We start from the raw sequence: 144,179 nt of genomic DNA on the forward strand, positions 1-144,179 counted from the left end.
TTTTCTAGCACCTTCACACTCTCTTCATTATCTATTCCCTTTTTATCATTTGTAGCCTGTCTTTCCCACAATTCCTCTCAAATTATTTACCCAGAAATTACCAAGTACCTCCTAATCATTACCTATTCTCATTTCTCACTCTCATTTCTGCATGATTATATATGGTTGCCTATTCTGACTTTCTTTAAATTTCTCCCCTTTTTATATCCTGCGATATGTTTGTTCTTGCCTCAATTCACTTCACCTTAACACAGTAGCCTGAAACAAACTGACAGGAAGCCCAGTCCTAAAAGCAGATCAGAGTGTAAGCTATACGACGAATGATAGCACAGCAAAGCAAGTTGCCTAATATGTAGACCAAATAATCGTGTTATCCCCACAAGGAGCAAGAGATTGAGATAAGAAGTCTTGCAATGGCCAACATTTCTGTCTGCACACCAGTATCTGCCCCAACCACTGGGATCATGATTCACAGGAAAGCATCTTATCTTAGGAAGAATGTGCAGTAGTTCTAAACTTTTCTTGGGCCACGGAAATTTTGAAGTATCTAATGAAAGCTCTAGACCCTCCCTTTGGAATAAAAATGGTTACAGAGAGACACAAATGTTTGAATACGGGGGCTAAGTTGCGGCATATTAGACTTACTGAATTTGAGGTGCCTAAGGGACTCCAAAGTAGAGTTTGCTAGAAGATAATTGAACATAAAGTTATTATGCTCAGAAGAGAAATTTAAAATGAACTAGAGATTGTGGAGGCAATACATATAGGTTAGCGAACACCATCGGATGGAGTTTATAGCCGCTAAGATATAAGTATGGTAGATTGCCATGTATGTTAAGGGTAGATTCTTGAGAAACCCTGGGAAGTCAAAGAGAAAGCAAAGTACATAAAGAGATTAATGCGGAGCAGCCAGTGAAGGAAAACCTGGATGGTGTGGTTGCATCGATGTCAGAGAATTTCAAGAGGAAAGAAAGGGGTTTGTAACATTTAATAAATTCATTAATTGCTTTTGTATTATGGATTGAGAATACAGCAATGAAAGAAGTGAGCAAAATCCATGGAGTGAAGAGACAATTAGTCATTACGAGTATGATGAGTTAAACCAACAATTCTCTTTGGAAAGAGAAGTTTAAATCTAAGTTCACATCGTGACTTCAGTTCACTGTTCTCTGCTTTCCTACAAAGCCAGTCTGAAGCCATTTTACTGACTCTCTCACAGACATAAGTCTACGCTTTGAGTCCCAATGTGTTCATCCCAGTAACATTCTACCACCTGCACTTACACTTCACTCCTGTCCCTGCAACAGATGCCCTGAGCCGCCAATTTCTGCCCCTGGAAGTGCTCCTCTCAGCTGTCCTCTGTTATGCTATATTGGGCAAGGGCTCAAGGCTGGCTTCAATCCAAGCTCCACCACTTCCGAGCTACATAACCCCGGACAAGTACTTCACCACCATGAAGTTCAATTTTCTCCTCTACAAAATGAAGGTGATGCCACCCCCCTTCTATGGAGATTGTGGGGCATTAAATCAGATAACATTTGTAAAGCACAGAACACAATGCTTGACCTAACGCTCATTACATATCAAAAGGAAAAGGAAAAGAAGACTAGATATGTGTTTAGGACAATTCAACCTCCCTTGATTTAGAAGGGAGGCTATAGAAAGCCCAGCCCTCACCCTATGACACCAGTTAAGGGAACAATGGGGAACTGTGTATTTCAGAGTAATTGTAAGAACCTCCACCTCTCTCAAATACAGCAGAGAGGTCAAATAACAGAAGCCTGAAAAGTGTCCGTGGACTGGGCAAGAACACCTTGGGTGAGTTTCAAAAGCCGTTTCAATCGATCAGAGAAGCAAAAGCCAGCTCTCACTAGGTTGCAGAGTGAACGGGAAGTGAGAAAGTGAAAATGACATACAGTTCCCTTTCGGGAAGTGTGGCTCTGGCAGGAAGTAGAACGAGACACTATTTAATTATAATTAGCTTGTGCTCCTCTACAATCACCTGAACTTTCCCTGAGGAGAGCTGAATTGGTCTTCTTGGCCTTATTTGAACAAAACGTCATTTATTTTCTCTCAGATACAGAATGTGTTAAGGTTGTTTTCAATATTCATCCTGGGGACTTCCCTGGTGGCGCAGTGGTTGGGAGTCCACCTGCCAATGCAGGGGACACGGGTTCGAGCCCTGGTCCGGGGGGATCCCACATGCCGCGGAGCAACTGAGCCTGTGCGCCACAACTACTGAGCCTGAGCTCTGGAGCCCGTGAGCCACAACTACTGAGCCCACATGCCAAACTACTGAGCCCACATGCCAAACTACTGAGCCCACATGCCAAACTACTGAAGCCCATGCGCCTAGAACCTGTGCTCCACAGCGGGAGAGGGCACGGCAATGAGAAGTCTGTGCACCACAGCAAAGAGTGGCCCCTGCTCGCCACAACCAGAGAAAGCCTGCCCGTAGCAACGAAGACCCAATGCAGCCATAAATAAATAAATTTATTTTAAAAAACAATAATAAATAAATAAGTAAATATTCATCCTGTTCTAATCACCAGCTTTCTCTCTATCCTGCCAATTGGATGACAGTTATGTATCGGGAGGAGTGGCTAAATCTCTTTCTGGAGGTGTTTAAGAAGTGGACAGACATTATTCTTGAAAGGATTAAACTTTGGTTTAAACTGTATGACCTCTGAAGTCCCTTTCTCAATAGCAGAAGTTAATGGCGCTTTGAGTTCCTCTATCTAAAATCAACTCTAAGTGCTCAATTATCAATCTCTCTACTGAGAAAGGACCCATATGTTCTTGCATACATTCCCTATCTGATATCAGATGTACACTCTGACTCCAGGTACTTAGGGAGGCTACTGATGGCTTTCAACTTCATTGCCCCATTTATACTTTGCTTTTGGTGCCAAAAAAGTCAAGAGAACCATATTCACACAGCACTTTTCTCATCAAAGCCAAACATGAGCCTGAACCCCCCTCACACATCTTTAGCACTCAAACCAATAACGACCTCATTCCAGCACAGAACAATGTCTTTCACTTAAAATTAATGTCTTGTCCACATAAAATTGAAATACAGAATGCAGCCTTCCTGATAAGTAGAAAGTATAAAGGTGAAATTTTTTTTTTCTTTTTTTTGCGGTACGCGGGCCTCTCACTGTCGTGGCCTCTCCCGTTGCGCAGCACAGGCTCTGGACGCGCAGGCTCAGCGGCCGTGGCTCACGGACCCAGCCGCTCTGTGGCATGTGGGATCTTCCCGGACCGGGCACGAACCCGTGTCCCCTGCATCGGCAGGCGGACTCTCAACCACCGTGCCACCAGGGAAGCCCTAAAGGTGACTTTTAAGGAGATAAATTTATTCTGTCAGGGAAGGAATAAAAACCTTTTGCTATTCACCTATGACTTGAACACTCCTAAGCAATGAGTTCTTCCCTTATTTGTAACTAAATATGAGGTGTCACTCAGCCTTCCTTTGCTGTCATGTGTTAAATTAAAATATATCCTTAACACATACATCATTTCTGACCCTCACGTGGTTAATGGCTCTGTACTAAAAGACCAGGCAGTGGGTTGACATCCGATAGGCATGCACACGGAATAATATACTATACAAATGGGTAGGTGGTAGGAGCATGGCACTTTAAATTATTTAAACTAGCATAACTGTATCGCCTCCATTTACAGAGAGTATCAAGTGAGGCAGTACAAATTGTTTTGAGTTCATGGAATAATGAAGAATTACAATGATCCAGTAGAGATTTCTGGAAATAAGATTATATACAAATATTTGTTTTGTTTAATATGACAGTCCAGATTTTGAAATAGGAACGTATATTGGATAACGGAACAGAGAAAGGGTATTTTCTTCAATGAATCAAAATCAAGAGTCTTGCATTCAATCTTCTATTATCTAGTTACCAGATGTGACATGAGATAAATAAATTACATTGGCTATTCTCTCGAAGAAGAAGTATTCAGGCTGTGTTTTTGTTACATTACTTCCAATGTAGATGCAACTGGCATTTGGTGAACACTTACTAGGTGTGAGTATTTTATTTAATTTAAGTATTTAATTTAATCTCCACAACAAACCTTCCAGGTGTATTTTAGCATCATTGTCATGATCATCATCCCATTCTGGAGATAATGAGAATAATCAAAACTTGTTAAATACCAGGCACACATTTTAATGCATTTAATACAATGACTCTATGAGGTAGGTACAATAATTACCATCATCTCCATTATTACCATCATTCCCCCAGACAGAGAAACTAAACAACAGAACATTTAAGTAATTCGCTCAAAGTCACCAGTGAGTAAAGAATACAGTCTATCCTGCCTCTCAGAAAGGACAATGAGGCTCAGAGCAGAAAGTTATCTCAATCAAGGTCACATAGCTAAAGAGAAATGAAACCGAAATTCAAACCTCTCTTTTTTTAACTTTACTTTTAATTATGGGATTTTTCAAATAGATACTCAACTATAAAGAATGGTACTATGAACTCCAAACAAGACTTTTAGTCCAAAGTCTAAAGTTTTTTTTCTAGAACATTTCATTTATGAGATGGATGTATTTATCACAACACTTTTTAAAGGAAAGAGTTTCAGTGTTGTTTTTAATTTAAGAGGTAATACATGTTCATTATAAAACCATCTATACAGAATAGAAAGGTTTGCCTCTATAAGTTGCTCAAATCCTTCCAGACTTTCTCTACACATATATGTGCATGTATAGAGATATAATTATTTTTTACAAAATGGAATCATACTATATACACTTTTAAAACCTGATGATTTTTGCTCTTAAAATGTACCATGAACATATTTCCATTACAATGAACACTGATCTATAGTGTCATTCTTTTTTGATCTTTTAGATTGCTTTTTCCTTTTGTTTATTTAGATTAGTCTATTTCTCTCTATATTTACCTCATGGACTTTTGTCATTATAGCTTCATTCTTTATGTTTACGTTCACTACATTATATCAATGAACCATCATTTACTTAACCAATCCCTTGTTGATGAACATTTATGTTTTTTCAACACTTTGTTACCATAAACACATTGTGGCAAATCTCCTATCTTACAGATCTTTATATGCTTGTAAAATTAATTCTTAGAAGTTCCTGCAACATAATAGGTACTCAATAAATGTGTTGAATTAATGGATGAATGAAGAGTGAAATGGCTTGATCAAAGAATTGGTAAATCTTATATTTTGTTATGTATTGCTAAATTGCCCTCCAGAAAGGTAATTAATCCACTTTCTGTTTCTGCATCTTATTTTTAAACTTTGTTTATAGTCTAAATATTTTAGTTTCAAATATTTTACTTTGTGGTCCTGTCTTAGAGACAGTAATGTGTAGGATTAAGAGCCCAACAACTTCTGAAAGCCAACTGCCAAATTTTCAGGAATTTTGAGTTGTAAAATGTAGCCATTATTTAAAAATTACATAAACTTACAATTAAATAAATTATATTTAAAACAAAAGCAATAAATACTCAAAGCACACTAATTCCTAGTTACTTTACTAAATGTTACTATTATCTATGCTTCTGAAGTCAGTTATGACTATCACATGCAGATAGTGGAAATACCATATAGTGGTGTGCTACCCCACATCTCTTCCCAACTCCACATTTAGTGACATTGGTAGCTTAAAATTGGTCATGATAGGAGTATTTACACCATGGAAATCAGCAAGTGCTATAAATCAGGGCTTGATTTAATGTTGAAACTGAGTTTTTAGTTTAATAATTTATATGGGGGTGAGAAGAAGTTTAATAAGCCACATATCAGATTTAATGACAATGCATTTATTGAGAAAAGAGTTAGCAGACTGAGATGCAACTCCATTTGTCAAATCATGGCTGAATATTGACTACAAATTCAAAATCAGAAAAAAAACAAAAAAAGCATTCTTAAAAAAAATCAATTGACTATATAAATAACATTTATTTACAATAAAGAGTATTACAGATTTTTAATTTTTAAATTGTATGCTATGCATCCTCTAGATTAGTAAAATATATAATATTTATCTACATATATGTATATATATTTGCATACATTTTTTTCAGAGAGCTGATTGTTAAACATTTAATGGTACACTACTGTTTAGGGTTTATATTTTGAGAAACATTCCCTTTATAAAAGCTGAAATACCACATGTACTGTATTCTAAGTTCCTATGTGTAGTTGACTATTTCTGAAATTTGTGTTGTTTCATTGATCTTTCTGTGTTACAGCCTTAGTACCATAAAGATTGAATTATTATAGTTTTAAAATGCATTTAGTATCTAAAAGGGCAAATACCACTCACCTCTTCTCTCACGCCACCCAGCTACACCAGATGAACTTAAAAAAATCTCTTTCAACCTCCCTCCATGGTATTCCAGTAATATCTCCTCCTTTCATTCAGCTCTTATTTTATATTCATTGTTAGAATCTTATCATTGTCTTCATATTTACACTACACATTTTTAGTCTTCAAAACTCTACATACTTTATATTATTGTTTTTATGTAACTTCTCTATGGGATTTTTTATATTTTCTTTTTTAAAAATTATTATTTATCACAGATATTTTACCACTACTTACAATTATAGCAAAACTCTTCCACCAAAAACCAAGTTAAAAAGAATAGTCGCAAACCATTTCCAGTAAGAATGATGGCTAGATCATTGTTCAATATCACAAAAGACAAAGAAGACTCAGGGAACTGTCACAGATTGAAGGAGATTAAAGAGACATGACAATTAAATGCAGTGTGGGATACTAGACTGAATCTTGGAATAGAAGACGGACATTAATGGAAAAATCTAAATAAAGTCTGTAGTTTAGTTAATTGAAAAGTATGATTGATGGGTAAAAGTTTTAATGGGACAGTTTGTAAGATAAAGGTTCTGGAGCCATTAATGAAACTATTTTTTGGAAAATAGGTCAACTCTTCTTTTCAAATGTGACTATGCATAGTTAAATCGTCTTGTGATGACAAGGTTTTTGAGTAATTTATTCCATGTTTTGAGTTTCTTCAATATGGCTAATTATAAAACCACTGGAAGTTCACACTGTTCTCTTAATAATGTTTTCTGACCACACTGTCATCTTCTAAGAGATTCCACAAGCATACAATTATTTGCCAAATGTGGGAATGTGAAGATATTATGAGAACGTGAGTTAGACAAGCAAACAAAAAAACATAATTTACCATAAAGAACCACCATACAACTCTGTGCTAAATCGCATTGAAAAAATGACTCTTTTATTTTACTTCAAATTAATATTTGTTATATAAATTGAACCGTTACAATCACCTCCATGATGAGCACCCCTTTTAGAAAGAATTTTTAATAAGTTACTGAAAATGTTTTAACAAAGGCATATAAGTTTAAATTCTACACCCAGCTTCACTATAGAATTTCTCCTACAGAGTTCTAAAAAATGAACTCCCATGACTCTATCACGTAATAAGCTCACAGACTGGCAACTTACCATTCCACAGTAAGATGCTAACCTCAATCCTCTAACCTATAGTTTGGGTAGCCCCGTTCCTCTTATTTGCTCCTAGGTAGGTATGAGATCCAAGGGGCTGCTAAATAATAAATTTCACCACAGTTGATGGTAACAGGCTCAAATTTTTTCCTTCCTTCTTTCAGGTCAACAAATACAAAACATGACCCGGCCTAGGTATTCTATGTTCTCCACATGGTTTGGTAGACACATGTCAAGATCTAGCTATTTGGGTAGGAACTGAGTGCCTTCTAGAGTCAAACCAAACCAACACTGAAAACAGAGGAAGCTGAGGATTCTCCAGCCTCCTTGCCCCTCCCCCCTTTCTGCCCAGTCAGGCCTGAAGCCTCCACTGCCATGGCCATCCACGGCCACTTCCTGATCAGCGTCTCAATGCTGCTGCCCTTCTTCTGTACGATATATCTAATTTTAAAATGCAGATTCTCCAGTGAACAATCTGGGTCCTCAATTGACTCCTTTTACGAGCAAAGGAACTAGACTTCCTTCACACACTTCTAAAACACACAGAGCATATCACAAGTGTTTAAACACAAGCGTCTTTCTGCTCTGTTATCTCCTCTGCCTCTGTATCTTCTCTCCATGACTACTTCTCCTTCCCTCTGTCTGCCTTGCTGTTGGTATGAGACCCTCTCCATCTGGTGCCTTCTCTCTTCTATAACCTCCTTTGCTCCTCCATCCTCTTTTAGTTTACCCTAAGTGGTTATTATATTGAACCGATATTTACTCTATCTCAGAAGAGGGTTTTCCTTGGTTAAGGAGAATAGTGGAATATTCTAAATACCCATTTCCAAAAAGAAAGCCAAAATACCTTAAATTGTTCATAATTTATTTAGCCCTCAATCGCAGTTTATTAGGCCCATTCCTGCACTAGTTGGGGAAGGGGGGTCAGGAAGAGAGCCTGTCAAAGAGACATCTTGGAAAGTATCTCTTCTCCCATGAGGCCCATCATATCCCCCTCCCTTTCAGAGCCAGGCAGCTGGGTCTGAGCTCTGCCAGACGATAGGAAAGAAATTGTTCTCCTCAAACCTCTTTGATTCTGCATACATCAATATAGCCTCCCTCAGGGTTAGGGAGTCAGGCTGAAAGGCTCATAATGTGTGTATCCTGTGATTCCTTTAGGATCTGAACAGAAGCTAAAGGGCCCGTATGCAGTAACTTAGCTTGAAGGTAGACTGTGCTTAAGCATCTGAGAGCAGAAGTCAGCCCTGCAATTGTATGTGAATTAATGAATGCAAATTAGCCCAGGATTTGTGTTTGTTGTGTGGGAAGGTGATGACAGAGTAAATCTTCTAAATTTAAGTATATTTTATGTTAATTGCATAAAGTAGCATAGATTTGTTGCTTTAAATCTCATCCATGGGAAGCTAGAATTGGGCTTGTTGATTTCTTGTATTATCCACTAAAAAGACTGCAGTCTTTGTTTGTATTTACTTGAGAAGCACAGATCTATTTCTGAATAGCTTTATAACTTTAAGTGTTTTAAGAAACTTCTTTTTAATACCATCTAGTTAATTGTACCATGATAGCTCCTAAGTGTACCATTATATCTATCAGTCTTAAGTGCCACTGGGGATATAATAGCTTGGGTCATATTATTATAATCTCTTTTATTTAGAGCACTTGGAAACCTGAAGATTAAATATGCCTCAATCGGTTATCATCCCGACTATTACTTACCTTAATGCTAAGTAAATACTAAAAAAACTATCACCTCTGGTAAAATTAAATTCTGAATTATTTGATGGTAGAATATAGGTTCAATGTATATACAAATCTTTCCTTGTTTTCCCTCTCTCTACTCAGTTAAAAATGGCTTCTCTGTAATAGCAAGCTTCTGTGTGCACTGATTTTTGAACTGTCAATTAGTGCACTTAGTGGGGAAAGAAATAGAATAAAGGGAAAGGCAAATGGTAAGATTACCTCCATGTGTGGGAGACATTACTCAATGCTAAATCCTATATGCACTCAACATATATCAAGCCCAGAAATGGACAGGTTACAGGGGAGAGACTGAGCCAAGAAAGTGAGTCTGAAGCTAGATACTTCCAAAGGGGGCCACCCCTTGCCCCTCTAGATGTGGTTTACCAACTAGCAGCTCTTTACACCAACTAGGAGCTTTTCAGAAATGCAAAAGCTCAGACCCCACCCAAGGCTGACCTAATAAAATCTGCACAGTAACAAGACCCTCAGAGGATTCCTATGCACTTTCAAGCTGGAGAAGCCCTGTCTACACCTCTCCCAGAGCCTCCACTGGGAAGATGGGAAAGTCCACCTTGATTAACCTCAGGAATTAAGTAGGAATACTCTAGTCACTCCCCTTAGAAGAGAATGGTGCTATAGAGATAATGGAAAGTAAAAGGTTGTAAGTCTTTAAAAATTCAAATCGACCATTGAGATCTGGTTGTAGGAGAGGAAGGTGGAGATAGGGAAGACAGAAAGTGTCACACCCTTAATTCCAACCAATAGTTGAAACAAAAAGCTCTTGTTGGAACTATTTTACCCTCTTCTCTGTGTGATGTTATTGGATTTGATTTCCTTTCTTCTAAAGAAGGACACATTGGGGAAAAAACGACCTAAATTCAGTATTCCATCCAGATGCTTTCAATTTGGCAGGCGGGAAGCAAGTTTTACATAGAGACTGAGCTCACTGAAAGGAATTAAGAATTTTGAGCTGGAAATTCCAAAGGCATTTTAAAGTCAAGAAACTGTTTAGGAAAAAATAAATACAAGTGACCTTGATGTAATTCTGCAATAATATTCACATCTCAGAGCCATTTCTGAGGCTCCTCTGGATACATATGTAACCAGTCTTCCTGGCATTGAGTTCAAAACAACAGACTTTAGGCAAATGACAAAAAGTGGGAGGTGTAGTAGGATCCAAACCACATCCAATTTAAGTGGAGGAGCTAATCACAGAAACCTCATGCAGGACAAGGAAGTCATAACATTAAACGGGCAACCACCGCCGCAAAGGCTGCGCATACCCAGCTAATGGCGTCTCAGAATCGGCTGCTCTCTTTGCACTTTAACACAGTTCTGGACCTCCCGCTCAGGAAAGACATCCATGGGAGTGAATGGCAGCTCCACCATCCTTTCCCGAAGGTACTTCTCAAGATCAGCTGACTCTGGTCTCAAAATAAATCTGAGATTTTTGACATCCCTTGACCATATGTTGTATTTATTACATAAGCTGTTTTGCAGTTTCCTTTTTCCTTAGCCAGTTGTGTTTTCCTTATGTTTTTGCCATTTTGTTTTCCATAAGTAGAAATCCTAGACATCAGTAGCTACTAATGTCAAACACTATGTCAATACTTTTTTCATTTATTTTTAAATAATTTACTGATTTAGGATTAAATATATCTTTCAGTATTTTTGAATCAGAATCTTATTTAGACTATCTCAGGTAGTAGGTGCTAATGAATTATATCGCATTGTTATTTATATCTTTTTACTAAGATAGTATAAAAGCAATTTTGGCATTTTGTGAAAAGGTAAATTTGAACCATAGTATATACAGATTATATAAAAATTATACAAATGGCCTATACAGGTAGGGGATTTGAATTTAGTATTAATTCAGAAAATGTTTTAGTTTCTTTATAATGACCATTCCATCTCAAACAGGAGTATACAAAACTAGTGAATTCAAAATTGGATCAAAATGATTACTAACTATAGAAAAGTAGCTAAGCATGGTATATTAGTTTCCTAGGCTGCCATAACAAAGTACTGTAAACTGGGTGGCTTAGAACAACAAAAATTTATTGTCTTACAGTTCTGGAAACTATAGTCCAAAGTCAGGGTTTCGGCAGGGCCATGCTCCCTCCAAGCCATCAGGGGAGAATCCTTCCTTGCCTTCCAGCTTCTGGCAGCCCCAGGAGTTCCTTGGCTTTGGGGCAGGATCACTCCAACGTCTATCGTCTCATGACCACCCTCCCACTGTGTCTCTGTCTTCCCCTCTTCTTATTAGGGTATCAGTCATACTGGATTAGGACTCACCCTAATGGCCTGATCTTAACTTGATTATATCTGCAAAGACCCTATTTCCAAATAAGGCCATTTTCATAGGTACCAGGGGCTAGGTTTTCAACATATCTTTTTTGGAGGGTACACAATTCAACCTATAACACGTGTCTAGCATTTTCTCAGTGATGGAATATAACCTGTAACATTACCAAAATGATAGTATTATTCTCTCTCTGATACAGAAATTATCATTTCTTTTTACTTGCCTTCTTCACAAAACAAAGGAACAGTTAGAAACCAAGCAACAGTTATTAATGTAATGTGCCCAACAAGTATTGGATAGAGGTTCTCTTAGAAAAGAGGAAAGGGCATCTAGGGCATGTCAGTGATAGCTGCTAATAATAGGACCTAATAACTCAAGATCCTTGAGATTTTCAAGTAAACCATCTACTTGGGTGGCTTATGGTTCAAGAAAACAAAGTAATAAGTTCAAAAGACTCATCCAAGGGAAGAGATAGAAGCCTGCCTAAAATAATTTACTCCATAAATATCACAAGTAACTTAGCATGACAATTCTTTGATACCAGCTGAATGTCTAGAAAACATAATTCACACTAAGTTATGTACCATTCATGATTTAACATATTGTAGTAAACAACTCTTTTTTTTGTTACAATTCTGTGCTTGTATTTAAATACATCATTTTCTTCCCAGACTTACAACTTTCCCACCTTCTCCTTGGAGTACCACTTCAAGGGCCCTTTCCATTGTCTCTTTCCTGTCCTCCTGTCTGGGCTCCTTTTCTCTTCCTCTCAGACACCCATAGGCACCTCCACGGGCATCCTCAGCACCACTCTCCTGGTTCTTGGCTTCCTCTAACCTCAATCCCGGCTCCCCACTCCTATCCTCATATCCTCAGTATACACTCATGCTCCTCAAACTTCAATGTGGGAGCTTGCAAAAATGCAGATTCAATTTAGTACATCTGGGGTGGGGTCTGCAATCCTGCATTTCTAACAAGCCCCTGGGTGATGCCCATGTGCTGTCCATGGACCACACTGCAAGTCTGTACACCCTGACTGACTGTCCTCCAAGGCCTCCACTATAAATAATCCCCACCACCTTCCCCCGATGGGCCTCCCAAGGTCCCTTTCTTCAAAATGATCTCTTACACTACCATCTGTGTCCATCTTCTCTCACCAGCTCCTGCTTCCTTAGGCATATCTCAGGTAAGCAAATGAATAAAATAAACCTACTAAAGAAGAAATGGCTGATACACTCTCCTAACCCACCCTCCCCATCCTCCCAGAGGTTTTCTTTAGTGGTTTGTGTGAATCTCTAAATCAAGCAGTCTTCACTTGAAGTGTAAATATTGGTACATTTTTCTGAGGAGTGGAGTCAAGATTGTTATCAGACTTTCAAAGAACTTCCTCATCCCAAAAGATAAAAAGCCATGGTCTAAAGAGTAAAAAAGTCAGGCACTATCAATAAACATGCTTTGAAGGGCATGAGAGGGGTAAAGGCGGAGAGGTCTCCCCTCAAAGCACAAGGCTTGCCTATCTTCCTTTCTCTTCGTGTGGCTGTTCATGAGGGAGGGGGTGAGAGCAGAGCTGGGGCTACAGCAGGGTTCCTACCCACGTTCCCTCAAACTAAAGGAGGAGTTGCTTTGGGTTCTGCTTCCTTGTATTCAAACAAACTTCTCATCTGGAGGCTGGATCAGAAGAAGGCTGCCAGGTCAACTCCCAGCCCTTAGTAAAACTTGAAGGTAAGATCAATCAGATACCAAGGGAACAAGTTGTGTCCTCACTGTGTCCAAGTGTGGCTAAGATTCCAGGGCCCAGGAAGTCCACACATCCAAACCTGGGAGAGGGCAAAGGTCCCCGAACCATCAGGAAAATGTGTGCCCCTGCCAAAGAAGAGAGAATCCTGGGTCTTCCAAAGGGCCTGGAAGTGTAACTTCTCCCTCCTTCACCCACATTGGACCCTGGAAATGCCTTGTTTAGCTACACATTAAATGAGATAACATATGTAAAGCACCCAGCATGGAGCCCAGCAGATATTAGGGAAACAATAAATATTAGTTCCCTTCCCTATTAAAAGTAACACCAGCTACCCTGTTTATGTGATTTGCTTGCTGTTATTACCATATAGCACAGTAAGAAGTGTGCGTGTAATTAAATATGTACCACTATGGTAATTCTGTTTTTAAATTTTATTGATAACATCATTATACGCTTTATGTAAGCTCAGAGTTTTTCTGCTTATGCAGCATGGTCATTGGTTCCTAACTTTCAAAAAACAAATGCAAGAGAACATCTGAGGGAAGAACAGTTTAGCGGTTTAACAAGGTGAAAAAAAAAAAAAAAAAAAAAAAAGCTCATCTTCTGCAGCATGAGCTATCACTTTCCTCATTGTTCTTTCTGTTCTAGCCCATTGGCACCCCTCAACTCTGATGCTCCCCACCAACCTCCCTCCTCTCACCTCCACACAACACTCCCTCCGTTTTCCCTTGTTACACTGCTAGCAAAGACCAGGAAATCTCCAGGAATATCCCCTTCCATCTGTTTCTGGAGGCTTTGAACTCACACACTGTTCAACCCAGGCAGTCTAGGAACACCTGCCATGGCAGGGTGTGCTACAGGAGCTGACAGTTGCCTGTCAAAACTATCCTCACCACAGAAACCCTGATCAAAACACTGGCTAGGAATGAATGTGGGCTGTGACTTGATGCCGCAAGGGAGCTGAAAGCAACCACACCCATTGATCAATATCTGGGATTAGAAGGAAACATTAGCATTAGGGTGAAAAATAGCCAGACCTCTCCAACTTGAAAGCAGATATTAATGAACCAAGATGGAGCTGAAGTTAAAGTTGAGGCTGTGGTGAAACCAGTTGGAACCCTCTGTCTTGTTCTGGACATGAAAATTCTTACTAAAAAAATCTATGGAGCCATTGAACATATTTGGAAAATCCTCAACGGTATTTTTTTTTTCACGGTACGCGGGCCTCTCACTGTTGTGGCCTCTCCCGTTGTGGAGCACAGGCTCCGGACGCGCAGGCTCAGCAGCCATGGCTCACGGGCCCAGCCACTCCGTGGCATGTGGGATCTTCCCGGACCGGGGCACGAACCCGTGTCCCCTGCATCAGCAGGCGGACTCTCAACCACTGCGCCACCAGGGAAGCCCCTCAATGCTATTTATCACTGTATAACAACATCTTGATTCATCACTAACTTCAGGAAATGACAATATCCACAAATGGAATCAATCATTTCAAAATAAGCCTTGTAAGAGCAAACAACTTCAACTCCCAAGTAAATCCCTGAAAATATTTCAAACGTGATCATCACAGAGCTCATTGGAAAGAAACTAGTTGGCCTGGTTGCCCACAAATATCCCCGATATATTTTTTTAAGTGAAATTGAAAATAGGGTCAGTGTCAACAGGCACTGGCACTCTTTACTTTCTACATGTGTATTCCTACAGTTACTAAAAAGAACAGCACCAAATCTATTAACTCCAGTCATCCTCTGGCCCCTTGGCCTCTGTCAATCATAACTTTGCATCCAGTGATTACAACTGCCATTTCTTACAAAGAATGGTCCCATTCCCATCTTCTAACTGTATGGACCTTTTGCTAGTAACATACATATTTCCCATCACATTGAAAAAAATAAAAAAGAACTGGCAATAAGAATCCTGAAGTTGGTCAGAGTTGCCAGGTTTGCAAAAATAAATTGACATTTGATTTCTAAAACATTTTAAAACTTTCATATTTTGGAAATAAAATGATTCTTAATTTTCAGGATGAATTAATGGTCTGGAATTTGTTTTATCAAACCAGGTGAATTTTAATAACTCATTTTAAAAATTAACATTGAAATGAAACAAGAAGGTTGAACAGCATAGCAGACCAAAGCATCCAGAAAACAGAAGTGGATACTTGTGAGGGCAAAGTCAATAAAAACTATCCTCATTCTAATTCTGCAGAAAACCTTAGGAACCCACTCAGATTCAGGGATCTGCCCTGGGAAGCAGGTGTACTTGTCACCTAAACAATATAAAGCTGAATGAAGCCATATTCCTGAGGAGAAGCAAACAACTTCTTTTCACTGTTTGAAACGCAGTCCATCAATTTTTGAAATAAATACGAATGCAGGATTTACAATAGATAAGTAATTCTGAGAGTGATTCTCTACCACCTTCTTACAAAACAAGAAAGAATTCTACCTTAGTTATCCACAAATGTTCAAAGCTTATTTTCTAACATTTACAATAGAAATTTACTATTTCACTTAAATGCTGTTATCACAGAGAACTTCCTTAAAAATTAGTATTCATAAATCTTCCCATGACATGATGTTCCAGTCACAGAACGTTACAGAATATGCAGCTCATGACATCACCGCCATTTCTTCCAAGGCCATTCTCGTTATGACTCTACCTTCTGCAGTTCACCTTATTAATAAAGGTGTCTGAAACAATCTAGGGGTCAGGAGAGAGGAATAACTGTGAAAATCTTGAAACGATTTTTCCCTGAATCCACAACTTGAAGCCAGTCTTCCATGACGTAGATATGACTCCTGCTGGTAAAGTTCTGGTCCAAGGGAACCAAAATTCCCTCAAGCTAGTTTTAAGAAAAAGAGAGAAATCAGGGCAGTTACACTGGTATCTCGCAGAATACGAGGGCAGGAAGCTCAGCTTAGTTTCTCGAGGGACAAAGGACAAGGGCTGGGAGGAAGAGCCTCTCTCCCCCTGCCCTCCTTAGGTGTCTCTCCATCCGGCCTCCTCTGCACTGCCTCTGCAGGACGGAGCACCCCAGCCATTCTTGTACATCCCAAGTCCGCACTGCCAGAAAACAAAACCTGCCTGGTCCAGCCTGACTCAGCTGGCCCCGCCTCTACCCCACACAGCGCTGGCCTAAGGGAGAAGCAGAGTCCTCTGTTACAAATAAGGCTGTGGGGACCCATCCTTTGGGGGAGGGGGCATGTCGCAGACAAGACAGAAATATACTGTACAGGTGCCCCAAAACAAGTCTGGGACAGTTTCTAATAATATGCTACATACATAATGGATGAGTCTGCCATCGGGGAGACATGATGCTAAGACAACCCCAGTCAGATTCTATCATTAAAATTATTTGCAAATTATTTTATTGGAAAATATGTTACATATTTTTTTCTATATTTGGAAAGACTTATGCAGCATAATTTTCCTTCCCCTCCTCTTGAGAATCTGACAATTTCCACATAATCACAATGAAGAAGCATGTTTGCAGCATTTCGGTGTTTATCCCCCCAGATATGTCAAGAATAGTGTCCTTTTAACAAACCAGGAGGAATTTTACATCCTTTTACTAACAAGCTTCCATTTCCCACTACCCACCAAACATAGGGTTTGCAACTTCAACATCTTCAGGGAAATCACCACTGCTGGTCAATAGTTGATGTGAAATCCCAAGCTGCAAAGATTCATTCCCCCTCAAAAATGAAGGAAAATATCCAAATGATTATAAGAAAAGGCTAACATAGTTTACACCATAGGTGTATTATTTCTTCTACTTTGGGAAGGAATTAAACTTTTAATGAACACCTATTATGTTCCCCACACTATGCTCTGCCTGCTGTATACATGAGATGATTTCATCCTTAGAGCAACACTGCAACTCTCTGGATTGGGGAAAAAACTCTCAGAGCCTCAGAGAGATTAAATAATTTGCACCAAAAAAAAAAAAAAAAAAAAAAAAGCAGAGAAGTAGGATCTAAACCTGATTCTGCTCTGATCCCAAGGCCCATGGCGTTCCTCTCACTAGTGCTAATAGCTAGTATTTATGGAGTACTGACAGTGGGCCGAGGCCCAGTTCCCAGCGCTTCATGTATACTGACTATGCAGTAAATGTATTAACCAGTTACTATCAGCTCCATTTCCCAGATGTGAAAAGGGAAGCACTAAGAAGTTCAGTTTAAGCCTATAAACAGTAGAGCTAAGTTTAGGACCCAGGCAATCCAGCTGCATGGCACGTCAGGTTGCCTGCACTTGATTCTGTAGATGGCACAGGGCCTCCTTGGTGACTGCTCTCATTACTGAGTCAATATGCCTCAACTGCATCTGTGAGAGCAGCCATGATTCCATCACAAGGTCAAAGTGAAATCAGGTTAAAATTGCATAGCTCGTCTTTTCACTGCATGTGTCAAGAACGGAAATGATAATCTTGGTAGCCAGGATTCTCAAATCCTTATTTCATCCTACAACAGCTCTTCCTCCCTATATCCCCTAAAGATTCAAGACATCAAGATATGCTAAGGATGTTATAAGTGAGGGAAATCTCTTCATATCTAGTGTAGGTCTGTGAGTGTGTTTGGGGAGACAAAGGGCACAGAATTAAAGAATATTGGTAGCTCTCTTCTAAGAATCTTCTTTTCCTTACCTCTCCTTTTAAACATAAGCATATTTAATCTCTCTCTGCTAGGAGACCTTTAATGGTCTGCATAACTCTAGTATCTTTTCTTTCCCCTGCTTGCTCCATTAAAAGTCTTCCAATTTCAAACAGCTACAGCACGACTGGCTTAGATAATGTAGTATCATCCATTCCTCATACACTGTGTCCAGGGGACTCGCCTTACAGTAAGCGTGACTTCAATTGCAGTGAGCTGGCCACAGGCCATGACCTGTGGGGGCCCTTGTAGCCATTTATTGTAAACTATAGCTTGTGGGTGATGCTAATGAAGTTCTTCAAGAAGCCACATTTTCATGATTTCATATTTTGCTGTGTCTCCTTTAAAATTGCTAATAAAAGACAGACGCGTTCTTTATTATGAATTTCTTCCTCCATTTTCTTCATCCCTTTCTATTCAGGGGAAACCATTTCCATTCCTCCCACTACAACATATCCCTTTACGTCCACCAACACCCGAACACCTCCCCCCAACAAACTGCAAAAAACCTAATGTGGTAACTGCCTCCAAATTTGGAGCTTTATATGCAACTGTTTATGACATTCACAAAACTGGAAAAGAACTGCAATAGCACTGTGCTTCTGGAAAGATGAAGCCAATTTCAGAATCCAATTTTCAAAAGGAAATGCCGTGTTTGTTTCATGTCAGCCTCTGCTTCAGATCAGAATGAAAAAAAAAAAAAAGGAAAAAAAGCCAAACAAAGCAAAAACCGTTGGTCTGGCTGGTTATTTCCCAGCAAAGCAGAGGGCAGATGGAAAGGCATTCAGTTGGCTGTAGCGCCGTCTCGTCTAACCTCTAGTTGCTTTGGAAGCAGCTGAGCAAAGCTTAACCCCTGCTGAATGAGAATTCACACACACACACACACACACACACACACTTCCAAATGTTTATTTAAATAATATTATTTTGAAAATATAGGCTGGGCTGTCGCATGGACAGGTGGTCTGGCTGCTCTAGCAGTACTGATACACCAGGCCGGCGGCCCAGTTTGTCGAGCCATATGCCTCCCGACTGCCCTGTAGCGACAACACAGTACACAGCCATGACTGTACATGTAACCCAACATGATCTCTCATTAAAACGGAAGGATTTCTGGAAGTGAGCCTGTGGCATTTTGTAGATTTAGAATTAACCTGTGGAGTGTGAATATATACAAAAGAGAGAAAATCACCTCTGCTACTGCAACTGTTTGCATTTACATATGTACATTATAGTTTCCAGCTGCCTACATGCATGTGGTATTAATGATTAATAAAAACCTATAGTCTCATATACATGTAAATATACAACAAACACAGAGAGGGATCTAGATGCACTGCCAATGTCATATATGAAATACGTCAAATGACTCAAAGAGATTCTGATTTTAAAAAAGTGTGTAGGAAAAAAATGTAATTGATTTTTAAACGGCTTTCTTTCCCCTGTATTCAGCTTTCTTACCAAAGATCATTTTTCTCATTGCTCTCTGGTGAAAACAATTTGAGTATTGCTTCTGCTGGTCTTCACCAGATGCAAAAAGAACACATGTGCCAAAGTCACATGTATGTGTGCTCACCTCTGCTGGCTGCCTGTGCTGCTGGCTGCCTGTATGTAAGTTCCACTAATCCCCCTGCCAACTGCTGTATATGCAGACAGTGTACACCAGATCCACAGGCGTGTGGGGAGAATACGGCTCGGTTAGCCTGGTGATCGAGATCGTGCGGGCGCATCTCATCATCCCTGTACACGATGTATCCCGTGATTGTCGTCTGCAACACAACTGGGTACTGGCTGTATCCCATCTATTTCTACACTATATTGTCATTGGTCAAAAATGGCCTTGTTCTCCCATTCCCTCCATTTTCCAACTGAAAAAGGAAAGGAACCAGTAAGCCTGAGCTCAATTTGTTCTGGCAATTATTGCAAAGTTCCTACTGTGAGGGAGGCCCTGCCCATTGGTGCGGAATGACACGCAGCCATCCAGGGTCCAGACAAAAGGAGACCCTGCTTTTCTCCAAGTGTATTCAGCCATGTATAGACATATTGGCTGAGATGCCTGCCCATTCACATCTTAATGGGAAAAGGAGAGAGAGAGGAGAACCCGATTTTTAAAAAAAGGAGAATGAAAGATTATCAAGTGACACCAGACAACAAAACATGAACTTGGTTAAGAGGGAAGAAAGGAAACTATTTTGACCACAAGACAGTAAATCACTGATATAATGTAGATACATATGTTTTACTGCTATCCAGCTAAATTATGCTTTTATTACAGAAAAAGGTTACTATAATGATACTGAAATATGAAACTGAAGAAAGTTATGCTTGGAGGTTGGACTCTTCTATCTTCTACTTCCTCTCTCTCTCTCTTCCCTTCACTAAGGGACACATGCACATTAATTCGACCAAATGAAACTCTTAAGATGAAACACCACCAAGATGCATTCTAAAGCGTAATTTTTCTGAAACAAGTATGTAACTTTACTAAAAAACCAAAGTACCAGTCAAAAGGTGAAAAAATATATTACATTATGATGAAAAAGAGGTCATTTAAGGCTGAAATAGCACTTCTATTTGAAATGGAATATGGAGGCTTTTATAACACTGAAAAAAAAAAGTGACTTTTTCTTAATGTTTGTCCTTATTCTCTGCTCATGAATAGAAGGAAAATGTTTGAAGATAAGGTCACTTTAAATTCTAGGCCATGGCACATGTTCCTCTCTGGGGCCAAAAGCCCTCATCTTTTCCCTTTTCAACTATATCGAATGATAACTGTTCTACCGTCCAACATTCCTGTCTACTAGGAAAAACTGACAAGCAATAATGTCAGAGTTACGTCCATGATATATCAGAAATCATTCCTCCAGCAAGTCACACATCTCAAAGAATAAGTAATGAAATGAACAGGAGAAAATTAAGCTAATTTTAAAATCTGCTATTAGTTGCTTCTCTTTACTCATAATGGAAGATAGGGGTAAAAATTACAGATTCAATAACAACAGGCACTTTTCCATTACGAAGGATGGCTAATTCAATGGATGAATCATTAGAGAATGGTCCCTCTAGCCTTATGAAACTCCAGACAAAGAAACCCAAAGGAAAAGTTTAAGATATAAAATATACCATAAAATTGTTGGGAAAAGTGAACTACAATCCCCAATGAAATGACCTCTCATGGCAATTAAGAGCCCGATTGTTAGAGCATTAATAGCCTCAGGCAAACTCAACAAAGCCATTCCTGGCTGCCAGTAATGACAGATTTCCTAGGGAGTATTATTTAATTAACAATAATTTGAAAGAGCAGCTCAGCTGAGATACTGCATTTACTTACTGGAAACACTAAGCAATGGTAAGTGGAAAAGACGTGCAATTTGTTAGCCTTCCAATTATCTTCTGTTTCTGAAATACATAAGTAGCTAATAGGTATTTGCCACCAGATATTTTCAGCTGTCTGTGAGGCCAACATGTCCAAAGAACTTTAGCTCTTACTGTTCAAGGCTGCTAACAGTCTTCTGCCGTTTGATTCTGTTAAGAACTCCCCCAGGGCCTCAAATATTCAGGGATAGCATTCTTTGTCCTTCCCCCATCTAGACAAGGGCAACTGCCAGCTCCCCTTTCTTGTATACGCCAGACTCCCTCCCACCCCCATACATCATTTGCCGCTAATCACCTAACATAAGTGACGCCTTTTGTTCTCACTCCCTTCCCAAGTAGCTTTGGGCTGCATCAGCAATTTGGTAGCTGGCTGGTCTTATCTCCCCCCAGAGATGGACTCGACCCCGTGGCACTGGCAGAGGGGGATGAAAAGCCCTAGCCATGTGTAGCCTTCTCCCCTCAAAGTTACTGGACTAAATTCCCTACATCTGATGGCCTCCTTTAGAGCGGATTATAATTTAATGACCAATTTCAAACTGGCAAAGGGAGGACCACTTTAAGTTGTTCTGACATACAGTGGGAGCTGGAAGCATGAAGTGAACTCCACAACTAAAGTGACAAGCTCAGGAAAATGCAAAAATAGTGCACTCCGTGGAAGAAGGAGAAAAGTAAGTTATAAAACTTTCCATGTGGGCTGTTATTTCTATGACATATCATCACAAAATTTGGTTTAAAATTGGTCCGTGGCACAGAAAGATTGTCTTGGGAAATGAATGTGTCAATTTAGCTCCTGTGGGAGCCAAACAAAGCTAGCTAAGACAGTAATTCTAAATTATTATTGGGTAGCTGTTACTTGTAGTCACTTGTGTCCACTAAAATTCCTGCCAACAGAAAACCTTTATCTTGACTTGATTTCTGATAAGCTTAGAAATGAACACTGTGTGTGGAACATGGTTACTAAGCAAAACAAATTTCTGTTCATGACTTCTGAAAAGACAAATCTGAAATCCCAGCCAGTTAGCTCATACTTATGTTTGGGAGTAGGTTAGGATGGGGTGTATACAGAGCACAAGTGGATTAAGGTTGATTGCAGGAGCTAAAGATTTTTCTCTTTGAGTCTTTTGAATCCAAAGTAGCTTTTGCTCAAATAATATCAAAGGCATCTGATTAAACACATCTCCCAGCAGGATTTTATCGTAGGGCATGCTTTACTGTGTACAGTATAATCACACTGATATAATATGGCATCAGCCAGTGAATGTCTTGTTTTGAAACAACTTGTGGAAATAGACTTTTATCTCTTTCTTTAATCCTAATTTGATGCTATTAACAAATTCCATTATTTAAATCGACTATTAAGATTGGAATCAGTTTGATTTATCAGAATGAGTTTCCCATTAATAAGGCTTTCTTGTTACTCTCTATCTTTACCTTTCATTTACTTTTAGTACTTTGAAGAAAAACATTTGCAAAATCTGTTTCCTTAACATGTATTAAAGCATATGCATTTTTTTCCCGTTAAACTATTCTTAGCCTTAAAGTGTAAGAACAAAAACTTGTAGAGTTTATATGGGTTTCTTTCAATGATTCTTTACTGTATAGGAAAGACGAAAGGGATTATAGGAGAAAAATAATAAATTAAATTTTACAAAGATACATAAGAGCATTTTCCATTCCAAAGAAACCCAATTCCTTTACTGACAGAAAAAGAATATACAGGAATTTTAACTGCTAATGCAGTTTCCACTGGTAACATTTGAACATCTTTGTGGCACTCCTATATGGTATTTAAATATCAGAAAGGGGGGAAAGTGTCAGCATAAAAGCAAGGGAGGCACACAATTTTTCCAGACAGAAGAGCTAACAATCCTATCTTGCCACAAATGTTACCTGAGATCAATCAGCAGGTCATTTTTAAAAATTCTTTTCTTCACTGATATTTTACAGCAAGTAAAAGGAGAAATAGCTAGAATCAAGCATCATCATCAATTGACTGCTCTCTAGAGAAGGACCACAAATTCTTTTCACTGTATGCTTATAAATTCAACATTTCTCCTACGCAAAAATGAGTGAAATGTTCTTACTATGATGTAAAGTCAGCATTTGAAAATATCATTGACTTAAAGGACTTGTAAAAGACTTTATGGCCCTTCGATTCCATCCCCCACTTTCGGCAGACCTAAACTTAAGTCAGTGGGAAACTTCTCCCCTGCAGTCTCCTGCCCCTATCTGCTCCCCACTGCCCCCCGCCCAACAAAAAGGGCAGATTTCTTAATCTCCATAAACACTGTCCCATTTTAAACTTCACTGTCAGAAAATCTGTCTTTGTTTAAATCTCTTCTGCTACTCAGGCCATGCTCCCTGCTCCTGATTCCTAGGAGATGACTATCTTCAGTGAAGATGAATTTTTAAAATTTGGATGTCGTTATCGAGCTGAACCGTGGCTTTTTCTCCTCCAGCCTTAAAGATTTCTTTCCTCGGATACTGTAGGTTTCATCTTTAGGGTCTTGATGACTCCTCTGTACCTGCTCCAAGCTCCCATCTCACTCCCCAATCCTCTTTGGGTTGTAGCTCTCGGAAACTGACAAAGCTCTGGGGAAGATCCCAGTCCCACCTGGTGGTTCCTGGGGATCCTACTCTGTTAATATTGCCATACAAGTGCCAAGATTCTTTTTGAAATGAGAATGTTATATTGCTGAATCGTTGTTCACTTTTTATTTAATTCTATTCCATGTTTTATTATATTCCTGTTTGGTGCCGACACTGTGCTAATTCTGAAGATACAGAGGTGACAGTCACTACCCTCAGAGAATTCACAGGCTAGGGGGGAAAGCAGACCACGGGGGCTGTGCTGGCAGAATGGATAGAGTGGCATGCGGGCACAAAAGGCAGGCCTGGTAATTAATAAATGCTCCCTGGAAGAGAGACTGCTAAGCAAAGAAGGGCCTGGGAAAGGCATTCATGTCTGAGCAAAAGCATGACAGTGTTCAAACATACAGTCTGTAGTTTATTTTGATGGACAAAAAAGTGAGGGGAGCAGGGACAGGAGATGAGCCTAGAATGGTAGTAGGAGTCAGATCATGTAGATCCTTAAGTGCCTATCAAGGAGTTCAGTTAAGAAACGAGGACCTATTAGAGACCTTTTAGCAGGTGAGTGGCCTGATGAGATCCCTCTGGCTGATAAGAGAACAGATTAGAACAGGGACACCAGTTATGAGGCTGCCGCAGTGGTGAAGATATGAAATTTAAAACACCAGAACTATGGTAAGTACAGCAGGAATGGAGAGGAAAGATGGATCTGAGAAAGACTTAGAAGGTAGAACTGGCAGAATTTGACAGGTCTAAGTAACCAGGTATGGGGGGTTGGGGACAGAAGGAATCTGACTTCTGAGTTTCTACTTGGATAGCTAGAAGTGCCATTTGTTCTCCAGGTCAGAAAAAAACAGAGCAAGAGACTCAACAAAGAAAAAAGTTAGGAGTCAAACTGGGAGGAAATATCTACAATGACCCACCAATCTTATGCTTGTTCAATGAGTTCTCATTTCCAGATGTTACTAGATTTTATTGTATTCATCATTGCTCTGTTTATATTCTAACACCTCTCCAAAAGAACCACATGTCGAAAGCCAAGCCACATCCTTTATCACCATCATCTTCACTTGTTCGCTTCGGTAAAATCTCAGTGCTCAGTGACCATGACTTTAGATATCCTTAAAATGATGAATGAATATTAAACACTTGATACAGACCTTACTCCTATATAATAGCACTTGTCAATGCACTAAAGTTCAGAATGATCCACTGATAACAATTCTCCAGACACTCAGTACTGAACAGTCAGAACCATACCTTTTCATCTGTTATGCCTGAGTAAGACATAATCAAACGTTTTGTCTGTACAGCTCACATAGAGCTCCCTCCTTTAGATGCACCCATCCCTGTACAACATATTCCATTCCTAAATGGAAATTAGGTCATTTGGACAGAATATGTTCTATATATGTTTTTTAAACCAAAGAATAATTATCACCACCACCACCAATCCCCTTCTAAATACAAAAACTTGTCTTTGCTATTCTGAGATTACAAAAGTTCTTCCACTCTGAACTCAATGGCCCTGAATGGCCTGATTGACAATCCAGGTGTGGCAGATTGCATTTCCTAAAAATGGCCACAATAATAGCTCCCATCCCACGGGCTCTTCTGGAGCTTTGCCGCTCCCCCATTAAGAGGTGGAGTCTAATTCCCTTCCCTTTGTGTGTGTGGACTTGCTAGTGGCTCGTAACCAACAGAACGCAGCAGAAGTGAAGCTGAGAGGATTCTGAGGCTGGGTCATGAAAGGGGAAGTGACTTCTGCTTTAAGAATGGGAGCAGTAGCACCCACGTGGGAGCCCTGGCCTGAGAAACACCACGCCAGACCCACCCAGCCAACACACATCCAAATTCCTGACCCACAGAAACCACAAAAGCTAATAAAATGCTGTTTTAAGCTACCCCATTTTGAGGTGATTTGTTTCATAGCAATAGCTAGCCAGAAATCAGGAATTAGTGCCAAAATAATCCAGTACAACGTCAGATGATTGAAGATCAGAGGATCGGATCCCCCTTTCCTCACTGAATGAGACATTTGTGCCTCTTGATCCAGGTCTGAGCCTAGCTAATGACCTTGATGCCAAAACTAGACTGGATTCTGATGAGCCTGAAAGGACTGAGAAGATCCTGGATTCAAAACAATTCTCCCTCCTGAGAATGCTGGTCACTTCTGGATGACCCGACTTTGCTTGGAAGGACCTAGTTTTAGACCAGTTTGCCTTGGGCCATTTGGGAATCTCTTTTTTTATACATCACTTGTTAACATGGTAGAACTCCATAAAGAAGAATACAAACTCAGGTATATATTCAACAATCCTAACAGAGGCTAATGGGACTAGACTTTCGGGAGGCAGGGGGACTCTGTCCAGAGTCCAAATGAAGACCACCTCATACACTTGCTTGAAAGGTGATTCCAGTTACTGAGCTACAGAACACTACTGAAGAGCAATCAGGGAATAAAAATAGCCCAGAAAAACGAGGACATTTAACCAATCTCTGCCCCATGATTGTATTACTATTATATAATTAGAGACAGGTTGCTGCTGCAACCTACAGATCAAATAACCACTCTTATCATATGTGTATGCCCAGCCGGTCATGGTCTGTTGGGGAGATCCAAGATACAAGTGGTATCAAGGTGGAGAAGAGAATATTGAATCTCGGGCTTAGGGACAACGCTTTCTACAATTACCTTCTCAAAAGTTCGTTGAGATCTATAGATAGTGGACAACATCAGCCTAGGATCAGCTAATTCTAATATAACTTGACTTACTGTATTAGTTCATTTGAGGTATTTCTAGAGTAGATTTCTTCCTTTCTGATAAAACTGTGAAGTGGCTAAATTTTGTTTCTCCAACTGAAGGGTGTGTGGCAACATGTGTTAAGAAGTTGATAATAAATGGTGTTTTTCAGGACAGCTTTTAAATCAATTCTTGATCTTCTTTCAAAGGCAGAGTTACATAGTGTCCCTTTGCGTGGGATATCATAATTTTTTAAATCATGTTGTTGGAAATCAAGATTAGTCTAGTTTTTGCTATAATAAAAATACTATAATAAATATAAATGCACTTAAATTCAAATAAAATATATATCATAATTCTTTCCTTAGGATCAATTGCATATTCATTTTAAAGACATGACACATTGCAAAATTGCTTTCAAGAAAACTGTTGTCAGCCTACAATCCTGTCTGAAGTATACGAGAATATGCAGTTCCCCACATTCTCAGAAACAGTGCCAGCTTATTTTTTAATGTTTTTCAACTTAATCGGTTGAAAATGGCTTGTATTCTTCAGCTAATTGTGAAAGTAAAATGTTTATCATATATTACAGGTCATGTTATTTCCTCTTTTATGAATTTCTCTTATTATCATTTGATAATATTCTATTGGAATAACTCATTTTTAACACTGAACATAAAGATTCCTTAATATGCTAAGGATAATAAGCCTTTGTTTTCTCACTCATGCTGCCTAATATTTATACATAAAAATATAACAATTTCTAATAATTATTTAGTTCAATCTATCAACATTTTCCTTCACTACCTTTGATAATACTTTGGGAAGGTATTGTAAAAATAATATTCACCTACATCTTCTCTTAGTATCTTTTGTTTTGTTTTTCTGTGTGTTCTACTAACTTTCAAGGTTTACTTTTTCCCATTTGACTCTTCAACGAATGAAGAGCGCATGGGGAACGGTGAAGGAACAGGTGGAGGTTGACCCTGAAAAGAATTAGAGAAAAAAGACTGCATATCAGCCCCTTCGCCCCTCCCCTGAAATTAAGGAAGTAAAAAGCTAAATCACCAGAGATAACTTCATGGTCCTATTCTTTTAAGTAAACAACTAAAAAATATTACATAATTTTAGGCCACTGTAATTTTTCAAATCCCAATTCCCTCATAAGGTTTCCAAGCATCTCTACAAAGGATTCTTTACATTACAAGTGATGCCAAGGTCTACAGCACTTCTGACATGTAAAGGTTTATTACATTTGGTGTCTATAGCACTTATGACATGTAAAGGTTTATTACATTTGGTGTTCAAAAATATCATGTGTAAAATCTCACTGTTTCCTTGACTTCTGTTGCCTTTATACTAATTACACACCACTTAGTACACTGCTGGTAAGAATAGATATTAAAATCAGCATGGAAAAATATTAATTAATTCAAAATAAAAGCCTGAAGACCTAGAAAGAATAATATCAAGCTATTAAATACTTTTTATAGCTTAAAAATATGTTTGTACTCAGTTAATGTTTATTAAGCACCTAGTATGTGCCAAATACTACACTAGGTATCAAGGATACATGGATAAAAGACACTCTCTGGGTCTTCCAGGAGCTGACAGTATGGGGAAGAGAGAGACAAGTAAATAATTACAATACTGAATAATGAAAAGCCAAGACAGGAAATGCAGAGGGTGCTTTGAGAAAAAGATAGACAAAAAGGGAAACATATAGGAAGTAAAATAAATAGATAAATAAAAACAGAACTTAATCTATAGTAATAGGTACGATAATCTGTGATACTCCTTTAAAGAAGATCATCATCCTCATATTTGAGACTCAGAAAGGTTAAGGAAACACCCGTGTGCCACATATCGAATGGCAGAGCCAGAAAGAGTCTTACCAAGGTGTCCTGATTCCAATTATGCACCATTCCTTCAAAGAGAGATTTTGTTTTTGAACGCATGTACTAGAAGACAAGTTTCTCTTTTCCTTTAACAGAATAAATAATAAATATCAATGAGACTTTTGCTTCGTTTTGTTTTGTTTTCCGGGGGTTTCTCTTTTCCTTTAACGGATTATCCAGTTGTCGTCTTTGTGTTCATCCTTTACGCATTAGGAGAATGAAAGATAAAATACCCACGACTCCAATATGAGAGTCAGTACTGTGTAAAAAGAATAACATGTGGGGACCGACAGGTCAAAAAAGTCCCTAGCTAAGTTGAAGTTCAAGTCGGCCACAGGAAGCCACTTACAGGAGGCCCAGCCCCACCCCACCCCACCCCCACCCCCATCAGGGAGCCTGGATTCAGCATGCGGGCTCCGGGAGTGGCGAGAATTACTCCAAGGGAGAGGCAGGCACTCACATTCTTTATGCCCAAAGCTGCTTTGAAGTTTTGGACTAAAAAGAGAAGGAAAGTTCTTGCCTCTTTAAATAATCAGGCAAAGAATGAATTTTTTATCCCTAAGTCTAAAATCAAATTTATTCCCTTGCCTCTAACTAGTGCCTCCTCTCAACTTCCTGCCGTCACCTAAGCATGGAAGTTTCCTTGTCATTGTTTTCCCGCGCCCAGCTTCTTTCCTATCTAGTCAGTTTGCAAGTGTTGGAGACTCTGCCTCAGGAGTTCAGACGTCTCACCGACCTTCTCCGCCCCCATCCCTGGTTGAAGGTCTCCTTACCAGCTTCCCTGGACTCTCAACTGAGTCCCTCACCCCTCTCCACTCCCCTCCAGCAACACAGCTAAACAGAGATTTGAACAATTACATTGACATGCTTAAAACCCTTTAATTGCTCACTATGGACAATTAAATATATTCCAAACACTCCAGTCCAGCAATATTCAAAGCTCCTAGCTACTGGGTTTTGCCTGTATTTCCTGTCTTACCTCTCATTACCCTCCCGAATCGACCTCATTCTCCAAGCAAATTAAATTATTTTTCTCCCCCAGACAGGCCCTTTCCATCCTGCATCCACATCTCTGCACTTGCATTTTCTTTCACTTGGATGCCCTCCTTTCTATCCTGCAAGGTCTAGTTCATATGCTACCTTAAACATTTTCCTCCCTGATAGAAATCGTTTCTCCCTCTTCCGACCTGGTGTAGCATTTTGTTTTTATGGGTCTTAGGGCCCTTATCACAAACAGATCCATGTTATAGTTAGTCATGTACAAAGCACGTGCTGCAGAGTCACTCCTGAGGAAGAATTCCAGTTCATCCCATGACTCGCTATGTGGCATTTGTCAATGGCTGTGGTGCAAATATTCATACCACAGTTGATTTCAAGGAGTTGGAAAGAGATGTGCAAACCGGCTTTAGTGATAGCCGGAAGGAGCTGACCCCAGCACACCAGTATTCATTTGTTTCTTGGTAAAACGGGAAAAGAATACCTTTCCATGGAATTCTTGTAAAGACTAAATGACAAAGAAAATGTATGTCACTTAACACAGCCTGGCGTTGACTAAACACTCCATATGCTAGTCCTTCTGCTGTGATTGCTCCCGTCACTCCCGCTGCTGCTCCAGCACCGTCGTCACCACTGCTAGTAATGGTGCTATGCCTGAGCCTACTCCTACTACTATTCCCACTGCTCGGATTAATGGTAGTATCTGCCCCACTAAACTGCAAACTCCTTGAAGTAGGGAAGCACCTACTCACTATTTTTCAAGCGCAGGGCTTTACCAAACACCGTGCTAAGAGCTTCATGTATATTTTCTCCCTTAATTCTGACCATCACCCCATGAGAGTCTATAATTATCTCCAGTTTCTAGATGGTGAAATGAGATTGAAAGAGCTTAAGTCACTTGCTCAAGAGTGCACAGATAAGAAGTGGTAGGGCTAAAACTGAAACTAAGTTTTGTTTGGCTTCACGAACCATTCTTTGATTAAACATATTTGATGCTCAAGTATTTATCAAATTAATAAATTGTCTTAATTTTAGACAGCAAACTTAACTTTTTCCCCCAAACTCTTCCTCCTATGGATTAATCTTTATGGTCCAGGGAAGACTACAGAATTGTCCTACCTGCCTAAAGTTGTGTACAAAGTCAAAGCTATAAGAGAAAACACTGAGTAGTGATTATTTGTAACTTCTTTTTTTTAACTCTTTATTTTTTATTGGAGTATAGTTGATTAACAATGCTGTGATAGTTTCAGGTGTACATGTAACTTCTTATCAAAGAAGAATTTTAGCCAAAGAATTACATTTAAAACACATGCTTTTTTATAATAAACAAGCACAAATTCAATATAATTATAAATGTCACCTGAGACTAGAAATTAATGAGCATGTGAGACAACTCTGAAAAATCAAAATTGATCATTCTTGTCTAAGTGTAGTCAAAGAAAGTTGCCCATGGACTGAAATGTAGTTTCATTAGCTTGATTAAAAGTGAAAACTGGAGGAAGGGTAAAGTAGGTCAAAAACTTCCTGACTCCTTTAGGATTAAAACATTTACTAGATACTAAGTATGTGTGAAAGGATCAGTAAGAATCTATTTGCCATTCTTGGAGGATATGGAAAGAAAGACAGGACACCCTCAATTGGAAAAATTGATTATAAAGAGAATGAAAAACAAAGAATTGGGCATGAACTCAAGCAAAAGGATTTCTAAAGTGGAAATTCCTTTATTCGTGACCCAAGCTAGAGAATTTATAGCTAGAGGGTCAGTGTATATACAGGATACACAAAGCAGGTTTTATTATGGGACTGATCACGTTTTTCAAAGCCAGCTCTTAATTACATAATTCAAGCTTTCTATCATTTTTTGTTATATTCCTCTCACCCACATGTGGAGACACACACACTCACACACCCCTAGCCTTATATAAGACCATATATTGTTCCTAAAATCTTCATTTGAGCTACCCTATACCTCCCCCTCAGCCACATCAACCCCACAGTTCCATTTTTGAATGTCTTAAAACAGCACTCCCTCTCTCCTAAACTAGTTTTGTGGTGGGAAGGAGAAGGAGAGCAAAAAGAACAAGTGGTGAGAAAGGGAGCATTTCAGAGACTGATCACAACTCGAATGACCACCATAAGAGCTGAACCTTTAGGCTCAGGGTTTCCACAGTTTTTGAGGAACTTGGAGGAGCAGGAACTCATCGAATAATAAATAATCAAAATTAGAATAAGCAAGAGTGATGACTACCTTTTCTAAGAACTCTTCATGGAAATTAAGTATTCTGTTCTTCTTCTGTTTGATTTTTTTTTTCAAAAAAAAAAGGTAATGCCGTAATTCTTCAATTCTAGACACACCATCAATTTATTAACAGCTTCTTTGAGGGATGGGAGAGGAAATATGACCACATTAAATCTACGTAATGATTTTAAGATATATCCCATTTCAGAAAGGTTAACTTTGGAGTTTGGGGCAGTGTCATGAGGCAGGTAAGGTGTGGAGTAGGTGAATGCAAGTGAGAGCACAGCCCAAATCCAAGAAATCTGGTACCTGGACAACCTCTTCTGGTTCTGTTGAGAGTTGGTCACCTCCACAGATGGCTAGCTTTGGGTAGACTGGTGAGCTGATGGCCACAAAAGACGATTGAAGCTTCTACTCACTTAATGACTATCTAGTTGAAAAGTGAGATGGAACATCTGTAGTAAATGAAAAAGACTTCAGGTCAGGGAACTATCTCATCTCCCAGCATACAAAACCATACTATACACCATTTCCAAAACAGAGCCCCACTGGTAAGCTTTCGTCAGTAGCACAGACATACACATACAGATCCAGGAATGTTGAAAGTTTGTTTACAGAAGCACTGAAAATATTTTCTTCATGGGACTCCACAACGGGAATCTTGTTCGTGAACTGTACATAGTCAAAAACACCATCAGCATATGAATTTTTCACTCCAATTTATACCTGGGGCCACCTGTTCTCTGTGGATTCTATACTCCAACCTGAAGGATCTGACTCAAGTAAAATGTGTTTATTCATATTTCTCAAGAGAGACCCTTGATTGGGAGGTGAGATAATGTTGTGACACTGAGCTGTGTTCCGACTGAATGTTGATGATGCACCTCGGGTACACAGTCATATCTCACTTTAATACCTAGGATCTTCTTCACAAAGTTTTGTCTTTCTTTTTAAGTACATTTTTGAAGCTCTTTTTATAAGTAAAAGTGATGGCATAAGAAGTTTAGCTGCCTAAAACCACAGCACCACCGCCTCCATTTACCTCTGTAACGATGTGAGTCTACAACAGAAAATTAAAACACCCCCTGTTCACAGGGGGAGTCACTAGCTGACTGACTTTCTCCTTCTGTAGAGATGTCATTTGAGCTTTACTGTGCAGTACTTCCATTGACCGTGGAAAGCTCAGGAAAACTGGAATAATGAAGAAAGAAATCAGAGGGAGACCATAAAAGCCCCGTTCATTTCAAGGAGAAAGCAGTAACCATCCGTTCCCCCTACATTTTAAATATCACAACAAATCTAAGTAAAGAAATAAACAATTCACTGAGAGCACATTTTATGTACAACTTTAATTTCTTCCTACTGTGTTCATTACCAAGCTGTTTACTTTCTTCAGGCAGGATGGGGGGAAAAAAACTTTTAAAAGACTCATTTAACACAGAAGTCAATTTCCACGAATGTAGTCTTCGTGTGGCATATGTGGTCTTCCAAAGCAGACCTATACACACATGTATACATATATTAGCCTCTTCCTTGATAAGAACAACAGCAATTAGCCTACCTTCAAACACATCATTGCTATTCTTATCCCACAGGGAAAAAAATGAATATGAGAACCATTTTATTTACAATAATTGCAGACTGGTTAATATTTCTGACAGAACCGATTTTCCCCTCACTTGTATAAACAGCTCTAATTGTGAAAAGAATAATGTAACTATTGGCTAACCCAGATTTTACTTCCTGAAAAGTTAGGCAGGGGGTATTTTCCATGCATTCTGCCGTGAGAAAGCAGGAATAAAGTGCTTTCCAATCAACTGTACCTATCAAGTTATTTAACACAGAAGAGAGTTTACAGGCATGTCAAGCTTTGAAGTTTCAGGTGTGTCAGGGGGAATGTGAAAGGGGCACGTGGACCACCAGAGCTTTCACAGGATCACCAAGGACTCCACAGGTCCTAGACATCCAGAAGCCACTTTTGTACGTGTCCCGCGGAAGGGAAGAACGTGAGGGCTTTGCACTGGTGTATAGGAGGCCAAAGTGGGCTGCAAAGAGAGATGAAAGCTGAGGCAACTGAACGGCCTACAAAATATTCATTACAAAGATTCCACAGAATGCCTTCTTTTTTCCTGAGCTCTTCAGATCACACTTATAGGTAAAGATAGGTTTTAATTGGCAAGAATGCATGTCTAGTTTGTAAGAGATGGGGGAATATAAGGGACAGTCTTAAAATTCTTCAAAATTTCCTCAAAGCTCATTCTTTCCAGAAAATTTACCCAGTGGAAACAGGAGAGGAGACATTTGCACCCCCTCCACACACACATACATACACACACACACACACACACACACACACACACACATGCACCTGCTCACTTAGAATCCAAAAACAAGATGCTAAAAGTAGACAGAGAAAATCATCAAAAATAATGCTTAGGGCTTCCCTGGTGGCGCAGTGGTTGAGAGTCCGCCTGCTGATGCAGGGGACATGGGTTCGTGCCCTGGTCTGGGAAGATCCCACATGCCGCGGAGCGTCTGGGCCCATGAACCACGGCCGCTGAGCCTGCGCGTCCGGAGCCTGTGCTCCGCAACGGGAGAGGCCACAACAGTGAGAGGCCCGCGTACCACCAAAAAATAGTAATAATAATAATGCTTAGACAAAATGTCCACATACAAAACACAGACATTAAAGGAAATACATTAGAGTATATATTTTGAGTTCTATCTTTGATAAGTATGATCCAAAAAAGAGAATTTTCTCTATTCTACAGAGTTTTCGAAGAGATAGTCCTTCGATGTTTCCTCATACCAAAAAAAAAAAAAAAAAAAAGTTGGTTATTACAGAATTGGGCTGGGTCAGATTTACTACCCAATAGTACTTATCATTGATGCAGAGATCTGTAAAATAATATATATACATTAGGCCCTTTCAGAATTTTGGTCCGAAAAGTGCCCACAAGATGTTTCAGGCTCAGCTTCATCATTTTTACACGTGACCCAGGTAATTGCTCCTTATGTGGCTGTTCAAATGTCCGTTGACACCTTAAGTCATTTACAGAATACTTTCACCTACATTATCCCAACAGATCCTCACGGTCATCCTGTGAAGTAGGTGGGAGAACTACCATTCACTGCCTAACAGATGAGGAACAAAAATTCATAGAAGTGAACAAGTCAGAGGTGATGAAGGCAGAACCAGGAGCCAAACTGTCTAGTGACCCTTAGTCTGGTGAACTTTGGGGAAATTACAGATAGGTCTGTGTCTCACAACATATGGAATATTCCCATTGTGGTTACCAAGCCCAGTATTCATTCTGGCGATACCTTTTTTTTTTTTTTTTTTTTTTTTGGTAATGCCCTTTAGTCCATCTTCTAGGTCCCTAAAACAGCATAGCTAATTCTCACCAATCTTTTTCATTAATTCATCTCCAGGGTTCAGGTTCCTTTTTCCAGAATGTCTCCCCTTAGACAGGGATCAGAGAAACATGAGCTGGGTTTCTGTCAATCGGTCTAGAGAGAAAGGGAACAGCTAATACTTGGTGGCCCCACTTCTAGCGAACCATTGTTCTTTATTAACAAACACATCACCGAAAATAAGGCACAGCTGGCTTGCTTTTACTTGACAATCAATCTGCCTTTAGAGCTCTAACTGATAGGAGGCACAGCCTCCCATTCTGTTAGAGAAATTCTATAGTCTCCCCCAGCTTTTTCCTCTTTATCAGCTCTCACTGAAGTGATTGCTTATACAGAAATGAAATGGCATATTGTATGAAATGATTATGTCTTTTTAATTCTTTTGTTCAACAGTATTTGAGAGGAAGCTAAAACGAGTTCTGATGATGACAGGTGGAAGATGGTAATTGAGTTAGCAGCAATGCATTCATTTTTAACCACTTGTAGAAATGGAGCATTGCTTAGTTGCCTAGGTCTGAAGTCCCCAAATAAACACATTTGTTATGAGAAGCTAACAGCAGTTCCCCACATTAACAGTGACAGTATTAAGCCCACAGAAGACATTCCAGTTGTTCTGACAGTGGCTTGAGTGCTATGCCACCTCATTAAATCCAGCCAAAGTAAAGGAAGAAAAGGTTGATGAGGTCATCGCCCAGGAGTGAGGTCACCAGCTAATCTGACCTCATAGCAACAAAAGAAGTCTGATGAAAAGGTGTCCCCAGGGTAGAAGTCAGCATCCCTTTGCCTAAATGAGTCTTTCAGCTCAGAAAAAAAAAATTGTTGGCTAGACTCTCTTAGCGTGCCCAGGGTAGCATGTGACTAATAGCACTTTAAAGTCTATTGTGAATGATATAATGATTAACTGACCTTTCAAATCCTAGAAAGGTTACATTAGCAGCCACTATCGGTGCTTCAGAGCTGAAGCAGTAGAGTGTGAAACTCGAATTCCACCATGAGCTCAGAGAATGATTAAAGTCAGAAGTGAGCCATGGCTGCTTATAAATGAAGTCCAAGAGTCCCAATATTATCAATAACATGGAGTAGACAAAACATAATTGTGGGTGGCAAAAAAGATAGTTAGATTTTGCTTTTAGTTTTCTACTGAAAGCAGTTGGGCTAATGAAAATATTAGTTATTAGCTGTAAATTTTGGAAATGAATACTATCTTTAAGAATGTAGGAGACTGTCTTATAAATATTTCAAAGAGCCCTATTAATTCAAGCCAATCAGTAATACAGCATACCCCTCTAGTTACCAGTGAGAAGAAATTTATTCACTAGTTTTATTTCTTCCTGAAATCCATATTTAAAGGTTTGGGACTGACTATGTCAACATAAGTTGTCTTCTTTTTATCAAAATATTATTTATTACTCAAACACTTCTAAAGCAGTGTTATGACTCTAATTTGTTGAGTAGAAAAAAATGAATATTTACTAACATTTCTTGAAAACTTGCTATAAGCCCACAGGAAAGAATTTGACATCATCACACTGTGTTTTCCTTAACTTGACAGGAAGTCAACTTCAAGTAGACTGACTTGAATCAGGACCTCATTTGGGAAGTATAAGTGTTCAATAAACTGCATTATTTTTTTATTTGGAAAATACTCAAGTTCAGTGGCTTTATCATCCTGAACTTTACTTTCTGAAAACCTGGCAATCCCATGTGGACTTCTGGTAGAATGAGCAATGCAAAGAGCTGGCTTGGACTTGGCATGTCCTTGTACTTCTGGGGATTGATGGACCTTACAACCACTGTTCTCTCGGGTACACCAACACCGCCAGGCAAATTAGAAGCGTTCCTGTCAGACAAGCCACAGTCACACTCTCGGACAAAGAGGAGCTGGGTTTGGAACCAATTTTTTGTTCTGGAAGAATACACTGGAACTGACCCTTTGTATGTCGGCAAGGTAAGAACTGCCAAAGAGAAAGATAAATTATCAAAATATTGAATATTGACACTGAATAAGAATATGAATTGACTATGAAAGCTCAAATAGTCTAAGGCCTGAGAACAATTTTAACTAGAGGTATGTTACTTGACAGCTAGCTGAAATCTAATTTTTGCTGTGTCAGATACCGATCAGAAAGGAAAGATTTCTCTCCTTGTTCTTGCCTCTGTTCTGAGTGGGAAATACTAGGAATTGGATTTTTGCAGGAAAAGCCTTGGACCCTGTAAGAACCATTCAAGTCCCCCCAGAGGCAGCAGAAGCCTCAGGAATAACAGGATGGGGAAGAAATAAACGGGGAAATGCAAAGGGAGGAGTAGAGGGTTTTTTGCCTTTTTTTTTTTCCAAAGCATTTCCACAGGTATTGCCTGAGGCCTAAATTTAATGGAAATAAAAAGAATAAAACATTCTTCATTTCAGAAGATCCTAGCTTGTGCTTCAGGACAGTTGGAGACAATCAATGAATATATTTATAAACTTTATACTCGAATTCCCTTGATTTATCTATCATCATTTCATTTTTAATCCGGGCTTTCTCCTGTGTTTACTTATTTTGGATGTTAATCAGAGACCATTTTGCAAAAGCAACCAAATGAGAGAAAATGGGAAACAAGGAACTAATTAGAAAATAAATAATTCATTCAAATAACAAACACTTGTTTAGCACAGAGGCTAAGAGTGTGGGTTTCAGAGTCAAATATATGTGGGTTCAAAACCCAGCTCTGGGCTTCCCTGGTGGCGCAGTGGTTGAGAGTCCGCCTGCCGGTGCAGGGGACACGGGTTCGTGCCCCGATCCCGGAGGATCCCACATGCCGCGGAGCGGCTGGGCCCGCGAGCCATGGCCGCGGAGCCTGTGTGTCCGGAGCCTGTGCTCCGCAACGGGAGAGGCCACAGCAGTGAGAGGCCCGCGTACAGCAAAAAAAAAAAAAAAAAAAAAAAAAAAAAAAAAAAAAAAAAAAAAAACCCAGCTCTGCCAATTGCTTCCAGAGTGACTTCGGAGAACCACGTAATAAGAGAACCACAACTTCTCAAGACCTGTCTACATAAGCTCTTTCCTCAACTCCCACCCACTTCTCAACCCAGTTATCTGACTTCTGCCCTCACTCTGCACTAAAGTCGTCTTTTCAGTGCTCCTAAGGACCTCCCCACCACCAGACCCGATGGGTTCATTTCATGGAACCACCCAACAGCGGCCTTGGACACTGCTGCCCAGTCCCTCCTTCTTGACTCACATTCTTCTCTCAGCTTCATGACCTTCACAACCCCATTTTTCCTCCTTCCTTCTCAGCCTCTTTGCTGGTCCTCTCCCTCTGCCTGACCCCAACCACTGGTGGTCCTGTAAGCTTTGCCCTGGGTCTCTTCCCTATCCACACTCATTCCCTGGGTGGATTTGTCATCCCTATGGTTTTAACCCCCACCCCCAAACCAATGAACTCAAAACCTCCACCTCTGGCTCAGACCACTCGTCTGAGGTTCAGACTTACAAACTCTACCGCTCCACGTTTATGACTCAAAGGTGTCCCACGTGTAGCATATCCAGTAAAGAATTCTCTAAGTCCACCCTGTTAGACTCTCTCACCACCATTATTTTTTTCACGGCTCTAATCACAACCTACAATATCTAATTTATTTGTTTGTTTATATGTGTATTGTCTGAAGCCCTAGACTAGACTATAAGCTCAATGAGGACAAGGACACTGCTCCCATTTTATCCACAAGGCCTAACACAGTACCTGTCACATAGGCAGTGTTCAAAAAGATACTTAGGAAATGAGTACCTCGTCGTGTAGTAAGGATTAAGCAATAAGCTAAGACATGTAAAGTGCTTTAGCAGAGTACCAGGTCCAGAGTAAGATCTTAATAATGGCTACCCTGTAGTAGCTGTAGTCGTCGTCATCGTCGTCGTAGCAGCAGCAGCAGCAGCAATAGTATAGGGAATTCCTTATGTGAATTAAGCAGCTCAGTAATGCATACCTAATGCACCTGCAAATCTCTTGGCCTCAAAACCTGTGAATTTTCTTTGGCTTCTGCCTTTCCTTCTCTTCTTCCTTCGTGCACAACCAGTCACCACACTCTGTCAATAGCTCCTTGCCAGTTTTTCTCAGATTCACCTCATCCTCTCCAGGCTCTGTGATTACTGTGGTCCCTCGGTTCTTCATGATTAGATTAACTAAGCAGGTGCTGTAGGGAGAATCTTCCCATTCCTCCCCCTAGGACTCAGGACATTTACCTCCATGAAGCACCCTTTCCATCATGTCACTCTTTTGATTAAGAAAGCACGGTAGCTCTCCAGTGCTTATCAGAGCTCTTAGCATACAGTTCAAGGACTTCCAGAAAAATGAGTCCTCCTCCCTTATCCAGCCCTCCCCTAGGATTTCTCAAATCCTGTCCTGATCTCAGTCAAGCTGGGTCTCCTTACCGGCCCTGACACAACATACCACGTCGGTCCCTACCCCAGAAGAGTGCCCATGCTACTGTCATGCCAAGGACACACGGTCAGCTCCTCTCTGTTCAATTACATTCAAAGTTCTCAGGGCCCCAGCTTAAAAGCCTTTTCCATCATGAATACATCTTCCACCTATTCAGAGTCCAAAGATCTCTAGCAACTTGACATTTGTAAAACATTTCTTCCAACTAGACACACATAGCTACCGCTAAAATAGGTTTAAGAAAATGTTTTTGTATTCGGTAATTGTTTTGTGTATTTGTACAGTTTAGAGCCCTCCTCCCTGCTCCCAAAGATAGAAACTGAGATGCCATCCCTGGCCTTCCCTACATTTCCCTAACACTGAGTACCCAGCACAGAACTGGACATACAAAAATGCAGAAAGACAAGAGTATCTGGTTCTGGGCTACCACAGCACCGTGTGTCAGTCATATTCTCATAAAGCAGATCATTTAATCATCATAACAATGTTATGAGGTAAGTATAATTCACTACTTTTTGATAATTAGAGTAGGGAACAAGGCTCAGAGAGGTTACGTTCCTTGCCCAAAGTTACACAGAAGGCAACAGGAAATCTGAAACCGAAGCCATGGGCTTTCTTTTACGCTGCCCTGCACATGGCCATGACTTCAGACCTAGCCCTGAGAGATACACAGAAGCATCAATGGTGTCGGTGAGACCAGGAATGTAACCAAGCCTGTTTCCTGAAGGTGGGAGCACACAGCTGTGTAGTACCCTCTAGCACTCATGATTAGTGCTCACCCTTTCCTAATCACCCCAACCCAGGACACAGGATACCTCCGCATCTCGACAGTCATCCTGTCCAACCAACACTCCAGCAAACAATGAAAGTTTTTACCCTGAATTGGGTATGCCACCTCCACATGAAGAAGATAATTATGTATTCACTTACCCCGGCACGTTTCCCCTTTACTTTCTTTTGAAAGAGAATCCATCCACCTGTCATTCCCTCTCTTCCAGGGGTATTTCAGCTTGTCACCTTGAGCTCTGGAAGATGTCTGTTTAGAGAGCTGGCCTGAGTATTTGCTTATTTCAGAAAGGAGTGTGGTAACAATTATCAGCTGTAATTGGTATGGCCTTATACAATCCACACTGGGCTTTCCAGGGACAAGGCAGTGTCGAGTTAAAGCTAGATTATATTGACATATGCAAAGAGGGGGATGCAGAGAGCTTGTGCTTGTGCACGAACCTGTGGTCGGTCCCAAGTCATGCTGAGGTTAGCAACTACACGGAAGCTGTCTAACCACAAATTGTAAGCACTTGCTGCATTCCCGGAACTATACGAGGCACCATGAAAGACAGCAAAAGGAGTGAAAGTCACCCTTGAGTTTAACATTTTTTCATGATCTTCATGTACTTCCCATCATTCGCGACTCCTTTGGCTCAAGATCTTATAGACTAAAGAATTGTTAGGTTAAGTAGACTATCCACCTGCCGGTCTAGGATAAGTACATAACCACGTGCTGCCAACTCCACTCCAGAAACTCCTTACCTTCCTCCAAAGAGCTGGTGCTCAGTCAGTGTTAGCTGAATTAAGTATGGATAAATATAAAACACATTTTTATTGCAGTGCCAATTTGCTGAGTGACTTAGAGAAAAGCTGTTAATATCTCTTCTTTTCAATTTTCACAACCAAATGTGTATTCTATGGCTGGTAAACCTAATGTTAAATGCACAGTACTGTGCTGGTTATTAAGCTAGTGTCTTAGCTCTGTATTCACCTCTCCATACTCCACTTTGTGATGCTGGGGCTGGAACTCTGCAAACCACAGTTTCTCCGTTTCCAACCAGCTCCCACTGGGTTCTGAGAGGAGAACGCACTAGAGAGAGAACCAGATGCAGGAGGAGGGAGAAGGGACTTGTTCCTTTTACCTGCAGCAGTTGATTCCAGTTTCTGGATTCTTTCCACACTCCCAGCCCCAGCCTCATCACACCCGCTGAGAAATATCAGCACCACTGGATGGCACCGCCTTCTCCGAAGTCTGAGTCTCAGTTCCGTGAGAGGTGGGCGCTGGGGGGCACCTCCTCTAAACTCCTGAAGCCCCAGCCTGACGGGGCAGTGCTCCCTTCTCAGAGGTCTCTGGCCCAGCCTCCTCCAAACGCCCAGATTCCAAGAGCCCCAACTTCTGCCCTCTGCTTCCCCAGCCAGAGGGGCACTAGCTGTTTCCTGGAGTTATTATCTCTCCTATGATACCTCAATGTTCCCTTTCTGCCTTTTCAATCCTTCATATTAGATTCTCTCTGCTAAAATGACTGGTGTGGGCTCTGTTCCCTGACTAGATCCTGAACTGATACAATCTCAGGTGACCCTTGAGCAACGTGGGGGTTAGGGGCACCAACCGTCCGCACCCTGGAAAATCCATTTTTAGAGTCAGTCCTCTGTCTATATCCCTGGTTCCTCCATAATCACCGTTTACTCTGTATCCGTGGTTCTGCATCCACAGATTCATGTGTAATACTGTTTGCAGCATATACTATTGAAAAAAATCCACATATAAGTGCACCCTCGTGGTTCAAATCCATGTAGTTCAAGGGTCAACTGTATAGTCCCCAGAAACTAGTTCCGTGTAAGCAGATCCTGGCCCTTTTCATAGCTGGTACTCTTCCTGTTCATAGGAGGCCCTCCTGCTTCTCTGTGGATGTTCTCCCCCTCCCTTCCCCCCTCCTCTCCCCTCTTTCTTGCGCATAAGCACACACACACAAAGAAGGTACCTGAAAGGTGCTTGCCGGCTCTTTTCAGGCAAAGGTAACATGGTTTCACTAAAAGCTTTAACCCTACTACTACACCCTACACCACTCATTCAATAAAATTTTATTGAGCATTTGCTACACGTGAGGACTCACACTAAGATGAAAGCCACGCGGTTCCTGACTTCAAAGAACTCACAGTCTAGAGAGTTCCTCCAATTCTTCTCTCGATACAAACAAAGACAAAGATAACAGATCCAAGGTTCAGCCCAGACTCCACTGACATCAGCCAGCCGAGGAGCTCCTGAGGAACCAGAACCTTCTCTACAGCAGCAAAGATTTCTAGCCTCCTGTTACTTATTAAGTCCCTCCATAGGCAGAGCATTTAAACTTGGCCTATGATGATCACAAGTATGCTTAACTTTCTTAAGGTGCATAGGACAAAACATTTTAGATGACAAATAGAACACCTCAAAACAAGCCTGGGTGTTTTCTTTAACGTCAGCTTCTATTCTTTCTTTTTCCCCTGGATAATCTGCCATGCCCTGAATTAACCTATTTCATCCTAAGTGAAAGTTCTATGCCACATGCCTTAAAACTACACGTATTTATATATTTATATTTAAATATGTATAGATATATATATATGTAAACACACACAAATATATAAATTTTTTTTTTTTTTTAATCCTTAGATCCCTGTCCTCCTCCTCCCAATTCCATTCCTCTGCCTGGGAACACAGTTCCAGATGGAATGGATTTTCATTTCTTTGTGGCCAGGTCCAAATAAAATGGCTTTCTACTCTACACAGTAAGAACTAGGCACCTCTGCTTTTTTAACTGCATAAACAGAAGATTTGGATTGTGATAAAAAATAATAATACTGTATATGGAATGAGGAAATGGGAGAACTTTATATTCTAAATAGAATTCTTTAAGTAGAAAAAAATCCACAGCTATTTTTTCGGTCAATTTTGTTCTCTTACTTCCCTTCTCTAGATAAGACACAGCTGAATTCCTCTAGGCAGCAAAATCGCTGCCTGTGTGATTTGGCCGTGAGTCAATTTGAGATCAGCTCAAAACCAGCCACAACCTCCAAACCCATCCTTGTCTGAGGATGTTGTGAATACACTTTCAGGTGTCCTCCTGGTGTCCGTGCCATTTAATCCTCAGACTAACACTGTCCCAGCGATGCCTCAGGCAGCCTTCTCCAGCTTTTACCATTGGGCTATGCATAACAAAAAGGCCAACAGGTTGTTTTTTTGCCGTCTCTGCTACACTCCTGAAGGTTTGAAGGGAGTACAGAAGAGCTGGGCATGTTAATACCCTTCTCTCTATGCACGTATTATCATCATGGTAATTGGCCCCATTTATAGCTTTCCTATTATGGGAAAGACACTGTACTAGGTGCTTTACATACATTAATCTCTAATGAGCCCAACAAACCTTCACAGTAAGAATTAACATTGTCCTCTACATTTATAGTATGAGGAACTTGAGAGTTATAAGCGTTAAATAATTTGTCAAGGGCACTCAATTTATAACTGATACAGACAGTGTTCAGGCCAGATATACTTGCCTCTCTGGCCTAACCCTAACGCTGGCTGTCTGTTTTATAAACTATATCTCATGGACTTCATCACTGAGCTATGCTAAGTGCTAACTACCCAAGCAACAACAGAGCTGGTGGTAGCTGACTAAGTGTAACTAATTTTCTGTTGCCCCCTTAGAGAAGCACTATTATAAGATAGCACAAAATTCCAGGGTTCTCGCCATCTATATACATTGTCTATAATTAGGGGTGCAGGAGTTTATTTCTAGGCTTAATATGAAAATAGTGCCCCTGGACTCATTTCGAGAGTCTTTACAAAGTAATCTGGGAGGAAATATAGCTGGATGGACAGATAAAAGCATGTCCCTAACGGAACCTTCCACATATAGATTTGAGTGATTCAGTTATGAGGCCAAGAACTGGTCCCACCAAAAGGAGAGATACCCTGATACAAAGAATAATAACCAGCAGTAAAATTCCATTTTGATGCCTGAAACATAAACAAGCATAGGCCTACTGAGTGAAACTACGGAATTCAGAGAGTTTCAAGAGCCCCTGGAAGTCATTTTGTATTTCCAGTACGGTGGCCACTGGTCTATTTATTAGCTATTTCATCAGCTTCTCAGCCAACTCGAATTGTCATAAGGTTTCTGAAATTCCAAAAGTTAATTTATATCAACACTTGTAAAATTTTTAAATGTTTAGCTCGTCCTTTTCTTAAAAAAAAAAATTAAATGGAAAGGCTGGATTCCTTCTTATTAGACTTGCTCCTATTGTACACGTTGGGACCTACACTTTCCAGAACTCCTGTTTTCTATACTTCTCAGGGAGAGGAACTTTAAAAACAGTACTAAGTTAAGGATACTGAATGGGATGTGGGGAAACTTTACTTATTCATCAACTTATATTTGCTCTTTGATATAACCATGTTCAATGCATATTAGTTCTCTGTAGACATTTTAAACATCTGAGTGAAAAAAAGTCTTTCTGTTTGAAAGGAAATCATAAATGTAGACCATACTGAAAAATCTATTTATTTCTGACACCTGTTCATATGTCAGTGCTCTTTTTCCTCAGCTTCATTCGGACATGGACCGGGGGGATGGATCCATCAAATACATCCTCTCTGGAGAAGGTGCGGGCGTCGTGTTTACCATCGACGACACCACTGGAGACATCCACGCCATTCAGAGGCTTGACCGAGAGGAAAGGGCCCAGTACACTTTAAGGGCTCAAGCCCTGGACAGGCGGACGGGAAGGCCAATGGAGCCAGAGTCAGAGTTCATCATTAAAATCCAAGACATCAATGACAATGAGCCCAAGTTCCTGGATGGACCTTATGTCGCCACTGTGCCAGAAATGTCACCAGTGGGTAAGGTGGAGATTCACTGATTCTCACAAACAGCGGTTCCACTATAGAAGATCCTCCTGTCTAAACGTGGAGAAGGACAGAATGTGCAGAACAGTTCACAAATCATAAAACTCTACCAAGCTACTTAGACAATGAAGACAGCCATAGTATAAAATAGTAGTAATACTAGGCCTAGTATTGTTATTCAGTTCCGGTTCTTAAAAAGCAAAACAAAATATAGATGATAGATACACAGACAGATAATACTTGATTCATAAGGGAGAAGCATTTTGGTATTATGAAAAAGAGGAATGAAGGGCCCAAAGTCTGTGCTGTCCTTACGAGTTACTAAGAATTTAAAACACAAGTAACTCCCATCCCCACTGAAGAGGTACTTCTGTACTAAGCAGTTATGGAAACTTGACCTAGAAAGAGGCCCTCCCCAGGAAGCAGACATAACATTTGCAAATGCTTTAAAACTGCCCATTCAGGATTGCATTCAGCCTTTAGCAATTCAACTTGAATAGGTTTCCACCATCTCTCTCCCTCAGGAACTTCTGTTATCCAGGTGACAGCCACAGATGCTGATGACCCAACCTATGGCAACAGTGCCCGGGTAATGTACAGCATCCTCCAGGGCCAGCCATATTTTTCTGTGGACTCCAAAACAGGTATGTGATGTAATACTTGAGTCAGAGGTGTTGATTTTATTCTCTAGTAATTTGTAACTGCTATTTATGACAGACCCAACTCTCCTTTTCAAGAACTCTCCAGGGAATGTATTAACTAGAGAGGATTGTTATAAGCTTTGGGATTAAGAGATCAAACTGGCACTGCCCTGGGGGGTAAGAGCAGCACAAGGCAGAGACAGTGGATAAAGTCTGACTGGAGAGGCCCAAAGAACTGCCTACACAAAAGTATACCTCCTCACTAACCTGCAAAGAATCCTACGGTTGTATTTATTCCCAGGGAGTAAGGTCTCTTGTAACGCCAAGAAGATCTAAGAGGATTGGCATATTAACCTGGGCTCGCTACAGAACTAGAATAATTGATTTTGAAGCTAGGAAGAACCTTAGGGGAATCATCCAGTCCATCACTCTTCACTTAAAGGATAAGGAAATTGGGAACGGACACCTAACAAAGTACTTCTGGTTGTAGAGATGTCCCCTGACATGTGGTCTGATGTTCTTCCCACTGAGCCACCCCATACTAAGCAGAGAGCAAGGCCAGAATGAATGGATGAATGTGATGAGGGGGAGAGAGCACAGAGCATGGAATGTGGCCCCCCAAAAAGGAGGTGCTAAGTGGGATACTCTAACAGGGAGGACAGCATAGAGAACTGGGCGGGTAAGGAGGTAAGGAGCAATGTGCTAGAAAAGAACACGTCAACAATCAACAAATCAATTTGGCTTTGGGATTTTTGTTTTGTTTTGTTTTCAGTTTTACCCAAGAGCTTTGACTACAGAATTTATGTTTTATCTATGAAGGACTCCCTTTAATACTTTCAAGTTGGGCAGAGCAATTATTATGATTATTATCTTGCACTTGTGCCAGACTTTCTCCCTTTTAAAATACATTCATAAATATTACCATATTTGAGCCTCCCAATAATCTTGCGAACTAGTGAAATATATGGAAGTGTTGTTATTCCCATTTCACATACAGGAAAATTGAGGACCGAAGAGTAATTAACACAAAACTTGAGTAAAGAAATTTACAGTCACAGAGGTAAAGTCAATGACAAACACTCAAAGTCATCCCTTTACAGGAAATAGAAAAAACACATTTCTATTAGCAACCTGATATAATTTTTTTCCAGAAGTCCTCAGGGGAACCAGGCATTTGGAAAACTATCATAAAAGTAGAAAGTGAGGGAGTATACATTAGTAGGAGGAAAGAAAAAAGGCTGCAGTTAGGGACTTCCATAAAACAGTAACTTTAACCATTCTACAGATGGAGGGAGGGAGAGTGAGGGGGTGCCCACAGGGAGGAAAAATACAGACAGGAAGACGGTAATGTGTCCTTTACATCCCAAGAGGAACCTTACATTATTTTGACAGCTCCCAGGGGGCATCTATAGCGTTAAGGTCAAAAATACATGAAAAGATCGTTATTGCCATGCCCATAGGCCATTTTAAAAAGGAAAATGCTAAATATTTCACTTTAGAATGTTGTTACTATAATGCAATATATATACATTATAGGAGTAAAATGGGGACAGGTTTGTGGTTCCCAGTTCCTTCCCTTGGCTTTCAAAAGGTCTGCTTAGCCAAGGGTCATGTTGTAAACTTGCAGTAAACAAGCCTTTAATCTTTGCCTAGAGAGCACAGAAGTCAACTTTTCTAAGTGGAAGGGTTCAAAGGAAGATAAAACATTACCCACATCCTTGGCAGGATCAAAACACCACGTTTCACAGGATTTTGACTTAGACCCCTCTTCCTAACTGAAACCATATCATCGTACGGCAGTGCTGCTACCTACTGTCTGGGGGAGATCATCCTGTATGTCTGTTAAAAATAAACAACTCACAGAGCATCTTTCATACCTTAGCTCACGGAATGCACTGAAGCACAGAGGTAAGCAGAACCTAACAAAACAGAATGAACATGTAACAAAAGGAAAAGCACATCTGAATTCCAACCCTGCTTACAATTACTGCAGAGGCAACAGAAAGCAGACTAGGAACGAGTTGCCTCAAGAAGAGTCATTCACACTACAAGGGCTCTAGGGGCTGAATGAAGAAAGAGCTAAAGGAGAAGTATCTAAAACCACAGGTTTGCAGGCATATGAGGCTTTGTTTTCCCGACCCGAAGCCCGCTGTGGCTGGTCAGACAGAGCAGCCTGAAACGGTCTCAGGCTGCCAGTCCCCCAGTCTGTTAGAGAAACATTGCTGCCACCTCCTGTTCTTCCTCAGTAATGTTGCCAAAGGAAATCGGCCCGCGAAGCTCTGCCGGTTGGAATAGTTATTTATTCACCCTTTGTTTAAGCACAGCATTTTTTTGACGCTGGGATTCTGACCTCAAATTTAATAAAACATGTGACTTGCATCTCAACTCTAGCCATTAACAATGCACAAGGAGAAGCCTAGAACCCAATCTTTAAAATGGAACTTGTGGTTTTGTTTTTAAAAACAAAGTCATCTCTATCCTGCAGGTGTAATTAGGACAGCACTCATGAACATGGACCGAGAAGCCAAAGAATACTATGAAGTGATTATCCAAGCCAAGGACATGGGAGGGCAGCTTGGCGGATTAGCTGGGACCACAACGGTCAACATCACCCTCTCAGATGTCAATGATAACCCACCCCGCTTTCCCCAGAGTGAGTACCTAACCAGTGAGAGTATAGGTCTCAAGCCAGAGGGATGCAGCTGTGACAGAGGTGAAAGAGAAAGGCCTGTCTGAGTCCCTCTTTGAGTTCAATTATTCATGGATTCCTTTCTGACATTTATCATGCAATTCTCACATAATTATTTCCCTTCTACATACCAACTTCCCATAGTACTAAACCAGTGTTTAAACTCTTTTTTTCTTGATTGCCATGCCCTGACCACTCCCCATAAAATTAAATATTAAGCAGTAAGACTTGTTGGGTAGGGCTGAACTTTAGAGAGCCACAAACCATTGTAATATATAATAAGCATCTAAGATTTTTTCACCTCTCCCCAACAAGAATCGATGTTTGCCCCCTAGGGGGCAATATTGCCCTTGTTGAGAATGCATGCAGGGAAACTAAGCCAAAGCTGGAGGTGAACATAGTGACCCATCTGACCAGCTTAACCAACCAATTCACAAGCAGGTACCAAGCACCTGCTTTGTAAGGGCCCTGGGCATGAGGGGCACAAGATGCTTGAAACCCAGTCTCTGCCCCTGTGAAGCTTAAAGTCCACTTGGGGAGTACATACTCGATATTCATCAAAAGTTAACCAGGAAGCAGCATTTGCTGTGCCACTTGGTTAGTGTAGAATGAAGCCTTCACAAGAAACCAAGATGAGTAAAGGCTTAATAAAAGGATGAGAGCTCAGCAGGGGATTGAAGAATATAAAGGATTCAAATAGGAAGAAAGGAAAACATTCCAGAAGGGGGAAGCTACTCATTCATTCAGAAAGTATTTGCTTTGGGCAACATTCTAGATATGGGATATAAAGACCTAGAAATAAAGCTGCACATGTAATTTTATGTTCAAAGATCCCTAAAATGAAGACCTGCTCTTCAGTGTTTCAAATGTGTTATATTTCTAACGGAAGTCACTGCAAAGTGTTTGAGCAAGTGAGAAACATAAAGGAAGGCTACTTTGATAGCCGTGTACAGCACTGGTTGCTAGGGGTGGAGACTAGAAGCAGTAGAGTCTGTTAGGAGGCTTTTAGAGTGGTCCAGATTTGAACTGATAAGGATGTAAGGAAACAGCAGAAGGGGTGGAATGGGGCAAATAAGAAAACATGGATTTCTGTCTCTTGATTTCTTGGCTAAGGGAAGATGGAATCAAAGATGACAATGATGTTCTAAGTCTGGGTGACAGGGAGAATTGTACTACTGATAGCAATAGAGGATACATAATGGAACTAGTGGCAGGGAAGGAGGAAGACAAATTCCAATTTGAATATGAAGTGATAGCAGGACAATCGGGTTGAAGGTCCTTAAGGAAGGTGGAACATAGAGCTATGACTGTGGAATGGAGCCCAGGAACAGAGGTGTGAATTTGAGAAGCAGATGCCTAAAAGGGAGCAGTTGGAGAAGTGAGAGCAGCAGACACAATTCCAGGTGAAAGACTTAACCAGGGGAATCAGGTTAAACAACAAGAACAACTAAACTAAAAACTAAAAACCAGACCATCAGCTGAATAGCTGGCTACATTTTGAGTCGGTCAAACCAAGTCAGCCATCTATTTTATCTATGTAAATACAGGAAGAGAACTCCAATATTTACATACAACTGGTATCCATAAAGTCCCCATGAGATTTTGTGAAACTAAAAGACAGTATATTAAATATTTCACAAGTGGTACAAATAAGTAGGTTACTAAGTTGATTGGTTCTACAGTTCAGAATAGTGGCGCATCATGAAAACAGTTTATGAAATGCCATATGGATTGGCTTCTTAATTGCTTTGCTGACCCTGTGGGTTCCATCTTTATTATTTCATGAATGGCTCACACTGTGCACACTGTAGACTACAGATTCTTGAACATCCTTGATCCTATTTGGCTTTGTAATTTGACACTAGACAGTATCTCTGAGGCATAAAGGGAAGAACGAAGTTATTACACAGCTCACAGTAGGTAGATCTGGACATACTGCAGGAAAGTTGTATTGTTACCTACCAGGGCTCTTGGCCTCCTTAATCAATGGAAATTGATCAGAGGCCAGGCAAGAAATTCAGGCAAGGCTTTACTGGGGACCCCGCTGCAGCAGCGGCGAGTGAGAACAACAGTTTCCCTTGCTTGCTCCCAGCACGGGGGAGAGCTCGCTCCTTATATGGGGTGAGGGTAGGAGTATGTGCAGGGGTCGGGACAGAGGGGTGGCTGGGGAGGTCTGCCCACCACTTAGGTGGCGTTGTGTGCAGTTGGCAGGCGCAGTACCCTGCTTTTGCTCTGGGCCCTTCAAACATGGCAGTTGGGTTTTTTGGTCTCTTTGTATCTTTTGTCCAAAATTTGCCCCAACTGTGCATGCACCCAGTTATTTTTAGTCTCATATAGCTTCTCTGTCTTTTGTTACTGGAGGAGAGGTGTGTCCAGGTGCAAGCACTGCAGCCCTGCAGCAAAAGGGCCCAGGTCCCAGCCTGTCTCAATATCACCCCAAACACGGCAGCTTCACAGAAGCATAACACAATACAGTGATAACTGGGGTTTTAGTCCTGCCCTACAAGGCAACATCTTAACACCATTCTAAAGCACACATTTTGAGTTGTCATTTTTTTTGAATAATGAAGAACCTAGAATAGAGTGGAAACACAGACTACGTTGCACGGAAGACAAATGGAAATGTATAAAAGTAATCTCTGTGTCTCTAAACATTGTTCACACATTATCTCTGCTTCCTCTAAAATAGTCATTATTGGGCTTCCCTGGTGGCGCAGTGGTTGAGAGTCCGCCTGCCGATGCAGGGGACACGGGTTCATGCCCCGATCCGGGAAGATCCCACATGCCGCAGAGTGGCTGGGCCCATGAGCCATGGACGCTGGGCCTGCGTGTCCGGAGCCTGTGCTCTGCAACGGGAGAGGCCATGGCAGTGAAAGGCCCGTGTACCGCAAAAAAAAAAAAAAAGTAAAATAGTCATTATTTTTGGACTTTAAAAAATTTTTCTTTATCTCACCATTAATTATTTCTCCTATTTGCTAAAACTAAGTTTAAATGATCTCATTATTCCATAACCTACCTTGGATAAACTCTTAGGCATTATTAATCTTCTGATTCTTCATTCTAGGAATCCTACTTTCCTTCTTTTTCACAAATATTATCATAACTGATTAGGTGTGGTTGACACAGTGACACACCTACTATTTTATATTTAACAAGCTCAGTCACCTTTAATTGAACCAAATATAAGGGAATGTCAAAACCTCAGGCTATTTATTTCTAATATAATGCATTATGTGTAGAAATTATATGTTTGTTTCAACACAGAACATACAGCTTTCCTGGAGAAAATTATTTGTTTTTCCCAAACGTGTTCTGTAATAGAAAAGTCTAATCCATCAACAACTTTGGAAGTGAATGTAAAGAGATCATGAAATCCAAGTGCCTCCAGTTTAGTATAGACATTAGCAATTTCCTGGCTCACACTGGCAAAGAACAGTCATCATTTCTCCTCCTGTGCAGGGGAGGGTGCTGTGAGCTGGCTGGGTGCTGTCAGCCTCCCCAAATCTTTGTGAGACTCAAGCCGTCACATCCCAGACTTTCCAGGTTCACATCCCCACAGCTTGCAATGCATATTAGAATCAGAGAGACCATGTACATATTGAAAATGTGATTGTTTGATTTAATATTTAGTCATTCACGTTATGATTGACAAAATAATGAAGAATGTCAACAAGTTTAGCCCCACAGAAGGTAAGTTAATGAAAATACTACTTCATGGAGACAAAAATGAACTGAATTAGTGAATTCAGGATATCAAGTTGAAAATGAGAACATTACTGGCTCTGAGTTTCCTACATATGTGAGAATTCTGGGGGCATTCCATTCTGGAAAAGAGAATAAGAAGCATCAGAGATCTGTCCATGAAGAAGCTGCCAATGGGCAGTCCCAGGTGCATGGACAGATTGGAGCTGGTGGAGTTTGTTCTCCATGGCTGGTCCTCCTTTGTAGATCACTGGTCTCCATTAAATTTGGGCAGGTGGTCATAGAGACAGGCATTCAGCATGATGGCCAGGCTACAAAGGAAAATGTGGGCATTTGAAACGTGAACAAAGTAAATACAAACTTTGTGACCACAATGTTTTTTCTATTTTTCTCAGAAGTAATTAACATTTGGGGAAATGGCTCATTAGGAAGAAAAGATTGGAAAGCAAGGTATTGATACTTCCTACCACTCTGAAGGTAGATTCACTGAGATGAGAAATATTTTTGCTTTTGTCCTGTCCTACTCCTAGGATTATGATCAAGGTATTTTGGCACCTACTTATCAAACATCCAGTACAGGCTATGACCCAGTAACATTTACTCAGCCTCTTTGGATCTCAGTTTTTTCATCTGTAAAACTCAAGTTTTAACTTTTGGACCATGAAAAAAGATGTTTTACACAGCATGGTGGACATGATGTGATACTGAAGAGGCTTTTTTTTTGGTAGTAACAGATTACAAAGAAATGCATGTTCTAACTCTTCTTCACAGAACATTATCAGATGAGTGTGCTGGAATCAGCTCCGGTTAGCTCTACTGTGGGAAGGGTGTTTGCCAAGGACTTGGATGAAGGAATTAATGCAGAGATGAAGTACGCTATTGTGGATGGAGATGGTGCAGATACATTTGACATTAACACAGATCCCAATTTCCAAGTCGGCATCATAACTGTGAAGAAGGTAATCCAACTCCTTTTTCCAAACCATTTCAATGGAGGCTTTGAATACGTATGAAATATTAGTAAGGACTGTTATATTATTGATATGTATTGCTTCAAATCCTCTGATACACTTTCCTATCATTAAGAAAAAAGCCTCTTACTCCTTTTGTTTACATGTAAACACTGGCTGTGTCATCATTTTACAGAAAGGGTACCAAGTCATGATAAAAATGTATTATAAATATGCCACTTCTCCTAGCTCACTACTTAGCCACTTTAAAAAACTGCTGTAGCTTAATTCCCTAATGATGTTAATGACTTAACCAATATCTGCATTTGAATAACCTCATTTTTGCCATAGTATACCATAAACAACAATAAAGCAAGCTATACTATTATTATTAATCAATAAATAACACACAGGGACTTTTAAATTGCTACTTAAAGACCTAAAGATGCTAATCAGACTTGGAAAGGCTTTATCAAACACAGCTGCTGAGTGATGTTACCACTTGGAACTCCTTCATAGTAAGGAGTTATAATAAGTTCATAAGTTTTCATAGTAAGTTAATAAGTTTTCTGAATGTAAGCTATCGATTCTGTGGCATAAAGCACATATGGACATACTCAGCTGAAAGATAAAACCTAAAAATAATTGAAGTTTTAACATCCTAATAAATATATCTGATAAAATACATTAATTCAAAAAAGTATTGATTTCATCTTCCTTCTCCTCTATTTCAAATACAACTTAAAACCCAAGCTATTTTAAATTATTTCTTCAACAAAGATTTGTTGAGTGCCTACCTATGTGCCAGGCACTGTTCTAGGCATTTAATGTAGAGAATAAGTAAAACAACTGAAAACCTCTGCCCTCTTGAAGTTTACATTCTAGTAAAGGGAGGAAGACAATCAAAAATAGCAAGTAGGGCTTCCTTGGTGGCACAGTGGTTGAGAGTCCGCCTGCCAATGCAGGGGACATGGGTTCGTGCCCCGGTCCAGGAAGATCCCACATGTCGCGGAGCGGCTGGGCCCGTGAGTCATGGCCGCTAAGCCTGCGCGTCCGGAGCCTGTGCTCCACAACAGGAGAGGCCACAATAGTGAGAGGCCTGCATATCGCAAAAAAAAAAAAAGCAAGTAAGTCAATAAAGTTGTATATTAGAAAGTGATAAGTGCTATGTGGGAGGGGGCGTAAAATAGAACAAAACAAGATCAGAAGAGCCAACATGACTTCAAATTTAATTGCATGCTTGTGACTGGCCTCACAGAGAAGTCACAATTATGCAAAGACTTGAAGTGGGCAGGGTCACAGCACAGAGTTGGGCAGGCTGACAATGCACAACCCTCGGAGGAGCCCTATAAATGACTTTCAGTGAGAACCATAAATGGCAGCCCTGTAAACAAGGGAATGGACATGGAAATACTGAGGAAAGTGTTCCAGACAAAGGAACAGCCAGTGCAAAGACCCTGAGGTGGGACTCTGCCTGGCTTGTTTCAAGAACAGCAAGGGGGTTTATAAGGCTGGAGAGGGAGACCAGAGGGAGATGAGGTCAGAAAAGTAACAAGGGGGACAGATTGTGTTAGGACCTTGTAGGCAGATTAAGGGCTTTGGGTTTTAATCTGACTAAAGTGGAGAACTGAAGGATTTTAACAGATGTGTGACATCACTGGACTTTTATTATGAAATAATTACTGTGTAAGCTGTGTTGAGAAAAAGCCATAAGGGGGCAAGAATGGAAACAGGGAGACCAGCTGAGAGGCTACTGCAATAATCAAGGTAAGAGATGATGATGGCTTGGTCTACAGTATTGGGAATGGATGTGGTGAGAACTGGTCAGAATCTGAATATATTTTGAAAGTACAACCAACAGGATTTCCTAACAGATGGGATGAGGATATGAATGAAAAAGAGGAGTCGGTTGAGCAACAAGAAGAATAGAGATGGCACTAAGTGATATGGGGAAATACTGGCATCCAGTTCTGAGCATGTTACGTTTGCAATGTCTATGAGACACCCAAGTGGAGATGTATAGCAGTTGTTGGTTATAGGGGTCTGGAATTTGGAGAAGAGTTCTGGACTGAAAATATAAATTTGAGAGTCATAAATGGTACTTAAAGCAAATAAAAAATAATAATATTCCAAGGGATCGAGCATAGATGGAGAAGAGGGCAGTGAAATAAATCCTGTGGCAGCCCAACGTGACGAGGTCAGGGAGGGAAAAAACAAGCAAGGAGACTGAGGAAGAGAGACCAGGGAGGCAGAAGGAAGATCAGGAGAGTGTGGTGTCCCGGAAGGTGTAAAGAAACTGTTTCCAAGAGAAGAGTGACTGCTGTAAGTGCTGCTGTGGTAAGTGCTGCTAAAGGTCATATAAAAACACTGAAAATTAATCACAGACTTTAGGAACAGGGAGGTCATTGATGACCTTGACAAAAGCAACAAAGTCATAACTTAGAATGTGGCACAAGTTAATGTGTTAATAATAACTTTATTCTATGCTGTTCCATAGAGTTGAATTAACACTGCTTTAGAAGGGAAGGAGGGAAGAGTTCACGTTTGTCCTTATTTATTTAAGATGCAATCAAGTACAGCAAAAGAACAGATAGGGCTTCCCTGGTGGCGCAGTGGTTGAGAGTCCGCCTGCCGATGCAGGGGACACGGGTTCGTGCCCCTATCCCGGAGGATCCCACATGCCGCGGAGCGGCTGGGCCCGCGAGCCATGGCCGCGGAGCCTGTGTGTCCGGAGCCTGTGCTCCGCAACGGGAGAGGCCACAGCAGTGAGAGGCCCGTGTACAGCAAAAAAAAAAAAAAAAAAGAACAGATATATCCAGCATTCCTCCAACCAGAAATCTTTATAACCAGCACACAATGACTTCAAAACAGTGCAAAATGCTGACATTAGCTTTGGAACCATCATATAAATCTGGATGTAATTTAAATATTGCAGTTTATTTTACTCATATTCTTTGAGAACTAATAACACTTTATAAAAGGTGACTAGAATAATAATACCAAGTTGCTGTATGACATAAGATTAAGAACACTTCCCTATTATGTGGCATGCCTCAAGCTAAAAATTAATAATACATTGCCTATCATGACTGGTAACTATAAACAAGGTAAAAGCTCAAAGTTTGGGATAATTATTATCTCTTTAATGCAAAAATTATCTTTAAAGAATTAAGCAATCAGAAGAAAAGCTTTTGAGGTTCTCAATATATTTTAAATTTTATTTTATATCTTAAATAATATATAATTCTAAATAATAAAATAACATTAATTTATGTCAAATTATTAGAATATATCTTAGACCTTACTATAAGCCATTAATTTAAAAAAATATTAACTATTATAATTTTGTATATGATGAGATTGGCTAGGGTGGTATGGCCATAGACTGAATCTGAAAAGAACCTCAAAATGTCGTTTCTCCAGCTCCCTTACCTGGAAAAAAGATTAAACCTCGTAAGACAGAACACTGTCTTTCACTGTCATTGCTAAAACTATATCCATGTTTAATCAAAACATGTATCAACTTTGCCAAGGTCATTTAGATTTCTCTTCTGAACTTATGAGGTGCCAGAAAATGGAATTTTAAAAGAGGTCAATAAGTTGAGTAGATGGACAAGTCAAATACAATAAATACTTTAGAGACTATTGACTGCTCAATCTATACCTTTGGAACGACATTCACTCAGATGCTTGATCCACACCCATCCTCCTACTTTGTCATTAATAATGTCATGTAAAATTGAAAGAAATGTTCTGCTTTTGATCTATTTCCCTTAGGCCTATTATTTGTCTAAAAAAGCACACACTTTTTCAAAAAGAGAAATTAAGTTGAATTGATAGAATTGGGTCTTCATAAAACCACACTGATTACTACCCAGTACCTTGGGTCTTTTTTGGCTTTTAAGTAATCAATCAATTGATTTTCAGTCCCTTAACTTAAATGCTGTTCAAAGATAACTTGAAACATACAATTTTCAGAATGTTCTTTATTCTATATGAGCATGATCTTCCATCTTCCAGCATACCATAAACAATTGTTTCAAGTCCACTCTCCTCTTAGGCAGGCCACAAAGCAGAAAACTTTTGAATTTCATCAAACCTAAGGTACCATGAATTCTCATCACTGTTTTATTTTTAATTTTTTAACATCTTTATTGGAGTATAATTGCTTTGCAATGGTGTGTTAGTTTCTGCTGTATAACAAAGTGAATCGGCTATACGTATACATATATCCCCATATACCCTCCCTCTTGCATCTCCCTCCCAATCTCCCTATCCCACCCCCCTAGGTGGTCACAATGCACCCAGCTGATCTCCCTGTGCTATGCGGCGGCTTCCCACTATCTATTTTACATTTGGTAGTGTATATATGTCCATGCCCCTCTCTCACTTCGTCCCAGCTTACCCTTCCCCCTCCCCATGTCCCCAAGTCCATTCTCTTCATCTGCATCTTTATTCCTCTATTGCCCCTAGGTTATACAGAACCTTTTTTTTTTTTGTAGATTCCATCTGTATCTGTTAGCATACGGTATTTGTTTTTCTCTTTCTGACTTACTTCACTCTATGTGCAAGACGCTAGGTCCACCCACCTCACTACAAATAACTCAATTTCATTTCTTTTTTATGGCTAAGTAATAGTCCATTGTATATATGTGCCACATCTTCCTTATCCATTCATCTGTCAATGGACACTTAGGCTGCTTCCATGTCCTGGTTATTGTAAATAGTGCTGCAATGAACACTGTGGTACATGACTCTTTTTGAATTATGCTTTTCTCTAGGTATGTGCCCAGTAGTAAGATTGCTGGGTCATATGGTAGTTCTATTTTTAGTTTTTTAAGGAACCACCATACTGTTCTCCATAGTGGCTACATCAATTTACATTCCCACCAACAGTGCAAGAGGGTTCCCTTTGCTCCACACCCTCTCCAGGATTGTTTGTGGATTTTTTTTTTTTTTTTTTTTTTTTTTTTGCAGTACACGGGCCTCTCACTGTTGTGGCCTCTCCCATTGCGGAGCACAGGCTCCGGACGCGCAGGCTCAGCGGCCATGGCTCGCGGGCCTAGCCACTCCGCGCCATGTGGGATCCTCCCGGACCGGGGCACGAACTTGTGTCCCCTGCATTGGCAGGCAGACTCTCAACCACTGCGCCACCAGGGAAGCCCTGTTTGTGGATTTTTTGATGATGGCCATTCTGACTGGTATGAGGTGATACCTCATTGTAGTTTTGATTTGCATTTCTCTAATGATCAGTCATGTTGAGCATCCTTTCATGTGTTTGTTGGAAATCTATTTATCTTCTTTGGACAAATATCTATTTAGGTCTTCTGCTCATTTTTGGATTGGGTTGTTTTTTTGATATTGAGCTGCATGAGCTGCTTGTATATTTTGGAGATTAATCCTTTGTCAGTTGTTTCATTTGCAAATATTTTCTGCCATTCTGAGGGTTTTGTCTTGTTTATGCTTTCCTTTGCTGTGCAAAAGCTTTTAAGTTTTATTAGGTCCCATTTGTTTATTTTTACTTTTATTTCCATTTCTCTAGGAGGTGGGTCAAAAAGGATCTTGCTGTGATTTATGTCATGGACTGTTCTGCCTATGTTCCTCTAAGAGTTTTATAGTGTCTGGCCTTACATATAGGTCTTCAATCCATTTAGACTTTATTTTTGTGTATGGTGTTAGGGAGTGTTCTAATTTCATTCTTTTACATGTAGCTGTCCAGTTTTCCCAGCATCACTTATTGAAGAGGCTGTCTTTCCTCCATTGTATATTCTTGCCTCCTTTATCAAAGGTAAAGTGACCATATGTGTGTGGGTTTATCTCTGGGCTTTCTATTCTGTTCCACTGACCTATATTTCTGTTTTTTGTGCCAGTAACATACTGTCTTGATTACTGTAGCTTTGTAGTATAGTCTGAATTCCGGGAGTCTGATTCTTCCAGCTCCATTTTTCTTTCTCAAGATTACTTTGGCTATTCGGGGTCTTTTGTGTTTCCATACAAATTGTATAATTTTTTGTTCCACTTCTGTGAAAAATGTCACTGGTAGTTTGATACGGATTGCACTGAATCTGTAGATTGCTTTGGGTAATATAGTTATTTTCACACTGCTGATTCTTCCAACCAAAGAACATGGTATATCTCTCCATCTTTCTGTATTATCTTTAATTTCCTTCATCAGTATCTTATAGTTTTCTGCATACAGGAATTTTGTTTCCTTAGGTAGGCTTATTCCTAGGTATTTTATTCTTTTTGTTGCAATGGTAAATGGGAGTGTTTCCTTAATTTCTGTTTCAGATTTTTCATCATTAGTGTACAGGAATGCAAGAGAATTCTGTGCATTAATTTTGTATCCTGCTACTTTACCAAATTCACAGATTAGCTCTAGTAGTTTTGTGGTAGCATCTTTTTTTTTTTTTTTTTTTTTTTGCGGTACGCGGGCCTCTCACTGTTGTGGCCTCTCCCGTTGCGGAGCACAGGCTCCGGACGCGCAGGCTCAGCGGCCATGGCTCACGGGCCCAGCCGCTCCGCGGCATATGGGATCCTCCCGGACCGGGGCACGAACCCGTATCCCCTGCATCGGCAGGCGGACTCTCAACCACTGCGCCACCAGGGAGGCCCTCTGGTAGCATCTTTAGGATTCTCTATGTATAGTATCACATCATCTGCAAACAGTGACAGCTTTACTTCTCTTTTCTGATTTGGATTCCTTTTATTTCTTTTTCTTCTCTGATTGCTATGGCTAAAACCGCCAAAACTATGTTGAATAACAGCGGTGAGAGTGGGCAACCTTGTCTTGTTCCTGATCTTAGTGGAAATGGTTTCAGTTTTTCACCATTGAGAACGATGTTGGCTGTGGGTTTGTCATATATGGCCTTTATTATGTTGAAGTAAGTTTCCTCTATGCCTACTTTCTGGAGGGTTTTTATCATAAATGGGTGTTGAATTTTGTCAAAAGCTTTTTCTGCATCTATTGAGATGATCATATGGTTTTTATTCTTCAATTTGTTAATATGGTGTATCACATTGACTGATTTGCATATACTGTAGAATCCTTGCATTCCTGGGATAAACCCCACTTGATCATGGTGTATGATCCTTTTAATGTGCTGTCAGATTCTGCTTGCTAGTATTTTGTTGAGAATTTTTGCATCTATGTTCATCAGTGGTATTGGCCTGTAGTTTTCTTTTTTTGTGACATCTTTCTCTGGTTTTGGTATCAGGTGATGGTGGCCTCATAGAATGAGTTTGGGAGTGTTCCTCCCTCTGCTATATTTTGGAAGAGTTTGAGAAAGACAGATGTTAGCTCTTCTCTAAATGTTTGATAGAATTTGCCTGTGAAGCCATCTGGTTCTGGGCTTTTTTTGTTGGAAGATTTTTAATCACAGTTTCAATTTCAGTGCTTGTGATTGGTCTGTTTATATTTTCTATTTCTTCCTGGTTCAGTCTCAGATGGTTGTGCTTTTCTAAGAATTTGTCCTTTTCTTCCAGGTTGTCCATTTTATTGTCATATAGTTGCTTGTAGTAATCTCTCATGTTCCTTTGTATATCTGCAGTGTCAGTTGTTACTTCTTCTGTTTCATTCCATTGATTTGAGTCTTTTCCCTTTTTCCTTGATGAGTCTGGCTAATGGTTTATCAATTTTGTTTACCTTCTCAAAGAACCAGCTTTTAATTTTATTGTTCTTTGCTACTGTTTCCTCCATTTCCTTTTCATTTATTTCTGTTCTGATCTTTATGATTTCTTTCCTTCTGCTAACTTTGGGGGTTTTTTGTTCTTCTTTCTCCAATTGCTTTAGATGTCACTTTAGGTTGCTTATTTGAGTTTTTTCTTGTTTCTTGAGATAGGATTGTATTGCTATGAACTTCCACCTTAGAACTGCTTTCTCTGCATCCCATAGGTTTTGGGTCATCGTGTTTTCATGGTCATTTGTTTCTAGGTATTTTCTGATTTCCTCTTTGATTTCTTCAGTGATCTCTTGGTTATTTAGTACTGTACTGTTTAGCCTCCAATGTGTTTGCATGTTTTACACTTTTTTTCCTGTAATTGATATCTCCTCTTATAGCGTTGTGGTAAGAAAAGATACTTGATACAATTTCAATTTTCTTAAATTTACCAAGGCTTGATTTGTGAACCAAGATATGATCTACCCTGGAGAATGTTCCATGAGCACTTGAGAAGAAAGTGTATTCTGTTGTTTTTGGATGAAATGTCCTATAAATATCAATTAAATCCATCTTGTTTAATGTGTAATTTAAAGCTTGTGTTTCCTTATTTATTTTCCTTTTGGATGATCTGTCCGTTGGTGAAAGTGGGGTGTTAAAGTCCCCTACTATGACTGTATTACTGTCAATTTCCCCTTTTATGGCTGGTACCATTTGCCTTATGTATTGAGGTGCTCCTATGTAGGGTGCCTAAATATTTACAATTGTTATATCTTGTTCTTGGATTGATCCCTTGATCATTATGTGGTGTCCTGCTTTGTCTCTTGTAACAAACAATTTTTATTTTAAAGACTATTGTGTCTGATATGAGAATTGCTACTCCAGCTTTCTTCTGATTTCCATTTGCATGGAATATCTTTTTCCAGCTCCTCACTTTCAGTCTGTATGTGTCCCTGAGTCTGAAGTGGGTCTCTTGTAGACAGCATATATACGGGTCTTGTTTTTGTATCCATTCAACCAGTCTATGTCTTTTGGTTGGAGCATTTAATCCATTTACATTCAAGGTAATTATCAATATGTATGTTCCTGTTACCATTTTCTTAATTGTTTTGGGTTTGTTATTGTAGGTCTTTTTCTTCTCTTGTGTTTCCTGCCTAGAGAAGTTCCTTTAGCATTTGTTGTAAAGCTGGTTTGGTGGCACTGAATTCTCTTAGCTTTTGCTTGTCTGTAAAGCTTTTAATTTCTCCGTGGAATCTGAATGGGATCCTTGCTGGGTAGATAATCTTGGTTGTAGGTTTTTCCCTTTCATCACTTTAAATATGTCCTGCCACTCCTTTCTGACTTGCAGAGTTTCTGCTGAAAGATCAGCTCTTAACCTCATGGGGATTCCCTTGTATGTTATTTGTTGCTTTTCCCTTGCTGCTTTTAATATTTTTTCTTTGTATTTAATTTCTGATAGTTTGATTAATATGTGTCTTGGCGTGGTTCTCCTTGGATTTTTCCTTTATGGGACTCTGCGCTTCCTGGACTTGATTGACTACTTCCTTTCCCATATTAGGGAAGTTTTCAATTATAATCTCTTCAAATATTTTCTCAGTCCCTTTCTTTTTCTCTTCTCCTGGACCCCTATAATTCAAATTTTGGTATGTTTAATGTTGCCCCAGAGGTCTCTGAGATTGTCCTCAATTCTCTTCATTCGTTTTTCTTTACTCTGCTCTGCGGTACTTATTTCCACCATCTTATCTTCCAGGTCTCTTATCCTTCCGTCCGCCTCAGTTATTCTGCTACTGATTCCTTCCAGAAAATTTTTAATTTTGTTTATTGTGTTGTTCATCAGTTTGTTTGCTCTTTAGCTCTTCTAGGTCCTCGTTAAACATTTCTTGTATTTTCTCCATTCTACTTCCAAGATTTTCGATCATCTTTACTATCATTACTCTGAATTCTTTTTCAGGTAGACTGCCTATCTCCTCTTCATTTTTTTGGTCTGGTGGGTTTTCACCTTGCTCCTTCATCTGCTGTGTATTTCTCTGTCTTCTCATTTTGCTTAACTTACTGTGTTTGGGGTCTCCTTTTCACAGGCGGCAGGTTCATAGTTCCCGTTGTTTTGGGTTCTGCCCCCAGTGGGTGTGGTGGGTTCACTAGGTTGTGTAGGCTTCCTGGTGGAGGGAACTGATGCCTGTGTTCTGATGGATGAGGCTGAATCTTGTCTTTCCGGTGGGCAGGACCGCATCCAGTGGTATGTTTTGGGGTGTCTGTGAACTTACTATGATCTTAGGCAGCCTCTCTGATAATGGGTGGGGTTGTGTTCCTGTCTTGCTAGTTCTTTGGCATAGGATGTCCAACACTGGAGCTTGCTGGTCACTGAGTGGAGCTGGGTCTTAGCGTTGAGATGGAGATCTCTAGGAGAGCTCTCGCCGATTGATATTATATGGGGCCAGTAGGTCTCTGGTGAACCAATGTCCTGAACTCGGTTCTCCCACCTCAGAGGCTCAGGCCTGACACCTGGCCGGAGCACCAAGACCCTGTCTGCCACACAGCTCAGAAGAAAAGGGAGAAAAGAAAAAAATAATAATAAAAGAAAAAAAATAAAATAAAGTTATTAACATAAAAAATTTAAATATATATATTATTAAAATAAAAAAGTAATTAAAAAAGAAAAAAAAAGAAGAGAGCAAACAAAACAATAAACAAATCCACCAATGATAACAAGCACTAAAAACTATACTAATAAAAAACGGACAGATAGAACCCTAGGACAAATGGTAAAAGTAAACCTATACAGACAAAATCACACAAAGAAGTATACACATACACACTCTCAAAAAGAGAAAAAGGGAAAAAAATATATATGTATATATATAAAAAAAAGGAAGAGAGCCACCAAATCAATAAATAAATCTACCAGTGATAATAAGCTCTAAATACTAAACTAAGGTAAACATAAAACTAGAAATAAATTAGATGCAGAAAGCAAACCCCAAGTCTATGGTTGCTCCCAAAGCCCACCACCTCAGTTTTGGGATGATTCGTTGTCTATTCAGGTATTCCGCAGATGCAGGGTACATCAAGTTGACTGTGGAGGTTTAATGCGCTGCTCATGAGGCTGCACAGAGAGATTCCCTTTCTCATCTTTGTTCCCACAGCTCCTGGGGTTCAGCTTTGGATTTGGCACCACCTCTGCACGTAGGTCACCCTCTGGCATCTGTTCTTCACCCAGGCAGGAGGGGGTTAAAGGAGTAGCTAATTCAAGGGCTCTGGCTCACTCAGGCCAGGGGGAAGGAGGGGTATGGAATATGGGGCGAGCCTGTGGCGGCAGAAGCCAAAATGTTGCAACAGCCTGAGGAATGCCGTGTGTCCTCCCGGGGAAGTTGTCCCTGGATCACGGGACCCTGGCAGTGGCGGGCTGCACAGGCTCCCAGGAGGGGAGGTGTGGAGAGTGACCTGTGCTTGCACACAGGATTCTTGGTGGCTGCAGCAGCAGCGTTAGCATTCCATGCCCGTCTCTGGAGTCCAAGCTGACAGCCGCAGCTCATGCCCGTCTCTGTAGCTCCCTTAAGCAGCGCTCTGAATCCCCTCTCCTCACGCACCCCAGAACAATGGTCTCTTGCCTCTTTGGCAGGTCCAGACTTTTTCCCAGACTCCCTCCCGGCTAGCTGTGGTGCACTAGCCCCCTTCAGGCTGTGTTCACGCAGCCAACCCCAGTCCTGTCCCTGGGATCTGACTTCCGAAGCCTGAGCCTCAGCTCCCAGCCCCCACCCGCCCCGGCAGGTGGGCAGACAAGCTTCTCAGGCTGTTGAGTGCTGGTCGGCACTGATCCTCTGTGCAGGAATCTCTCCACTTTGCTCTCTGCACCCCTGTTGCTGCACTCTCCTCTGTGGCTCCTTAGCTTCCCTCCACACCCCACCCCCTGTCTCCTCCAGTGAAGGAGCTTCCTAGTGTGTACAAACTTTTTCTCCTTCACAGCTCCCTCCCAGAGGTGCAGGTCCCATCCCTATTCTTTGGTCTCTGTTTTTCCTTTCTTCTTTTGCCCTACCAAGGTACATGGGGAGTTTCTTGCCTTTTGGGAAGTCTGAGGTTTTCTGCCAGCATTCAGCAGGTGTTCTGTAGGAGTTGTTCCACATATAGATGTATTTTTGATGTGTTTGTGGGGAGGAAAGTGATCTCCACGTCTTACTCCTCTGCCATCTTGAAGGTCCTCCCTGACACATCCCTCATCACTGTTTTATATATCACTTAAAACACACACACAAAAAAAAACCTCCTACTAACTTGAATGTTACAATGCTTTCTCATTCCTTTGTTTGTAGTTACTGGAAAAGCCCTTGCAGACACAGACATATTTGCTTCACTAATATCAGATTTATTCCCTGCTGTTTCCATACCATTTTACCTACACAGCAACTTTTGTTTCAATGTTGAATCATAATACAATATTTCTGAAGACATTTTAGAAGGCAGTAAAGTTCAACACATGTATTACCAACAAGTGCAGAACTCAACCAAAGTACAACATGAATGACTTTGACCAGGTTTGGCTAGCACAAATGGTGACAACTACATCCTACCTCTCTTTGGGCCTGCAGCAATTATAAGATGCTATCAATTGGAGAAGCAACCCTATTTCCAAAATGTCAAAATACAAAAAAATGTGTATCTTTAAATCACTGAAATATGGCAATGTAAAGTCTGTATATATCATCACTCAACTAGTATCAATATGTTAATACACTGAAAAACTTTTGCACTACTCAATGTAACAACATTTTTGGGTTTTAGGCCCTCCCTAGGTACTGGGGAATAAAAATCTGACTAACTCATAATTTTTGCTCTTTAGTATCATGAAAGCAACCAACACAGAAAGAAATATGTATAATACAAAATAAGAAGAGCCGTAATGGAAGTAAGACAAAGTGCTATGGGGAAAGAAGAGGGAATGATTAATGCTGCTTAGGGGAACTGCATTACTATTTTGTAACATAATTTTCATTACTCAATTTTCAAGGATATAATAACTTCATTTTTATGTGCTCCAACTCTAGGAAATTTCTTGAATTTAACTTGGGTTCTCAGACACTACTACTCTTTGATTTACTATTTAAATATATAAAAACAAGTACAAAAACTTTTCTAGACAGAAATGTCAAACTCATATCAATTATGGGCAATTTAAAGTTTAGGGTATTTAAGGCAACGTTTTCTTTAAATTTTAAATAATAAAATTATTTAAGGGAGACAATAATCTTAAATAACATAAAAATCACTGAGTAACTTATTTAAAAAGAAATTTTAACAATAATTAAAAACTCGCTCTAGTCTTTCAACAGTGCTAGAAAAATTGGATGTCTATATACAAAAAAAATAATAATAATAAAGAACCTTGATTCATAGCTACAAAAATAAACCCAAAATAGATGATTTACCTAAATGTGAAAACCTAAAACTATAAAATTTCTAGAAGAAAACAGAGAAGAAAGTCTTTGTGACCCTGATTAGGTAATTTTTTTAGATATGACACAAAAATCCCAATCTACAAAATAAAATGTGATAAATGAGACTTCATCAAAATTAAGAGTTTCTTTTCTTCACTGATAAAAGAGTGAAAAAAAATAAATCACAGATCGGGAGAAAATATTTGCAAATCACCTGTCTGATAAAAGGCTTTAATATAAAATATATAAAGAACTCTTCAAGAAGATATAAAGATGCTCAACATCATTAGGCATTAGGGAAATGCAAATCAAAACCACAATGAGATACCATTTCACACCCAGTAGGAGCTAAAACCAGAAAAACTGACAAAACCAAATAATGACATGGATGTGGAGCAACCAGAACTCTCATACATTCCTGGTGGAAATGCAAAATGGTACAGCCACTTTGAAAATAGGTTTGGAAGTTTCTTATAACGTTTAAAATATGCTTACCAAATAATCCTGTGATCCCACTCCTAGGTATTTACCCAAGTGAAATGAAAACCTATGTTCCCACAAAAACCTGTATATAAATGTTCATAGTAGCTTTATTCATAACCATCAGAAATTGGAAACAACTCAAATGTACCTCCAGTGGAGGATGGATAAACAAACTGTGGTACATCCATACAATGGAATACTACTTGACAATAAAAGGGACAAACTCCATATTCACAATGACATGAATGAATCTCAAATGTACATGTTAAGTGAAAGAAACCAGACTCAAAAGACTACATACTGAATGACGGCATTTATATGACATTCTTGTAAAAGGGACACAAAATAGATCAATGGGTGCCAGGGGGGTGGGATCTGACCACAAAGAGGTACTGATTAGGGCATAATGGGGTGATGGAACTGTTCTTTATCTTTATTATCATAGGAGACACATACATAACTGTATACATTTGTCAAAACCTACAAAATTTTACACTAAAATAGATGAATTTTAATGTATGTAAGTTACAACTTTTTACAAAATTCATACCAAATTAGAAAAATGACTTAAAATTAAAGGAACAACATATTGTGCCTAGCTCAAACCTAACATAAACAATCAGTGTCCACTTTGGGTTACTTCTACATAAGGAAAGAATTCTAAAAGAATACAGTGTAATTTACCAGGAAAGATAAATGTCTAGACTTAAAAGAGTAGTATAAATAAAATAAACTGGTAAACCTATTCCTTCAAATTTATTGAAACCTGAGTGGCAGATTTCCCTGTTTATGAAAACCCTGCCTTTTGACTAAGAACTACGGACGCAGGGCGGCCGGTGGAAATGGCCACTTTGTTCAAATGGGAACGGTGGACTCCATGAAACGAAAAGTACAAAGTATGGTGCTAAGTAAATACAGGACCAGTGGTAAACCAACAACAGCAATAAAACAAACAAAAAACTTTTTGTTAGAATTTGAAAATAACAAATTTAGTTAAAGCAATTCCTACTGCTGTTTGTTTCTCAAAAGCAAACCAGTTGCTTAGACACACGCCTCTTTCTAACATGAAATGTGCTGACATTCAGCACATTTTATGAAAAAGGGACAAATGAATGAAATGTTTAGCTAGAAAAACCTGTCATCACCAAGTTGACATGTGACTTTTAAGCTTTAGTAACTGCTTCACTATCCTCTGTAATTATAGAATTGAGTTTCCATCATTTTTAAATTATTAATGATATTTTGAGGTAAGTGTTGCTTTAAACTTTTATACATTTTTGTCAGTTAAAAAAAAAACACAAATGGATTATTCTTGAGATGGCATTCAAGTCCACTTTCTGCCCTAAAGTGCTGTATTTATTTTGACATAAAACATTCTGAAGGTAGAGATAGATCCAAAAAAGGAAACACCAAAAAAGTTCTATTTTATGCCATGGGGTTTTATTAGACAAAGTTACACTTTCGGGGGTGAGCCTTGAATGAGGAATTTACAAATCAAGAGCAGCATTTCTGCCCTGACACAGCGTAACCACATCAGCTTAGGCCAGTCTGCTCGCTCGCTGAGTCTCAGTTTCTTTAATTGTAAAATGAGGCACTGGATTAGGTTTTTAAAAAAGATTGTCTATGATAAACTAAACACACAAATATTGATCGGACACAGTGCTTTGAGAACCTTTGTGAGGTGCTTATTGATAGTTTATTGGAATAAAATCACTATTGCCTTTGTACTCAAGAATTGGGTTTTTTTAAAGGAAGAAAACAGAAGAGCCTAGGCCTCAGTTGTATGGATATATTGAAACAGAACTCAAACTCTCTCTTAATTATCATGACACCTTTTCAAATGAACAAGCATTTCTAAAGATGACCATACTGATTAAAGAGTAGACAAGTTAAGTCAGCCCTGCCCAGGGTACAGTGGCTTTCTTCATCAGCAAACTGGCTTCCTTTAGCATCCTCCTGACTTTCTTTACCCAAATTGTTGAAACTGACATTAAGACCAAGAACCATGGAACAAAAGAAAAAATGCCCTTATTTTTCCTCTTGCCTCTTTTCCACCATTTTAATACATTTGAGAATCTATCCACTAGCCAGCAGTATCATCCATCCTCTAGAACACTGACGTATATGCTCCTAACTAATCTATTTTCCTGTCATTTACTTTTCAGCCCCTGAGTTTTGAAACCAAGAAAAGCTACACCTTAAAAGTGGAGGGAGCCAATCCTCACCTAGAGATGCGTTTTCTGAACCTAGGCCCATTTCAGGACACAACCACAGTGCACATCAGTGTGGAAGATGTGGATGAGCCCCCTGTGTTTGAACCTGGCTTTTATTTTGTGGAGGTACCTGAAGATGTAGCAATTGGAACAACCATACAGATCATTTCTGCCAAGGATCCAGATGTAACCAACAACTCAATCAGGTTTTTCTACACATTTCACCTTATCCTTATATCCTGGAATCTTCCCTTGTATCTAATTTTCTAGCACTTTTTCTCTGCTTCTTCCATCTCTGAACACTCTATTTCTTTAAATTCTTTTTTCTTAAATAACATGGACTTTCCATGTTATTTAGAAATGAAGTGCCATTATGTCTACAACTCACTGTCAGCTGGTTCAGCAACACACATACACACACCTCTCAATTCTCAATTGTGGCCTTATTGACATTTGGGGGTGTATAATTCTTTGTTGAGGGGGCTGCCTGTTCAATGTATTTATTGTACAATGTTTAGCAGCATCTCTAGCCTCTACCTACAAAATGCTAGTAGCACCCCCTGAGTTGTAACAATCTAAAAAGTCTCCAGATATTGCCAAATAGACAGATACACAGATGTCAAAACATTAAAAATCATTGAATCTTAGTGGTGAATATAAAGGTGATTACTGTACATTCTTTTTTTATGAACCTTTGACTTTTTTACTTTAAAATGGAAAAAATAACATATATAAACACATATTTCCATATACTATACAAAGAACAGACACAGAAACTACTACTGTTGTCAACAGCTTTGATGCCATGTAGACTTTCTATTGCAAGCCCACATAACAACCTCTCCAAAGTATGTTTTGTTTTTTTTGTTTTTTTGTGGTATGCGGGCCTCTCACTGTTGTGGCCTCTCCCGTTGCGGAGCACAGGCTCCGGATGCGCAGGCTCAGCGGCCATGGCTCACGGGCCCAGCCGCTCTGCGGCATGTGGGATCTTCCCGGACCGGGGCACGAACCCGTGTCCCCTGCATCGGCAGGCAGACTCTCAACCACTGCGCCACCAGGGAAGCCCCAAAGTATGTTTTGAACATCAAGATTCCAACCTAGATGCTTCCCCCTCAGGAGGGGTAGAGAGCTGCTCTTAGAGCCATGGCCATCTCCTGTTGACTATGGAACCAAAGTGCAAACCGCTGGTGGACAGATGACACTTCAACCTTCCAGAGCAACCGCCAAGCCTCTGAAGCTTGACACAAAAGATCAGGATTCCAAGGCTGTCTGAGGCCATCTGTCACATTAATTGTTGAAAGCCACACAAATGGATCTAGGGCTTTAGTGCAGATAGCACATTTTAAACACACCCTGATTCATCAAAGGCCTTTTCTGTCAGCCGGTTACTTTCCTCACCTGGTGCCATTTTGTATTTAATGAAAACGTGCTTTTGCAGTTTAATAAAGATGGTTCTCTCCTGAGTTTAACTATACTGGGGGAAATCTGCTTCCTCTAACCAATTAGCAAACATTTTACATTTTCAGGCATTAAAATGGCTAAAATTATTTTGCTTGAATTCTGATATTTGATTTTTAGAAGAAAACTAATCTTTATGCGCTATAACAATTTTATAGAAGTGATATTTCAACCTTAAGCTTTTTAAATGTATAATAGAAGTTAGTGGAATCATAACAACAACACAATGAAACCAATTCTATTATAAATTTATATTTGTAATATAAATATTATATTTATATCAGAAGCCAAGAATATATATCTATCTTCTGATTAATCTATTCATATCAGAGACACTACTGTGGGAAAAAACTCTAGAGAATAAAACTTTATAGAGGGAAAGTGTTTGAAATAAAACAAGCACAGTTTGAAAAAAATCAGATCTCATTTCTAAAAGAGTCAATCAATATCCAGTGGATGCTTCCACATCTTCTTTCCAGATTCTGATTCTGGACTCCTACATGGTAAGCACTGGAAATATGATTTTGTCAGGAGTCACACTACTAAATGACAAGCAAAAGAGACTGAAAGCAGTCAAGAAACAAGGAAATTCACACACACACACACACACACACACACACACACACAACCCTAGAGTGAATGTGCACTATTCAGGACTAAAGTCGTTATCTCAACACATATCTAGGAAGGAAGGAGAAACACCAGCAGGCCTAGATCCACTGCTGGCATGGAGCAAAATGAGGATACAAAATGAGGGGATCCTGTCTGGCTAACAGAAAATGCTGCTTCAGATGATGAGCCACTGAAAACTGTCATTTGGCTGGCATGGCACTGATGCAATTATTAGCATCAGGGAGGTCTACAGTGGGGTGCCTGTGTAGCCCAATACATCCCAGTCAGGAGGAATCCAAGAGTGAACAGGCAGGAGGCATAGAGCAGGGTTCACTGGCCTTATTCTAGGGCAGGGTTCTAGGTCTTGAAAGAGAAACTGGCAAGAACAAGGCAACAGCCACAGACCTGGAGGTAACAAGATAAGCGTTCAGGCACCGGGGATAAAGCACTTATCATAACTAGAGATAATCGTCCCTCTGCATTTCGGTTGGAAAGAAGGAACAGAATTCATATTGTGAGATAGAGTCTCTGACCCTTTGTACTGTCCCACAGGAACAAAGAATGGTCTCTGGAGCCAACCAGAACACCAGGGGTCCTGGATTCTGAGAAGGAAAAGCACCTAGAAGTCAAATCTCTGGCTATTACTTAATAAACCCATTTGGAAAGTACTTTCCTATATTATCTTTCACCAAATTGCTTGTTTTCTCCTTATGTATCCTATAAAAGTTATTTTCTTTTAAAAATAATTTGAATATGCCATATGCCGCTTGTCTATCTTGTGCATTTTTGTTACAAATAAATGAGGTTCACGTTCCTAAAAAGAAAATGCATATTAAATCACCCCAAAAACAACATACCACCTGAGGTTCAAATGCTATGGATAAAAGGTCACTGAACTTTTTAAAAAGATTATCAGGACTTTTATAATCTCATTTCTAGAAAGTTTATGGTTTGTTCAGGCATATAAGCTGGTCATCATTTATTAGTAAAGCCCAAAACTAAGTCTCCAGATTTAGTTATATGTACATGAAAAATACAATGTTTGGATCACCTAAATTTTTAATAAATGCTCAAGGAATTTCTAGCAAGCGGGAAACTGAACCATTAGGCAACTGAAATAGGCTCCTGCTCGTGTGGAAACAACTTGTCCCCCTGTGCCTTCCTAGAGTGTGTATGGATTTAGGGAGCCTGTCCATGACACCCTACCTCCAAAATCACTCCTAAATTCAGAGAATGTCCTCAGCCAAGTAAACAAGCAGGGAGCTCAACGAACACCAGCTATTGTTGGCTGAAGGCAGTTTTGTATGTGTATGTTATGCCTATTCTGCCCACAGTAGGTGAGAATATTATGATTAGAGAAAGGAAAACCACCTACGTAATTCACTAGTGTGTCCCAATTGCCTCATTTTCTATCTGTATCTATGCCTTTAAATTTGTTCTCTTGAGTCCTGAAAATTGGCCCAGTGTCCCATTCAGAGTAATGAATGTTATCATTGCCTCAATTCAGGCCCCGCTTGGGAAATGGAAGAGGAATTCCACTTGAGGGAGGCTTCTCTGAGGCTGGCCCGCAGCGTTTCCTCTCAGTGTGTCAGCGGGCAGTACTGTCATGGGTTCTGCCAGTTATTTCCATCACTCCATCTCCCCTACCACCTGTGACATTTGCTATGGCATTGTAGGTTTGAATGCAGGAAGCTGGTTCATCATAGGCTGCCTCTCCCCTCGGCATTATGCCTACAACTTGGAGAGCTGCCATCAGGGTTACGGCTCTGTGGGCTGAATGGCTGGCTTTTCTCCTGTTTGGGGAGCTGAAAGAAAAGACTGTCAGGAGCCAACCAGTATTTTTTTTCTAAGATAAATTCAAATCTTAAAATAGCCAGTAAAGTTTAAAACTAAATCACTAAATCACTAAAAAAGAACGCTCCAGTTAATTTTAAATTAACTTTGTAGGCATGTGTTTATTCTTTATTAAATAGTCAACTGTCGGCTATCATGGCTTAATCTAATCTTCAAAAAAGAGTTAAGGCTTTGTTTCCTTAAGCAATCTCATACATTCCATATGCCTAGGTTTGATTCCCAGCCGTGCAACCTTGGGCAAATGTGTTAACCTTTCCATGCTCCAGTTTTCTCACCTGTAAAATGGAGATGATAACAGTACCTACCTCATAGGTTTATTGTGGGGATTATATGGGTCAATACAAGTAAGATATTTAGAGCAGTGCCTGGCTACGGTAACAGGGTCAGAAGCAGAGAGAAGCATTACTTTACTTATTTAAATTTCCCAACACTTGGAGAGTTAGAACTGAAATGTTTCCAACTTCTCCAGCCTTTAGTGGTCACCTTTCCCTTTAATTCCTAATTCTCTGAACAGTCATCCTGAATCTCTGCAGGAAAAAATAAATACTCGAAACAAAATACTTTACCAAATAATACATATACTGGTATATACTGTATATATATATATATATTTATATATATTGAAACAAAAGTTTTACCATCAATATTTACCCTTACTGGAATACAGTCTGGCATACATATACATGTTCTTTCTTTTTTTTTTTTTTTTTTTTTTTGCGGTATGCGGGCCTCTCAGTGTTGTGGCCTCTCCCGCTGCGGAGCACAGGCTCCGGACGCGCAGGCCCAGCGGCCATGGCTCACGGGCCCAGCCGCTCCGCGGCATATGGGATCCTCCCAGACCGGGGCACGAACCCGTATCCCCTGCATCGGCAGGCGGACTCTCAACCACTGCGCCACCAGGGAGGCCCATACATGTTCTTTCTATACTAGTCACAACCCACCATATTTATTTCAGATTGAAAAACAATGCACTAAAGTAAAGAAACTACTTACTCCCAACAAATGGGCAGTATTTCCCAGTTTCAACAACTTTAAGATAGAGACTGCAATTGCTGGCAACATTTCTTTTTCTTTTTTTTTTTTGGCCATGCTGCGCAGCTTGTGGGACCTTAGTTCCCTGACCAGGGACTGAACCCGGGCCCTCGGCAGTGAAAACCCGGAGTCCTAACCACTGGACCACCAGGGAATTCCGCTGGCAACTTTTTTTTCAATTAATTTTTACTGGATTATAGTTGATTTAAAATGTTGTGTTGGGCCTCCCTGGTGGCGCAGTGGTTGAGAGTCCACCTGCCGATGCAGGGGATACGGGTTCGTGCCCCGGTCTGGGAGGATCCCATATGCCGCGGAGCAGCTGGGCCCGTGAGCCATGGCCGCTGAGCCTGTGCATCCGGAGCCTGTGCTCCGCAACGGGAGAGGCCACAACAGTGAGAGGCCCGCATACCGCAAAAAAATAAAATAAAATAAAATAAAATGTTGTGTTAGTTTCAGATTTACAGCAAAATGAATCAGTTATACATATACATATATCCACTCTTTTAGATTCTATTCCCATAGAGGTCATTGAAGAGTATTGAGTAGAGTTCCCTGTGCTATACAGTAGGTTCTTATTAGTTATCTATTTCATATATAGTAGTGTATATATGTCAATCCCAATCTCCCAATGTATCCCTCCCCCCCACTTCCTCCTTGATAACCGTAAGTTTGTTTTCTACATCTGTGACTCTATTTCTGTTTTGAAAATAGGTTCGTTTGCACCCACTGGCAACTTTAAATGGAATTTTGAACCCAATATGTTACAATAGCTTATATATATAATATATAAGAAACAGAATCATTTATATATAATTTACAGTATATAATATATTATATATACAATAGTTCATATATAAACACATGTATGTTTCAAATCTTACTGTTGGCTGCAAATTATTAGCGGTGTAACTGTATGAAAGTGACTTTACTTCTCTAAGCCCTAGTTTCCTGTTAGGTGAGATAATAGCTACGTCCTAGAGATGCTGTAGAATTTAAAAAGAAGCTATAGATAAATACAGCCCATCCTGAACTCTCCACAGACTGGCCCTGTAACTTGCAACACTGTGCCTTGTAGAATTGCAGTTTCTCTGCTATTCCCGAGTAAACTCAAGTTCAGAAACCCCATTAAAGGCTCTGGACTAGAGTTTCCTCTTGCTCCTGTCTTTGCCACCCAACCAAAACCTGGAGCTTCCTCTGTGGCCCTGCATGGCATGCAGTGACTCCCCTCTGAGATCTAACAAATTTATGTGATTACAAGCTTAAACCCAAAAGGACCTTCAAGATGGCTGAGGGGAAGACGTGGAGATCACCTCCCTCCCCACAAATACATCAAAATATATTTACATGTGGAACAACTTCTACAGAACATCTACTGAACACTGGCAGAAGACCTCAGACTTCCCAAAAGGCAAGAAACTCCGCATGTACCTGGCTGTGTGGCTGACAGGATCCTGGTGCTCTGGCCGGGTGTCAGGCCTGAGCCTCTGAGGTGGGAGAGCCGAGTTCAGGATACTGGGCCACCAGAAACCATCCAGCCCCATGTAGTATCAATCGGCGAGAGCTCTCCCAGAGACCTCCGTCTCAAAGCTAAGACACAGCTCCACTCAACAACCAGCAAGCTCCAGTACTGGATACCCTATGCCAAACAACTAGCAAGACAGGAACACAACCTCACCCATTAGCACAGAGGCTGTCTAAAATCATAATAAGTTCACAGACACCCCAAAACATACCACCGGACACGGTCCTGCCCACCAGAAAGACAAGACCCAGCCTCATCCACCAGAACACAGGCACCAGACCCCTCCACCAGGAAGCCTACACAACCACTGAACCAACCTGACCCACTGGGGGCAGACACCAAAAAAACGGGAACTACAAACCTAGAGACCCCAAACACAGTAAGTTAAGCAAAATGAGAAGACAGAGAAATACACAGCAGATGAAGGAGCAAAGTAAAAACCCACCAGACCAAACAAATGAAGAGGAATTAGGCAGTATACCTGAAAAAGAATTCAGAGTAATGAGAGTAAAGGTGATCCAAAATCATGGAAACAGAATGGAGAAAATAAAAGAAACGTTTAACAAGGACCTAGAAGAATTAAAGAGCAAACACACAATGATGAATGACACAATAAATGAAATTAGAAATTCTCTGGAAGGCATCAATAGCAGAATAACTGAGGCAGAAGAACAGATAAGTGAACTGAAGATAAAATAGTGGAAATAACTATCACAGAGCAGAATAAAGAAAAAAGAACGAAAAGAATTGAGGACAGTCTCAGAGACCTATGGGACAACATTAAACACACCAACATTCGAATTATAGGGATCCCAGAAGAAGAAGAGAAAAAGAAAGGGACTGAGAAAATATTTGAAGAGATTATAGTTGGAAACTTCCCTAGTATGGGAAAGGAAAGAGTCAATCAAGTCCAGGAAGAACAGAGAGTTCCATACAGGATAAATCCAAGGAGAAACACGCCAAGACACATATTAATCAAACTATCAAAAATTAAATACAAAGACAAAATATTAAAAGCAGCAAAGGAAAAGCAACAAATAACATACAAGGGAATCCCCATGAGGTTAAGAGCTGATCTTTCAGCAGAAACTCTGCAAGCCAGAAGGGAGTGGCAGGACATATTTAAAGTGATGAAAGGGAAAAACCTACAACCAAGATTATCTACCCAGCAAGGATCTCATTCAGATTCGATGGAGAAATTAAAAGCTTTACAGACAAGCGAAAGCTAAGAGAATTCAGTGCCACCAAACCAGCTTTACAACAAATGCTAAAGGAACTTCTCTAGGCAGGAAACACAAGAGAAGAAAAAGACCTACAATAACAAACCCAAAACGATTAAGAAAATGGTAACAGGAACATACATATTGATAATTACCTTGAATGTAAATGGATTAAATGCTCCAACCAAAAGACATAGACTGGCTGAATGGATACAAAAACAAGATCCGTATATATGCTGTCTACAAGAGACCCACTTCAGACGCAGGGACACATACAGACTGAAAGTGAGGAGCTGGAAAAAGATATTCCATGCAAATGGAAATCAGAAGAAAGCTGGAGTAGCAATTCTCATATCAGACACAATAGTCTTTAAAATAAAAATTGTTTGTTACAAGAGACAAAGCAGGACACCACATAATGATCAAGGGATCAATCCAAGAACAAGATATAACAATTGTAAATATTTAGGCACCCTACATAGGAGCACCTCAATACATAAGGCAAATGGTACCAGCCATAAAAGGGGAAATTGACAGTAATACAGTCATAGTAGGGGACTTTAACACCCCACTTTCACCAACGGACAGATCATCCAAAAGGAAAATAAATAAGGAAACACAAGCTTTAAATTACACATTAAACAAGATGGATTTAATTGATATTTATAGGACATTTCATCCAAAAACAACAGAATACACTTTCTTCTCAAGTGCTCATGGAACATTCTCCAGGGTAGATCATATCTTGGTTCACAAATCAAGCCTTGGTAAATTTAAGAAAATTGAAATTGTATCAAGTATCTTTTCTTACCACAACGCTATAAGAGGAGATATCAATTACAGGAAAAAAAGTGTAAAACATGCAAACACATTGGAGGCTAAACAGTACAGTACTAAATAACCAAGAGATCACTGAAGAAATCAAAGAGGAAATCAGAAAATACCTAGAAACAAATGACCATGAAAACACGATGACCCAAAACCTATGGGATGCAGAAAAAGCAGTTCTAAGGTGGAAGTTCATAGCAATACAATCCTATCTCAAGAAACAAGAAAAAACTCAAATAAACAACCTAAACTGACACCTAAAGTAGTCTTCCAAGTGCCCATAACTGAGAACTATCCTGTTCCACATGGCATGCACTCAGTTCTCTTATGTAATATGCCACAGTATGCTTATTCAAATAAAACAATGTGTGTAATCTCTGTTTTTGCAGATATTCCATTGACAGAAGCAGTGACCCTGGAAGGTTCTTCTATGTTGACATTACAACAGGTGCTCTAATGACTGCAAGACCCCTTGACCGAGAAGAGTTTTCTTGGCATAATATCACTGTCCTTGCTATGGAAATGAGTAAGTAAAACAAAAAAACTGCTCTCCATATAGTGACAAAACAGAAGCACTGGAGAAAGTGGAAGTTTCTAGAGCTTGTTGAAACAAAAATTATCTTCTTTATGGAAAGGAATGGAAATCCTGGTTTATGCAAGTGAATGAATGTATTTAGTTCAAATACTTATTGAGGATCTTCTATATACCTAATCCTGTGCGAGAGATAAAAACACACGAACAAAACATGCAAAAGCAGCACAAAAATAGCATCCTTAAATCAAAGAGCTAGACCTCTATATGAAGAAAAGGGAAAACTCCTGAGAACTCTAAGAGGCTTTCAATCTTTAACAAGATTAGGAATGCACAAATAGTATAAAATATTATTATTGGATGAAAGGAAACATTTATAACATATCACCCTTATTACACACATACATATACACATACATGCATTTAAGAATTTCAGACATTTTACAAGACAGATTTTTTAACATAAACTTAAAAATAAAATTGAAAACTAACAAAAACTAAATTAACATATTAGAATCTCAACACAAATTAGATTATATACTACTACACTGCATATTTTTCATAACCCCTAGTGATGAAAAGATTAAGGGAAATGACAAATACTAACATACGGGCAGAAGAATGTACAGCCATTCATGAGAGCAATTTGGTAACTAATCTTTGTATTAAGATCCCCCAATATATTCATACTCTTTTTCTCAAGAATTCTCCTTTAATAATTATCTTAAGGAAATAATCATAAACATTAACAAAGATTTATGTACCCAAATGTCCACTGCATTGTTATTTTAAAATAGGGGGGAATTACCTAAATGTCTAATAATAGGAGTTTGATTAAATAAATTATGGTACAGCCACACAGTAAAATGAGACTATCATGTTGATATTAATACCCATGTTTTCAAAGTATATTTCAATGACACAGGATAATCTTGCCCTAAAATATTAAAGGTCTAAATTCAACTTTTTTATTTTTTTTAATTTCAGTGCGTGTGTGTGTGTGTGTGTGTGTGTGTGTGTGTGTGTATTGGAAAGTTTGGACACATGTAATATAATACATAACGTATAATGGAGCTCTCTGGTGGTAAGACTATGGATCACATTTATTCTTATGTTTTTCTGAATTTTTCATTATTCTTTGTATAAACAAGCAACACCAAGTTACAATGAAAAAAATGTAAATATGGCAGCACTTTTGGTAACCAAGCAATAGAAATATTCAGGGGAAAAACACAGTATAGACATTCTTGAGGGAGAAGAAAAAAAAATGAACCAAAGAACAGGGCATTCTGAGGTTTAATGCAATTATTTACTAAGCATAATTTCTGTGTCTTATGATTTCTATTTTGTCTTCTTGGGATGGTGGCCAAAACAGAAAAAGGCAGGAGGTGCACTAGTGGGGCTGTGAAGTTATCTTTGTGTGGTAACGCCAAGCAAAAGGCAGACCAAAAGGACATATTTCCCCATAAGTGACTACGAGTAGCTTCTCCTACCCCAGCCAAAGATACAGATTTGGTGTATGTTTGATGCTATACTATCTCCCTTAGTCCATAGGTGGAAATAAATGTGCAGTGTTATCTGTAATCCCATGAATAACTTGAAACCTTCTGAAACAGTAATTCAAAGAACTGATTACAGGTTTTCCCACTATCCAAAAGTTAAGTGTTCCTATGAAACCTTTTGTAAGCCAAAATGTTGTAAAACGAAGAAGCAATTACATTAGGACACATCTTGCTAACACATGAGCAAAATAAAAAGCACAAATGCTCACAGACACAGTTCAAAGATATGGCAGCTGGATGCTGAGTATAGTTCCTGGGGAAAGAGCTTGTTGGTGCCACGCTCACAGCTCAGGGTGCGACCTGCCTTCAATTCTAGAATCTGAAGCATGAGCCAAGTGAGAGATTCAAAACCTCTTTTTAAGATTCACTTTGTGATACCTGCTCCCCCCGAGCCTCATCCCTCCCCTCAACCTCCTGATATCACACACTCTCTCCAACACAAAACTCGTCCTGCCCATGCTTATGTTCTGGCCACACTCTTAACAGGCAACCCCTGCATCCTTGTGTTGCTATTTCCATGTACTTTATCCATTCCTTTAAAAACCAGAATGAGGAGGTAAATACCTATTCCAACAAAGAGCTGCTTTCTTGCATTTCTGAACCCTCCTCACCTTTGGTTTTTTGTTTGTTTGTTTTGTGTGTGCTTTTAGGCAATCCTTCCCAGGTTGGAAGCGTTCCTGTCACAATCAAAGTCTTAGATGTGAATGACAATGCTCCAAAGTTCCCCAGATTCTATGAAGCTTTTGTCTGTGAGAATGCCAAAGCAGGGCAGGTAAGGCAGCCTGTGAGGGTGCACCTTGGTTAACCCCCAACATGTGGAAACGACTGTTTCAGATAACCAGATTTGTCATCAAAGAAATTTAAGACTCCAGAAACTAAGTTTACAAAAGAGAGTCCCCAACTTCTGTATATCATGTTGCAACAGATAATTTGTTAAGACAACTATTTCGAGCCTCCATTACATTTTATAATCTAAACAAGGTTGTGAATCAAGGTGGCTTACTCACCTGTGAAGCCAGGTAGTTACCCACCTTCTAAGTGAACTGTATGGAACCAATTGCAGTAACATGTGCTCTGGGTCATGGAAATGAGGGACCATGGAGATGAAGATCGGGAGAAAAAAGGAGAGTCTTTTTCTCATTTTAGCACTCATCCTTGAAAGTGTTTGTAGTAAGGAAAGTTTAGTTTTTATATCTTCCTACCTCCCTTCCTTCTGGCAGCAAGTTTACAGACTGCCTGCCCTATTCTCAGAACACTTCATTACCTAGAATTACCTACTCTCTCTCCTCCCTCAATTAAAACATCCATTTTCTTAGTACCACTCATGTCATGTAAAGTTTTGAGAGGAAAGGCATCTGAAGGAACAAATTTCTACTTATTTGAAACAGCTTTAGTTTCATAATCTTCAGATATATTTGTGTATTTTTTTAAAGTCTGCTTTTAAACCTAAGTGAATATTGGGTTGACTAAATCCCAAGTGGTGTAACTGAAAAACATCCAAACTGTGCTTGGAATGGCCACGTTATTAATGTATGTGTCAGGCTGCTGCCCACCCCATGCCCAGCCTTCCATACCTCAGATCACAGGCAATCTCTCCTCTTATGCTCCTGCTTTTGTAAGACTCTTCAGTCCTCCCTGACGTATTTCCCCCGAGCCTATTTTGTGGTCCTGTGGATTCCAGTTTGGGGACGTTGGGTGCACATGGCAAGGACACACGCTTTGGTAATTCAAGCTTTCCGACTGTAACACAGCTTTTGCTTCCACTTCTCTCACCCTCCTGCAGCATCCCACTGCACAGACTCTCTTTATACAACCAAAACTTTTATTAGCTTCCTGAACTCACCAAAGATTGACACAACACATCTTCACCATTCTACTCAAAGAAAAAGTGACTCCCTTGTTCCAGGGGGGAAAAAAAATGTGTCCTGTAAGTCCTTCTCATCTAAATTATCTCATCCATTGATTCTTGAAACCCAGTGCAATGGTCTATAGCATGCCTAAACTTTTTTTCAACAAGTCTACGATAATTCTACTTCCGTATCTATTGAATTTCTAGTCCAGAAAGACCTGAAATATTATGCAGCTAATAAAGTTACAATGAAGACTTTCCAGCATAAGAATGATCTGTGTTATTATAAGAAAGGAGGTATAGAATCTACATGTACATGCTTGAAGTTATGTAAAACTGTATCTGCATGTGAACAAAAATTGGGAGGCAGGATGCAAAAATAGCAATAGTTACTGTGCTAAGGTAGTTGAGATTTGAGTGAAGGGATTTGGGACTTTATTTTATTGATTTTTTTATTGTAACGTGACAATTTACTTATATATTATAGAAACACCATACATAAATTTTTGTTTTATATTATATAAGATTATCATTATAATATGACAAACATAATACTTTATATTTTAATATGACAAGAAACTAATTTTTAATCTGTAATATAAAGAGTAATAGTAGCACAATAAATTAAACCCCTCATTCCCCAAAAGTGAAACATTTCCTTTCTTAACGGGCTTCAGAAGAGAAGGACAGGGTTTTTTTTTAATATATAAATTTATTTATTTATTCGTTTATTTATTTTTGGCTGCATTGGGTCTTCATTGCTGCGTGTGGGCTTTCACTAGTTGCGGTGAGAGGGGGCTACTCTTCGTTGCGGTGCGCGGGCTTCTCATTGCAGAGGCTTCTCTTGTTGCGGAGCATGGGCTCTAGGCGTGCGGGCTTCAGTAGTTCTGACACATGGTCTCAGTGGTTGTGGCTCGCGGGCTCTAGAGCGCCAGCTCAGTAGTTGTGGCACACGGGCTTCACTGCTCCACAGCATGTGGGATCTTCCTGGACCAGGGCTCGAACCCGTGTCCCCTGCACTGGCAAGAGGACTGTTAACCACTGCACCACCAGGGAAGTCCAGAAGGACAGGTTAATAGCATGTTACCACCTCTCTTGTTTTTGCAGCATACAAGCACACCTCCCATTTCTACATTTCTATATACATCTTCTAATTGTCTATTATACAGTCCTTGGAGGCATGGTTTATCTGTGACTTCAAGTTCAGACCATGAGCCACAAGTCTATCATAGTCTGTCATATTTGTCATCTTTAGCCCAAGATACGGAAACCCTACTCTTTGATTTTGGCTCTGGGACATGTTTTGAGATTTTCAAAAGCACACAGCTCAGTAGGTATGTCTGGTTTATGAAGAACCAGGCCTCCTTGTGTTAGATGTGTCAGACACCGTCGTTAGCTTTGTATCTGCCGAGTTGGGATGTGTGCCTTCCTCTTAGGGAGAAAGGAAGCCCAGAAAGAAATCAGACGACATCTTTGGTGCAGGCTGAGGGCGGCATGAAACCTGCTGAGCAGAACCTTGAATGGCAAGTGGGGCTGAGGATGAAATCGGACCTGCCAGGAGAGGGGAGGCCAGGAGAGCAGGCTCCGGTGCTCCTGACCTGTATCATCGCTCACCCATTCTTTAAAGCCCTGTAACCAACCCATCATATGCCTCAGGTCCCCACCTCACCAATATACATATATACAATTTCATAGGTCAGATGTTCTGAAATGACTTTCTGTTTGCCAAGTTATACATAATCACCTATTTATAACATTCATGAAGAAACATGTCTTCACGTGTTTGGCACCATGGGCAAGACGGAACGTACAGGATTTGTCTCGGCAGGAATGGGGCAGTGGGGTGACCCTCGTGTATGAGCGGCACTGACACCAGGCTGGACTGTGGGGCAGATTTATCTTCAGTGCTCTCCTGATCCCTCTCCTTTATTGCAACTCCATCCCCCCGACCTTTAGATTCAACAGAGCCCCGCTGCCAGTTGGGTTCACCAGGAGGCATAAATGAGATGGAGTTCTGGTCTAAGATGTTTATGAAGGCATGCCCTTGGGGCCAATGCCCGTGGAAGGGAAGAACTGCAAGCCTGGGCAAAAGGAGAAGTCCAGCTGCAGTGCAGACCCACTAACAGCCCTGGATGACTTCACAGAGTTCTAGGACTAGCGTTCTCCTGAGTGGAGATGGGATGGCCAGGCTTTATACTATCGCATCAGTCACTGGATATGGATTGTCCTGGAAGAATGTGGTGACTGTGGGTAGGTGGCTCTCAGCAACTGAGGCAACCGCCAAAGAGACTGACAGGTGAAGGTATCAAGTCCTTCACTGAAGGGGGTCTGAGCAACACCATGTTTACCAGCAGGCCCCTTGCTGGAAGCTTTCCCCTCTGTTATTTAATCTTCTGCATACTGTGAGGGTAGCATTACCTCCTTAATTTACAGATGAAGGAAGAAAGACTAAGCAAGCCCACCTCAGCCCTCCAGCTGACTCTGAATGTTCCATTTTCTACCCTGTTAATAGCCAGCTTTTGACAGCAGGAGTGTGGTGTCTACAGGGCCAGGCCCGAGACGGGTGGGGGGAGTCTGCCGTTGGTTGGCGGGAGAGCAAACACACAGGAAGAAGACCACCCCTTCGACACCTGTTCTATATCCCCCCAGTCTGCCTGCCAGTGTTTCAACTGTGTTATTTCTCACTGCTTTCTTTAGGAACTTTTCCATCCTGATCTTCATAACCTTCATGGTAACTTATGACTTTGAAAAACACGTGGAAGAGGCAAAATTTTGGCCAAAGAGCTCAAGAGGAGGCCACCCCACCTCTTGCTCTCTTCAGCCCCAAGCCTTGCTCCTGACTCCAGTCTGTTCTATAAAGCCCACCCAGGGGCTTGTGCTCTCCACTTTGCCTGGCTCTCCTTCCTGCCAGCAAAGAGTGACTTCTCTGCCACCCATCCCCTCACATCTGTTTTCCATTAAGCTGACACAATCAATGTAGTGTCTGCTTACTTCCCACTAGGTACTGGTCATTTTTAAATAGAGGCCTCTCAAACACAGCAATCTGACCATGAACTATTAACCCAAATGTGAGGCTAAGAAGGTGAGGCGAGGGGACCAAAAAAACTGGGAAACAGGCAGGACCTTGTGGCATCCCAGAATTATTTCACTCAAAGTCTCCTGTTTCAACTGCCTAAAAAGGGCCAGACCTGGGGTGAGGATAGTGTGTTACGTCGACGTCTAACATCTGAGGCATTTAGGTATCATCTACCCTGTGCCTGTGAACACACTCAGGCCCAACAATAAACCAAAATTCAGTTCTGCATTGTGTGATGGCACAGAGACTGCCGAGGGAAGTTTCAGGATGTCCTCATTAGGTATAACAATCTACTACTGGATTTCAGGGTTTGGGATCCCCCCTGCCCTTGAAGCTTTTCTTTTGACTCTGACTCGCCTGATTTCATGTCCCTCCCTCAGCTGATCCAGACAGTGAGCGCAGTCGACCTAGATGACCCACGCAATGGCCAGCACTTCTACTACAGCTTGGCTCCTGAGGCTGCTAACAACCCCAACTTCACCGTAAGGGACAACCAAGGTAATCAGTTGGCTACCGATGCTTTTCTACAGCGTGGGCTGGAAACTTCGGGTTACTATACCATGCAAACAGTGTCAGAGGTCACCTGCTCTTTAACAGCACGAAAGACATCGATGTTAATTTGTATGGTCTTTTATTAAAGTTTTGTTTCAGAACATCAAAGACAACGCCCTCTGCTGATTCTGAAACTTTTACTCAGTCCGTCAGTTCACTCAAACATTTGAGCACGGGATCTGGGCCAGACACTGTGCGAGGCACACAGGCTTCCTTCACCCCCACAGAGAGCAGCCATGTTTGTATGTTCTTTAACTACAGGAAGAATCTGAGAAAGCTGAAAGAAAGAGGCCCAAGGAGAAAACCCTGAGTGAACACTTCTAAGCAAGGATCAAAGGGGGAAACAGTGAAAGCTCCCAGAACAAATGGGAGACAAAGGCTAAGTAACACTTGAGTTACTTAAGAGCAAAGGACAAATAGAGGAACACAACCAGTAGTTCTGGCACCAAAACCACTTTATTATTTTGGAATGATTCAGAAAGAACAGTCAGGTGGGGTTCCCTATTCCAGAAGGTGCTTCCCTCTACATCTTTGCTGGAATGGAATTATAGACCCCTCTACCCCCAAAAGCATTCAGACCAGCTATGGAGTTCACAGACCTAGCACACTCTTCATTGGGCACAGATGGGAAAAGGAGGGCCTTCTGTACTCTGGCCAGAAGATTTTCAGAGAAAGGTCAGAGCAAGTGAAAAAATAATTTAAATCCGTCAAGTGAACCCCTTGTGTTGCTAACTCTGCTACCAACTACCTGTCTGACCTTGGAGAGGGAGGGCATCACTTCTCTGGGCTGTGGTGGCCTCATTTTTATTCCAATTCTAAAGTGCTGTCACTTTAGAACAATCTAAACAAAGGGTAACAAAAAGTCATGATTTGGGCATACCTAGTCTGAGTCCAAAAATCAATTGTTTGGGACTTAAAGTATTAAATCCACCCCACACGATATTCTGCTTTTAAAACTAGAGAATATCAAACCTGTTTTCTTCTAAATGGAAAGCATCCTTCCAAGTCACCCCTTTAATCATCTACATAAAATCATCAAATCACTATGATAATTGTGAAAGGAAGAGTAATATAAATTATAACAATAGAAGTGCTACAATTAAATATCCTGATATTTTTTACTGGGTCAAATTTTGAATTATTCATTTATCTGCTTCACTTGGAAACCCTTCCTGCAAAACGTTGTTTCAGACCCTTCAGGATAGGTTTTTTTTTTTTTTTGGCCATGCCACAAGGCTTGCAGGATCTTAGTTCCCAGACCAGGGATCAAACCCAGGGCCCCTGCCCCTGCAGTGGAAGCATGGAGTCCTAACCATTGGACCACCAAGGAATTCCCTAGGATAGGTTTCATAGTAGAAACCCTGGGGAAAAAAATAATACATTATACTGTTTCTTCAAATTTTCAGCTAAGTGTCACTCTATTCCTCCATTCTGATATTTGTCTGAATCAATACAGAAACAATACGCAGCAAAATGCTGCAAATTTCTTACCAATGACTTTGGGCACCAATTCATGGAGGCAATACCTTAAAAAGATGGGCCCCTGGAACCTGATGACTATAAAAAGAAATGGCTCATCTCTTGGAAGGTTTTTTTTCAAAACGTTAGTCGGAACATCTTCAATAGAAAGAATGAACTCTTAATCTCCTCATGACAATTTATCCTTCGAGTATCCTTTACTGAGGCTCATTAAAAAATTGACCAACATCTGATGTGGTGGATCTACTGTCAAGCCCTCCAACTCCCGTGCCCAAAACATTATATTCATTTATGAACACAACAGTGCACTATTTCAAGTAAAGCCTTTCTTAATCCCCAAAGCATCATGAAAAGGATTGTCCATATACTTCACAGTTTCACACGCATTTTCCCATACTTTGCTTTATTTGATATTTATAATAATCCTTTAAGGTCTTAAGAAAGTTACTAATGACTCTGATGATTCTCATTGTCTCATCTGATAGATAAGGAAAGAAAGTAAATGGCCCATGGAATAGAGAGTATGTATTAAAATTGGGACTGGAAGTTGAGACCTCCTGTTTTAGCCACACACACACACACACAAAATTTTTGTGTCACCCTGAATACTATTTCCAAATGGGTTATTCAAGCTCCAGTTATAATATTCAACAAAATTTTGCAAGTGGCTAAATTCTGCCAGCTCCTTTGTAGGACCAGTCTCAGCAATGTGATGCTCTGATCTTTTTTCCTTAATCTTAAATAATTCTGAGATCAAGAAATCTATGATGCATAGTAGGCATGATGTAATACTTATATGAAATTCAGCTCTTCTCCGGCTTTCTAAAAGTCTGATGAACTGCCCTTGATTAAAATGAAAAATAAAAAAGATTTCTGTTCGAGAAAAACTTTACTTCTGACAAAAACAAAACGAAACTGAAACTGTGAAGCAAAATTACTAGTACTTAGCTATTAAATCTGGAAAACAGAAAAGAGATGGATTGTGTGGTAGGTGGAAATATGAATATAATCTTCAGGTTGGTAACCAACTGCTATCTTTCTCCACTGAGAAGGAAATAAGAGGGAAAAGGCCTGTACCAAAGTAGGAAGAGATTTCAATTAGCTGAATAATTTTCAACATTAATGTTACAAAACTAAGTAAGCGGTTACACAGCACAATGGAAGGAGTATGTATTTGGCGTCAAGAGACCAGAGTTCAAATCCCAGCTCTTCTACTAAATTAGTGATTTTGAACCAATTACATAATCTCTCTAGGCCTTAACTCTCACTGTAAAAGGGTGAGATTATTACTATCTCACCAAATGGTGGTAAAGATTAAATGAGATACTGCATGTAAAGTCTAAATACCTTGCACATAAGCACTCAAAAAACAACTGCTCTCATGATAAAATAGGGGGAGGAGGAGATGGAAAAGTTAATTAAGGAATTATGTATTAGTCAGAATAGGCTAGGTTAGGCTGCAGGAACAAACAACACCAAAATCTCAGTGGCTTAACACCACTAAAGTTAATTTCTTGCTCACATAAAGCTGACTGTGGGTCTGGCGACCAAGGACAGCTGTCCAGGTGTAGGCTGCCTGGCTCTCCATCTCAAATGTTCGTTCATATATTACAACAAGGCAAGAGAGCACAAGAATAACATACCAGCTATTATTGATACATGCTGCTGTCCGGAAGTCAAATGAATCAGTTTTGCTCATTTCCATCATTTAAAGCAAATGATACAGACATGCCCAAATTCAAGAGGGTAGAAAAGATAATCCTTTATTATGTCCAGAAGTATTGATATTGGTATGAATAATGTTTACTTTGGTTAGACTCTCAGAATTTTTTGTGAAGTTCTAGACTCTTCCCTGTGAAATGTGAAACACATCCAGAGGACCTTCCATATTGATGATGTTAGCTTTGTCACTGATTATACGTCCTACCACATCTCTCAAACTTTTCCTCTGATGAAAAAGTTACCAGCTTTGGGCCTCCCTGGTGGCGCAAGTGGTTGAGAGTCCGCCTGCCGATGCAGGGGATACGGGTTCGTGCCCCGGTCTGGGAGGATCCCATATGCCGCGGAGCGGCTGGGCCCGTGAGCCATGGCCGCTGAGCCTGCGCGTCCGGAGCCTGCGCGTCCGGAGCCTGCGCGTCCGGAGCCTGTGCTCCGCAACGGGGGAGGCCACAACAGTGAGAGGCCCGCATACCGAAAAAAAAAAAAAAAAAAAAAAAAAGTTACCAGCTTTCCAGAAAATATATCTGATTTATAAGTCAAACCCACTCAAGAAAACTTGAGAACACAGATTAAAAAAGATCCCAAAACATTACATTAGGCAAATATAAATACAGACAAACAGACACACACACACACATCAGCTTTGTGGAAACATACCAAACAATTTTGCTAATCCCCTTTAAAACTGGGGAAAACAATCCAAAAATGGGCAGAAGACCTAAACAGACATTTCTCCAAAGAAGATATAGAGACTGCCAACAAACACATGAAAGAATGCTCAACATCATTAATCATTAGAGAAATGCAAATCAAAACTACAATGAGATATCGTCTCACACCAGTCAGAATGGCCATCATCAAAAAATCTATAAACAATAAATGCTGGAGAGGGTGTGGAGAAAAGGAAACACTCTTGCACTGCTGGTGGGCGTGTGAATTGGTACAGCCACTATGGAGAACAGTATGGAGGTTCCTTTAAAAACTACAAATAGAACTACCACATGACCTAGCAATCCCACTACTGGGCATATACCCTGAGAAAACCATAATTCAAAAAGAGACATGTACCAAAATGTTCATTGCAGCTCTATTTACAATAGCCAGGACATGGAAACAACCTAAGTGCCCATCATCGTCTGAATGGATAAAGAAGATGTGGCACATATATACAATGGAATATTACTCAGCCATAAAAAGAAATGAAATTGAGCTATCTGTAATGAGGTAGAGAGACCTAGAGTCTGTCATACAGAGTGAAGTAAGTCAGAAAAAGACAAATACCGTATGCTAACACATATATATGGAATTTAAGAAAAAAAAATGTCATGAAGAACCTAGGGGTAAAACAGGAATAAAGACACAGACCTACTTGAGAATGGACTTGAGGATATGGGGAGGGGGAAGGGTAAGCTGTGACAAAGTGAGAGAGAGGCATGGATATATATACACTACCAAACGTAAGGTAGATAGCTAGTGGGAAGCAGCCGCATAGCACAGGGAGATCAGATCGGTGCTTTGTGACCGCCTGGAGGGGTGGGATAGGGAGGGTGGGAGGGAGGGAGACACAAGAGGGAAGAGATGTGGGAACAGATGTATATGTATGACTGATTCACTTTGTTATAAAGCAGAAACTAACACACCATTGTGAAGCAATTATACTCCAATAAAGATGTAAAAAAAAAAAAAACTGGGGGAAAAAACTAGTATTGAATTTTCACCAAATTCATATTAATTGCTTAAACTTAGACCACCAATTAGCGGAAAATAGCAGGGTGTGTCATGATTAGGGGATTTCAAATAAGCTTCTGCTAAACAAGCAGGTTCATCAGAAAGCACAGGAGTTGGTGACTGCATTTCAGAGGCATAAAAGAAAATAGCCGAAGACTTGAACTCCAGCCAAAGTGGCAAAAATAAGCAATGTGCCACAGCCGCATGGGCTCCTCAGCATTCTTTTCCTGGGGGCACAAAGCAGCACAGGGCCTTGGAAAGCTGCTGAGCTAGAACAAACAGGGACCACAAGTCGCCAGTGACTGTTCATTTCTGTCAAGTTTCCCCAGGGACATTTCAGTTAGATCTGAAGTCTGACAGTTCGCCCTGGGCACCTTGTCACAAAGGGTAAGACAGACTCTCAAAACAGGTCTCTCTCCTAGGCCTCAGGGTTTTCCCTAGAAGCAAGCAAAAATCTTGGTTTCTGAATCCAACTGCTGATCCCAAAAAACCCAGCGGTGGCTGTAGCTAACCGCCTCCAGGGCGTGCTGTCCCTGCTCTCTCCTTCCCCACCCAGTTCCTGCCCCCTCGCTTTCCTCAATCCAAAAAATTCATTCTCTTGTTGGTTCTTTCATTTTCCTCTTCCCTCTCCTCTTTCGATCCTGGAACGCCTGTCTTCTTCAGATAACACTGCCCGGATTCTAACTAGGAGGTCTGGCTTCCGGCAGCAGGAGCAGAGTGTCTTTTACCTGCCCATCCTGATATCGGACAATGGGCAGCCGGCGCTGAGCAGCACAGGCACGCTGACCATCCAGGTGTGCAGCTGTGACGACGACGGCCACGTCCTGTCCTGCAGCCCCGAGGCCTACATGCTCCCAGTCAGACTGAGCCGCGGCGCCCTCATCGCCATCCTGGCCTGCATCTTTGTCCTCTTAGGTGAGTAAGTGGCTCCTCTCCATTCTGTGGGGTCCTGCAAGTGCTTACTTAGATACCATTCCGTTATCACCCTGACACAGCTGGCCAGAACTGGTTTTCCACACCGTGCTTATTGAAAAGGTGGGAGCGTAAGGCTGGGAAAAAGTAAAGAATTCGGAGACAGTCCCTTCCTTCAAGGAACTCATGGCCTCTGTGGCCAAATGAAAGCACATATATTTATCAAGCATCTACTGTAGGCCAGGTTGCTGTTCTAGGTGCTGGGATTAATAAGAGAAATGCCCCAGCCTTCACAGAGCTTAATTCAAAATAAAGCAAGTTCATTTTGACATCACAGAACCTAAATAATAATTTTGGACAGGCTATGATGATCACCTCTTCTAACCCCCTCATTTCAGATAAGTAGTAGCTAAATCACAAAGAGGTAGTGACGGGCCCAAGGCCAAATCTCAGTGGCAGAGCCAGGGCTGAAACACAGGCAGGCCCCGCATTGCGCATGCCTGTATCTGAGCAGTACGGCCTTTCTCCCAAATGTTCATCCCCAGATTCAGGATGTGGTAAGTGTTACAGAGAAGGGAAGAGGGACAGGGAGTCCTGAGAGGACAGGAGACAGGGGTGGGTGCCAGTTTAACTAGGGTGGTCAGGGAGGACCTCACTGATAAGACGACCTCTGAGCAGAGATCTGAAAAAAGTGGCAGAGTGAACCACATGGATATCTGGGAGGGTAAGCTGTTAGGGGGCGTTAGCACCCCCCCTCCCTGGGTATCATGGCCTCTAACCAGGGCCAGTTTGCCTCTACTTGTGAAATAAAGATGTGATGACAGGCCAGTGGGAGAGCACTACTGGGATAGGGGATCCTTTCTTCTTCATCTAAAGTCATACTGCAAAGCTGCTCCCTACTCCCTTGCACTAAGGCCATTCATGCTATTATCCTCAAAATCCACACTCAAAACAAACAGTAGAACATCCAAACCAATTCCTGAAACCAAAAAAATATCTGTACATATCTCCCAACTCTTCTGACTGAAATAATTCACAGCATACTTATTTTGCTTAGAGAAAAGCAGACTTAGTACATAGTAATATTATTCGATATGGAAGAAATCCTAGTAAGGGAAAAGAGTAAAGCATTGCAGATTAACATTAGAATTTAAGCCCTGATGCCAGGTTTACCTCCAAACCAAGAGACTGAGTCAGACCAAAGAAAGAAGGTCTAACTAAAATGTCAGTCCCTTGATTGAATTTCCAGTAGGTCTGTGGAATATGCTTCATGTAGTTCAGTGCTACATGAAGGGAAAAACAGTATAAAGAAGTAACCTTTCAAAGTCCTTGGATCCCTGGATCAGAGAGGATTGTTATGGCTTCTGGTCCCTTTCTGTACTGACAAATAAAATCCTCCTGCAATTCCCTGAGTGTCCATAAGGTGGCACTGCGAGTCCTTGAGTGCATAACAGGACACCCTGAAAGAGGCCTTTGAAGAAACTTGCTCCTAGGAGAAATTTCCAGTCTGGCTGTCCTTACTTCTATCTTTGGAAAATGTCTACATTATAAGCTCACCCTAGCCCACAAACAGTAAAAGGAGTCACCACTTCAGAGGGACTGATTTAAAGAGGCTGGCACAAAGAGGTTCTCAAGTTAGAAGTGGTGTGCAAGGGGCGATTTATTTTGTGCTCCCACACCCATTATGTCTTGCCTTTGGAATTGCGCAGAATAAACAGACAGTTTTCAGGACCTAAACCGAGCAAAGCTGTCATAAAATCCTCAGAGTTAGGCTTCCCTGGTGGCGCAGTGGTTGGGAGTCCGCCTGCCGATGCAGGGGACGCGGGTTCGTGCCCCGGTCCGGGAGGATCCCACGTGCCGCGGAGCGGCTGGGCCCGTGAGCCGTGGCCGCTGGGCCTGCGCGTCCGGAGCCTGTGCTCCGCGACGGGAGAGGCCACAACAGTGAGAGGCCCGCGTACTGCAAAAAAAAAAAAAAAAAAAAAAAAAAATCCTCAGAGTTTTAGGCACTTTCACTTCTAAGAGTGTACATCCCACATTAAATATAATTCATAAAACTGAGTAAGACTGAACTGCAGTTGATTTGTCAAAGAAATACTACATTTTGTGGATAATTATATTAACACATTAATTTTGACTATGGATTTTTTTCCATGTTTCAAATACGTATCTAGTTCCTAGAAAATCTCATAGGCCCTATGCACTGTGCCTATAGATCCTAAAGAATAAACATCTCTAGAACTGACTCTCTTCTGTCAGGGAAGCCTGTCAGCTGAATAGGATCATTTTTCCCAAAATGTGATTTTCAGGGGGTTATATAATACTTGATATTTAAATAAGATTACCTAAAAATAAGATACATAGCAATCTTTATTTTTTTTCAGAGTTCTATAAACTGCCTAATTCTATATCATCAGAATTCTTTCCAGTACAAACTCAAAGACTTTTCTAATATTGCTTCCAAGCATTTTCTGAAATACCACACCTAGCACTCCAGTGTCACCTGTGTGGAGGTTGTCCCAGGTCCCCAGGAAGAATTAACTGGCCCTGCTTCTGTATTCTCTGCAAAACTCTTGCAGCTCCAGGATAGTCCTTTCACCACCTGTTTCATATTAGTCACTAATGTCTATTATCTCCTTAGATTGCATGCCTGTAAAAACAGAAATCATGTCATATTCTACTTTGTTTCTGTTTTGCTTCAGATAATGTCTAAAAAATATGTGAGTTTAGTAACTCCTTACTCAATCCCACAAACACAGCAAGTTCACTCAGAATCCCATTTCTCCACCCTGCATCCATCCAAATCACACCCCAACCTCCAATGCCCAGTTCAAGCCCCCACTTCATTGAAGTCCTATTAGTCCATTTCTCTGAAATCCCATAGTCCTCTAGTATATGAGTTACATTTTTGCACAGAGATAAAATACAAGAGTATATAACTGTTTCCTGTGTGTGCATTTTGTCACCCGAGCTATTCAGGAAAATATCATGTATTAACATCATTAACCGCAATTTACAAAAAGCACATTCCACATTCAAGTTTAAAAAACCATTATTGTTATTTTTTTAAGTTAGTCCATAATCTTACTGGGCATATGACTGTACTCCATTCCCCCCTACCCCTTGGATAAACTGGGCTCTTATTCTGCACTGTTGTCAAGCTGTCACTGTTCACCAGCTGTAACAAAGCATGCTAGAAAAAAAAAAAATAGCAGTTCTACAGCCAAAACCTCAACACACTTCCTGGAAAACATTTTTACTCACAGAGATAAATGGTCCAATGGGATTACCTCCATCTCTCCTTTAAACCGCAGTGAAAACATCCTGGGGGGGAAAAAAAAAACATGTTAGGATAAAATTTCATCCAAACCTGCAAGGGCACATCTAACACTGTGGTGCGTCTTTGATAACATGATAAATTATATAAAATGTCACTGCTCATTCCCTCTCTTCCATGAACATCCGTAGACCTAGAAAGTCACAACCTCCTCTCTAATGGAAGGCTTTTCTGAGGAATCTGAGTTAACTGGACAAAGATAGTCATTTATGCTCTCTTATTTTTTGAAGAAAACATAGAAAGACTATGACTTTGGCTCATATTTAACACATGTGTCTATACTCATATTAATTAATATATGACCACAATTGACCCTTGAACAACGGTGGGGTGGGGTTAGGGGCTCAAACCTGCTCTGAAGTCGTGAATAACTTATAGTCGGCCCTCAGTATCCACGGTTCATCATTTGCGGCAACCAACTGCAGTAGTACTGCAGTATGTATTTATTTTTAAAAATCCACAGCTAAGTGGACCCCAGTAATTCAAAGCCATGTTGTTCCAGGGTCCACTGTATATTTAAAAAGTAGGATACTATTGAGAGGCTAATGTAAAAAAGCAGGATTCCACCTATAGAGTAAGGTTTTCACACTATAATGGAGAAACACATATTCGTCCTTAAGTAGTCAGAAAACATGATCTGATCCTTAGCATATACTCCACGGCGGGCCACAGGGCTTCGTGCTTTGTTAATGAGATGTTACACTGGATGGCTGGGTGTACAAACGCACACACATTTCAAAGCGATAAGGTGTGTGCAGAGCCTCTACATGCAACTTCTACTTAAACCACGTGGAATCATGTCACGTAGGGTTCACTCGCCCACAGACTCCCCAACAGTGCAGAAAGAGTGAGAACAGCGTAGACCCTGTGAGGTCACATATCCAAACACTGACCCTGCGCTCCCCACCCAGACAGCCCTTCCCCTACCTGAGCTCCGGTCTCGGCCCACACGGCCGGGGCTCTTCCGCCAACACCTGGTCCTCTGTGTTTCCGGCAGTGCTGGTGCTGCTCATCCTGTCCATGCGGAGGCACCGGAAGCAGCCGTACATCATTGACGACGAGGAGAACATCCACGAGAACATCGTCCGCTACGACGACGAGGGCGGCGGCGAGGAGGACACCGAGGCCTTCGACATCGCGGCCATGTGGAACCCACGGGAGGCGCAGGCGGGCGGCGCCTCCAAGACGCGGCAGGACATGTTGCCCGAGATCGAGAGCCTCTCCCGCTACGTGCCTCAGACGTGCGCCGTCAACAGCACCGTCCACAGCTACGTCCTGGCCAAACTCTATGAGGCCGACATGGACCTGTGGGCCGCGCCCTTCGACTCCCTGCAGACGTACATGTTCGAGGGGGACGGCTCGGTCGCCGGGTCTCTGAGCTCCCTGCAGTCGGCCACTTCAGACTCGGAGCAGAATTTCGACTTCCTGACGGACTGGGGGCCCCGCTTCCGGAAGCTGGCGGAGCTCTACGGGGCGTCGGAGGGGCCCGCGCCCCGGTGGTGACGGAAGCCGGGAGGCCGGCGCGCGGCCAAACCCGGCCGTTCTGAGGCGGAGGCTTCGTGGAAGAGGCGCCGCTAACCGCAAGAGCAAGACTGTGCTGGAGAGTGAGGTTGCGGGGGGAGCGGGCGAGCGGAGCTCTCTCTGAATCAGCTTTACTTGGTTAGATTAAGTTAAATAATCAAAAGGAAACACAGGAAGAGGGGGGCAGAATCTCCAATGACCTTTTCTTCTTTTTTAATTTTTGTGATACTGTATTCAAAGGCGTGGAGTCCAAGGTTAAGTATGGCGGGCTTGACTTTTCTCCGCAGTTCACTTGGTCATTTTGCCACCTCAGAGAGGCTGTGCTTTTCATTGCAGAGGTGGCAGCTGAAAGCAAATAGAAGGTTCTACTCTCCTATCCGTTTTTTGTTTTGTTTTATTTTTAATCATGTTTGTTTCTCCATTTAAAAGTTTTGCTGGCTCATCACACTGCACAAACCAACCCGCATAAAAGAACACTGAAAAATTATTCCTCGGTGAAATTAACCTACTTGTTCTGGGATGGATGGAATTTCTTTTAATCCTTTTAAGACAAGGTTAAGGCCTAATTGACCTTGCATGGGGGTGGGCAGGGGGGCGGGAGAAGGAAGAGGCATTGACTTTAAGCTCAAGTTTAATGGCTGAACCAAGAGTTGTTGGCATTACAACAAATCCACCTCCATGGAGTAAGAGTGCTCTTGTTCTCTCAGCTCTTTAACTGTGCCCCTGCAAAATTATTCAGAAGGAAACCAGAAAATCTGCCTCTTTTGCACTGTAGATGTCTCTTCCATGTGCCAAATGTGAAGATTAGATTCTACAAATGAAAGCCAAATAAAAAGAAGTATCTGATAAAAGCATGGGTTAGAGGGCTTTCCTAATCTGTGTGAGGTCAATTCAAGGGATGTTTACATACTGTAGATAACCTACTTGAACACAAATCAGTATTATAGAGAATAAATGGATGTAAGAAAATTACATGTATAAGTTTTGTATATTTGTTAATAATTTTGGTAATAAATATGATGTACTGCATCTCAGTACCTTAGCACCTCTTTTAATAAAAGTTAAATAGAAGGGCAAGTCTATTGCACATGTGTTTAATTGCTGATTAGGTAAGAGATGGTTTTGTGATCCTGACCTAGTCTCAGGTTCTTGGGGCTGGGGCTCATTCATAAAACAAATGAAGCAGGTAAGAGATGGTTTTGTGATCCTGACCTAGTCTCAGGTTCTTGGGGCTGGGGCTCATTCATAAAGACAACAGCACAGAAGTATGAGGCTGTGCATTCTATTTCAGTCACTGATCAGATGAACATATAGTTTAAACTGTAAAGCTGTAAAGCTTTTCATGAATATTCTTCATTTCCCCATCCCTTAAAAGAGCAAAGGATGGTTTGATAACATCAGCAATACAATAGTGAGTTTAGCCCATATTTTTGTTTTGTTTTGTGAGAGTGTATTGCACATAGCCACCAATGAAGCAGGCCACTGTGCTACTTTCATCTCTGTTCTGTTGGCAAATCAAATATGTACCAAAAATATGTACAAATATGTACATCTTGTCAATACTGAATGAGCTCACAGAACACTGGGGCCATATTTTATTCGTTTCCTTTCCCCACAGTAGCTAAGAGTGGGTACTTAATAAGTGCTTAATGGGTACATGATGGAAGGGATCTCTTTCTTTGACATCGTATTATTAAAGGATATTTTACACAGTTATCCTCACCATTGGAAAAAAAAATTGTGAACAAAATAGTTTTCTGAGTGTCTTGGTTAAAGGTTCTCAAATTTTAATGTTTGTCAGAATCACTTGGAACAGAATCACTTGTTAAACTATAGCTTGTTGGGCCTTTACCCACACAGTTTCTAATTCAGTTCATCTGGGGCAATTTGCATTTCTAACAAGTTCCTGGGTGATGCTGATGCTGCTGATCCAGGGACCACACTTTGAGAACCTTTGGTATATGGTCACACCTTCTCAAATATAGAAAGATTAGATTGTACTGGGGCCTACTCCATCAGTAGAATAGTATTGTGAATCTCTTTTCCAGTAAAAAGGAGAGTTTGGCAGAAATATGTGAGAAGGCTAATAGATGTCTGGGAACCAGCAGGATGTGCTTCACACTTTATTACGTGGTACACTAATAGCCAGGCAAGTTCTCATCTTCAGCCTTCAGCATACTAACCCTTTCCTCCATGAAAGGCAGCTCTCATACATGCTCTTTGAGGGTAAAGTATGATGTAAAAATAAACTTAGCAAAGAAAAAGAAAAAACATGAACTTGAGTCCAAACTAGGCTTTACAACATACCAGTTATGTGAATGTGGGCAAATTGACCATTATAACATTCTTCTTTTCTGTCACTAGCCCGGAGGATAATTTTTTGACTAGCTCACTCTGTGTTGCTTGTTTTAAAAACTGGGAACAGCTGTTATCCTAACCACAGGGGATTATCATGCCCCACATCCTGCAAATGTGGTCCCCCATGAGACTGGGCATGAAGTGATTAAGCAGAATCTCCTGGAGCTTCTGGTCCCTGGGAAGATGTTTAATGGTGTGATACAGGAAGTGTGAGAGAAGCACAGAATAGGAGATCCATTTCAACTCACACTGTAAGCTAATAGAGACTCTTCCCTCCAAATGAGTTTTAGAATTCCCTTTCCACTGCCACAGTTTACCACAAATGCTGGTTCATCTGAAAATAAAACACCATTACCACCAGACAGAATGCAGTGTGATCAGGTTAAAAAAGAGAGCTGTAAAATTATCCAGCCATTTATTTGTAAACAGGTAAAGCAGCTAGCCTTTAATTTATGTTAGAGGGAAAAGGAACATCTGTGGAAATCAATAGATAAGACTCTGTCTGGAACTGTATTCTGAACAAGAACACAAAGATAAAGATTAGCAATGAATTTTCTAAATCATAAAAGCAGAATATCCCAACATGGCAGATAGCAAAGGCAAAGAAGGGAGTAGTTTGCACAAGAAAGAATCTATAAATCCTGAAAACAAATTCAAACAAGCCAAAATCAGTACAGGCACATTGACTATGCATTGTTACTAGTTTACTAGTGATCGAGAACTAAACCTTGATGTCAGAATTCCCAGTATTTCCTTTCTAGCGCTGGAAATACATGAGCACAAGATATACTTTGCAAGCAGTTCTTTTCGCAGATGGACTCAGTCTCAAATCCATTTCTCATCTTCATAATAAAGAACTTTCAAGATATTTTTATGTGTAAATACCTGGATTTGGGAGGCTTCTGCTTGACCCTGAGGGTCAAGGTTCTGATACAGGGAATGGACAAAATTAGATCAAGGAATCTTCCTTTTTTTTTTTTGCGGTACACGGGCCTCTCACTGTTGCGGCCTCTCCCGCTGCGGAGCACAGGTTCCGGACGCGCAGGCTCAGCGGCCATGGCTCACGGGCCCAGCCGCTCCGCGGCATGTGGGATCCTCCCAGACCGGGGCACGAACCCGTGTCCCCTGCATCGGCAGGCGGACTCTCAACCACTGCGCCACCAGGGAAGCCCAAGGAAATCTTCTTTTTAAAATGACCTACTAATGAGATATATCTGTCTCTTATGATTCATGTTGTGCAAAAATTGTGAGTACTAATTTATAATATGTGTAATTAACTACAACATCAACCAAAACCACAATTTTTCTTAAATCTTTCCTCCTAGGACGGGAAGCTGGCAAATCCTACCCCATGTGTTTGTCCATACTCTTGGTTTGTAAGGATTCCATATGACTGATGATGAGGCTGTTTCTTCCACTCCAACATTTTAGCCGCTGAGGCCACCTTCCTGGTACCCATGATGACAAGGGCTACTTTCCATCCCAGAAAACCTTAGACCACTTCTCTGAGAGGACACACTTCCAAAAGCTAGTAAAACTACCTATGAGTCTTTTCTTATTTTTCAGGAAGTTTGGATACTAGCTTTTCTTTTATTATTTCCACTTCCTCCCCTTCCTCATATCAACTGTTTTACCACCATTGCTGCATAAAAAGACACTCAACTTAGTGGTGTAAAACGACAATCTTTTTTTTATTTTTCTGTTTTTTGTCTGCTTTGGGTCTTCATTGTTGCATGCAGGCTTTCTCTAGTTGCGGTGAGCGGGGGCTGCTCTTCGTTTCGGTGCTCGGGCTTCTCACTGTGGTGGCTTCTCTTGTTGCGGAGCACGGGCTCTAGGCGCACGGGCTTCAGTAGTTGTGGTGTGTGGGCTCAGTAGTTGTGGCTCACAGGCTCTAGAGCGCAGGCTCAGTAGTTGTCCCGCACAGGCTTAGTTGCTCTGCCGTATGTGGGATCTTCCTGGACCAGGGCTCGAACCTGTGTCCCCTGCATTGGCAGGCGGATTCTTAACCACTGCACCACCAGGGAAGTCCCCTATCAGCCATATTGTCTTTCCCTTTTTTCTACTCTGCCTCCTTCCTCTATTCCAGGAATCACTTTGGATTCCATTCACCATTTCTTTTCTCGCTTCCATTCCCCCTCCTCTCTATAGAATACATTCTTGTTTTACAGGTATATTACTCTCCAAAATTCAGTTTTATCCCTACCATGCAGTACTTTCAGAAATAAATGAATATTTCATGAAAATACTTAGCAAAATATCTGATATATAAAAGGCACACAATATATTTTTATTGAAGTATAATTAATATACAATAAACTGCAGGTAAAGCATATTATTTAATGTTTTGACATATGTATCCACCCATGAAGCCATCACCCCAATCAAGATAGTAAATATATCTGTTACCCTCAAGAGTTTTCTCATACCCCACTGTAATACCTCTCTCCCATCCCTGCCAGCTACCTCCCCCAAATGCAAGCAACCATCAATATGCCTTCTATCACTGTAGATTTGTTTACATTTTCTAGAGTTTTATATAAATGTAATCATACAGAGTTTACTCTTTTTTGTGTGTGGAGGATGGGGGGAGGGGGTCTGGCTTCTTTCACTCAGCATTATTAGTTTGAGTATCATACATGCCACTGTGTATATCAACAGTTCATTGCTTTTTGTTGATAAGCAGTATTCCATTGTGTAGATAAACCCCAATTTGTTTATTCATTCATGTATTAGTTTGCTCATGCTGCCAAAATAAAATACCATATATTGGGCGGCTTAAATAACAGAAATTTATTTTCTCTTAGTTCTGGAGCTGGAAGCCCAAGATCAGGATACCAGTGTGGTCAGATTCCAGTGAGGACTCGCTTCCTGGTTTTGAAATGGCCACTTTCTCATTGTATCCTCACATCGTGGCAGGAGCAAGTGAGCTCTCTGGTGTCTGTTCTTATAAGGACACTAATCATATCAGATTAGTGCCCCAGCCATGTCACCTCATTTAACCTTAGTTAATTACTTCCTCACTCCAAATACAGTCACATTAGAGATTAGGGCTTCAGCATATGAATTTGGGGTATGGAGGGGGACACAATTCAGTCCATAACAATTCATATGTTGATGGACATTTTGATTGTTTGCAGCTTTTGGCTGTTACAAGTTAAGCTGCTAAGAACACTTGCATGTGAGTCTTTGTATGGACATATATTTTCTTTTCTCTTGGATAAATGCTTAGGAGTGAAATGGCTGGAGTCATATGGTAGGTATATGTTTTCGGTTCTTGTTTTGGTTTTTTTAAACTGCCAAACTATTTTCCAAAGTCTTTTTACCATTTCAAATTCCCACCGGCAGTATATGAGGGTTCGCTCCATTTCCTCTTCACCTTCACCAATACTTGGTACGGGCTGGGTTTTTTTTTCATTTTTGTCATTGTAATAGGAATGTCGTAGTATCTCGCTGTGGTTTTAGTTTGTAATATCCTAATGACTAATAATGCTGAGCATCTTTTCACATGCTTATTTGCTATCCACATATCTTCTTTGGTGGAGTACCCAGAGGTATTTGCCCATTTTTAATTGTTTCATTATTGTTGAGTTTTGAGATTTCTTTTTATTTCCTGGATATGAGTCTTTATCAGGTACAGACTTTGTAAAGATTTTTATTCCAGTCTGTGGCTTGTCTTTTCATTCCCTTAATAATGTCTTTTGAAGGGCAGGAGTTTTTTTATTTTGGTGAAATCCCAATTCATCAATTTGCTCTCTTGTATTGTGCTTTCAGTGTCATTTCTAAAAAAATCTTTGCCTACCCAAGGTCACAGATATTTTCTTCCATGTTTTTTTTCTAGAACTTTTGTGGTTTTAGGTTTTACATTAGATCTATAATTCATTTGGGATTTATCTTTGTAGATTTTTAGGTATGAACTGAAGCTCTGTTTTTCTTCTCTCTTTTGGCATATGGATATCCAATTGTTCTAGAACCATTTATTGAAAAAGGCTATCAATTATTTACTGCATTGCCTTTGTTGTGAGTTGAATTGTGTCTGCCACAAAGATATGTTCAGGTCCTAACCCCCAGTACCTGTGAATGTGACCTTATTTGGAAATAGGATCTTTGTTTACAGATGTAATCCAATGGACTTGAGGTCATACTGGACCAATGATTGGTGTCTTTATAAGAAGAGAGAAATTTAGACACAGAAGCAGAGACACAGAGTGGAGAATGCCATGTGACAACTGAGGCAGACAATCGAAGAGATGCATCTATGAGCCAAGGAGTATTAAGGATTGTCAGCGACCACCAAAAGTTAGGGAGAGGCGTGGGACAGATTCTCCCTCCAGAAGGAACCAACCCTGCCCACACTTTGAATTCAGACTTCTAGCCTCCAGAAGTGTGAGAGAATACCTTTCTGTTGTTTTAAACCACCCAATTTGTTCTGGCTGCCCTAGGAAACCAATAGAAGCCTTATATAATACATTTTTTAAGATCTATTTTAACATAAAAAATAACTCAGTATGAACCCTTTACATGTCCTTGTCACTTTGGCTGGATCTACAACACATCCACACACCACGTTGCTTATTAATTAATTAACTAATTAGTGTGTTCGTTTTGCAGGATCTTTTTTTATTTCAACTCAGCCTTTGCACATGGTTGGAGTGTACGGAGAGGGCTCTGAAGATGCCCTGCTGTATGGCAGGTCTCAGGCAGCAGCAGAACTCTCCAGCTGACTTGGCAGCCTGCGAGCAGCTCTCATAGTTGCAGGCAAGGGGGAGGGAAAAATGAATCACCAGATGGCTGAGAAGAGACACTTCCATTCCTATGACCCCACTGATGTGGGCGGTGCAGAGAGGTTACAGAGAAAGCAGAGAAGGCAGGAGCTGCTGAAAACGGCGCTAAGTGCCCATTGGTCCTCAGGCAGCACAGGAAAAGGACAGCATTCAGAGAGGTGTCCCCCACTCGCCCACAATACGGAGCATATGTACCCTTGGCATGACTCTGCAAGTGAAGAGCTGCACAGCAGAGTGAAAGAATTAACCTTCAAAGAGCAGGCTGCGTGGTTTCCTTCTGTCTCTTGTACTTGCTATTCCCCTGCTGCCCCAGGAAACAGATGCAGTCCTCTGTGTTTCCCTGCCAGGCCCATATGCAGTGAAATTCACTCATCCTAATCGCTAGTCTTCACTAGCCTACTGGGGGAGGGCGGGGCACCAAAGGTCTGCCCCCCGTGTTTACCTCCAGGACTGGCCTCATCAACCTCAAATTGTTACATTTGCCAATGACTTCTTGGGACTGTGGCTATTGGACTATATGATGGTTGGTGTGAGATGAGATTCTTTTTTTTTTTTTTTAAAGGAATTTTGCCTTTTTAAAATTTTATTTATTTATTTATTTATTTATTTTGGCTGTGTTGGGTCTTCGTTTCTGTGCGAGGGCTTTCTCTAGTTGCGGCAAGCAGGGGCCACTCCTCATCGCGGTGCGCGGGCCTCTCACTGTCACGACCTCTCTTGTTGCGGAGCACAGGCTCCAGACGCGCAGGCTCAGTAGTTGTGGCTCCCGGGCCTAGTTGCTCCGTGGCATGTGGGATCTTCCCAGACCAGGGCTCGAACCCGTGTCCCCTGAATTGGCAGGCAGACTCTCAGCCACTGCGCCACCAGGGAAGCCCCGAGATGAGATTCTTAAATGCAGGGCATTACCTGAGGATGAATATTAGTTACACTCAAGAGGGGACTCAGGTCCTCATCAGCATGCTCCAGGTGGACGTCACTGCTGCTGACCTGAAGCAAAGGGAAGGGGAAGGTCACAGCCAACTATTGAGCACCTACTGTATGCCAGCACAGTGCCAGGTGCTTTTACACTAATGATCGTGCTGAAAACATGAGCAAAGCACAGACTTAAAACCAGAAAAGAACACAGAGCCATTTGTGAAACACTCACCTCAGATGTTGATACCACTGGCTCCTCTGGGAGTTATCACATGTAAGGAGCTCTGCACACATCCTTCACCATTGATTGTTGATATCCCGTCTACATCTTAAACCCTAGAGAACTGAATACTGGCCTTCACAGTGGGCAGTGAAACCGGGTGAGGACAGCTGACAAGCATCATCTGAGAAGTAGGGAGTGATCATGCTTTTGAAATTCAGTCCTATGTTCTTTCCAGAAAGTACGTATATTTTTCACTATTATGTGAAGATTTTTTTAAAATAGATGTCATTGGAGAGGACTTCATTATCAGGAACCTTACATAACCCAGGTTAATCTCCTCTCAAAGGAGCAGGAGGCTATTTCTGGAGAACACTGGCACACTGCCATATTTACAGTGTGTCCCTTACCTACAAACTGCGTACAAATTCTCTGTAAACTCCAAGCCACTTATCACATCCAGATTCCCACATGGATCTAAGCATATGCCATGTACACCTCAGGCACAATGGGCAAACAGATTATTTATGGGACTTGGCAGAGATGTCTTGATCAGGCTTTTTAGTCACAGTCTCGGTGACAGCATCCATTGTGACAGTGAGCAGGTAAAGTGAATAATAATATATCCATCTTGGAAGGTCCGTTCCTGCTCATACTTCTAATTATTAAGTACATTATTGAGAGCCTCTCCGTAGCTTAGTTTCCTACTGTGAAGGTAGGCTGTTCATTATTCAAAGTTGTTCTTTTGTTGCAGATGTAGAACAGAAAAAGTGAAAATTGCTCCAGTGCAATCCTTGTATTTTGAAGAAAAAAAAAACAAAGGCACAGATTTTTGACTTCTGGAAATGGAAGGCTGGAGCTTATTTTTTCTCTTTCCGTTTCGGTGCCATCCTCACTGAGTCCGTCAGTAAATCTTCAAGCTCCATTAAAATATAACTTAACTAGGGAACATCCTTTAGCATCATCCTAGTTGGTTTGTTTCCCTCCTGACTAAACACCTCCCTTTGAAGGAAAAGGAAATGATGGAAACTTCTCATTTTATCTCAAAGAGAAAAAGCAAAAAGACACTTGAAGCTGCAGAAATAGGAACTTAACAGCGTAGACAGAAATCTCTTCTATAGGGTCCCTCTAGCCAAAAGTAGACTAGATTAAAAGATGCCAACACAGGAGAAATGTGATCATCTAAATGAGGCTCACATTAATTCTATTACTTGGTCATCCTTGGCCAAGTTTTCTAATAAAGCCTAAATAGATAAGCTAGATAAATAGCAAGCTTAAGTAGATAGATTATTTTTATAACTTCTATATTAACTAGCACACTTGGGAGCCTAAATTATTGAATACTGATCATAAGACTATTCAAGGGATGACCATACATCCTTTATCATTCTGTGCTAAGTCTTTGCTTATGAATGGCATTATTACACATGACCGCATTCTAAGAGTTTGCTCAGCATTGTATTCAGTTGTTTGGCCAAAGTTCCATCCTGCAGGGGAGAATTCGCCCTCTCCCAAACTGAAAAGAATGGTAATATCAACAGGTAATAACTCTGGAGCTGAAGAAATGTGCATCTCAATGTGGTAGACATTGGGGCAGGTCACAAATATTCCAATGACCCTCCGTCTAGGTACACATGGGTCTGAACTTCTCCATCAGGTTACGGTTGTATCCGACCACATGACTGTGCTGAGCTAAGGAAACATGAGCAGGAGTAGCAGCCAATGTGGGATTTGCCGGTTCCTTGCCCCTTCCTGCTGCAGTGATCTTTGAAGTCTGTGCCAAATGGAACCTCTTTCTGCCTAGGTCTGAGTGACCGTATTAAGTAGGGTCCTCCTGCTGGCCTGTAGCCTGAGCTGAAATGAGAGCTGTCACAGGACGAACACACCAACTTTGACAGTGTTAAGTCACTGAGATTTTGGAGTTACTTATTACCACAGTATAATTTTGCCTATCCAGACTAATATGACAATGACAAAAACTGTTAACTTCCCTTAAGAAGAGGAGTTACCCAATTGGTATGACTGGTATGCATGATGACTACTGACGCCTCCTCCAAAATACATGTGCCCTGGTTGTTTTTTACCATGAGTAAGAGTGGATTTTGTTGACCAATTCATCTTTTTTCCCTTTCTTCTCAAAATTAACAGCATACATTTTCAAGATTAAAGAATAAAACAGCACTGTGCCCATAGATGGACACGAACAGAGGGAATGTAGCCATGTGACAACAGACGCAGAGATCGGATCATGCAGCTACAGGCCAAGGAACGCCAAGTGATGTCGGCAACCCCTGGAAGCTGGGAGAGGAGCATGAGCAGATACTGCCTCTGGACCCCCAAGAAGGAACCAGCCCTGCGGCCACCTGGATTTGGGACTTCCGGCCTCCAGAACTATGAAAGATTAAAGTCCTGGGCTTCCCTGGTGGCGCAGTGGTTGAGAGTCCGCCTGCTGATGCAGGGGACACGGGCTCGTGCCCCGGTCCGGGAAGATCCCACATGCCGCGGAGCGGCTGGGCCCGTGAGCCATGGCCGCTGAGCCTGCGCGTCCGGAGCCTGTGCTCCACATCGGGAGAGGCCACAACAGTGAGAGCCCCGTGTACCGCAAAAAAAAAAAAGCATAGAACAAACATTGGATATTATTCCTTTTCTTCCTGCACCTCTCATCTCATCCTAAGCAGTGATTTAGGAAAACTGAATTACTAAGTCTGTGAGTGTCGGCTCCTTCATGGCCAATTACCTGACAATTAACTGGGTCACTCTGGTAGCCCATCAGTCCATCCATACATTGGTGCCAAGTATGCCATGGTCCATTAATGTCATTCCCATCGATGATTACATCAGAGCAACCAAAGGAACAGTCAACGACCAGAGCCAGACTTGGGGTGTTTGAAGTAATAGACCATCACTAATCAGTGAGGACGAAACAAGAAACCTAAGACTTAAGAGGCAAAAATAAAAGTTAATCTGCAAAAGTGAGACTCCATGTGCATATAGCTGTGTCATCAATGACTGTGTACACATACCACATCCCTCAACAGAATTTCTATTTATTCATTTGCTATTTACCTCAATGAGTTGGCACCAAGGTAAGGTATCTGCTGGTTTCCACATATACTCGACTTTCTTTCCAAGCATATGGCAAAGCCAATTTGCTCATTTTGGCTGGGAAAAAGTCCTAATTACCTAAGAACTAGCACATTTCAATCTAGTGAGGACTAAGTTTCACTGTATTAAAATGCAACCAAAACACAGATTTCTGTCTCACACACAGAGAAACGCAACTGAAGGTCTTCTCCCAAAATACTTAATGCCTGGGAGGTTCTCCAGTCAACTTTATCATTTGAAATCATATCCCTTACAGACAAATTAATCTTTTAGCATTAATCTTCCCGAGTTGTGGTGTTTGGGGGGATGTTTTAATTAGCTCAGCTGCTTTATCATTCCTTTAAGTATCTGAAAGTATCTGTTAGCTTCCGACAGGTCTCAGGAAGATGGCCCCTTCCCTAGAGGTGGCTAGGAGATGTGTATTTGCTTTCAAAGTTTTACGGCTTTCTGAGATGAGCATTTCATCTTGTTATTTCCTTTCCACCACTAATCATTAAATGTTGAAGGCCTTAGCTAATTCTGGGTGCCCTAATCCACCGTAAATCTGAAACAAGGGAAAATCAACTGAAAGCTAGCCTGTGGATTTTCCTTTACCAGGAACAGGAAGAGACTGGTCATAAAGATAAAGTAGTTGACTGTTCACATTGGGTTCCAGAAAAGGTCTCTAACTTCTCAGCATTTCCCCTACAGGTCCTTTCTCAAAATGCAAATAACCTGAGGGAGATAAACCCTCTTTATCAAGACATTTTTTTTTTTCCATTGCAGCGTTGGTCAGGGCACAGAAGTGATGGAAATTTTTGTAGAGCCAGGAAGAAAAGGGCTCTGATGGTGCCTGGGTCTATATATCCAGAATATAGAGCCAGAGAGCACCCAAAGAGAGTAAAGATTCCTCAGTCTCTGATCAGACAGAACACTGTGGTCCCTATTTCAGAAATAAGACAACTGAGTCCCTTAGAGTTAAGAGCCGTACCCCACTGAACAGCAAGAAAGCACTAGATGCTTGAAAAGTTTTATGAGTAGAAGAAAGAAGAGAACAGAAAAGGGCAGTGGGAGGGTCAACTGTGCCTAGAATCGTCTCCACTAAGTGAAAATGTTGGTGCCACGGGTGAAGGTGACACACTACGCCACCCCCAATTATGGCTCTGAAGAACTTGGACATGAAAGAGAGGGATTTGGAGAATTCCCTGGTGGTCCACTGGTTAGGACTCTGTGCTTTCACTGTCAAGGGCCCAGGTTTGATCCCTGGTTGGGGAACAAAGATCCCAGAAGCCACTCACTAACCCAACTCACTGAGGACCCTGGGTGAGAACATGGAGGTCATTTACTTACCCAGATGTCATGAGCCCTGAAAGGTAGCCCGATGAAGAATGTCAGAGCTCTGGGCAAAGAGGCAAGAGGACCAAGTCTGAGCTGTGACTCACTGTCCAGGCAACCTTGAGCAAGTCACTTGCACTTTCTGAACATTTTTCTTATTTAAAAATAAGGATTGTACCCTGGTGGTCCAGTGGTTAGAACTCCGTGGTCTCACTGCCGAAGGCCTGGGCTCAATCCCTGGTCCGGGAACCAAGATCCTGCAAGCCACATGGTGCAGCCAATACATACATAAATAAAATTTTAAAAAATAAAAATAAGGATAGTAACATTCACCCCATCTAACTCACTCAGCTGTTTCGAAGGCAAAAGGAATGTTTCAAATGAAACCACGTGAGCTAGATCATTGTGTAAAATCTAAGTCCACTGAGGGAGTTGGTAGAACCAGCGTTTAAAATCAGCCTGTGCTGTTCGCTCTCCACGACCGACCATCCTAACTTGCAATCAGACAATCATACAGGACTCTCCCCAGATAACCAAGAAATTCCTTTCTGCCATTCGATGTGCTACGAGCCTATTTCCAGCACAGACTGTATGGAGTATGCAATGCCCCATGCATGCATAACTAGGATGTGACCTGTGTCCTCTAGGAAATACCGTCTGGAAGAGGAGGTAGCAAATGAACCCCTTACTTCACTGAGAGGCAAAATGAACTAACACTTATGACAGACAAGGAGGCGAAACAGGGGAGGGTGGTATCCAGAGAAGGTCTGGGTCAGCCAGTGGGCTGGGAGGAGGTACAGTGGGGAGAAGGGGGCAAAAGCCGAAACAGGAAAAATCCTTCGCTTTTTCTTTTCCTTCCCCAGCGTCCATCATTCTCCCGTCTGAGAAAGAGGAAGTCACGGTGGTAGAGCAGCAGAGGGTGAAGGTTGGGTTTGCCTTGTTTCCATCAGCAGGAAAGGGCATTTGCAGAGAAAACATTTCCTCCCCGCGCCCTGGGCGCGCCTCTCCCTGCGGGCAGTCTTACTTTCGGCCACAGGAGGGCGCTTCTCCTCCTCCGTGGTCTCTTCCCTGCGGTCGGCACCGCCCCGCCTCCCAGCTACGTCCAGCGGACGCGGGCTGTGCTTCGAACACCTGCAGCCTAGAAGCACTGCACCAGCAGGTGGGGAGCCTGGAAGACGGGGTCACAGCACGCCCAACTTCCAACATTTTATCTCTTTCAGACAAGCCAGGATAGATGTTCAAAAACAATTAGTCTCCCATCAGCAATGCATGCTATGAGGACAATAATGCCTAGAAAATTCTCAGGGAGTATTTTTGGAAGATTTTCTATTGAAGAGACAAAGGCTCAGATTCATCAGGAGGTGGAAATAGTGTCTCTGGCCCTGTCAGCAGCGTCTCCCCCATTCCAGGCTTAAAATAGGGTGATAGGGAATTCCCTGGCCGTTCAGTGTTGAGGGCTCCACGCTTTCGCTGGTGAGGGCGCGGGTTCAATCCCTGGTTGGGGAAATAAGATCCCGGAGGCCTGTGCAGCGCGGCCAAAAAATGAATGAACGAATGAATTTTAAAATTAAAAATAGAAAAATAAAATAGGGTGATTGATAGCCAATTGACATAGCAGGACCTTGTCCCTTCCCAGGGAGACATCCAGTGCGGTGCTAAGGGGGCCCAATAAAGGAGAAGAAAGGGGCTTCCAGATCTGAGACACGACCAGAGAGGGAAAACAGTCACCTTTATTTATTTTTGTTTTAACAATTAATTGTTAAAATACCTGAAGGAAGGAAACTATTAGGTCTGGCTCTGCACCAGGCAAGAATTCCCAAACTGCACTAACTTGGCTGCGCCCCAAAGTCCCTTTGTTATCTCCACACCCTCCTGTAAACATACCCACGCACCACCACCCTGTATTATTTGTCTCCAGTGAATTAGAATGAAAGTTCTAAGATAAGACAGGATGAAGCACTGACAGCCAATCAGGGGCCTTTCACTCAAAACTCCCCATTAGAATGAATGGAGGACTGGTTTTATGGTTTGTTTGTTTTCGCCTCCTAAGAGTAGGAACTGATTCCATGATTTCTGGTTAAGCCACTGGATTGGAGTGGTTCTTTGGGTAGAAACAGCCTCAACTTTCCTAAACTCTGAGATGAACAAGAACTATCACAGCATGTAAAAACAAGAATTACCAGCATGCTAAAATTATCCCCTTCTCAGAAAGGAAGAGAAATCTCTGATTATGAAAAAAGATTTTTAAAACAATCTAATAACTATACAGTAACACTCAAATAGATCTTGAATAGTCTGAGAGATGCTTGGGCTAGAATCCCATAGCTTGCTCCAGAATATTTGTCTAGCCGCATGCCCAGAAAGTACTGTGCATAGTCACAGGAGCTGTCAAAGGAGTGGATCACCATCACCACCACCATCATCATCGGATGAGTGGTTTATTAGATAGAACACATAGTTAAATGTTTCTAATTCTGATTTCTTTTCCCTTATCTTGCTGAGCCTGGGTCCTGATGTTTGGCGCTCTTGCTGGATCATGGATTGCGTTAGTATTACTACAGACACGAAAGAAAACCTTCCTCCAGTCCCCTCCACACAGCAGAACACAATAGGAGAAATCTGAATCAGAGTGTAAGTGGGACATTGTTCTCATCTGTAAAATTGGGCAGAGTCCATCTATTTGGGGGGATATATCCACAGATGCTGTGGACTAGTATGAAAAACAATGATTCCTATAGTTTCTACAGTGGCCACACCTTTGCTCTAAGGTTTATGTCTCTGAAATCATATCAGCATCACTCACTCCAAGGAGATTTGAGCTAAAAAACATTGAGGAAAACAAGATTAGAGAATAAACATTATGTGATAGTTTATTTTATGTGTCAGCTTTGCTAAGCTATGGTAACCAGGAGTTTGGTCAAACACTAGCCTAGATGCTGCTGTGAAGATATTTTGTAGATGTAATTAATATTTACAGTCAGTTGACTTTAAGTAAAGGGGATTACCCTGGATAATGTGAGTGCGCCTCATCCAATCAGTTGAAGGTCTTAAGGACAAATACTGATGCTTATTGGTGAAGGAATTCTGTCTCAAGACAGAAATACCAACTCTTACCTTTGTTTCCAGCATGCTGGTCTGCCCTACAGACTTCAGTCTTGCTGAGTGTCACAGTGGAGTCAATTTCTTAAAATAATTCCTTTTGTGTGTGTGTGTGTGTGTCTATGTGTGTGTGTGGTATGTGTGTTTGTACACACTTTTGATTCTGTTTCTCTGGAGAACACTGACATACAGATTTCAAGTGAATCTTTATTGTGTGCGTGTGTGTGTGTGTGTGTGTGTGCTACCTGTAAATTAAAACAACGATGAGACATTCAGTAATGCCATTTTACATGACATTACACATAATTTGGACTGCTGATTTGGTTTGGGCACCCAGTCCCTCCCTAACAGTCCCCCCACCTCACTGGAAACTGACCTGACCCCCCACCCCACCCCCGACCCCCCCTCAGGGGTAGTCCTGATTGGTCCAAGGCTGAGAGATCCCCTTGCCAATGATTGGTTCAGTGGGATCATGTGGCTTAGAAAGGGCCAGTGAGATATGAGAAGAAGTTTGTAGTGGACTTCCTGTAAGGTTTGTTCTCGTTCTTCAGAGAAACTTTACAGAAGCAGCCGTTCTCTCTGCTGTTGGAGGACAATGAAACAGCACCTGGATTGCTATTGGCAATAACCCTTTGATGGGAAATAACCTGAGTCCCTGATGATGCTGTTGAGCTGGATGGATCAGTCATCCCTAAAGCCTGCACTGACTCTGGTCTTCCTTTAAAATGAGCCAATACGTTTTGTACTGTGCAAGTGAGTTTGAGGTTTCTTGAGGTTTCTTGTTAGTTGCAGCCGAAGGACCAAGTTTTCTTGCCTTTCGTTTTTTTACCTATAACCTGGGAGGACAGAACTAGATAATCTAATATCCCCTTGAATACTCAGTGTTTGTAAATTGCACGTTTAGGCACTAGCACTAACCGTATTTATCAATTACTGTTTAGAGAATCTGAATATTACTGTAGGTTTCTAAATACGTCTTCACTGTTAGAAATAAGTATGTTTCTAAATACAGCTTCATTTTAGAAACAGGAAAATGACATGAATTTTAAGTTCTTATAGTGTAATTTGATGAATTTTTTTCAGCAGGCTTAACTCTAGTCAGCCACTGTCAGCAATAACAATTTTCACTAATGTTTTTTAATATGTAAAAACTCTAACAAATGAACAATAACTAGAAAAAGAGACTAATAGGGAAACGGGGAAAGGATAAAAGCAAACAATTCCCGGCAAAAGAAATGCAAATGAATCTTAAACCTATGAAGAGATGTTCAACCTCCTGCATAGAGAGAGAAATGCAAATTAAAATGACAGTGAGATTGTTTTCTTCACCTAAAAGATTGGCAAATTATAAAAAGTTTAATAACACACTATTGGAGAAGCTCTAAGAAGATAGCAACATTCATACCAATAATGGGAATTATCACTGAAGACCAGCAATTACAGGTAAGGGTGGAAATGGTACAACCTTCAAGAAAAGCAATTTGGCATTATCTGTCAAAATTACAAATCCATATACTCTTTGATGTAACCATTCCCCTTCTAGATCTTTATCCTACAGTTAAACTTTCCCATGTATAAAATGTTATTATTTGTAATTGCAATAATTGGAAACCACTTAAATACGTATCAATAGAGAAAAGATCAAGCTATCATAGCTGTTACAATAGAGTAATTCCCAGCTGTTAAAGAAATGGGGCAGCTCTGTATGCAGTAAAATGGAATAATCTCTAAATTGTATTTTAAATAAAAAGAGTAAGATGAAGAACAATGAGAATTATATGCTGCCATTTGTATTTTTAAAAAAGAATAACTACATATGTTTTTGTGTAGGGATAAACTAGGAGACTGCATAGGAAGCTGGGAATTGTGGTTATATCTAGGGATTGCAGCGTGGGAACTAGAACACAGGGGTGAGAGCCAGGTTAACTTTTCCCTGGATACCTTTTTAAAAAAATGTTAACATATGAATGTATATCAGTTATTTTAAAATTAATGAACTTGGAAGGAAAGTAAAGTTATTATTATAAATACATTTCCTGATTTGCTATTATGATAGTCATTCTGAAGCTAAATTACAGTGCTAATGTTTTGGATAAATGATAATTAACGATCAGATAGGAAACAATGATTTGGTACATTTGTTCTCATTTCACTTTCTGTCTAAATAAAGGTAGTAGAAAAAGGATCAGGAATTAAGGAGAGGAAATTAATCTTATCCATAATATTAAAAAAACTGGTTTGCTAGGCATTTACGTTTCCATGCCTCTACCCCTAAAGTGCCTAAACTAGATTTCTTCTAACCCAGTGTCCTATTGTTCACTCACATCCAGTCATTCGACAAATATTTACTAAATATTGGTGTGCAGTCACTGGAGCCTCAAATGAGAACACGACCCAGACAACTGCTATCTTTAGGAGCTCAGTCTTTTCACTATTGTCTACCTTCCAGATGGGTAGAAAGACGGATGGCGTAATCAATAAACTGAGGGCTGCAGGTCCTAAAATGTGGAGAACCCACAAGCAGAAAAACCCACTAGCTGGGAAAGAAGACAGTGAGAGTTCACGGATAACACTATTGGTCCAAAGAAAACCATTCCAGAATAAACCTTTTCCACTCCAGGGTTTCAATGCCCCAGTAAATGCTTATTTTAGGGAGAAGAATAAGAAGGAAGGGAGGATGGGAATGACAAAAAAAAAGAATGAGCCCAATTGGCAAAATAATCCAGGAGAAATAACCTCTGAACCTGGGATTAATACCTTCATTAACTCATCCACTTGTCTACAAATGTTTACTGAGAGCCTTCCATGTGCCAGGCAGTGATCTAAGAGTCAGAGATGAACCAAAAGGATCCCCCAGCTTGAGAAGCTAACATGCAAGAGGTAATAAATCACTAAATGTATACTGTACTGGCAGGAGGTGATAAATGCTAGGAGTAAAGTAAAGCAGGATCGGCTGGAGTAACAGGGCCACCATGTTGGATGGCTGGTGAGGGAAGTTCTCTCTGAGGAGATGCTGCTGGAGCAGAGAATGGAAGGAAGTGAGGAGGCACGTGGGGACCTGGGTGAAGTGTTTTCCAGGCAGAGGAAGGAGCCCTGGCGTAGAAGTGTACAGAGGTAGTGGAAGACTCCATAAGCAAGATGAGTGAATGTCCTCGTGGAGTTCAGAAAAACACAGCTGAGGAACAATGTTGGTGTTTCTTCCAGAAAACACACCCAACAGTTATGTAACTCCACACAGACAGTTCTGGATCTTTAAAGCACAAACCAAATCTTATTTAGAGACAGGGGTAGGAATCTGCTCATGTGGGATGTTCTGACCGAGGAATGCTTCCCCCCACGCTCACGGATCCTTGGTTTCCTTCTCAAAGAAGCAGGACACTAGGCTCCGTACCTTGAGGTGAACTTCAAAATATAAAATGTCTTGGAAAGATAAGACACAGATTTGAATTCATACCAAAGTAAAAATAACATTATCTGATACTTTTGTGAGCAGTACAGGCTTTCTGAATTCAGGGGAGGACAGGAGGGTGTGGAAAAAATTAAACACGTGTATATGTATGACTGATTCACTTTGTTATAAAGCAGAAACTAATAAAAAAAAAAAGAAAAAATTAAACACGTACAACATGAAAGCTGGAAGCCCTCAAATCAAGCTTCAGCTGCTGTGCTATTTCCTCTCAGACAATCACCAAACGGAAATATTCTTTCTCCTTAGAGAGAAAAAAGGTATTTCTGGTAAGCTTCCATAGCTTGTTAGAAATATCCCTTAGGGACATACAACTCCGTTTGGAGTCTAATTATATATTCATCCAGTGGTGAATTTAGCTACCTGGGAAATACCCAGGAAGAGAATGCCATTTGCAGACAGCTGCGCTAGGGGATGACACATTGTAAATTAATAAATGTATTCTGTTTTATACAATTCCAACTCTGATAAATTTTGCAGGTATGATAGAACCAAAACCCCAAACCTGAAACAACCTAAGGAACAGATGGAAGAGTGACTGGAATTCAAAGCATCACTGTGAACCCCTTGGTTAGACTTCACTGTGCTAAAACCTTCCCACAGCTGGTACCTAAGGGGATTCGTTTCCTGGTTGTAGATTGTGGAAGGAAGCCTCCATTTATTCCACAAAAGATGCAAATGAGTAGATACTCTGTGCTAGGTACAGGACTTCTAAGGCAAAGTAGGAGCTGCCTCTTCACAGGTGAGTCCACCCACTTGCGGCCATTAAGCAGAGTGGGACTAAGGCTGACCTCATGCTCACATTCAAGGTCCTCTACTACCTTTGTTTTATTTTCACAAAGAAACTGCCATTTAGGGGTTACTGGTCAATTCTGGACTCAGGAGAATTGGAGCCGACCTCTGTGTTCTAAATAAGTCTCTGGAGTGGCCCATTAGTGACTTAAATGTTAAGCCGGTACCACCACTTCTGTTCGGGTGAGGGTATGAGCTTAGCACAAGGAGGATGGGGCCTCCTGGGAGGAAAGAAATTGAGACCTTCTTGTTAAGATTTGAACTGGTGTTTTGCACTCAGGTTTCCCCGGCTGAGACCAGATGCCAGAGGGGAAGAAAAGCGTTCAGGAAGAGACGTTCCACAATAGAAGGGAAGAAGAGAGTTCTGGATATGTGGACTGGATCCAGCTATCCAGGCCTAGATGTTCATATCAGAAGGCAGGCTTTAAATGTGTCTGGTTGATACCGAGAGCCACGCTGACCCAGCTGATGTTCCAACATAGTCATGACTTAGTACTCAATAAGGAAGCAGGAAAGAGAGAGAGAGAAAGAGAACGCTGAAAGAGCTCTCCACTAAGAACTGTGGGACCTCAGGTTCTCCGGCAAAGCAGAACATGAGGATGCTCCCACAAAAGATGCCCAGAGTTACCACTGCAAGAATGGCAGCCACGTGTAAAAAGCAAACACCTGAGAATCACGTCAACCTCTCAGCATCATTCACCTGCTGCATTCCTCATGCAGACATTTGCCACTACCTGTATCCGGCTTCACCTGCCAATACTCCCTGCACAAAGATAGCTGCAAGCCACAGAAACCAGTTCAGAATGACCTCAAGGTTGTTGGAAGCATGCCAGGTAACATGCGGACTCCACAGGATGACCGAAGGACAGGGCTTGGACAATAATCAGGAACCCAGCAAAGCTGGGCAGCAGAAGGGATGGCTCCACGACAGAGCTGCCGGCACTGCTTCCAGGGACGTTCAAGGCCCAAGTGCCACGGACTCTAAACGCCGGAGGGCAAATTTCTCAGCTGCCCCGCAGCTTCCCATCGCTCCCCAGAAATTCGGTCCCAGGCTTGGAGGGTCAGCCTGGCAGAGCCTGAGTTCTGACCCTCAAGCTGAATGTAAAGGGGCAGGGAGGGGATTCTCCCAAACTCAGGCTTGGTGGAGAGAGAAGGACCCTGCTTCTCTCCCCTTGCGCACCCACCTCCCACCCCATAACACACAGCATGGAAAGGGGTCCCTGAAATAGGAAGTGGGTATGGTTTGGGGCAGTCAAAAAATGATGCTTGGATGACAGTTGAGGTTGGAAGTCAGAGAGGCAACAAAGAACAAGAAGAGGGCCTCCCTGGTGGCGCAAGTGGTTGAGAGTCCGCCTGCCGATGCAGGGGATACGGGTTCGTGCCCCGGTCTGGGAGGATCCCATATGCCGCGGAGCGGCTGGGCCCGTGAGCCATGGCCGCTGAGCCTGCGCGTCCGGAGCCTGCGCGTCCGGAGCCTGTGCTCCGCAACGGGGGAGGCCACAACAGTGAGAGGCCCGCATACCGCAAAAAAAAAAAAAAAAAAAAAAAAAGAGTAACCCTGAGATGAATCCCTTCTTGGTTAACTATAAAGAGATACCCGTATAGAAAAAAAACAGAAAGTGACTGTTCTACCTGCCCTGGACACTATTATTGAGAGATTTTGAGAAATAAGCTATCCAAAGTACATCTCAAAGTCACCTCAAAGTTATAAGTCAAACAAATTTAAAGTTAATTATATACTTAGAACAGCTAGAATATTAGAAATGAGTCCAATTTATGATATAGTAAAGCTATATTTTAATATAACATAGGTATATTCTGTAATACATTCGTCATTAGTGCCTATTTTATAACCAGTATACACAGTACATTTATGTCTATTTTATGACCTTGAACATAATTTTACTGTTTATATGATTATAAAGGTTTATAAATATTGTGGTTTTACATGTATTATATATTCTTAGTCTGGTCCATAATTTCTTTGAAACAAGAATGTAATCTCCAAAGCATTTAAGATTGACCTTGCCTTCCACAATAATCTGCTTTATCGCATGGTTTCCAGGGACACAGCCAAAACTGAGGCCTGGCCATTTGCTGTACTTTTGTATAAAATTTGATTTATTATTATAATAAAATGGTTAGGCTTTTTGGCTGGGTTTTCCTTTTCCTATAACTTTACAAAATCACACACATCTATAAACGCTTTTCGAAGTTTTCATTTTCCAAAATAATATGTTCTATTAGTGTTTTGGGGCTATGATGGATATTTCTACTGACCAGTATAGGAAGAGGCTATACTAAATGTGTACAGGAAAAAAAAGGCAAGTAGAGAACATACCTGAAGCTCCACTACTCACCTGGGTCATTCGCTTACACCAAAGCTGATGGAGGATTTTGTAATTGGCCTTTTCCCAACATTGTTTACTCGTTGGGCTGCCCCTGATGCCTGCCTCCTGACAGCTCTCTACAAGCCTGAGGCTCTGCTCAACCCGTGCTATGCTTTTGGCGTGAGTTGATGATATCTGTGAGTTGAGGATGGAAATTATTCTGAAATGCATATCAAATTCATTGATGAAAAACATGATTTGCATTTGCATGATTGCAGCCATCTAAAACTCTACCTCCTGGTGTTATGGGCTGAATTATATTCCTCCCAAATTCATATGTTGAAGTCCTAACTACCCAGAAAGTGACTGTGTTTGGAGATAGAGTGTTTAAAGTGTTTAAAGGGGAGTACTCTTGTAGGACTGGACTGAAGCTGATGCTATCTCCGAGAACACAGTGTCAGAAGTGAGTTAAGTTGTAGGACACCCAGCTGTTGTCAGAGCACTGCTTCATGGTATGGGAGGAACCCCTACACATACATTGGAATTGGGTGTCTGAAGTCCTTCACCAGCCCAATCAGAGTCCATGCCAATCTTATGGGGAGCTCTGGAGCTAATTATCTCATTAGAGTTATTCTAACTTGGGCCAAGATAGCCAGGCCTTATATTTCCACATAAATCAGATTGGTCATTGGCTGTTGGCCACCCAAAGAAAAGGCATGATCTTGGGTTTTCTTGGATGTGTAACAAATTACCACAAACTTGTCAGCTTAAAACACCACACATTTATCACCTCACAGTTTCCATAGGTCAGGAGTCCAGGAGCAACCTGACTGGATCCTCTGCTTAGTGGCTCACCAAGCTGAAGTCAGGGTGTTATGCAGGGCTGCAGTTCTCATCTGGACTTGGAGTCTTCCAAGCTCAATCAAGTTGATGGCAGAGTTCATCTCCTGCATGAGTGAGATTCCTCTTTACTTGCTAGCTGGCAGCCAAGGACTGTATTCAGCTCCTGGAGGCCACCTTCAGTTCCTTGCCACCTGGCCCCCACCTGCCGTTCACAGTGGGGATGTTTGTTTTCTTCCCAACCAGCCAGGACATGACTCTATGTCTTCCCTCTGTGACTCCCCATTCTCCTCCAGTCAGCTACAGCATCCATCCCCACCTGCCCTGTAATGTAACCTACTCAAGGGAGAGATTATCCTATCGAATTCACGGGTTCTGCCCACACCAAGGGAGCAGCAGTCTAGAGGGTCATCTTAGAATTCTGCCTACTGCAGGGCGCAAGGTGGCTCTCTGCAGCTGCGACAGTCTCTGGAGGGGCTGACGGCTGAAGTCTGGGCACCAAGTCCTTCACTGAAGAGGGCTCTGGGAAGCGAATCACAGTGACCACTCATCACGGGCTACCTCTCTATCATTAGGTATTCTGTACTTTGGAGGCTGTCTGCCGCCAACAGCTTGCCTGGACTGGTTGTCCCACAGTTTCCCTGTATTATCATGGTGATAGCAGCTCCTGTAACATATGAACCCTGAAACCTCAGTGGCTTAATACAGTAAATGTTAATTTCTCTCTGATGTGAAGTCAGCTTGGGTGTCTGGCAGGGAGTCTTCCACGTACAATGATCTAGAGTATCTTATGGACCCATCATCCTCTAGACCTTGGAGTTCTTGCTTCCAGCAAGTAAAACAGAAAGAGAAAGTGAAGAAAGAGAAAGCAGAAAGAGAAAGTGACTTGTGTCAGTGTGGAAGTGACACCCATCACTTCCATTCACATTCCATCGGTGAGAACTAGTCCTCTGGTCCCACTTGGATGCAATGGGAGCTGGCCATGCAGACTCTGGCTGGACAATCCCCTCCCAATGACTCTACACTGTGGAGGGAAGAGTGACTCTTCGCTGGACAGCTGGCTGCCTCTCTTACGTTCCCTTTATGCCTGACTACACTGTCACCAGCAGCTTTGTCCGTTGTACTCCACCACCTCCCCTCTCCACCAACCCAACCCTGCCTGGTCCAGTGGGCATGTCCAGTTCTGATACGACCCCTTCTAGGATTCTCCAGTCTTCAGGATTCACCCTCCTGCCACCATACTTTGGCTATGATCAAGGTCTTCTTCCTTGCCTTCTTATAAATTCCACTGCTGAATTCTGAAAACCCCAGGAGTTTGTCACAGTGAATCCACAAAAGAAGCCTCATGGTGTGGTCAGTACTGGGAATGATGGAGAGAGGGGCAGAACAGGCCACTGGTCTACATGTATCATTCCTGCAGGGGGCTTCCCTCAGGAGGAGCGTGCAGCTCCAGATTGGCTTGGCTGGTTCGACACACCCTGATTAACAGCCACTCTCTGAGGGCTGGGTGGTGAAACCGCAAAGGAGAGTAAGACACGCCAGAGCTTCCATGAGCTCAGTCCCATGAGGGAGGTGAACTGTTAAACACACTTACAAGGCAGTGTGAAACACACCCAAACAGAGGTTTGTAAAGGTCTGCAAGGACATCGGAGAGGCAGGATCTAACTTCGCCCAGAGTGGTGCAAGGCTTCTTCTAGAAGGCGACATTCAAGTTGAAGTTGAATAGATGAGAAGAGGGGAAGGGTATGCATTGCAGACCAAGGGTAAAACACCTGTCAAAATATGATTGTGGGAACAGCCAAAAGCTGCAAAAAACCCAAGCGTCCATCAACAGGTGAATGGATAAACAAAATATGGTATATGCATCCGATGGAATAGTGTTCAGCCTAAAGAGGAGGGAAATTCTGACACATGCCACAACTTGGAGGAACGTTTAAAATATTACGCTAAGTGAAATAAGCCCAAGACAGGAGGACAAATATTGCATGATTTCACTTATGTGAAATATCTAAAACAGGAAAATTCATAGAGACAGAAAGTAGATTAGAGGTAACCAGGGGCTGGGGAAGGGAGAATGGGAAGTTCTTGTTTAATGGACACAGAGTTGCTGTTTGGGATGATGAAAAAGTTTTGAGGATAGCTAGTGGTCATGGTTATACAGCACTGTGAATGTAATTAATGCCACTAATGTGCACACTTTAAAATCGCTAAAATGGCAAGTTATTCATATATTTTACCACAATTTTTAAAAAAAGATATGGTTGTGTGGAAGAGTATAGGCAAAGGGAAGAGGTTTCTTGATTACCTCTATTTTTAAACATCAAAAATCAAAGATCAACTTGGGAACTTCCCTGGAGGCGCATTGGTACTCTGAGCACGGGTTTGATCCCTGGTCAGGGAATTTAAGATCCACAAGCCGCAAAGAGCAGCCAAAAAAAAAAAAAAAAAATCAACTTTGTCCCTGGCTATAGCCTGCAGTTTTCATTTTCTACACTAAAAGGGGAAGAATTGAGCAAAAACATCAGAAAAAGAGCCACTTTCAGAATTTCATTGTCCAGGAGAATCTGCAGGCCAGCTCCAGTGAGATATCACTTTCTTTTCAGTGGACTAGCTATTTGTGGTGAAAGAAAAACTCTGTGTGCTTCAACTATGACTTTCTTTTAAATGTTCTTTCTATTAGGCAGTAGTCCATTAAATGAGATTTAATTAAAGTTGATTTGATTGATAGTCTAAGATCTCATGGTCTTTCCAAAGGCTACATAGGTTTGTGTCATTGATCAAAAACAACCCTTGCCTTTTGGCAACCTTGTGGTAAAATGATTTATTTCCTTGGTAAAACCAGCAATACTATTGATCTCAGGAAACATCACTTCAGTCATTCCTGCGTAGTGGAGGTTCTTAACTGTTATTAAATCAGCTGTTCATTGGCTGACACATCACAAATTGAAACTACACACACAAATCACACGCTGAACTTGAAAAGCCAAACCTGTTTTTATTGCACTGTGGAAACTAGAAATGGGATTTCATTCTGCCGAGGTTATCACATGGAAATAAAAAAATGCAAAACATCCCTCCTTTTAAAAATAATAAATGACATAAATCATCTCGACAGCTGACCATTACATTGTAACATTTCAGTGAGTTATGCATTAACAGGAAGCTGAATTAGATTAATAACTATGCATTCTCCTAGGCATTTCAAGGAAATTAATTTAGCTCTTCACATGTCTGAGCAAAATGCTTTGAAAATATTAACTACCCGATTCTTATCACCAAAAAACATTTCCTTTACACCTATTTGCACATGGGGCTTTGCTAAGCACTTTTAAGCAATTCAGACTGATGGATTATATAATCTAAAACTGCAGGTTTCCTATTAAAAAGACAACCTGGAACTTGTTTATTTAAGTGCCAGCAGCACTTATTTTTTAAAGTTGGATTATTTCTGGTTATAAAAGTGTGAGGAGGTCTTATTTCATACAAAGGATGCATCTTACAAGACTTTGCATAAGTCAAGAAAGATTTTCTCAAGGGAATAAACATAAAATAAGACAGATGTATTCTCAGAACACATGTACAAGTTGTAACGTATTTGTACTTTAAAGCCACTTTTCCTGTCCCCAGCGTTATATCTAATATTCCACAGAGTTGTCACCCATATCAACTGCACCATGTTTCATCATAGTTGTTTACTCTTCCTCTTGGCATCTTATCACATGTAGCTTCCCCTCAAAAGTAATTGAACTGGGGGCGCACTGTTCAGCCTGAGCACGTAACATCATTATTTTATGAGTACTTGAATGACACTGTTATAGGTTGTAAAAATAGTTTACATGATAATAACAGCGAATGCTAAAATAATAGCATAATAGTAAAAAAAAAAAAATCACTTGCAGGAGTCCCATTGTATGTAAACAACAGCATGGTTTAGAGACTCCTGCAAAGCCAGGTTGACATTTCTGTTTACCAGCTAAAGCGGCAACCATGTTATAAAACTGTAGACAGGTTTACAATATTCCTTTTGCTCATCAGCAATTAAATTACATGATTCTTGACAATTTTTTAAAATTTGGCATGATAGATGTATTTTTATCTTTGTACCTGAATTAAGATTTTATTGGGGTTTTTACATTGATGTTCTCAAGCGTACATACCCCATAGGGCTGCCTCCCCAGGGGGTAGTAGAGGGAACTGGGAAAAGGATGTTTCATCAAAGTCCATGGTGGCTAATGTACAGACTCAAGAGATGGAAGAGACACACCGTCATTTAAGAAGGATTTCATCTCTATCGCGTCTACAAGGCAGGAATTGCAGGGCTCATGCTCGCCACAGAATAAAGATCACTCAAAATGCAGGTTCACTCTTAGCATCTTTCTCCTCCTACGTCTCTCAAAAGGGGTATGGATTTAGGGTAAAGCATAGTCTGTGTTTGATTCTGCCCCGGTCTGTGTTTCAGTCGCTGCTGTCCATCTGAGGGGGTTTAAGTCCCTCCCTCTGAGCCCAAGCTTCAGGATCAGCGGGTGATGGCTTTAGTCTCCATCAGGCTCCTCTCCTTGGGTGGTTGTAAATAGCAAGTGAGCTAATTACAGTCATTCTCAACAGAGGGAAGCGTGCCAATCTAGGTATTAGGGGCCTTACATGGTTTGGAAGAAACTTAGCATTCTTTCTTAAATGGAAGAACAAAGATGTAGTTACCACTAGAACTGGAAATATACTAGCTTATTTTAAAATAAACTTATAGAAAAAGTTTATGTGAAAAATTCCAAAGAGCATGAAGAAAAAGATAAATAATTTCATTATTCCACTGCTAAGAAATAAGCTTTCTAAAATTGTGGCATTTTTTCCCTCCTTTTTCTGTTGCTTTTATATTTTCCATTACTAATATTACATGTATCATTTTTTATTCCACTTCAAAAAAAACATTCCAGCGCATATATACATATCAGTATATCATATCATGCTCAAAAAGCAGTTGTAATTGCTGCTTTCTAACCCAACATTTGGATGTTCTCCTCTATTACTGAACATTTGAACTGTTCCAGAAAATTAACATTTTAAACATATTATTCTCCAAGTGTAGAGAACATTCAGAATTTTTCTATTTATCAAAAATTACAGTATTGATTTTTAAATTCTAAAAATAAGTAGTTTGCTATATACTTATTAATACTCCATCTTGATTTGCCTCATTTTCAAGCCCTGAAGGTCCAACAGTAACAAAGTAACATCCTTGCCCTTAAGAAATGGACATTTTTGATCACCAATGTGTATACAGTCTCATTATACAATGTATAGTGAGACAGTGTATATACAATGTATATTCAGACTCATTGACTTATACCCTTTAAATATAGGTAATTTGGGGACTTCCCTGGTGGCGCAGTGGTTAAGAATCCGCCAGCCAATTCAGGGGACATGGGTTCAAGCCCTAGTCCGGGAAGATCCCACATGCCACAGAGCAACTAAGCCCATGCGCCACACCTACTGAGCCTGTGTGACACAACTACTGAAGCCCTAGCACCTAGAGCCCATCCTCTGCAAGAAGAGAAGCCACCGCAATGAGTAGCCCACGCACTGTAACGAAGAGTAGCCCCTGCTCTCCACAGCTAGAGAAAGCCCACACACAGCAACAAAGACCCAACACAGCCAAAAATTAAATAAATAAATAAATTTAAAAAACCAGATGAGGAAACTGAGGCCCAGCATGAATAAATTACTTGTTCAAAACAAAAAAAAAAAAAATAAGCAATTTTACTACACAAATTATATCTAAAATTAATTTTTTAAAAAACCTCAGTGGATTAAAGTCATTTATTATAGTACTGGTGGTTAATGAGGATTAGCTGCTTTAGGCTGCACACATCTAATGTCAGCTGGATTCACTCATTACCTGTCTGCAAGTTTCCTGTCTACAGGTGAGCTGGGCATCTGCTCTTGTCTGGCTTGGTTGAGGCCTCTTAGCTGGGAAGCTCTGCTCTAAGTCCTTCATCCTCCTCTTGGGACCAGAGGGCTAACCTGGCCTTGTACTTCTCATGGCAGTGGTGAAGCCCAAGAGACACATGTACTCTTGAGGCGTAGGCTTGGAACTTACACACCATGAATTCTGCCTCATTCGTCTGGCAAAGCAAGTGACATGGCTAAGCCCAGGTTCAGCAGGGGTGGCAGGAAGAATAGACCTTGATTCTATTTTTTTTTTAATTTAATTTTATTTATTTTTTTATACAGCAGGTTCTTATTAGTTATCCATTTTATACATATTAGTGTATGGACCTTGCCTCTTAAGTGAGAGAAAATGTAAAGTCACATGACAAAGGGTGTGGATATTAATGCAATCAACCTCAAGCTCCAAGTGGAGATATCAGAGGAGTATTTGGAAATACATGTATGGAATTCAAAGGTCTGGGCTGAAGATATAAAATTGAGGGTTGTTGAAATAGGAAAGTATTTGAGGTTATATGACTAGATGAATCACCTGAAAGTGAATGTTGTTAGAGAAGAGATTCAAGTCTGGGGAGATGAAGAAAACCAGCAGAGGATACCGAAGTGGGGTGCTAGTAAGTTATGTAGAGTAAAGAGAGAACAGTATTCTAGAAGAGGAGCTCAGAACATGTTTTTTTTTTTGGCTGTGTTGGGTCTTTGTTGCTGCGCGTGGGTTTTCTCTAGTTGCAGCGAGCAGGGGCTACTCTTTGTTGCGGTGCACAGGCGTCTCATTGCGGTGGCTTCTCTTGTTGTGGAGCACAGGCCCTAGAGGGCATGGGCTTCGGTAGTTGTGGCTCGCAGGCTCTAGAGCGCAGGCTCAGTAGTTGTGGTGCATGGGCTTAGTTGCTCCGTGGCATGTGGGATCTTCCCGGACCAGGGATCAATCCCGTGTCCCCTGCATTGGCAGGCGGATTTTTAATCACTGTGCCACCGGGGAAGTCCCAGAAGGTGTTTTAATAGGGAGGAATGATCAGTGTGTCAACTGCTGCTCCATGAAATAAATAAAACTTTTAAAAACTGCTGCCTGGTTCTTTCTGGAGAGTCATGTCACAGTTGGGTATATCACTGTGCTAAGCTAGGGTGCAGTTAGCATCTAATAAAAACTGCCTTGCCACACCCACTCCACCTGCAGACACATAAACAAACCAGTTTAAGATTAGCTAAGCCCAGCCTAAACTGGATCTTTTGCTACATTCATTCACTGATGGCTGCCAGGATGATTTCCAACATTTTAGTGCAATCTGTAGCCTAACTACTGTATTTGTGTAATGAATATTTATTGGGCACCTAGTTTCGTCACACACCGCTCCAAGCAATCAGGCTATAACAGAAAGTAAGATAAGTAGGTTTCTAGCTGTCATAGAGTTAACATTTCAGTGGAGGCAATAAACAAAAAACATAGACAGATGAGTAAACATATAAATGAGCACGTAATTTCAGATAGTGCTGAGTGTAGTGATGATGATAAAGCAGAATGATGACTAGAGAGTGACTGAGGAAATTACTTTTGATCATAAGATCAGGTAAGGTGTCTCTGAGGAAGTGATAGTTGTCTGAAATCTGAATTATTCAAATTAGACAACTCCTCAGTGAGTTTCATTATAGCTCTTTGACCTTCCACCACTCCTGAGCTGCTGCACAGAAAGGAGAATCCCAGCATTATCTTCTGTTCTCCCTCTTGCCTTTCCCAGAGCCCCTGGAGAGCTGAAATAAAAGAGGAGAGTAAGGATGCCAGGGGAGGTATACCAGATGTCTGCTGAACCATGTGCCCACAAATCCAGTCTCCTATGGCCAGAGAAGATTCCTTTTAAGGAATTGAACCCAGTTAAAGCTTTTCAAAATACAGAAAGGTCTCATTTGATTCAGAAACTTTCTCTTTTTTGTGGCAGGGAAAGAAGAAGATATTAACTCTGCAGAAGAGAAAGTCATAATTGACCTAAAGCCCCCTTGACTGCCATATCCTTCCAGCATTCTGCTATCAAAGAAGTGAAAGGAGGTGCTGGATGATATATGTGCCATGTCTCCCTGAGACCCATCAGCAAACTCAGATGGTGGAAATCATTACTGGAATGAAGACACTGGCTCAGAAGGACTAAAGAACTTACCCAAGGTCATCCAGTCAATAAGAAACAAAACCAGAATATGAACCAAGGGCTGGCTGTTTCCGAAGCCCATGTTCTTTCAGCTAAATGACCCTGCCCAGCTGCCACACTGGACATCAGAAAACATAAACCATTAAAAGAAACAGGGCAGAACCAATTCATTTGTAAAATTCTTCTAAGAGGAAACAAAAGAGAGAGAGAGTGAGATCAATAACGCCATGTTGTATTTTTAGTGATGGGTAGTGAGAACAAAACACAGCAATTTATAGAAAAGGAAAGGAATTTGTATTCCCTGGGGCTGGAAAGTTGTTGGACATTAATAGCAAGAAAATAGTTAGGAAGGTGACAAGAGGTAAAAGAAATGTCCTTGCTTTCTCCCCTGCAAAAACCTCACTGTAGGAAAAGGGGAAAGAACACAGGATTGAAAATTGAAGTGGGTTTGGTATAGAAACAAACACAGGAGGGAAATATGAGAACGTTTGAAAGAAAACAATATGAAAGGAAAGAATTTCAGAGTAAAGAGAAAAGTAAGAGTAGCTGTTGTGGAAGAGCAGGATGGTTAATTAACAAGGGGGATAAAAATGGCCTGCAGATAATATTTATCATCCTTCCCCGTTCTCCCGTGGCTTTAGTTGTGCCCATCTGTCAGCTCAATCTTTTCCAAGTGTCTGCTGCCACAAACACAAGCCATGAATTTACTGAAAATATGACTGAAATTAGATTGCTTCTGGCCTTCCTGTTGTTTTTCTTTTAACTTTTTAAAAAATTGTGTTTATCTGTGTGCCTGTTTGTGTTTTCATTTGGCAAGTGGAGGTTTGCCCAGGCTCAGAAACATAGGCTTCCCAATTCACAAGAAAAAACATGGGAATCTTTCCCGTGTTCGGAAGCACACCCATCTAATTTTGCAAAACAATTCTGTCAGATGTCCCTGTACACACACCCCTGTTCCCCTGGGGTGAGAAATCTAAACCTGAAACATTCTGACAAAAAAAAAAAAAAGAAAACAATGGCACTGTTGCATTTATTTGCTTTAGCAAAAAAACATACATAAACAAGTGGCTCTTAGTATAAACACATCCAGTTTATGTTTAAAAAAAAATTCATCATACTAAGAAACGAGTAGGTGGTACATTTAGATTATACCCATTTTTATTTCAAAAACAGGGACAAAGTCCTTCCTATCGACTCTGTCACAGGTTGGTATGTCACCCCAATTGAAGCTGTTATCCAAGGAAGATAATTGTGACATTTTTAATGTTACATAATCGAATTTTTTAATCAGCATTTGCATGTATATTATGAGAGTTGTGAAGAAGCAACTCTTCAAAGGGTCTGAGGCCTTGACTTGATTTCTTCAGCTTCCCAAGGTTGCCCCCAAAGAGCAGACAGGCCACCCAAATCTCCAGTTTGTCAACTGCTCTGGCCCCAGGAGGGATTTTTTAGTGCTTTCCTTCAAAGAATCCCACCCAGGCTGGTTGGCTGCAGATGTCAGCTGCCTATTATTTCTCCTTCATTTCCCAGGACATCTGGGTGCTAGAGCTCCCAGCCTCCTCGTGGGCATGGTGCCCTGCCTCTTCACAGCCCCTTCTTAGGCTCAGCAACACTTTAACTGGAGAATCCCAGCTGCTTCACCTCCCGGCTCACTTGCTGGCAGTCTGGTGTGCAAGACAGAGGGGAGAGAGGTGGAGAGAGGAGAACCAAGCAGCTTTTGGTGGTTTTGGGGGGAAGGAAATAATCTTATTTTTTCTCTCTACCCGTCTTAGGTTCATAGGCTGGGACCAAACTGATAAAAGACAGATGGGAAATTCCCTGGCGGTCCAGTGGTTAGCACTCTGTGCTTTCGCTGCCAAGGGTGTGGGTTCAATCCCTGGTCAGGGAACTAAGAACATGCAAGCCCTGCAGCTTTGCCAAAAAAAATAATAATAATAATAATAGTAAAATAAAAGATTAACAAGGGAAAAAAAAACACATTTAACTATGTGTATACATTTGCAAGGGATTTCACAAAGAAAAGGTAGGGCTTCCCTGGTGGCGCAGTGGTTGAGAGTCTGCCTGCCGATGCAGGGGACACGGATTCGTGCCCCGGTCCAGGAAGATCCCACATGCCGCACAGAGGCTGGGCCTGTGAGCCATGGCCGCTGAGCCTGCACGTCCGGAGCCTGTGCTCCACAACTGGAGAGGCCGCAACAGTGAGAGGCCTGCGTACCACAAAAAAAAAAAAAAGAAAGAAAGAAAAAGTACAGCCAGATGATTGAGGTTTATACACCATCTTAGACTAAACAAAGAAAAAGGGGTTTGGGACTTCTAGGTGGGAAAGGCAAGCTATGGGAAGGTGACAAGTAAAAGTACTGTCAATAAGGGTTGCTTAGTGGGATGTGTTATGCAGACTTAAGTAGGTACCTTCTCCACTGAAGAGATGTTATAGTCCTTCTCCCCCTGGTGCAGGATGGGGAGGCTTTACAAAAGGATAAGTAAATTATGCCTGTTTTTAGAGCTTTCCCTGCATCTACTGTTTCTTAACGGCCTTTAACTCAAAATAGTCCAAATGTCAAAGGGAGCTATTTGGGGTGCCATATTCTTGAGGGAGAAAAACATGTTTTAAAGGCTGAAGGACTGGAGATTAAGCAATTAGCTTCCGCAAAATAAAGTATGTATTTCAGTTACAAAAGTCAAAAAAAAAAAAAAAAAAAAAAAAGAAGTTGCAGAAGGTACTGCAGGGGAGGAAAAGTAATTTCCCCTCTAACCTTCTAGGTTTTTGGCGGAGATGCCCCTGCAATAAAAGAAAGATTAACAAGAGAAAAACAAACATAAGTTTAATATACCTTCTGTATGCCTGTATACAGAACTGAGTGTGTCCCTGAAATGGCCCAGGCCAGGAGCTTAAATACCATCCTTAGCAAATGACAAAAAAAGACATTGAGGGGTAGAGGAAGTCCTGTTAATGGGAGGTGACCTGGAATAGCATGGTAACAAGCAACAAGGTCATGGTTGTTATGCAAATCAAAGTCTTTGCCTTCTCAGTGGATAAGAGTTGCTAGGGATTTAGTCATCTTTCTCTTCGAGGTATGGAGAGACACCCCTACATATGGAGATTTTCTTGTAAATGTAAATGTCTCCCACAAAAGGGTAATTTCTACTCAATTTTCAGAGCTTTTCCTGAGTCTGCTGTTTTTTAAAAAATAACAGCCCCAAGTAATCTTTATGCCAAAAATGCATATTTTGGGGTGGCAAATCCTGTTCCCCGTCAGTACCCTTGTTACCCAACACAAGTTCCTGTGCCCGATGCACAGGGAGGTCAAACAAACTGAAACGTTTCTATAGGCAAAATTTGGGGTGAGGGCTTCAGGGTGTGTGACTTTTTTCTGATTGGTTGGTGGGGAGGGAACAGGGTGGTGTTTCAGGAAACCTGTGGTCAGCCTGAAGTTCCAGCCTCCACCTGGGTGAGGGCCTTAGTTCTTGCAGAAGAGCTCAAAGGTATTGTTATGAATATTCCTTCAGGAGGAACTGGGACCCTGCCACAAGGCTGCACTACTGTTTCTGAAGTCCCTCTCTTCCCTGATTGGCAACCGTTTTAATCTGCCCTTTGGAACTCAGGGAAAGTCTAAGAGGCTGAAAGAAGCCTATATCCTACAAACAGGAAATGAGAGATGGACAGGATTTGTAGCTGAGAGGACCTCACAGGGTCCTGCTCAGTTTCACCCTGGTGGATTAAGGGCAGGATATCCCCAAATATTATGAGTGGACACTCCTGAGCCTACATAAAAGAGGGGGAAATCTGCAAATTGTGGCAGATTTGCCCCAAATGTTAACCAAGTTCACTTCAAATGGTCATTTTCCTTGTGTTTAAATGTCTGTTGATGCCCTTCTAATCTGAACAATCAAGAACATATTATAGTTGTATCTGGTGGAGCCAATCAGTATGTTCAGATGCACAAGGAGAACAGTAGGAGACCAGAACATGTCACTCCAAAATATGCCTCTTTAGCATAAGGATTATTGTGAGCTGATTATTTACTAATCAATAGACACAAGAGAAGCTCTGTAGACAAAACATACAAATTTACATTTTTAAAGGAAGTCTCCATTTATAAGGTGTCTCCCTCTATTACCTGAAAACTGGGTTCACCTCTTGATGGGTGTTGAGCCAATAGACACAACCAAGACAAAGATCAGGAGAAGAAAGGATTTAATACTTGCAGCAAGTAAGGAGAGCTCCAGGGACCTTTCCCAAAGCAGTGTATCCCTGAACAGCAAAACTGGGAAAGTTTTGTTTTTCTTTATTTATTTATTTATTTATTTATTTATTTTGCGGTATGCGGGCCTCTCACTGTTGTGGCCTCCCCCGTTGCGGAGCACAGGCTCCGGACGCGCAGGCTCAGCGGCCATGGCTCACGGGCCCAGCCGCTCCGCGGCATATGGGATCCTCCCAGACCGGGGCACGAACCCGTATCCCCTGCATCGGCAGGCGGACTCTCAACCACTTGCGCCACCAGGGAGGCCCTGTTTTTCTTTTTTTAAAAAATAAATTTATTTATTTATTTTTGGCTGCATTGGGTCTTCGTTGCTGCATGTGGGCTTTCTCTAGTTGCGGTGAGCGGGGGCTACTGTTCGTTGCGGTGCACGGGCTTCTTATTGTAGTGGCTTCTCTTGTTGCAGAGCAGAGGCTCTAGGTGCACAGGCTTCAGTAGTTGTGGCATGTGCACTCAGGAGTTGTGGCGCACGGGCTTAGTTGCTCTGCGGCATGTGGGATCTTCCCGGACCAGGGCTTGAACTCGTGTCCCCTACATTGGCAGGCGGATTCTTAACCACTGTGCCACCAGGGAAGCCCAAAACTGGGTAAGTTTTAAGCTAAGGGTACATGTTTATTCATGAAGGGGCTTGAGCAGAGGAGAATTGAGCATAGAACTGGGGCAAAGGTCGACAGAGTTCAAGTTTTAGTTGATTGGTCACGAGGATCGACAGCATCATTCCATCCTCCACCTTGGTGGGGGCCTTAGTTCCTGCAGAGCTCAAAGACTGTATCAGATTATTATGTATATCCCTTGAGGAGGAACTATGACTTGTTTTATGGCTGAACCATTGTTTCTTGACTGCTTTTCCTTTGTTCCTGCTTTCCCTCACTTCCCTGAAGATCATTAATTACTAAGACCTATTCAAGGGCAAGCATTGTGGCCAGGCTTAGATCACAAAATGGCTTAGGCCAAAAATGGCTTCTCTTATGCCAAGAAAGCCATGCCTAGTTCTCTTTCTCCAGGGACCCCTACCCCATCTGAGTACACCTCTTTGTATCAGGAAAAGAAGGATGACTCTTAATCACAAAAGACTCATCAAGACTTTGACTTAAACCTGTATAACAAAACTGATCTTGTTCACCGTGCTTTTCCTGGCCACCTTCCATAACTCGTATCCCCTCGACCGAGAATTCCCCAAACTTTTTTTTCCTTTGTTGGTACTTAAACCCAAGTTCTAACCACCCCTTTGAGTTGCTCATCTCTGGGTACTCCCACATGTTACTTGTATAATGCACATGTTGATAAACTATAACTTGTTTTTCTTTTGTTAATTTGCCTTTTGTTGTAGAGCCGCAGTTGAGGGCCTAGAAGGGTATCTCAGAAACCAAACTCTGCTCACTGAGTAAAATGAAGTACATAGAAAGATGAGTTTATTACAAGAGTTTTGACTTACAAGCTGGGAAGCTCAAGGCTACGTACAGGAGCAATGGGCTCCAAGTTACTCACAGACTAAAGGGTTCTTATGGAGTAAATCAGAAGTCTTCAGCTTTTTTAGCTGATTGGTTGCCTAGTGGTCTTATTTGGATCAGGGTCGCTGAGTCTGGGGAGCAAGGAAATCCAAAGATGGCATGAATAGACTTGGCATTTGAGGATTGGCTGACTGAATATACCATGTTTCTGGTCCAGCAGAGCCTTTACAGGGGCATGAAAGCTACCTAAGTTTCTGTTTGTTGATGCAGCACCCCAGTAGGAGCAGCTCCATCCTGGGCCTAGAAATGTATTTCAAAAGTAGAAGAAAAAAACAAAAATTTCCCTCCCTTACAGACCAAAAGAAAATAAAATTAATTTCTAAGGTGTGATGGTTCTCCAGGCTCAGTTTTACTATGGTCTTTACAGACAAAAATCCCCCCAGATGGCTTCAGCACATCAAAAGCCCTTAGTTCATGATAGTTACTGCCTGATACCTGCCCTGAAGAGGCTTTAGGAATTGGCCATAAACGACCAGCTTGGGGTCTGCAGGGTGACCCTGGAATCAGCCACAGGTCCGAATTTCAATTTCTGGTGGACTTAGCTAGAGGAAGAATTTTGATTTAAGACAAGAAAAGACATTTATTTATTCAACAGGGGGACCAGGAAGCATTTTTCAGGTTCTGGCACCAAGTCTTTCTAACAGAACCCAGGTCTCAACATTAGGATCCTCTAGGGAGCTTTTATAAAATGTCGACAACCCACCCAAGAGGAACTAATCCAAACATGTGGGAGAGGGACCAAGGCACTCCAATTTTTTTTTTTTAACTCCCCAGGTGATTCTAATATAGAGCCGCTGTAAAAAGAACACTGTGGCATCTAGATTACCCCTAGGAGGAGGATGGGGTGCCCCCATCTGAGCTTTAAGCATTCTCCCTCATGTGGGCTGAGTCAGGGTTATAGACGTGCTGACAGAAGATGATGCAGCTCCCAAGTCTGTGGAATACACAGTATCCACTACACAAGAATTCATTGTTACAAGGGTAAGATGATAAAAATTTCTTTGTTTAGTAAAAGGGAAGTAAGCAGCTGCCTCCCCAGCCTTCTTTTTAGGATGTTTCCTTGACAAAATAATAGCTCCAATAATAGGCCTGACTTTCTGATTTTACAGTGCAACGGTCTTGGGCCCTATGACGCTTGGAACTGCAAACACAGACCTCTGAAATGAGCTCAGGAGTCTCTCCTGAGGAGTTCCGGAGACTGACGCAAGGTCCATTCATTTGTCTTTGGAGGAGATAAGAGAAGTGTTACTTGTTCTTTCTTCTACTTTACTGTATAAATTCATGTGAAATTCTGTGCAGACTTAGTCATCTCTCGCAGATTCCCTGCCTGTCTGTAATCTGATATGCATACTCAAGAATAAATCATATTCTCTGTCTTCTATATTGGTATAGAGGAGTCTTTTTGTTGGCAGGATTTTTTTCCCAATGATCAGGATGGCAGATGCAGGTACGGGAGGGGGATAGTACGGATACCATGGAAGCAAAGGATGAAATGAAGGTCAGAGTCCATGGATCAGGCCAAATCCAAAGGCACAGACCTAGTTAGAAATGGTCAGTGACTAGAGCCAGCTGTGCTCTCCCATCCTTGGCTTTCATTCTCTCCCCCTATGCCCTCGTGTTCTTTGATGTTTAGCAGGCTGCCACCTCTATCTTGTCCCTGGTTTTTGGAGACAGGTGGCTCCCTGAGCAAGAGACTGGAAATTCTCCTGCCCTCTCAGGGCTCTGAAAACAAGGTTGTAGCATTTGCTGAAGCCCAGTTCAACAGGTGTACAAGCAAGAGTAGTGAGTGATAAGACGGTGAAGGAAATTGGGCCTGTGGTCCAGATGAATGACCAGACTGGTGACAGAAGTTAGAAGGAATGTGAGACAAGAGGTAAAAAGCAGTAGGACTTGGCAATTGGTTAAGGATGAGGAGAAGAAAGACTCAAAACGAGGCTCTAAGATTTCAGATATGGATGACTAGACCAGGAGGACCACTGAGCTATGGGCAGATGAGGAAGTCAGGGGAATGAGAAGGGGCCAGGACTTGGGTAGATCTCATGGAAAATTAGCTTAGTTTTAGACATAATGAATTCAAGACAGTGGTAGGACAGCCAGGCTGAATATATTCTGCAGAAAGTACAAATGTTAGAAGTGCTCAGGAGAAGTTAAATTTTGAAATTCATTCCATTTGTGTTGAAGTGGGGGCTGAAGCTTAGAAATGAGTGAGAGTACCAAATATGTAAATAGAGGTCCGAAACTCTGAGTACAGAATTCTGGTCAACACTTAGCATTAGGGGCCAGGAGGAGGGAGAGGAGCCAGAAAAGGACCCAGGAGAAATGGTCAGAGAGGGATAGACAACCAGGACCCAGGAGAAACTGTCAGAGACGGATAGACAACCAGGACCCAGGAGAAACTGTCAGAGACGGATAGACAACCAGGACCCAGGAGAAACTGTCAGAGACGGATAGACAGCCAGGACCCAGGAGAAACTGTCAGAGACGGATAGACAGCCAGGACCCAGGAGAAACTGTCAGAGACGGATAGACAGCCAGGACCCAGGAGAAACTGCCAGAGACGGATAGACAGCCAGGACCCAGGAGAAACTGTCAGAGACGGATAGACAACCAGGACCCAGGAGAAACTGCCAGAGACGGATAGACAACCAGAACCCTGTAAAGTTATAATATTTTCAAGGTTAGAGTATTAATTTCCTAGGGCTGCCATAACAAAACGTCATAAACAGAATGGCTTGAAACAACAGAAATTGATTGTTTCACAGTTCTGGGGACTAGACGTCCAAAGTCATGGTGTCGGCAGGGTTATGTGCCTCTCAAACCTGTAGGAAAGACTCCTTCCTTGCCTCTTGTTGCTTCTGGTGGTTGTCATCAATCCCTGGTGTTCCTTGGTTTGCAGCTGCATTAGTCTTATCTTACCTCCATCGTCACATAGCTATCTTCTCCCTCTGTGTCTCTGTTTCTTTTCTTGTAAGGACATTAGTCATATTGGATTAGGGTCCAACCTAATGATCTTACCTTAACTTGATTACATCTGCAAAGACCCTATTTCTATATAAGGGCACATTCATAGGTACTGGAGGTTAGGACTTCACATATCATTTGGGGGCACAACATTCAGCCCGTAACAATTAATCTCAAAGGAGCAAGCGATTGGCAATACATGCTTTTAAGGAAGCTGGGACCATGTGTGAAAGCTGATGAGTGAACATCTCAGTAAAGTGGTGGTGATGGAAGCCAGCTTTGAGAGCTAAACAGTACAGTAAAAGAGGCAGTAAGTATAGCCTGCAGGTTAGAATGTGGCTGCTGACAGTAGTCGGATAGGGTGGCAGCATGAAGCAACTAGTCTTTACCTCTTGGTGCTGCTGTGGCCCTGATCACAGAAACTCCCTTACCAGGATTGCTTCCACACTGTCCTGTCATTTTCCTGCTTCAGAGTCTGTGCCCTCCTCGGGGCCACCCACCAACATCCTGTTTCCTGTCTGAAGGATGCCTTGGCTCGTCTGCTGGGCAGAGATAACCGATGTGCCAGTGAATGTTGAGCCCAGGGACCGAGCCACCTCCTCTTTCCTGGCCATCTTTCTGGTGACTCACAGCTGTAGTATTCCCAAAGAAAGTGGGGAAGATTTTCCTAAGATTAGTAATTCTGTGATTAAGGTTTGTACGTGAGAACTATGTAACTGAGGGTACACACTTCTAAACAGTAGAACAATTTAACCCTCACATTTCTATAGAGTATATGAGGAGAGATGATTAGATGTGTAAGTCAAAGAAGAGGCAAGGAACGAATTCTTCCCTGGAGTCTCTAGAAGTAACCAGCCCTGCCAGCACCTTGATTTTAGTCCCATAGGACTCATTTCAGACCTCCGTTCTCCAGAACTGTAAAAAGAATAAGACTGTGTTGTTTTAAGCCACTGAGATTATAGTAATTTCTTACAGCAGCAATAGGAAACTAATACACAAATCAGCCTCATATTTAAAGGCCCCCAAAGTCATCCCAAATGCAGCTCAGGCTCTCCTCATATACGACAACTTGACTCTGCCTGTTTAGGTTAAATGCCCACAATTTCCAGTGCTCCCACCCTGGTGGAATCCTCTCCTTCTCCTTCTTTTTCTTGTCTCTTTTGGGTCCCACCCCACCCAAACTTCATCCCTTCCAAATGCAAGAAAAAAGAAAATCTCTGTCTCACTTAGTAGAGAATGAAGATAACAAAACAAGGACAAGAAAGAGATAGAGCAAGCGGCCTTCAGGATGCTTACAAACCCGGAGGCATTGTTATTAGTAATTAAGGGGTTGCTGGTACATGTTCTGACACATTAGTGCAGATCTGGCAGGTTCACTACATTAGTTAATATAGTAAGTGCTGTGTTTTATAATGTTCATAAAAAGGAGTGCCATTGGGCTTCCCTGGTGGAGCAGTGGTTGAGAGTCCGCCTGCCGATGCAGGGGACATGGGTTCGTGCCCCGGTTCAGGAGGAGCCCGCATGCCGCGGAGCGGCTGGGCCCATGAGCCATGGCCGCTGAGCCTGCGCGCCCGGAGCCTGCGCGCCCGGAGCCTGCGCGTCTGGAGCCTGTGCTCCCGAACGGGAGAGGCCACAACAGTGAGAGGCCCGCGTACCGCAAAAAAAAAAAAAAAAAAAAAAAGGAGTGCCATTTAGACCTTGCCAGGACCTCTCCCAAGGGAACTGTATGTTTTCAGATTTTTGGAAAAGATTCTCCAAAAAAAATTAAAAAAAAAAAAAGGAAGCAGAAAACAGAACTGCCCAGTTACCTGCCTTTTTGGTCTCTATTTATACCTCCCGGTGTTATAGGTCTGTGTAGAGGAGTCAAGACTTAACATCTTAGATCAGTGCCTGGCCCATATTAGCACTGATTAGATGTTAGATATTATTATTATTACTAGAATTACTTTCTCTGATCATTCTGAATTAGTTAAGTAATTACCTTCTCCTCTTTAAAAGAACCCTCAGGATTGTTAGAAAATAAAAAAGAAATGTGCAAAGGTCTAACTGGGCTTTGCTGTTCTTGGGAATCACTTCCTGCTTGAAGTACAACTTTTTACATATGCATCTGCATTAAAATGGGACTTTTTTCCTTCTTCTCTCATCTACCAGAACAAATGAAATAAATCTGTTGCCCTGACAGAAATACATAGATTGACCTTGATCATGGATTATTCCAGACTTGTCCAAGCAACCTGCCTTGCCCACAGGTAGATTCAGAGGACAGATTCCAGGTGCAGAGACAAATATGATGGAGATCTGCATTTGCCCAAAAATTCTAGAGGGAAAGCTTCAGAAAGAATGTCCTCTTGCTGCACCCAGGATCAAGAGTGATTGGGAGGGCTTCCCTGGTGGTGCAGTGGTTGAGAGTCCGCCTGCTGATGCAGGGGACATGGGTTCATGCCCCGGTCCAGGAAGATCCCACATGCCGCGGAGCGGCTGGGCCCGTGAGCCATGGCTGCTGAGCCTGCACGTCCGGAGCCTGTGCTTCGCAACGGGAGAGGCCACAACAGTGAGAGGCCCGCGTACCACAAAAAAAAAAAAAAGTGATTGGGATATACGAAAACCCAGGTAGCCTGGCCTCATACCTTGAACTTGACCTCACACCTGATCATGCTCTCCCATCTCTTTGCAGCCCACCCCCACTTTCTCCTTGCCCTCTTTATTTCAGGATCTTTCCTCTCTCCCCCCACTCCCTTCCACAGGAACCCTGACTCTCCCACCTGTGCCTCCACAGCAAGGTTCTCTGTGCCTTGTCCATTTTCCTCTAAATGGAAGGGGTCTTGGAAAAAAAGAAACCTAAATAGACAGAGCTATAAACATGGGATTCATTTTTGAAAACTGTACATGCATTTGTACGCATAAAGTCAAAGCAGGGGATAGAGTCACAAAAAATGATCTTCAAAGCAAATTGCAGCATCTTCTATGCCTCACATCAACTCATAAACTGTAAAGAAATACATTAACTTGTGTTTTTCATCTCTTTATCCTTACTCACCTGGGTGTCTAACAGCTAGCAAATGTCTCATGTGAAATTTTAATGTACACAGACCATTTCATGTTATTAAAGGTCCTAAAATTTATATGCAAAGGTGAGAGTCTCAGCAGCGAGTTCTTTTGCAGCCTTATTCAATCTCAGCCTCCTTTTCTCTGAGGCTCCCATAAAGGCCAGCACTCCATCCTGGAAATATAATGTCAGCTCATGATCTATCAAGCAACTACTGCTGCACTTCCGAGTACACCAAAGGGAGCAAGAAACCAGATTTGTCTGAGAAATCTTCACATCTATTTTCTCACCTAAAAACAATGAAAATAAATCTTGAGTGGAGAAGTGACCACTAGCTTCCAGTCTGCATCATCCACTTCATGTTGCTACATATTTACTCAAGGATGACCCTCACTAGCACTGTTTCCAATTTTATAGGAAGCAGTGTTGTTTGCTGGCCATAAGTTTAATGGGGAAAAGTTAATTCTTATAAGAGTTACAGAAACAACCAATCACTGATCCGGCCAGCTCACTCCTTCAAGACAGAGCTATATTTAAAACTTACTCCATAATTGCTAATGTAAAGTGCTTGCAGTACTTGGTACCCACTAAGATATTAGAAGTCTACCCGGTTTGGGACCTCCCTGGTGGTCCAGTCGTTAAGACTGTGTGCTTCCAATGCAGGGGTGCAGGTTCAATCCCTGGTTGGGAACTAAGATCCCACATGCTGCACAGCCAAAAAGAAGTCTGTCTACCTGGTTTGAATTAGCCCTTCCCTGCCCCAGTACCTAAGTCCCTTTTCTGAGTATGTTAGTTATTTATCAGTAATGGAGTAAGCTGAGTAAGCTTTCCTTAAGTCTAATTTAAATAAAGCAGAAGATAAATGAACTATGTCCTTGGATTTTATCCCATGTTGAATAAATAACCATGTGCAAACCTTCAGGAATACAGCTAAAAATAAGAATGAATACACATTCCCCCAAAAGACTCATGGTTGTCCTTGACAATCATCTCAAAAGATTAAGAGCACACATCAAATCCCAAGATCCACCTGTCTGTAATGATTCAACTCAGTAAACCTTTATCAATCATTTACCATGTACAAGTGACTGGGCTTGTCATCTCAGCAGACATAAAGATGAATAAGACATGGTACCTGCACCAGAAGAACTTATTCATTTCTCATCCATTAGGGTATTGACACCCTTTTAGTATCCAACTTTATTTTCTGTTCCCAACAAGACTTGCATTAGACAGAATCAAAGCGTGTCCTACCCCATTTGGCGTGAGTTAAATCTATAGTCAAAACACAAAAAAGGAAGATAAAAATATAAACAATTTTTCCCTAGAAAATCAATTTGTGTTGATTGGAATCTCTTTTCTCAGAATAGTTTTAGCTCAAAAAACTCTTACATGAATCCTCAAATATTTGTTTTCATAACAAATTTGCTTCTGTTGCTCTAAGACCCATAGGGAAAATCCTACGCTTTATTACATGAAAGGAGGGGAATCAAGCTTCCTTCTCCTTAGCAAAACACAAAACCAGTGAGAGAAGGCTGTTGAAAGAAGAAACCCCAGCAAGTCTGTGCAATTTGGAGAGCTCCTCTTAAGCTGAAATTTTGAACACAGACAAAATGCTGAACAGTTAACGCCTAGAGACAACCAATTCTTTTTTTTTTTTTTTTTTTTTTTGCGGTACGCGGGCCTCTCACTGTTGTGGCCTCTCCCGTTGCGGAGAACAGGCTCCGGACGCGCAGGCTCAGCGGCCATGGCTCACGGGCCCAGCCACTCCGCGGCATGTGGGATCCTCCCGGACCGGGGCACGAACCCGTGTCCCCTGCATCGGCAGGTGGACTCTCAACCACTGCGCCACCAGGGAAGCCCTCTTTTTTTATTTTTTAAATAAATTTATTTATTTATGGCTGTTTTGGGTCTTTGCTACGTGTGGGCTTTCTCTAGCTGCGGCGAGCGGGGGCTACTTTTCCTTGCGGTGCGCAGGCTTCTCACTGTGGTGGCTTCTCTTGTTGTGGAGCATGGGTTCTAGGCGAGTGGGATTCAGTAGTTGTGGCTCATGGGCTCTCTTAGAGCACAGGCTCAGTAGTTGTGACGCGCGGGCTTAGTTGCTCTGCGGCATGTGGGATCTTCCCAGACCAGGGCTCGAACCCGTGTTCCCTGTATTGCCAGACGGACTCTTAACCACTGCGCCACCAGGGAAGTCCGAGACAGTGAATCCTAATGAGCCCTAAGGAGATCGAGCGTTTGAATTCAAATCAGCAGTGTGAGATATAGAAAGTGCCACCCACGTCAGGAGAGCTGGAGCCAGCTCTAATCTCCAGCAAGTCCAGACTCAGTGTAGAGCATTTTCTCAAATGACAATGCATTAGGTTGACCAGTTGGCTGGGCTGGGCTGGGCAAAGGACTTCAGGTTATTAGAGACATGATGTCAAAATGTTGGCAACTACGAGAGCCAATCCTGTCACAACAGAAGTCCACCCCCACATATGCTAATCATTATGCCTGGTGCTAATGTGTGGTAAATTATTTAATGGCCATGAATTCCTTCCAGCCCAGTATGCTCGACACTTTGCAATGTAGCATTGATGATCCTCCTATCCAGCAGAATTATTTGTGTTTTTTCTTTCTTTCTTGTTTTTTGGGTTTTTTTTTTTTTTGGCTGCCCCGCGTGGCCTGTGGGATCTTAGTTCCCTGACCAGGGATCAAACCTGTGCCCCCTACAGTGGAAGCACAGAGTCTTAACCACTGTACTGCCAGGGAAGTCCCTATGTGTAATTATTTCTTGATCAGCTAAATGTGATGGAGCTGATACTGTATGAGTTCTGGAGTCTAGGCTTTAAGAGACCCTTTTGGAGCCTCCACATTTAAAAGAAAAAAAAAAAGATTTTCCTATTACTCTTAAGCTGCTAAAGTGCAAGTGTGCAATTTTATTGATATTTGTGGAGTAGTTCCGCGATGCCCAACCCCAGTCCATGGCACTGTGCCGAGTCCATCATAACACAACCGGAGTTCAATTAATGAAGACTAAACCGAGTGAAACAACTAGAAAAACAGGTCCTACTTGAGACAGCCTAAATAAAATACTCCCTAAACTGATCACTGTAAGGTTTAATCCTTTCAACGAGGCTCTGAATTTGAAGGCTGTTGGATGCAGCCTACTGAATACATCTCTTCTGGGTTTCGGCTAGAACACCTGACAGCGCTACCTCAATTCTGGGCCTGGCCATTTGACCAATATGGTGACAAACTCACCTCCCACCCATGTTTCTTCTGCCAAGGAAGAGCTGTTTCTCTTTGTTTTCTGTTGTTTTGTTTTGAAATTTAACTTGACTGGGCAAATCAAACTTCATGGATACAAATTATGAAGGCCTGGAGGGGTTTAGAGAGCGCTGATTTTGTGGCCTATTGTTTTTCCCAAGTTTACATAGTAGCTTGGCTGACATAACTTCAAACATCCTCAGCTTTACCTAGAGGAGGAACACTTCCCCAGATGCCCCTCATTTTGGTCCTTGAACTTTTCTTCTGCTGTTCTCTCCACTGGGTACCCTCTTTACCCCCCCTATCCATTTCAGCTGGACAGGGTAGTAAAAAAGCACAGGATTTGGAGATGGTTTCTAGCTAACCCCCTGGAATTCTGTAGGCACATGACAGCTGGTTGCCCAATCCAAACCTCGCACCATACTCTCCTCATAGGGCTCAGAAAGAGGAAGAGGTCATCCACAGAAAAAGAAAAAGCATGATAGACATCATTATCTTTCTTTTGTCTCTCTCCAGGTATCACAGAGGTAGAGGGAACTAAGAGAAGTAAAATATTACACAGGTCAGGAATTTGGGGGAAGTCCCTCTGCTTAGGCGTTGAAGGTGACAAGAAGGATAGGACTTGAGGGGAAAACAGGGCCTAGGAGCATGAAATGGGCCCAGTATCCCCCCTCCCCTCCCCCTCCCCTTTCCCCTCCCTCCCCTCCCCCCCCACCGTGATGCACAACTCCAGTAGGGCACCATTCACATTGACCCCCAGAGTTAAGCAATGGGGACAGAGTTGTGCTTCCGTGGAAAACTACACAATGTCTAGATTCTAGAGGACTCCTCTCTGAGTTATACGGTGTCATGAGGGTTATTTTGCAGCTTTGTGAATTGTACATGACTGATCGCGGTGCAAAATAATTCTTGGCGATAGACATGCAAATTTTGCCCTATCTCCAGTGGTTTCATGGACTTCACTTTCCTAAAGTAAAAGATCGGTTGGGGGTGCTTTTGCATATTAATTTCAACATTCCCATATTCATAGGATGGTTCTTTTTCTACTTTCCATTGAACTGGTTTTAACACCTCACCAGTTTGAGTTAAATAAAATCTTTAGCATGTGTTCATATATCAGTATGAGAGTTGTGATTTTACCCTTTTTTAAAAAAAAATGATTCTTTAAGAGTCCACAGTAAGAATCTACTTGGGTCCTTCCCTGTGATCCAGCCGTAAGCATCCAAAACTTGCTAGAAAGGAAGCTATAGCTGAGAACCAAATACTCACTCCGGCTCAGGGCACATTAACATAACAATAGACTCTTCACTCCCAGAAGTCCAGGCTTTTTTCCTTTCTTTCTCAGGGCTCCCCTGAGGTGAAACCCTATTACCCCAGAGATGGTGTTTTAATTCACTTCTAAGTGACTGGACCCCAAGTTGGGTTTGCATCCTCAATCCACTGGAGCCTGGATTCATTTGCAAGTAAATAAAATTAACTCTCCTTTTCTAATAGCCCTTAAGGTCAGCAACAACAAGGAGCTACTATGAAATTTTCATAACTAAAGGGCAAGATTTTACTTTGAATGCTAAGTAAGGCTCTTTAAAGATAAAAATCAAAGCCCTGGCCATTTCCTATAGTATGTAATTCCCCAACTCTTCTTTTTCCCCTGCCTGTCCTCCTTCTATTGGAAGGCACAGTATTATTTGTATAGTAATCAAAATGTATTTGGTACCAAAACACACCGGAAGCTCTGTCAGGAATCTTAGCCTATTGGAGCTACCTGGGGGTTCCTGGGTCTTTTATTTTGCTGAAACTCAGAGACTTAGAAGAGAAGGTACAAATGGCAACTGAAGAGTCAGGATCTAAATTTAGTGGTTCCAAATTCATTGCTTTTTTTCCCTATTACATCCTGACGCAGGTCTCCAAAGTAAAGTGTAGGAAGCAATTATTCAAATTTGCTTCAAGTTATTTTTCTTTATTTTTAACTTAAAATTATTTTATTTTTTAATGTATTTTTTAACATTTTATGAATGTTTTACAATATAATACAGC

At 41.3% G+C, this 144,179-nt stretch overlaps 1 protein-coding gene across 1 annotated transcript; it reads left to right on the forward strand.

Moving 5' to 3' along the window:
* Positions 1–36,899: 36,899 nt before the first annotated feature.
* CDH20 (cadherin 20) lies at positions 36,900–95,806 on the forward strand. Its single transcript, XM_060118268.1, has 11 exons — positions 36,900–37,145; positions 44,969–45,263; positions 45,794–45,913; positions 48,396–48,563; positions 53,073–53,260; positions 68,987–69,240; positions 77,950–78,086; positions 80,305–80,426; positions 84,960–85,077; positions 90,721–90,972; positions 95,301–95,806. Exons 1-11 carry the CDS (start codon positions 36,900–36,902, stop codon positions 95,804–95,806), a joined length of 2,406 nt encoding a protein of 801 aa, XP_059974251.1.
* The last annotated feature ends 48,373 nt before the right edge of the window (positions 95,807–144,179 follow it).

The sequence above is a fragment of the Mesoplodon densirostris genome, chromosome 15, assembly GCF_025265405.1.
Source record: "Mesoplodon densirostris isolate mMesDen1 chromosome 15, mMesDen1 primary haplotype, whole genome shotgun sequence".
In the NCBI taxonomy this organism is placed as follows: Eukaryota; Metazoa; Chordata; class Mammalia; order Artiodactyla; family Ziphiidae; genus Mesoplodon; species Mesoplodon densirostris.

What these genes read in the sequence shown, in the direction of transcription:
- CDH20 (XM_060118268.1), top strand. Translation starts at nt 36,900, where the DNA reads ATGTGGACTTCTGGTAGAATGAGCAATGCAAAGAGCTGGCTTGGACTT. An exon ending in GCCAGAAATGTCACCAGTGG is followed by an intron (nt 45,264 to 45,793) that starts GTAAGGTGGAGA and finishes TCTCTCCCTCAG; the next exon opens with GAACTTCTGTTATCCAGGTG. An exon ending in GCATCATAACTGTGAAGAAG is followed by an intron (nt 53,261 to 68,986) that starts GTAATCCAACTC and finishes TTTACTTTTCAG; the next exon opens with CCCCTGAGTTTTGAAACCAA.